The sequence below is a fragment of the Elgaria multicarinata genome, chromosome 6 (assembly GCF_023053635.1).
Source record: "Elgaria multicarinata webbii isolate HBS135686 ecotype San Diego chromosome 6, rElgMul1.1.pri, whole genome shotgun sequence".
Classification (NCBI taxonomy): Eukaryota; Metazoa; Chordata; class Lepidosauria; order Squamata; family Anguidae; genus Elgaria; species Elgaria multicarinata.
This window is the reverse complement of record NC_086176.1, coordinates 27,237,492-27,381,670: the sequence shown is the minus strand read 5'-3', so window position 1 is coordinate 27,381,670 and position 144,179 is coordinate 27,237,492. Positions and strand designations below refer to the sequence as shown.

Here is a 144,179-nt window from a genome sequence, read left to right as displayed (position 1 = left end):
CCCTAAACGGTTTGGGGCCAGGTTATTTGAAGGAACGCCTCCTCCCATATGTACCTACCCGGACCTTAAGATCATCTACAGGGGCCCTTCTCCGTGAGCCCCTGCCAAAGGAAGTGAGGCAGGTGGCTACTAGGAGGAGGGCTTTCTCCGCTGTGGCACCCCGGTTGTGGAATGAGCTCCCCAGAGAGGTCCGCCTGGCGCCCACACTGTACTCCTTTCGTCGCCAGCTGAAGACCTTTTTATTCACTCAGTATTTTAACACTTAATTTTAACTTAAATTTAAATCTTACTGTTTTAACTCTGTATTTTAATCTTATATCAATTTTGCTGCATGGTTTTATCCTGGTTGTGCTTTTTATATTGTATTTTGTATTTGTATTTTTAACTTGTTGGTTGTTTTATTATGGTTTTAATTTTTGTGAACTGCCCAGAGAGCTTCGGCTATTGGGCGGTATAAAAATGTAATAAATAAAATAAATAAAAAATAAATGTTAATAGCTGCTCATAAATCCCTTTATTTTCCCCCCAAACCTGTTTATTCTCGGAGCTCCATACAGAATGACATTTTGGCAACCTTCCCTAGGTTCTACAATTGAGAACTGCAGCAACTTTTGTAATGTTTGCGATATGGTGTATTTAGCAATATGCTAATAAATGAAATTTCAATAGGCTCAAGGAAGCAGCAACATTTGCTCATTTGGCAGGTCTCTTTCAGTATGACAGGCTACTGCACCCTTTGTAACACAGGTGTGGTTTTGGGGGGGGTTAATTAATATCAGTCAAATTAGGGTTCTACAACCAGTTCCTGTCTTCTGTCTAGAAGTAGAGTATGCCTGCTGGACCTGATTTTAAATCTGCAGTTGGAAGACAGATTCAAACCAGACTCAGAGCTGTCGACAGGAAACCCTCAACCAGAACATGAATGCAACGGCACTGTCTTGACCATGTTATTCAGAAATGGGTATATATAGGCATGCTGCCTCTGATATCTCTCTTAATATAGAGATATCAGGACTAGTAGCCATTGCTAGCCTTCTCCTCCAGGAATTTGTCCAATCCCCTTTTAAAGCTAACCAAATTGGTGGCTAATGTTATTTCCATACCTTACTCAGTACTTCACATCAAACATGTAACTTATGTCACTGTTATTCCAGTGTTATAAATAGGGGTGTGCACGGGCCCCCCGCTCCGCTTCACTTAGAGATCCACCATTTTTGGAGCGGCCCGCTTCGCCCCGCCCCCGCTCCGCCCACTTCCGCTCCGCTCCGCTCAGAGCTCCGGATCTGGATCCGGATCTCCGTTTTTTCCCCCCATAGGGTTGCATTGAAAGCTAAAAAAGTATACAACTTTTTTTCTGTTCAAGTTAGAAACCTCACGTTTGGCACCATGACACCTCATGGACGTATACACACGCACACCAAGTTTCAAGCAAATCCCATCATCCCCTGATTTTGGGGGAATTTTTGAAAATCGGGCACCCCATTCACACCCCTTGGGATAGCTCCATCAATTTGCATGTTAGAAACCTCAAACTCGGCACCAGGACAGCTTATCTATGTGTCCACATGGATGCCCAGACTCAAGGCAATCCCATCATCCCCTGATTTTTGGCACCCCAAATCAAGTCCCATTCTACAACTACGTCAATTTGCACGTTAGAAACCTCAAACTCGGCACCAGGACAGCTTACCCATGTGTCCACATGGATGCCAAGTTTCAAGGCAATCCCATCATCCCCTGATGTTAGGGGAAGTTTTGAAAATCGGGCACTCCAGTATGTCAGGCAATGCAGCTCAATGGGGCCAGTTCAAAGGAAATCCCAACATGCCATGAGATAACCCTAAATCTTCTTCCACACTTGAAAAATGGATTTTTGAACTTGATAAAGTCTAAGTGAGCGCAGGAAGGACTTCTCCCCTGAGTCAAAGCAAGACACATACACCATCCCTGCAAGGCGGGAAGGGGAGAAGGGAGGGAAGGCAGGCAGGCAGGCAGGCAGGCAGGCAGCATGCATTGTAGTACCGCAAGGATGGCTTGAGCACTAACGCATAGCAAACCAATCCGTAAGCGGGCGCAAGGAGCAAGTGAGGCAAAGATGGCTGGTTGTTTCTTTCTAAGCCAGCAGTTACGCATTGAGGGGCACAGAGGAGGATGACTGGGAGCAAGCGTGCCGGAGGGTGCTGGGCACGAACCGCAAAGCCCATCTCCCAGGCACCAGGCGGGCAGAGAGGCAGGCAGAGCAGGCGAGGAATCAGTCCTGGCAGATGCCCCACCACAGCAGCACCCCGGGGGAGGCGGGCAGATAGGCAGGCAGGCAGGCAGGCAGCGGGCATTTCTGGGGGCACAAGGAAGTGAGGTCAGGATGGCTGGTTTCTAAGCCAGCACTGCAGTTAGTCACGCATTGCAAACGCAAACCATCCCAGCGAGTCGGTGGGCATTGGAAAACGCCATCTTGTGGGTCCATACTTCCCCCACCCCATGTCCTGCAGGGTTGCCTGCCTAACCCTTGTGGGGATGGGAGATGGAGAGCTTAGAGTGGCAGTGCCAGCAGCAGCCTTCGGCTTTCCCCTGGAACCACAGAAACGGCTGGCAGCGGAAGAGGGGTGGGATGAGACTGGGGAGAGAGCCTCGGCCTGCTGCTGCTCCTCCTCAGCCCCCACATCCTGGAGGACCACCGCCTCCTCCTCCTCCTCCTCCCCCTCCACTGTGCTGAGGACCTCGTCTAGGTCCATCAGCGGGCTCATGGGCTCAAAGGATAATGAAGGAGATACTTTATTCACATTACGCCAGTCCTTTTACAACTTCATTGGCTGCCAGTCCAGGTCCGGGCCCGATTCAAAGTGCTGGTATTGACATTTAAAGCCCTAAACGGTTTGGGGCCAGGTTATTTGAAGGAACGCCTCCTCCCATATGTACCTACCCGGACCTTAAGATCATCTACAGGGGCCCTTCTCCGTGAGCCCCTGCCAAAGGAAGTGAGGCAGGTGGCTACTAGGAGGAGGGCTTTCTCCGCTGTGGCACCCCGGTTGTGGAATGAGCTCCCCAGAGAGGTCCGCCTGGCGCCTACACTGTACTCCTTTCGTCGCCAGCTGAAGACCTTTTTATTCACTCAGTATTTTAACACTTAATTTTAACTTAAATTTAAATTATACTGTTTTAACTCTGTATTTTAACCTTATATCAATTTTGCTGCGTGGTTTTATCCTGGTTGTGCTTTTTATATTGTATTTTGTATTTGTATTTTTAACTTGTTGGTTGTTTTATGATGATTTTAATTTTTGTGAACCGCCCAGAGAGCTTCGGCTATTGGGCGGTATAAAAATGTAATAAATAAATAAATAAATAAATAAAATAAATAAATAAAATACTCCTCCTCCTCCTCTAATGGCACTGCTGCCACCTGCCTCTTGCAACCTGCCTCTTGCTGCCACCTGCCTCTTGCCACCTGCCTGCTTACTGGTGCCAGCCTGAGCCTTGCTGCTTTCAGCACGCCTGCTCCCTCTTCTCATGATGACTAATAAAATATTAATACTACTAATAATATGTATAAGGTACTACTAAGAATATGTATAAGAAGAATATAATATGTTTAAATGTAGGGAAATGGGACAAGAAGTGTGTATGCTGTATAAGAAGAATAAAATATTAATACTACTAATAATATGTATGAGAATATACTAATATATATACTACTAAGAATATGTAAAAGAATATAATAATATGTTTAAGAATATTACTAATAAATGTAGGGAAATGGGACAAGAAGTGTGTGTATGCTTTCAAAAGAAAGCTTTCACAAAAGCAGAACAGTCAGGCTTTAATAGAGGGAAGGGGGGGGCAACCAACCCAACCCACCAAACACACACTCCAAAATTTAAAAATAAAGTTTATATTAAATCAAAGTAAGGGAAAAACACAGGGCAAACTAAGCTATAAGTCAGAAAGAAGCAAACAAACACACACACACACGCCAAACTAAATCTATCCTAATCTATCTCCAAAGTCCAAAGCAGGAGCACTAACTAACTAAGTCTTCCCTCCACGAACGCCAACCCACAAAGAGACACAAAGCAGAAAGCTCTCAGGGTGGGTCTGCCTTAGTCCCCCCTCCAACGCTAGGATTGGAGGATGATGCTTTATGAGGTGATCAATTCTCATCAGGATTGGGAGTTGAATGTGCCTGTCATCGCTTCAAAAAAAACAAAAAAAACCCCAAACCCCGATTTTTAAAAAAATATTGCACGTGAACCACAGGACGCAGAAAGTTGAGAGTAGTCTCAAAATGACCCCCATCCACGACTCTCTGAGCACAAGAATTTTCAGAACGATAGCTTAAAAACCAACCCAGTTATGCCCGAGTCTTTCACGCAATGCAATCCTATGGGCGAAAAGCCGAAAAACGCCGTTTGAGCCACGCGGTTGACCCGATTTTCAAAAAAATATAGCACGCGACCCGCATGACGCAGAGAGGTGAGAGTGGTCTCAAAATGACCCCCATCCACGACTCTCTGTGCACAAGAATTTCCAGAACGATAGCTTCAAAAAGAACGTAGTTATCCGCGATTATTTGCCGCAATGCAATCCTATGGCGAAATGTTTTCAAGATGGCGACCGGAGCGCTCCGCCTGAACTAGGAGCTCCGAAAAATGGTCGCTGCTCTTCGCCTTGCTTCTAGGGGTCCGCGGTCCGCTCCTACTCCGCCTCTGGGTAAGGCGGAGCAGGCCAATCCGCTACTGCTTCTACGCTCCTAATCGGAGCGGAGCACATGCCTAGTTATAAACATAAACTCGGCAATAAAGCACATCACTGGGTCAATTGGGACTGGAAGGAAAGTCTTCTGAAAAAATCTAACTCCAAAACTACCATGGAATATTAAGTATTTCAAAATTTGCATCAAATTTCCTGAAAGGATTCAAATCATCTGTATGTATGCCTGGTTCATACATTACTTTTGGGGTCTCCAACACAGTGCCTGTGGACTCTAATATACCTACGGACACCTCTCTTGGTGCCCGCCTGGCCCCTCCTCATTTTTATTGGATTTTAAAATATTTTTTAAATATTCTTATTAATAAACCAGGAGGCTGGCATGCTTACAAAGAGAAGCACCAGCCTTCAGTGCCATATTTGTTTCCAAGAATTCCTCTGAGCCCCAGAGTGGAAGGCAAAAGGAAGAGGGGCCGACCAAGGGCAAGATGGATGGATGATATTCTGGAGGTGACAGACTTGACCTTGGGGGAGCTAGGGGTGGCGACAGCCGACAGAAAGCTCTGGCGTGGGCTGGTCCATGAAGTCACGAAGAGTCGGAAGCGACTGAACGAATAAACAACAACCCAGAGACATCCGTGGAAAATAAAAATAGTGAGTGGTTGTTTTGACATGTTTTATGTTTTGTATGTGATTCAACACATGTTAGTATTTTGTTGTGCTTTGTGATGGAAAATATGTGATTTCTGCCTTGTATGTAGCTCCTCAGCCAAGTTATTTATCTCTGAGCGTTTTTTGAAATGTATGAAACAGGAAAGCTATGGGTTCAAAAGAGAGTTTTTAAAAAACTTGTACTTAGTGTATATCCTCTGATGAATACACTGTGGTGTAGTGGCTAAAGTGTTGGACTGGGAGTCAGGAGATCTGGGTTCTAATCCCCACATGGCCATGGAAACCCACTGGGTGACTTTGGGCCAGTCACACACTCTCAGTCCAACCTTCCTCACAGGGTTGTTGTGTGGATAAAAATGGAGACGGCAAAGGGGATTATATATGCCACCTTGGGTTCCTTGGAGCAAAAGGGGCAGGATATAAATGTAATAAATAAATAATGCTTAGCCTTTACACAACACATTTCAAGTTGCTCAAATTCACATTGCTTCACGTTGCTTTTGTCCAAAAGCTGAAAATGGTGATAGCGAAATTGCTTTTGAGCAGAAATGAGAAACCTCTGTAGACACCTCTGTTTTTCCAGTCAGTGCACCTTTTCCTCACAGCTTGCTGCTTCAGACGTTAGACTGTGAGTGTTAAACAAAGTATGATAAAGAGATTTATCATTTCCTGTGTAATGACTTAACATTTGGTATGGCTACAAGGTACAAAGTCGTTTTCGGGGCCACATCTGGTCCATGGCGTAGCAGCTGGTCTTCTGTCTTAGAACATCAATAATTAGCTGCTATTATTGTTGTTATTGTCTTTATTATTAATAATCACTGATTACTCTTACAGAAGCGGGAGGCGGGGCAGAGAAAAAAAGCTGACTTTAAACAAAGTAAAAAAAACCCGGAAGAAAAACCTGTTCACAGAAAGCGTGCTGGAATGTTGCCAAAACACATCTGGGAATTTCACTACTAATGCGTTGTTCTTCGTGGGACTGAGCCAGACACGCGGGTTGCAGATATCTGAGTAGGAGAGCTACTGAGCTTCCTGGTGACTCCCTAGTATCAAGGAGTTTTTGAACCACTAGATTCTTTCAGCACTGAGCTCATGATATAACCGCCAGTAGCTTATTGCCAAAAGGGAGTCGCTCAGCTTCTGCTAAGCATCACATACTGTTCTACCATTCCTGCTATACTAAGCAGAACTAGATATTGCTTCAGAGGAAGGCTGTGACAGCACAATGCATGCCAGAGGTGTAGATTAAGAAACAACTCTCTGGCATTGCCTCAAAGGGAGCCTTGGGTAGAATCACATTCATGTGATTTGCTCTTAATGACATCAGGTTGCACCCACAGGAATTAAAAGTGCCCTGGCTCTTTCTGTGACTTAGATTGCAATCTTGTATTGGAATTTCCACCTGCTGGATGGGGTTATGACAATAGAGCACCCCCCCACCCTGCCAAAGTATTCTCGGCCTCCCCCAACAGAGCTCCATCCTGGAGCTCAGCCAGCATATCTGCTGTGCTGGGTCTGAGATGCCAGTGGAGGCATCCTGACATGAGTGGTCCATCCAAAACCCATCTACTGCACAGCTATGCTCACTTTGAAAAATGAATGGTACAGCTGGTTGAGGGTTAAATTCCCTCAAAAAAAAAAAAAAAAATTCAGGAACATCTGTCTCCCCCAGCACCTGCTATATCCTCACTGGAGTGACAGAGCTCGGCGTGCGGTGTAACATGGCACCCAATCACAGCACAGCACCACAAGTATATAAACCCCACACAGACAGGCCATGATGGGAGATCGTGCCGCGTGGGGCTATATCTCCCTGGCCTCACATCACGCACACTTTGAGCTTATTGAGGGGAACTCTGGCAATGAGGAAGCTAGGGAGAAAGAGCACTTTGCACAACGCAGGGGATTACCTTGCCCTCAAAAGGGGGCATGATCTGCTCTGCTAACACATCAGTGTTTAGAATCCCTATGGATCATTGTAAGGGTAAGGTGAGGGTTAATCAGACCTTGGGACTGGCATGTCTTTTAATTAATTTTATGGTTCCATAGGAAGGGAGATAAGAACCAGGCAGCTGTATGGGGGAGGCGACTGGAGCCAAGCCGATTGTAACTGTCCGCTTGTCCTTGAGTGATTAACCATCCCGGGCAGAGGTGTGAAGCGACTCCACACATCAAAGCTGAAGGGAGGGGGGGAAGGAGCAAAAAGAATAGTATAAAGATATCCCTGTGAAGGGAACAGGGAGGTGTCGGCTGAGTTCGGTCTGGGTGACGTATGAATTTGTAGTTTAGTTTTTAGCTTGCTTGCTCTGGGTTCTTACACGTTTATGCATGCTTTTATAGTTTTATTCTGCTAAATCCCATGTATTCCTACCCTTTTCCTAATAAATGGTCTTAAACCTCATTTTGTGTGAGCCGTGAGTGTCTGTGCCTGGGGATCCGTGCTAAATCCAGTCAAGAAGCCAGTAGGTTGCTGGGCGCTCTTCCTTTACAATCATCACCTCTAGAACACAAACAGCCATGCCAGAAAGTGGGACCCACGGCACCCTGACAAAGCAAGAAGCAGGAGGCGGGTGCTGTTGGGGCATGAACTGACTTCCTTGTCATCACCCCCCATGTCAATACTCTGTGTTGCATGAAATATATTCTCCAGCTGCATGGCTTGAATACAATTCCCACCACCACTCGCCAAGAACAAAGCAATCCCCTCCTCTCTACCAGCCAATGAGATCACAGCAGCATCCTGGCCAGGGCCATTGAGCTGGAGTAGCACCTGTTGTTTGGAGCTGAGTTGTGGGGCATTGCAACTAGCAGCACAGTTCCAGACACATTTCCAAGGATGCACATGGCATGGCCACCTTCTCTGCCTGGCCTCATCCTTTGCTTCTCTTGGCAATTGGCACATGCTTGGCATGAACACACACTAATTGGGGTTGCCTTGATGTTTCACTTGCTTCCTCCCCTCATTCCCTTGCTTGCTCTCTGCCCCCACCCTCTGGACATCCCTCAGAAGCCCCCCTTTCTCTCAGGGCAGCTGCAGTATCTCCTCTGTATTGACTGTTTTCCCTCCCCAGTGATGGCTACAGGATGAGGTTTAGGGCACAGTCCTATGCATAATTAGCTGGGGAATGCTGAGAGTTCTAGGCCTTTTTTCTTCTCTAAACATGCATAGGATTGCACCCTTAGTGTGTTTCTCCATGTGAATGGGGGCCACTTTTATTACTACCAGGTAGGGCCTGGTAGTAATAAAGGCATAGTGAAGCAGTTACCTCAGGTAGAAGTTCTTGTGAGAAGTTCTTGTGAGATAGCTGTATGCCACAGGGCATGCCTTGTGCCCCCTAAGGTATCCTGATGTCCTTAGGTGCAGTGGAAGAAGCTGTCCCATCCCCAGTGTTGAAGAACAATTCAGTCCAGTTAGTATTATCTTGTTCTTTGCCTCAGTCAATCAAGTTTATTACGGTAAATATGTCAGGGGGAAAATTTATCCACAGAAAAGCCCTGGAATGAAAAAAAAAAACTGGACTTGGCATGGAGCTTCACGCAGGTGTTGCTCATTAGTGCTGGAACTGTAAGGGTTGAAAATCAGGAAAGAATTTCTTGCAGCATCCCTTAATTGAATTATTGGATGATGAAACTGTGTTTACTGCTGTGTATGAAATGTATATAAAGCTGTACAAATGTAATATAGACATGGTGGATGCTGGTCGGTGATGTTGTTACTGCTGAATGTGTTTTGTATGGAAACGTTATACAGCTGTGTGAAAAAGAAAGTACACCCTCTTGGAATTGTATGATTTTACATATCAGGATATAGTAACAATCATCTGTTCCTTAGCAGGTCTAAAAATTAGGTAAATACAACCTCAGATGAACAACAACACATGACATATTACACCGTGTCATAACAGAAATAAAGCCAAAATGGAAAAGCCATGTGTGAAAAAGTAAGTACACCTTATGATTCAATAGCTTGTAGAACCACCTTTAAAAGCAATAACTTGAAGTAATCGTTTTTCTGTATGACTTTATCAGTCTCTCGCATCGTTGTGGAGGAATTTTGGCCCACTCTTCTTTACAACGTTGCTTCATTTCATTGAGGTTTGAGGGCATTTGTTTATGCACAGCTCTCTTAAGCTCCTGCCACAGCATTTCAATCGGGTTGAGGTCTGGACTTTGACTGGGCCATTACAACACCTTGATTCTTTTCTTTTTCAGCCATTCTGTTGTAGATTTGCTGGTGTGCTTGGGATCATTGTCCTGTTGCATGACACAATTTCAGCCAAGCTTTAGCTGTTGGACAGATGGCCTCACATTTGACTCTAGAATACTTTGGTATGCGGAGGACTCAATGACTGTCAACTGTCAATGGAGTCAACTCAATGACTGCAAGGTTCCCAGGTCCTGTGGCTGCAAAACAAGCCCAAATCATCACCCCTCCACCACTGTGCTTGACAGTTGGTATGAGGCATTTGTGCTGATATGCTGTGTTTAGTTTTTGCCAAACATGGCGCTGTGCATTATGGCAAAACATCTCCACTTTGGTCTCGTCTGTCCAAAGGACATTGTTCCAGAAGTCTTGTGGTTTGTTCAGATGCAACTTTGCAAACCTAAGCCATGCTGCCATGTTCTTTTTAGAGAGAAGAGGCTTTCTCCTGGCAACCCTTCCAAACAAACCATACTTATTCAGTCTTGTTCTAATTGTACTGTCATGAACTTTAACATTTAACATGCTCACTGACACCTGTAGAGTCTGAGATGTAACTCTTGGGTTTTTTGCAATTTCTCTGAGCATTGCACGGTCTGACCTTGGGGTGATTTTGCTGGGACGTCCTCTCCTGGGAAGATTGGCAACAGTCTTGAATGTTTTCCACTTTTGAATCATCTTTCTCACTGTAGAATGATGGACTTTAAATTGTTTGGAAATGGCCTTATAACGCTTTCCAGATTGATGGGCAGCAGCAATTGCTTCTCTAAGATCATTGCTGATGTCTTTCCTCCTTGGCACTGTGTTAACACACACCTGAATGCTCCAGACCAGCAAACTGGAAAAACTTCGACTTTTATAAAGGTGGTCATACTTGCTGATGATCAATTAATCACGAGCATTTGATTAGCAGCATCTGTCTGCTACTTAGCATCTTAATTGGAAGCAGTAAGGGTGTACTTACTTTTTCATACATGGCTTCTCCATTTTGGCTTTATTTCTGTTAAATAAATCATGACACGGTGTAATATGTCATGTGTTGTTGTTCATCTGAGGTTGTATTTACCTAATTTTTAGACCTGCTAAGGAACAGATGATTGTTATTATGTCCTGATATGTAAAATCATACAATTCCAAGAGGGTGTACTTTCTTTTTCACACGACTGTACGTATATGCCTCAGTAAAATCTTTGCTGAACAAAACTACGTGGTGTGAGTATTTTTCTTTCGGAGGGAAGGCACTCAGAAACTGCAGGAGAGTCAAACGCTGAGAAGCTGCTTCTTAATCTCTGCTAAGCATTCCTAACAGGTTATGGGCCCAGACGGAAATTCTCCTGTTGTGGAAGTCTGAGAGAATGTGGCTGTGTGAAAGCCGTGTTGCTTTGTCTCTCGAATGCTGAAAGAGGAAGAGGAGGAAGCTGAGTCTGGAAGTCTGAACGGTTCAGAGGGCTCAGAAAAGGCTCCAGTTCCAGCTGTAGTGCCGGTCCGACCAGCAAGGATGGCACAGCTTAATCTGGGAGGAGGTGGTGTTCCCGTGGAGAGGTTGAATGAACGGAACTACCTTATGTGGTTGTTTAAGGTGGAAATGTTCCTGAGGAGAGATGGTTGTTGGACTGTCATGAGTGTCCCACGTCCTGGTGCCCAAAATCTGGAGGAAATGGAAGCTTGGGATGCATTTGAGGAAAAAGCCAAGGTGAATATCGTTCTTTGCCTCGAAGACAGACAGCTTGTGCATATATCCAGAGAAGATATGACACGGGAGTGTGGGACAAGCTGAGGCAAATTTATGTGCGTGAGACAGCAAGTTCGAGAATGAGCCTAACATGACAACTTTACCGTTCCAAGCTGTGTGATGGAGAAAGCTTGTCAAAGCATTTGCAAGCATTATGTTCTCTGTTTGTTCAGTTACAACAGGTCGGCATGCCCTTCACGGAGGAGAATAAGGTGTATATAATCCTCAGTTCATTGCCAGACAGCTGGAATGTACTCACTACCAGCATGGAATCGATGAGGCCAGATGACCTTAACTTAAACTATGTAACCGGACGCCTTTTGCAAGAAGAGCAGAGGCATGTTGAGAGACAAGCAGAGAACAGACAGGAGAGGAAATTCGACCATGAATCTCATAGAAAAGGCCAACCCACCAAAGACCCGGCTAAGCATTTCCCGACGGAAGGAGTGGAGAGAGCGCTTGCTACAAGGAGATGTTATCGATGTGGCAAAGAAGGGCATATTCAGAGGTTTTGCAGAGTGAGGCTGCATCCTGGCAGAGGAAAAAAAGCAAGTTCAGCCTACCAGCCAGGAGGAGCCAACGCGTTACGCGCAGTTTGTGTCTGCAATGCTGAGATGCAATGGGGCTACATGTGAGGAAGTCTGGCTAATCGACTCTGCGAGCAGCAGAACCATTTGCAATAATACCTGAGCTTTTGTCAGCCTGGAAGCCACGTCTGCCAATTCAGTCACACTGGCAGATGGGAGGAAGTCAGCCGTGATTGGGGGCCTCAGCGACGATCGTGGCTGCCCTGGGCCTATTTGTGCACCCCAGAGCTAACCGGGCTCACACACACACCAACGGAGCTCTGAGCCCTAAGCAGGCCCCGCCCACCGCACCACGAGCACAGCCGGCCGGGTTGGGCCTAGTGGGCATGGCTATGCGGCTCCACCCGGGTCGGGCCTGTCACACGCCTCACCTTGCGCATGGGGCCGGGGCAGACGGGTGGGCACCGCAAGGCTCGCGGAGGGTTATGCGAGGCGGGCAGGCGCCGCTGGCTTCTTGCGGCTGCTGGTTCTGTGCGGTGGAGGAGGCGCAGTAGCGCTGGCCGGGAAGACAGTGAGTTGCTGGGCTGGGGTGCGGGCGGGACACGCTCCGGGACTTGCAGCTGTGCCTCTCCCACTTGCAACGTGTGTGGGAGAGGAGCCCAGGGCGCCGCTGGGCTAGAGGCGGCAGTGCACATGCGGCCGGCTCTTTTGCGCCTCAGGAAATTTCCACAGCCCATCTAGCCATGCCTGGAAGAGGCCCCTCAGCACTGGCAGCTGGAACTGGCCCAAAGGTGGGCGCCTCGCGAACGACCCCCTCCCATTCCCCGCAAGAAGTGGTGGCAGCTGGTAAAGCCTCCAGGCCCTTACACTTGCTCCCCGGTTGGCCCCCACCCCTGAAAGGCACCCTCCGCCTGGCAGGGCCCACCCCACCAGGCAACGTGGGCCTGCGACATTAGGGGTAAGTGCCTCATTTTTGGCTTACTTGTAACCTGTCCTAGCCCTGTGGTGCTAAAACCGTTGGCCCAATCAGAATTGGCCACATCTCTTCCCTTACCTACCTGCAATCCACTCCCCATGCATGGCAGAATACTTTTTCCCCATATAAACATCTCTAAAATGGGGTGCGTCTTAGAATCGATGGCGTCTTAGAATCGAAGAAATACGGGTATGTGCAAAGGGTTGAAGGTAAGTGAATGGTACAGTTTCTAGATTGTGCTCTGTGTAAACAATTTAAGTCAAAAATTAAACCTGAGAATCGAAAAAGTGACGGAGTGTCACAAGAGTTGTTTGAACTGGTTCACATCGACCTGATTGGACCTTTTACTCCCAGTCAAGGAGGAGCACATTATGTTTTGGTGATTCTGGATGACAAATCCAGATTCAGTTGGTGCTACCAACTGAAACAAAAATCTGAGGCTTTTAATGCATTTAGATGCTGGGTGACTTGGACTGAGAAACAGTTTCAGAAACCTGTTCTTCAAATTCAAAGTGATCGTGGTGGCGAATTCACGAGCAATGAATTCCTGAGATGGTTTAGAAGTAACAGAGTAACGCACAGGTTAATCGATCCCCATGCTCCATGGCAGAATGGTGCAGTGGAACGAAGAGGAGGACTTTTGCAAAGCATTAAGGATGCATTGTTGATTGACGCTGGAGTTGAGCAGGAATTCTGGGGAGAAACGTTCCTGTTAGCTAACTATTTATCCAACAGGACTTGGTCTAGTGTTATAAACAATACCCCGTTTTGTGTATTAATGGGCAAGCAACCTGATCTATCTCATTTGCACACCTGGGGATCATGGGCTTATGTGCATATTCCAAAATGTCAAAGGAGAAAGGGAGAGCTGAAAACAATCAAACTGAGGTTTGTTGGTTATCAGGGAATGACTACAAAGTCCTGGCATTTTTCCCTGGGACATGGAAAAGTGGTTGTGTCAAGGTCTGCTGACTTTGAAGAACACAACTGGGAAAAGGTACACGCAAACCCTGAAATGTTGTTACGCTTCCCAGATAGCCCACAGAGTGTAAAAGTCAGACAAAATGAAAGGGAAGCAAGTAAGGGGTTAACTCCTAGCCCTGTGAAACCTAATACTACTGTGGTTAAGCACCCGTCTCTGTCCTCTGAGAGTGGAGAGAACAGGGAACAAAGCAGCCAAGAAGTTTTAATTCCCAGGAGATACACACAAACAAAGGTGTACCCCCACAACGCTATGGCGAGGAGGTATGTGTGTGCATGGTTAACTACAAACCTCAAAGTTATGAAGAAGTGTTCAAATTGTCTGACCCAGAAAAAAAATGAGTGGTTTGAAGCAATGGAGGCAGATCTGGACAGTTTCAAAAAAACAAAGTGTTGTTCTAACAAAACTGTCAGAAGGGCAAAAAGCTGTATCATGTCATTGGGTGTATAAAAGAAAAAATCTTCTTTCTGGCAACACAAAATGCAAAGCATGTCTTGTTGCCAAGGGATACAGTCAAAAGAAGGGGGTAAACTATAATGAAACTTTTTCACCCACTTGTAAAGCCAAAACAATTTGGCTAGTGTTAAGTGTAGCTGCAAAGAGTCAAATGTATGTGCATCATTTTGACTTTGACACTGCATATCTAAATGCAGAGCTCCAGGAAGAGATATATATGAAGCAGCCACCTGGTTTTGAAAAACAGCCAGACAAGGTTTGGCTACTGAAAAAGGCTGTGTATGGTTTAAAACAAAGTGCCAGATGCTGGAATAATTGCCTAAATTCCACATTGGTGAATGAAATGGGTTTCAAACAGAGCATTGCAGACCCCTGCCTGTACACGAGGGTCACAGGAAGTGACTATATGGTTGTGTTGACGTTTGTTGATGATTTTCTGGTGGCAGGTAGTTCCACAGGCCACATTCAAAGGTTTACCAATCAGCTAGATAATCATTATAAGTTGAAATCTTTGGGTGAAGTAAATCATTATCTGGGTGTAGAGATTACCAAAGCTGCTGATGGAAGTTATCTGCTTAGCCAGAAGTGAAAAATTGGTAACCTGCTGGAATCTTATAAAATACAGGACTATAAAGGTGTACAGAGTCCTATGGCCACAGATTTTCATCAGATCATAGGGAATGAGAGTTTCAAAGACCCTGAGTTATACTATTCAGTAATTAGCAGTTTATTATACCTAAGCCAGTGGTCAAGGCCAGACATTGCATGCGCTGTGGGTATTCTCAGCCAGCAAGTGCCTAACCCAACAGTTGAGGCTTGGCAGGGTGTAAAACGATTGCTGAGATATCTGAAGGCCACACAAAATATCTGTCTCCGACTATCGTCTGGGGAAAACCAAACACTCGAATGTTTTGTTGACAGCGATTGGGCTGGTTGTCTGGAAGACCAAAAGTCTACCAGTGGTATGGTGATTAAGTTTGGGAACTCACTTATGTGTTGGAGGGCAAGGAAACAAACGTTTGTGGCAATATCATCATGTGAAGCAGAATTTGCCATATTGTCTGAGTTATGTAGTGAGGTGACCTGGTTTGTGCAGTTGTTAAAGGATTTAACAATACCTTTTTCCCTACCAGTGACAGTACATGAAGGTTCACAATCTTGTATTGCTTTAGTTAAGCCTGAAATGCTTAAGTCCAAAACCAAGCATGTGGCAATTAAGTTTTGTAATGTGAAAGAACATATCAGTCAAGGTTCCATTGAGTTGGTATATTGTGAATCAAGTCAGAATGTAGCAGATTTGTTTACCAAGCCATTGGTCATTCAACGTCATACAGAATTGCTTGGAAAACTTGGTTTTGAGTTTTGTGATGCATAAATGTACCTGTATCAATTGTATGATGAAATATTCTGTTGTTAAATTTTAAAGGGGTGTCAGGGGGGAAATCTTTGCTGAAGAAAAAACTACATGGTGTGAGTATTTTTCTTTCGGAGGGAAGGCACTCAGAAACCGTGCAGGAGAGTCAAACGCTGAGAAGCTGCTGCTTAATCTCTGCTAAGCATTCCTAACAAAGTAACCAGCAAAATAACCTCAGACAGCAAAATGACTTGTGCCTGCCTGCTATCAGGTCATTTGCCCTGGACTGTTTGCGTGACTTCTGGAGGAGGAGAGCAGATGTTCTTTTACACCTTGCAATAAACACAGAATCTTTTAAACTGACTGACACATATCATTTAAAACATTTGTTAACAATAAAAAAGGAAGGGGTGGGTTCACAGTGGATAGAAATAGAAAATGTCCTGAACTCCCAGGCAACCCACCTCCCTAGCCCTGTCCAAGTCCCAAGTGAGCTGGTTGTGCTTACTCAGGGGTACAATATGGCCCTGTCTATATGGCTTATTTGCTCCATGTCTATATGGCTTATTTGCCCCATGGTGACTGCATGGTGATGCTGTGTTGGTTATACGACGCAGCCACCAACTCACAACCACCGTGGGGCTTTCGCCCGAAGCTCCACATTTAAAAAGTCAGGGACTTACCCAGACTTTTTCCCTTGAAGCAAGATCACCATGGTCCTTCCACAGTGTGACCTTGCTCCAGCATTGATCTGGGGTGTTCCTGAGCAGATGGCGACCACTGATTGCTCACTGGAAGCTGGGTAGGGGGTGGGCTCAAGTACCCAGATGGCTGTGAGAAAGCCCCACTCCCTCTCCTGCTATGGGGGATTTACTGAACCCATCCTGCAGCTGCAATACGGTGGGGCTTTCCTTAAAGAGGCAGCAAAGCGGTGCTGTGAAGGCAACCTCTCAGTAGATATTGTTTTTAGATGTTTTTATTTTGAGAACTACCCTGGGAGTTTTGTTAAGTTGAAGGGCAGCTTATTAATAGTAGGGCTGTGCATTGCTTCAGCTCCAGATCTGAATTCCAAGCTGAAGCAGGCCAATTCAGACTAAATTAGTCTGGATCTAGAGTAGGTCGGATCCAGGCCGAAGTGGCATGAAGCAGGTTGGATTGGACCCGAAGCGCTTCGGGCTGCTTCGGCTCAATCTGGATTGCCATCCATTCTGCCCCCTGGATGCACCCACTAAGACATGCAAGCTTTTTGCTCTTTTCTTGGACCTATTGCGCATGCCGGCAGCCATCCACACATCTTCAAGGGTCATTGTTTGGAATGGCAGCCATAAAGCAACCATGCATGCAACATTAAAGGCATGATGGGTTCAACACCTTGGACAGCACCTTTTGAGTTCTGGCAGATTCTGACTAAAACCCAGAATGGATTCACAACCCCACCAAAATTGGAGCCACCAGCCTCCACTGGCTATAATTTAAATTGAAATACAGTACATCTCACCCTTGTGAAGAAGACCAGGTCACCTGTCTATATTTACAGTGCAAACCTCAGTCTGCTGCACAGGTGCTGTTGATGGGCAACTTCAGGGTGCCTGCTTCTCTCCCTCCTTAGGGTTCTCTCTCTTCAGACTGGACTTGGACTGGACAGCCCATTAAATAGAGGATGTCTTCAAAATACAGGGCAGTTTTCTGACAGCCCTTTAAAGACAGAACTGTGCTCTGTAAAGTAGGACACCTGCCCCCCCCACCCCCAACAAATGTGTGTAACAGAACAAACATTTGCTTGGAAACCCATGGGGTGGGGGTGGAGGAAACAGTTTGGAGAGGCTGATTTGGAGTGGTGAAGTGGCAGAGTAGGAAAGGGTTAATCACCCCTCCTTTTTCCATCTCATTGCCTCTCTGCTCCAAATTGCCCCTTTGCAAAGCTGCTTTTCCATTAAAAAAAAGAAAAGAAAGAAAGAATGGAAAAGGGAACTTGGGATTCTGTTCTGTCAGACATGTTTGCCCTAAGAGGAGAAAAGTTGAAGGCAGTGTTAGACAAAGGGCCACATTACACCACACCGCCCTCCTCTTTCGTCAGCAAGACCTCCCTTCAAAGCACATGCCCCCAACAAAGGACATAGCGTGAGGACAGCAATACATGGGGTCGGAAGGGCGCTTCAATCCTGCATGGAGGAAATGAACCAGACTTTCCCCGCTCTAGGAAAACACTGAAAATGGAAAGGAAGAGGTGGGGTGACTGCAGGACAGGCACAATGTCATGTGGATACTGAACTGCAAAACGGCAAACCAGGCATGATGATCAGAACATCGATCCATTTCGCTCACTATTGTCTATGGTGCCAGGGTTTCAGACCGGAGTTTTCCCCAGCCTTATCTGGAGATGCCAAGGGTTGGACCTAGTGCCTTCTGCATGCCAACCGTGGTTTCTGCCACTGAGTTATGGCCTTTTCCTTAAAGGGAAAATGAAGTGGGACTGGAAGAACTCATACCTCCTACTCCAAGGTGTAAGATGCTAACCTGCCAGCCACACGAACAACATATATTGTTACATTCAAATATTAAAGTTCTTAAACTAGTTAATGTTAACACACATCGAATACTGAACAACGTAATGTACAGAGTTTCAGAACTCAAAATATACTAACTAAAGTTTTATGGTCCAGTAGCAATGTTGAAAATGGGCCTTCTAGACAGACAGGCTGGCATCAGGGGTAGGCATGATGGGGCACCTTTTGAGGGCCCATACAAGACCCACCTGGAATTGCTCCTCCACTTCATCATTGCAACTTGCTTGCTTACCTGGCCTCTTGCTCTTGCCCAGGCAACGGAGGTGGCAAGAAAGAGAAGCAGCAGATGCCGCTGCCTTCTTGCTCACTGGCTCTCTGCTGTCAAGCAAGCAAGTGGTAGCAATAATGAGCATTACCAGCTGGTGAGAAGGTGGTGAGAAGGTAGAAGGGGCCCATGACGGTGTCTTGCCCAAGGACCCTCCCACACCTGGAGCCAGCAGTAGGAGGATGTGAAAAAGGAAGATCTATACCTTTTAAACAGCTGCTGTATTATTATGATCTGGTATTATTATGCTGTGCCTATAAAGAAGGTACAGGTAGTGGACATGAAGCAGTGTTATTGGCTATGAGGAGAGGTAAGACAGGTTTTACACACATGTAAATAGATACTTGATTAAACAGAGCTTCTTTTGAGACAGTTGCTCTGCAAATTTATTGTGATGAGCACTATTGTGCTATGCAAGCATTCACTTGCAAGTCAATTGGAATTTCACTCAACCAGGAGAGCAAGGTAACACTTATTGTTCTGCCAGGCATGTGTGGCTCCAGGAATTGGATGCTGGAAAATTCTTCTGAACTGCAGCAGGGGAAATAAGGTTTTAAACACAGTTTGATGAGATCTGAACAAAGAGAAATATTAAACATTCTTCTCCCAGCAGTTTGTGAGTGAAGATCGACTAAGATTGCTGGATAATAGGGGCATAGCACATGTCATTAAAACTAGGGTGAAGATTTCTTACCTGTCGCTCGTGGACTGAATTGGCACACACTGTAGTTGTGCATAAATTAAAGAGTTTTAGCAAATATAAAATAGATGCCTGCCTGGTAAGTGGGGTGCTGGGAACATCCTGATGTCAACTTGGCTGCAAAGAAATTGGCACACGGATACCTGAAGAGCAGATGAAATCCTGGGTCCCAGCACTGTAATGGTTCACTCCCTCTCTGCTATCCTTTCGATGGCAAGTCTGCTTTATTCAAAAAAGGCCTTTGGCATCTGTGGGTCAGGTGCTGGTTTTTATTCTGCAATTGTTTTTATTGAATTTTAATGTGTTTTATTGTTTTAGATTGTTTTGTAAGCCATGTAGAGTGGCATTTTTTGGAAGAAAGACAGGGTATAAGTCAAATAAATAAATAAATAAATAAATGTTTTGGGCTATGATTCTCATCAGCCCCAGTCATTATGGGTGATGGTCTGGATGGGAGTTGTGGTCCAAACATCTGGAAAGCACCACATGGGGGAGGGTTGATGAATCCAATACCTCTGCAGTGGAGAATGACATTACAGCTTTTTCTTGTCCTGTACCTCCCACAGTCTCTTTGCCCGCCTTCCCCTCCTAACTGCCAAATCAGAGCCCTGCTTGTTCCTGCAAAAGGATCCAGGCAGAGGCAGGGCAAAAGAAGACGAGGCTGCATCTCCTGTCCTGGCTGCAGAGCTGTTCAAGAGACATGCGTGATTGCCAAACTGGGCAACTCTACCTTCCATCAGTCACACCATCCTAAACTCTCTTTGTGAGTTCCCCCCACCCCACCACCAAAGCTTTCCATGTTCTTTGTACTGAATTTTCAAATATTGGCTCATATGTGCTGTAATTAGGAAAGGGATCAGAATGACTTTTTAAAATGAGACGATGTCCTACTCTTGGGCCCAGGCATGTTATTTCCTCTGAGGTTAACCTCATACTTTTGAATTAAATGTATTTGGGATACACAGTGTTGCTATAGTACCCTGGGTACATTGCACATATCTTCAGTAAGGGCTATCAATTGCACTTTTTGTCTGGCACCTAGTACAACAGAGCTGTGTTCCTTAGGTGCTTATTGAGTGAACATAATAATAAAGGCAAAATTATATGGTAGTAGCTTTCTGCTTTGCATTTAATGTGTACTTCAGACATTGAGTTTAGGGAGTATACTGTCTCTTTTCACTTACATTTGTATCCAGTGTACACAATGTACTTCTGGTACAGTGAGACACAGGCTGGTTTCACACATCACAGTAACCTATGGTAGGTGGAAAGCTACACTAAGTAGGTGGTTATGCAAACACACAAAAAGAGAAAGAAGTCTCAGGATGCTGTGGAAAAGTTTATTGTACAAAAGCCCAACATGTTTCAGCCTCTTGTTTTTTTAAGGCCTTCTTCAGGGGGTTGTTATAATGTCTGCAGAAATTATTATCAATAAATTGTCTTGTGATGGCCGTATATAGGTATTTCTGCCAGATCAGAGGTGTAAAGGGCCCCTTTTACACCACTAATCTTGCAGAAATGGCTATTTACAGCAGCCATTGTGTGCAAGATGTGCACTTTGAGAGCCCAGCATTTATGGACAGCGGAAAGAAGCAGGTGGCTTGTACAGGAAGCAGGTGGCTGCAGGGCACTCACAAACCGCACAGCGAGCCAACCCGGGGCTTGTGCGGGTGAACGGCAGTGACAAAGCCACAAGCGTCGGCTGCTCTTGGAGCCCAGTAAGTCTGTCCATCCTTAATGTTTTAGGCCATTCATGCTGAGCAGCACTGTAGACAGTCTTCATAACTCATGCTATGCAACAGACAACATGCTAACCCTCCATAAATAAAATAATCCGTACTGCAGGCTGGATTCTCAGGGTGGCTTATTTGAGGGAAATAACCCACAGTGAGGGGGAAGAAACATCCCACAGACAAAACGCTAACCCATCATGGGTTGCTTTGTAAAGTAATGCGTCATGGGTTAGCATGTTGTGTGAACCCAGTCACAGCCACGCAGCCATGTTTGCATCTGCACTGTGATAAAACACATGTTCTTATTCGTGGTCTCTATGCATCACACATATGGGCTCTGTGCCCACGCTGAAACCTGAACCGGAACCTCAAATAGCTTAATATAACGTTTTAGGCGGGAACCATCCCCCAACGCTACTGAGGATGTGCATGCGGTTCCCGCCTATACCTCAGTTCTTCATCGTCCGCCATTGTGGCTAGACCGTATGAACCAACCTCCTAGCGTTTTTGTACTACCTACTCGAGACTATTTACCTTTTTCTCTTCTTTAATCTTGTTTCTCTCTCTCTTCGTGTGTGTATATATATATATATATATATATATATATATATATATATATATATGTTATTAGAATAGATTTTGGTTTTTCTGCCTCAGCGATCTTTTGGTCGCCAATAGCCTTGGCTGTATGGCCGTGAAAGCACCCTTTAGGAAGTGCGTTAGCTGTCACAGCAAACTTCCACCATTGGACAGGCACTCGCTTTGTGTAGTCTGCTTAGGTGAAGGACGTATTGTGGAAATGTGCCATCACTGCATGTCTTTTACCAAACAAACCCACAAGAATAGGGCCGATCGCCTGAGGGCTATTTTGTGGGAGAAGGCACTTAAGGCTGCTGATACTCCACGACAAAAATAAGCTGAGAAGTCGACATCTTTAAAGATGCATAGCCGAACAAGATTGGCAGAGGATCAGAGCTCTGACATTCAATCCTTTGTCATCTCTGAGATGACCATGGTGGAAAATAGGGCTGAGATACCCCTCACGCCTGGCTGGTCCTTGGCAGTATCCGTTGCTAGGAAAATATCGAAAAAGGCCCGTACACCAAAGTCCTCCGACATTCACAAGAAAAAGAAGAAGAGAAAGGAATCTAAGAAATCTCCTTCTCCAAAAGATTTGTTGGCATCGGTCGTATCGATGCCAAGTCTATCGAGATCGAAGCCTTCTTCCATACCGACGCCGTCGGTACCAACCGCTTCGGTACCGAGTCGATCCAGATTGAGGCCATCTTCTGTACCAAGACCCATAGAGTCTATTTTGGAAGGTGAAATAAGGGACTCGATGCCTCCTAGATCTGAGCAACATGAGCCAGCTCCTGTCAAGCAAGACCCGATCGAAACAATCAGGTCTCCCAGACAATCACTACCACCACCTTCTCCAGCCAGGTTTCAGTCTCCACGACCACCGGCGTACAGGGAATACTCCCGTTCACCCCATTCAGAGTGGGATAGGGGTTCGGAATGGTCTGGATCATTTTGGAGACACTATGAGTGTCCCGACTGGGACTACTATTGACCATATTAATACTTCCCAGGCGATGAGTATCAACATCGGTACCGTAGGCAGTCGGGAAAACTTTTTGCTCAGCCTCCATCAGAAGCTAGAACCCTTCCTGGTCCGCCACAACTGTCTAGGGCACAACGGTACCAGGACCTACCGACTATGGTACCGAGCACCGCAGTGGTTTCAGCAATTTTACCATCACAGCCAGAGCAGTCAGTGCAACCTAAACTCCCGTCACCAAACCTGGTGCAACAGCCGTTATCTCCAGAGGACGACTACCAATCTGATTTGTCTTCTTCAGTATCATTGACTTCCATGCCTTCATCGGATGACGCTGTCGCTTCCCAAGACCCATCATCCCTATCTGAGGATATGGGATGGTTTTCTGAGCACATCCTTAGAATGGCTCAGTCTCTCAGTTTGGAGACAGCAGCAGACAGAAAGGCTCATCAATCCTATCTACGATGTCCTCCAAACAATTCCTTTTCCACCTACCCTATTACAAACTACTCAACTATCATGGAAGACTCCCCCTTTGACTGCAACAACACCTAGACGCCTCGAATCCATGTACCGGATCCAAGAAAAGGATGTAGGCTTCCTCTTCCAGCACCCTAAGCCAAATTCCATCGTTGTCAAATCGTCCCAGGGCAAGTCACAACGAATCCACTCAGCGCCTGTGGACAAAGAAGAGAGAAAATTAGATTTACTGGGGGCCTTCCTAGACGAGGCCTTAGCGCGCCTTCTGTCCCGGCTTCCCTGCTGTGCGTCCAGATGACGCACAGGGGAATCCGGAGACAGGCCGCGCTGAGGCCTTCTCCAACGCGCCATAAGCGAATTCGCTTATGGCGCGCCTTTTCCCCAGCTCCGGCCTCAGGCCGGAGCTGGGGAAGGTCTAGGGACTTCCGTGGCTTTTTGCGGCTAATCGCTTACTCACGAGTAGCCACAAAAAGCCGCGGACTGGCCACAGCGCTGAGCGCTGTGCCCATCGGCCGGGGAGATCCCGGGAGGGAAAAGGAGGGGAGACGACACAGGACACACACACACACACACACACACACACGGAGGGAAAAGGAGGGGAGATGACACAGGACACACACACACACACACGGAGGGAAAAGGAGGGGAGACGACACAGGACACACACACACACACACACGGAGGGAAAAGGAGGGGAGATGACACAGGACACACACACGCACACACACACACGGAGGGAAAAGGAGGGGAGACGACACAGGACACACACACACACACACACACGGAGGGAAAAGGAGGGGAGATGACACAGGACACACACACACACACACGGAGGGAAAAGGAGGGGAGACGACACACGGGACATGGAGGGAGAGAAAGATCAGGAAGGGATCAGGAGCGGATGGGGGGGGTTAACTAATAAAAAACCCTTACCTTCTCCGCAGTCTTCGGGCGCACGTGGCCCCTTTAAACTTTTAAAAAAATGGCCGGCGCTGCAGGGCTTCCGTCGTCCCTGCGCGTTGTGCGTCTAGGAGGCTGGGCGACACGCGTTAAAGTTTGCACGCCGTCGCCCCGCCTCCCTGCCGGCTTATCCCGGCAGGTCTAGCAAGGCCCCTGGGTCAGAAAATCTATGCCTCTACATCTTTAGGGCTACGTGCTGCTACTTATCAGGCTACCATGGCCAGGTAGTAACTATTCCTGTGGGAGAAAGTGGAGTCACTATGTGACTATTTGCCAAACAATAAAAGGGAACTAGCGAGAGTGTTCCAATCGGAGGCAGCAGCTATTGCCCAACAACATCTGAGCATGGCTAGACATCAGGTCGATTGCGACTCTAAGGCCATGATGGGTGCCATTACCATACGCAGACATGCATGGCTACAGTCAGCGGGACTTAGCCAAGAGTCTAAAACTTGCATAGAAAACCTACCATTCCATGATGAGGGGCTGTTTAATGCCAAAACCGATGAGGCCATGGACTCTATCCACAAGGCCCGTGTAACAGCAAAAAGGATGGGCATTTTGACACCAGCCATCCAGTATAGACCACGCCATTGGGTCAAGCAATCTTTTAATCAACAACAACGCCCGCAGTATGATAGACCACCTCAGCAGCAACAGCAGCAAATGCAAAGGAAACGCTCTTACCCTCAACGATACCAACCTAATAGATGTCAGCCTGATTTCGGTAAGAAGCAGCAGCTTTGACTGTCATCACCCTTACCAGCTGAGCTTCGGAAACCATCTACAATTTTTTGTTCAAGAGTGGGAGCGCATAACTATGGACTCTTGGGTCCTTGCCATCGTACGCAGCGGTTACCACATCGAATTCGACAGCCCCTCCTTTTTCGGGAATAAAAATAACACCACCTTCACCCCCTCTCATTCAAGAAATAAATGTTCTTCTAAAAAAAGAGGCTATTTGTCCAGTACCAACTCAACAAATGAATCAGGGATTCTATTCCCGTTATTTCACTGATCCGAAAAAGGATGGACGCCTTCGACCGATATTAGACTTAAGACATGTCAACAATTTCATTACCCCCAATAAATTCCGTATGACCACCATTGCTTCTGTTCTACAGTTGCTCCACAAAGATGTTTGGTTTGCTGTTATAGACTTAAAGGATGCCTACTTCCACATTTCCATCAGGCCATCTAGTCAACGTTTCTTCCGTTTCTTCCTTGGAGACCAACAGTTCCAGTTCGTAGTTCTCCCCTTCGGTTTAGTGACTGCCCCTCGAGTCTTTACAAAGTGCATGTCAGTGATCTGTGCAAGCCTTCGACAATGCGCAATTGCTGTTTACCCCTACATCGATGACTGGCTTCTTGTTGCAGACCACTGTATCACCCTGGAAAAGAATATAGACACCACGCTGAAGCTCCTCAACAGACTGGGGCTGTGGGTCAACTTTGAAAAGTCCATTCTAACACCACAAAGGAACAGACTTTATAGGTGTCACCCTGTCGTCGAAGGACAGTCGAACTTATCTCCCGGTACTGAGGGCTACTGTGTTATAGGACCTAGTACTAGACATTACAGATTGGCCACTGGTTACGGCATGGACCATCCAAAGATTACTGGGTCTAATGTCAGCCACCACAGCGGTGATCAAGCTTGCGTGCCTACGGATGAGAATCCTCTCCAGAATTGGTTTCTCAGGACATTCAACCTTCGTACCAATGCTCATGGATCGCGCCTGGCCATACTGCGCTCGGTATGGTCATCCCTCTGGTGGTTGTCGAGCAGGAACACCCTCAAAGGGGTAACTTTCTGCATGCCGACACCATCAAAGACAGTCACAACCGATGCTTCTCTTGTCGGATGGAAAGCCCATTGCGACTCTCTCCTTGTTCAGGGCAGATGGCCGAAATCACTAAACAAGGAACACATCAACCACCTCGAACTGCTCACTGTCGAGAAAGCTTTGAAAGCTTTTGCACCAATCTTAATGACGCACAGTGTTCTCATCGCTACCGACAACACCACAGTGGTCTGCTACCTGAACAGACAAGGCGGCACAAGGTCTCACCCACTAAATCGGTTGACCATGCGCATCTGGAATTGGTGCATAAGAAGAAGGATCCATCTCACAGCCATACATGTGGCAGGGAAGGATAACATTATAGCAGATTCCCTGAGCAGGTCCTTCAGCTTTTCACACGAGTGGGAGCTGGACAAGGAGACGAGGGAGGATTTGTTTCAGTACTGGGGAGTCCCAACGGTCAATCTCTTCGTCACGAATACCAATGCGACATGCCCCACATTCTGCAGCAGAGTGGGCATAGGACCGAACTCCTTGGGGGATGCCTTTACCAGAACTTGGAAGGGGACCCTAATTTACATGTTCCCACCATTTCCACTGCTGACACGTGTGGTAACAAAAATCCAGATGGACGAATCAGACTGTATCCTGATAGCCCCGTGGTGGCCTCGCCAGCCTTGGTTCGCTCACATCCTTCGACTGTCGAACCACAATTTTATAAAACTCCAGCCGATATCGAAGCTGCTTACACGAAACAACGGCAGTATTCAGCATCTGGACTTGGAGACACTAAAACTGACAGCATGGGGAATAATCCCTCATCATTCAATTCAACCCTGACAGTAGATGGAATATTATTGGCATCTCGTAAACCATCCACGACGAAGTTGTATGCATACAGGTGGAAAAGATTCACAGTTTGCGCAAGGAAAAGGACTCCAGCCTGACAGCTGCACCCTTAATGACATACTAGGTTACCTGCTTTCGCTGTACCAAGAAGGTTTAAAGTTGTCATCAATTAGAGTTCATCTCGTAGCCATCTCTGCATCCCACCGCGGTATCAAAGGTTTCTCACCTTTTTCTCATCCTGTAACTAAGACATTTTTACAAGGGTTAAGGAACACGATACCGACAACCAAACACATAGTCCCTACCTGGAGCTTGTCAGTGGTTTTACAGGCACTTACAAGAAAGCCTTTTGAACCTTTAGCCACTGTCGACCACCGATTACTATCCTTGAAGGTCGCATTCCTCGTGGTGATAACATCAACACGACGTGCCAGTGAACTCAGGGCTCTGAGGGTGGGCTCACCTTATCTTACATTTCATAAGGAAAAAGTTGTGCTCTGCATGGATATAGCCTTCTTGACAAAGGTTGTATCGGCGTTCCACAATACTCAAGATATTGTGTTACCTGCCTTTTTTCCTAGCCCTACAATTCCATTGGAATCCACTCTGCACATGCTTGATGTCAGAAGAGCGCTCACCTTCTACAAATCTCGAACAGAGGTGTTAAGACAAACACAGCAACTGTTTGTATGCTACAGTGAACCTAGGAAGGGTCTCCCTGTGTCATGTCAGCACCTGTCACACTGGATAACCTAGACTATTGAAATGGCTTACGCTTTGGCAGGGCTTCCTTTGTCTGAAACAGTGACTGCTCATTCGACTAGAGCGATGGCTACCTCTGTAGCATTTCGTAGAACAGTGCCTTTACAGGATGTGTGCAGAGCAGCGACGTGGTCTACCCAGTCCACGTTTATAAGACATTACAATCTGGATGTCCGGGCAAGGCAGGACTGCTCCTTTGGAAGAGCAGTTCTCTCTGAAGTATTCAGATGACACACCAACCCGCCTCCAAGCTATGTCAGCTTGCTAATCGCCCATATATGTGATGCATAGAGACCACGGAGAAGAAATGCTGGTTGCTTACCTGTAGCTGTAGTTCTTTGAGTGGTCATCTATGCAGTCACACAACCCACCCTCCATCCCCTCTTGGTGGTGTATTCTTTGATGTTTTTTAAATTATCTTCTCATATATATGTTTATGGGGTCACAATGTCGGACTCCTGTAAACTGAGGTATAGGCGGGAACCGCATGCACATGTGCAGTAGCGTTGGGGGATGGTTCCCGCCTAAAACGTTATATTAAGCAATTTGAGGTTCCGGTTCAGGTCTCAGCGTGGGTGCAAAGCCCATATGTGTGAATGCATAGATGACCACTCGAAGAACTACAGTTACAGGTAAGCAACCTGCATTTCTGTGTGAATAATTCCAGTTCAATCCCTGGCACCTCCAATTAAGGAATCTCAACTAGCAGATTTCACCAGGAACTAACCTTGAGTTTCATTCCTTCATTACTAGGGTAAATCCCATGTTATTATGGATGCTAGTAATCCTGCTTTTTATCCTGCTTTTTCCCCCTCAGTTCCCTCAAATGTGGCTTGTTCCCCAGCAACTGGAGTATACAGGCTTACTGCCTCTGATACTGGATTGAGCCACTGTTGTTCTTGGCAAATACAAAAATGAGCTCTCTTTGAACACATGGATAATGTAATATCTTCAGAATCTGCTGGTAAAAAGAATGTTGCTGACATGAACATGTCATTTAATGGATCACACTAATAAGAGATTGCTTTGCCTGTGGGGGTGGACTGACAATTTATTTAAAACACCCCAAACAGGGCGAATTTAAATAATGGATTTAAAACAAGCTCCTTATTAATTTATATATTTGCTGAACAAGCACACATGCTAACTGGTTCTTCTTCGTGGTCTCTGTGCATCACACATATGGGGCTCTGCGCCTGCACAGGGCCAAGTTCGGAAACTTCTCAAGCTGAAAATCTTTTAGGCGGGAACCCCTCCCTCACCGTCCACTGAGCATGCTCAGGGGTTCCCGCCTAATCCCCTCAGTTCTCTTCAACCGCCTGTGGGTCAACACCGTTTGGAGACTTCTCGTGGTATAGTGCCTTCTCTGTTATACCATAGCTGAAAAATCTATCAATTTTTCCTTCTTTTTCTTACTTCTCCACTTTTCTAGTGACACTGGCCAGAGGATGGGCTTAAAAGGCGATATTAGCCTTCGGGGCCCTTCTTCCTGTCCTCTTTGAAGTGTGGCTCCTGGCAGAGCGATTTCTTTTCACTCCTGCTGCCAGGAGCAACTGTTGGGGACAGCAGAGCAGCCAGAGGACTGTTCCTGCTGTGTCTGGATCCCTACTCAATGGCCCTCCAATTCTGCACTTACTGCTTCAGACTTTAGGGTGTGCCTGTGCACTCCCGGTACACCCCTTGCACACACCTATGGTAAACTGGTCGTATTATTTTCCTGACAAATGTCTTTGCTACTAATCTATGGCCTGTGCTACTGACACATAGGGATGGGGGTAATTGTCCGTTTCAAAGCTAGAACTACATCTGGCTTCAATTCATTAGAACACTAGTTAGGGGAAACAGCCATCGTTAATATGGAAGTTGTCAAGTTTAAGTGGGAGAATTGAGTTTCCATATTTACTGAAACACTTGCTTGAAAAAACAAAGTTGCGTGTATCAGTATGGTGGGGTCAGAGAATAATTAGTCTGAAAACTTACTATCAGAACTATAGAGAGTTCTGACTATTGGGCAGTATAGAAATGTGAAAGAATAAAGTGGTTAACAAGTGAAATTGCTGCTTATTGTGGTTAAGTCTAGTAGCGAAGCAAGTAAATTCACTGAAACGGTAATTTGCTGACACTAAACACTTTGAAAATATGCTAGAGGTAAGACATGTGATGAGTAAAATCTAGAGTAAAAATATTGTAAAGTGCAACAAGACAACAAAGGTGGGCTTCCAAGCAAATTATATGATGTGGGGTGAAGATAAGTGATATATTTTGGATTTCATTTCGGTTTACAGAATCAGCCAACTGCTAAATAATGAGGTGTTTTTGTACTGAACTCCTGACAACACGTAACTATATATCTGTGGAACATACATTTTATTGCACTAAAAAAACATTATTGTGGGATGGCGCAATGACAACTGTCTCTTTTACTTTGTGGTTACCATTTTGCAATATGTTAAACAGTAAAAAAAAAGTGGGTTAACTGAAAAGCTATAAAGGAAACATTTTTATCAGCAGCTAAGAGATACAGCTACTCTGTTTTGAGGAATATTGTTTATTTATTACGTTTATATCCCGTCTTTTCTCCTCCAAGGAACCCAAGGTGGCATACATAATAATCCTCTCCATTTTATCCTCACAACAACAATGCTGTGAGATAGGTTGGAGGCTGTGACTGGCCCAAAGTCACCCAGTGAGCTTCCATGGCCTAGAGGGGGAGAGTGACCATATGAAAAGGAGGACAGTATAGAAAAGGGATTTTCAGCAGGTGTCATTTGTATGCATGCGGCACCTGGTGAAATTCCGTCTTCATCACAACAGTTAAAGCTGCAGGAGCCCTGCCCTCTTTTGTATCTAGTCACTCTAATATAGCTGTTGTGATGAAGAGGGAATTTCATCAGGTGCTACATGCATAAAAATCACACCTGCTGAAATTCCCTTTACTCTACAATGTTAAAGATATAGGAGCCCTGTCCGCCTTTCCATATGGTCACCCAATAGAGGGGATTATAACCAGGCTCTGCTGACTCCCAGTCCAACACACTAGCCACTGGCACAATATAATCTACTTCTTTGTAATGCTAACATTTCAAAGCCTCCAACGTCCATGAACATGCAATTACTAAATAGGAATTACTTAAAGCACCTGATTGAGCTGTTGCCCTTCCAAGTACAGCATGAGAGCATCCAAGAATTTAGTGAATTTAGGGCTCAATCTTATACATGTTTAGACAGAAAAATGTCCTACAACTCCCAGCATTCTTCCAGCCAGCATGGAGAATGCCGGAAGTTGTAGGACATTTCTTTCTGTCTAAACATTCATAGAATTAGTTGCCATTTAATGTAGTCAGTGCACACACTTGACCATAGCAGTCATTTGTACCCATCTAGAAGCTTATGGCCTTACTGCCCAAAACGCCTTCCACTATTCTTTGAATTCTGTCACATGTGACATTTTAAGTGCTTTTATGTGTGCTGTTGTATTTGTAATGTGAATCATAGGAACATCAGAAGCTGTTTTTAGCCTGGCATCTATGCTATACTCTTTTAGATGCTAGGTAAAGACCTTTTTCTTTTCTCAGCATTTTAATGGTCTATTAACTTAATTTTAACTTTGTTGTTTTAAATTTGTATTTTAAATCTGCATTAAATTCTGCATTGCTGCTTGATTTTATCCTGGTTGTGTTTTTATATTGTATTTTATATTATGCTTTTAAACTGTTTGTTTTATATAATGAATGGTTTCCATGGTTTTAATTTTTGTAAACCGCCCAGAGAGCTTTGGCTATTGGGCGGTATAAAAATGCAATAAATAAATAAACTGCGGAATTCACTACTACAAGATGTAGTGATGGTCATAAATTTGGATGGCTTTAAAAGGGGTTAGATAAATTCCTGGAAGAGAAGGCTATCAATGGCTACTAGTCCTAATGGCTATGTGTTACCTCCAGTATCTGAGAAAGTAAGTCTATATATACCAGATGCCTGGAACATGGGCAGTAGGGTGTTATTGCATCTGGGTCCTGCTTGTGGGTTCCAGGTCCCACAGCTGGTTGGCCACTGTGTGAACAGAGTGCTGGACTAGATGGACCCATGGTCTGTTCCAGCATGGTAGTTCTTATGTTCTGGCAAAGCCCGCTTTCAAGATGTTATGTAGTGACATTCTGTTGGCTGTAGAATGGCTAACAAGGCCTCCTTTGAAGATTTTAAAGACTGCCTGCATATATATTGAGGTCTGCTAAGTATCCTGGTTTTGATTTGTTTATGGCTCTGTTTGGCCGAAAACGTAACCTTGAACATGGCTCCATAGCTAATAGACAGCCAGTGCAGTTCTTTTAGTACAGGTGTAAAGTGTCTCACTGAGCACCCTAGTTGCTGCATTCTGCACTAGTTGCAGCTTCCCGAACCAGGCACATGTGAAGTCTCACATAGTATTACAGTAATCTAGTTGTGAGGTTACCAATAAATTGAACCCTGGACCATCTCTGCCGCAAAACATATGCTCTAGCACGGAGCTGTATGGCCCTTCATAATGCCATCTGATGTAAAACTTACAATAGCTGGAATGCACATCGGAATTAGAAGTGGCTCAAAACTGATTTAAGGCTCACCACACCACACAGCTCTGAATTAAGCACGTTTACTCAGAGTTAAATCTCACTATGTTGAATGAGGTTTACTCCATAATACCTGTGATTAAGTTTGAAGCCGTAGGCACTGCTGATAGCCCTTATTATGCAATTGGTCGATTTCTTTGCCCAGGTTACTTTCCAGGTATGTGCAAATCCTGGAGGACAATCTCTCCCCACCCTCTGCACCTCACTCCATCTATTTCTAGTGGTATGTGATGAGAAACTTTTGCAGATCACAGAACATATTGGAGTAACTATTCAACATTTGGAAGGTGTCTGACTGGGTGGTTCGTGGCCTGTTACACTCTGGGCCAGGGCGTGAGATTGTTGAACCCCGTGACAAGTTTGCACATCAAATAAGGAGGGTTGGGTCCAGGAGGTTGTAAATGCCTCCTTGAGAGAGGGAGTGGTGCCAGCCTCTTTAAGAGAGGTGGTAATCAGACCACTCCTAAAAAAGCCAAACCTGGACTAGGAAGATGCTAAAAACTATAGGCTGATGGCGAACATCCCTTTCCTGGGCAAGGTGCTTGAGCGGGTGGTTGCAGGACAACTCCAGGCACTCTTGAAAGAAACGGATTATCTAGATCCATTTCAATTGGTTTTCAGGCCTGGTTTTGGAATGGAAACTGCCTTGGTCGCCCTGTGGGATGACCTCTGCCAGGAGAGAGACAGGGGGAGTGCGAACCTGTTGGTTTTCCTGGACCTCTCAGCGCATTTCGATACCATCGACCATGGTATCCTTCTGGATAGGCTGTCTGAGCTGGGAGTTGGAGGTACTGCATTGCAGTGGTTCCGCTCCTACTTGGACGGCCATTTTCAGAAGGTGGTGCTGGGGGATTATTGCTCTGTGCCGTGGCACTACGCCATGGGGTTCCACAGGGCTCTATTTTATCCCCTACGCTGTTTAACATATACATGAAGCCACTGGGGGAGGTTATCCGGAGATGTGGACTGAGGTGTCACCAATATGCGGATGATACCCAGCTCTACCTTTCCTTTTCATCAAACCTAAGTGAGGCAGTGGCTGTTCTGAACCAGTGCCTGGGCACGGTAATGGACTGGATGATCCAGACAAGATGGAGGTACTGTTAGCGGGTGGTTCATCTGTCCGGCAAGGTGATGTTTACTCTGTTCTGGACAGGGTTGCACTCTCCCTAAAGGATCAGGTCCGTAGTTTGGGAGTGCTCTTGGATCCAGAACTGTCACTTGAGGCACAGGTGAACTCAGTGGCAAAGAGCACCTTTTATCGGCTTAGGCTGATACACCAACTACGCCCTTATCTGGACAGAGATAGCCAAGCTACAGTTATCCATGCTCTGATAACCTCTCGTTTGAATTACTGCAATGCGTTATATGTGGCACTGCCTTGGAAAACGGTCCGGAAACTTCAGCTGTTACAAAACAGGGCAGCCCGCCTACTCACAGGGACTGGCCGACGAGATCATATCATGCCAGTCCTTCTATAACTTCATTGGCTGCCAGTCCAGGTCCAGGCCCGATTCAAAGTGCTGGTATTAACATTCAAAGCCCTAAACGGTTTGGGGCCAGGTTATTTGAAGGAACGTCTCCTCCCATATGTGCCTACCCGGACCTTAAGATCATCCACAGGGGTCCTTCTCCATGAGCCCCTGCCGAAGGAAGTGAGGCAGGTGGCTACTAGGAGGAGCGCTTTCTCTGCTGTGGCAACCCGGTTGTGGAACGAGCTCCCCAGAGAGGTTCGCTTGGCACCTACATTGTTTTCTTTCCATCGCCAGCTGAATACCTTTTTTTTCCCTCAATATTTTAACACCTAATTTAACTTAAATTTAAATTTTGCTGTTTTAATCTCATATTTAAACCTATATTATTTTTTGCTGTGTTGTTTTATTCTGGTTGTGCTTTTTATATTGTATTTTGTATTTGTGTTTTAAATTTGTTGGTTGTTTTTATGCTTTTCATGGTTTTAATTTTTGTGAACCACCCAGAGAGCTTAGGCTATTGGGCGGTATAAAAATGTAATAAATACATACATAAATAAAACCTTTCATCCTCTAATTTGCACCACATTTCTGCCCCTGTTTGATGACAGCATGGGAGCACCTAAAATTAGGGTGATGATATGAAAAGGAGCACAGGGCTCCTGTATCGTTAACAGTTGTATTGAAAAGGGATTTTCAGCAGGTGTCATTTGTTTATATGGAGAACCTGGTGAAATTCCCTCTTTGAAAATCCCTTTTGATGCGTTCACCACTCCCCTGATCAAGTCAGTCAGCCCCCCACAGCTAGTTTGGATAAGCCATGATGGGCAAGGCTAGGAAAGAATCCTTCCTAGAGAGCTGCTGCCAGTCAGTGTCAACAATACTAGGCTAGATGGATCAATGGTCTGACCCAATATAAGGCAGCTTCTTATGTTCATATGACTAAACATAACTGGTAAAGTTTCACTGTAAAATAAAGTTTGATTTGTTTGGGGGTGGAGGTGGCAAATATTCACAGTATTACTTTTAACCACATGGGGAAGGGCTACTTTTTGGGATACTCTGTGAGAGTATTACTCATGTTTATGTCTGTGTAACTCAGTCCTGCTTACTTGTGAGTAGGCATGGGAAGTGGTGCTTTTTGGGATACTGTCTGAATAATTCAATCTGTTTTACTTCTGAGTGGACTTCCATAGGCTTGTGTTGAATGTGCTTGGATTTTCTTGCTTGGATTTTAACATGCTTATTTATGTTTGGATTTTCATGAGTTCCTCCTTATCTCTGAGCAATTCATATAATGCCTCCACCCACTTTGCCCTGTACACCACTGGAATGTGGCCTCCAAGATATATCTCAGACTGAAATTCAGCCGTTGGTCTGAAAGACACCCCCACTCCGCTGCCACCCCAGGGCATTACAAGCTGAATTCCATCCCCTCCCTTTCATATTTGTTTTCCAACTGACATTCACTAGACTATGGTTACTGAGCATGCTCCATCGTCATTGGATGGAGCAGGCTTGAAGCCTAAAAGTTCGGGGGTGGGGGCAGTTTATCTCATTTTAAAGCTAACATTGCAAACTGTGTTTTAATTATTTGTGTTTTTTTTTAAAAAAAAATAGGGGGCAGAGGAAATTTAGGGAGGCAGCCCCCCATTACATTATGCTGGTTTTTTTTTTTTTTTTTAAAAAAAAAACTTTTTAATGGGAGTGTTTACATCCATGAGTGCCCAGTAACAAGCATGCAATAAAACACTCATTGGATGGAGCTCTAAGCCCCTTTCTACACCTAAGGATTATCCCAGGCAAATGGAGGGATCATCCCTGCCTGCTCCCGGGATCCCCTGTGTGTCATTTGGATGCACAGGGCTGATCCTGGGACGATCCCAGGAAAACAGGCAGGTGTAGAAATGGCTTAAGGGCTCATCTTCACCCAGCAGGATATTCCACTACAAAAGCAGTATATAAAAGGCAGGAGCCACACTACTGCTTTATAGCGGTATTGAAGTGCACTGACTACTGTTGGGGCTCATGACACTTACCATATATTGCTTTCATATCACTTTCATAGTGCTGTATCCTGTTTGGTGTGGATGTGTCATGGGCCCCAACAGTTGTCAGTGCACTTCAATACCACTATAAAGCAGTAGTGTAGATCCTGAAGTGCACTTCAATACCACTATAAAGCCATAGTGTGGCTCCTGCCTTTTATATACCGCTTTCATACCACTTTCATAGTGGAATATCCTGTTTGGTGTAGATGAGCCCTAAGTCTCTCTCTCTCTCTCTCTCTCTCTTTTTCTATAAATGTCTACAAACATTTATATTTCTCAGTGGCTTTCTTTTGGCTCCATCCCTTTTTGTCAACACTCACTACCTGCATTTGCTGTTAGGAGGATCACTTCCATGTTTTTCTAGCAATTCTGACAGACCAGAATCTAGAGCCGTTCCAACCCAGGTTTTATGTGGGATCTGTTCTCCCTTTCTGCACTCTCTGGCACGCCCACCCACACCCACACCCACACCCTTTCTGGTAGGCCTCGCTTTACACTTAATGTTACTACGGTTGTTTTAGTAAAACCATACTCTGCTTTTGAACACTTCTTTGCATTTTCTGGTGTCCCTGAAGTATCTTATGCATGTCCCAAAACATCTGTACAAAGCTGTTTAATTAGGGGGTTGCTTTTAATTTCAAGGAAGGGAGGAGATCTACCTAATCACAGGTCTCCTATCTCATTTTACTTCTAATTTGGCCTCCAGTGAATGAAATAAACAATGAGACCAGTCACTTCCCCAGGCTAGGAATGTGCTTGGTATGTTTGCCAAAGGCACAAATCCCTTTTCTGTTTTCTTTTCTTTTCGAAAGCTGTCTATCCTGTGGTGACAACACTCTTAGTTCCTATTAAAACAAGTGAGCTATTAGAACAAGTGCTTTTCAATGGTACTGGGATTTTATTCAAAATGCAACTTAATATTAAAAGTATCAAAAAGGAAGCCTTTGGACTTTTCTGAATCTTTTCCCTCCCTTAAAATCTATTTGAAGCTGGAAATGGTGGCCCTGGGTGGAAAAGGCTGAATAACTATTTCTTCCATAGGAAGGGGCTAAGGCAGTGATGGAAAACTGTAGTTTATGTTGAGGGCCTTGTTTTCTCAGGGATAATTTGTAAGAGGCCACATACTTCTGTACCGCTTATTAAAATCCCTAAGCAGTTCACATTAAAATACAGCATAATATAACAGCTCATGAAAAATAATAATTTAAACATCTATCAAACAATTAAAACAGTACAATACTATAAGAATAACAAGATGGTAGTGACAGAGTCCCTTACAGGTCAAGGAAAGCCTGTGCGAAGAAGTGTTGATCTGAGTTGAATGTTTTTAGAGGGCTTTTGAAATTTGACTGAGGACTGCTGCCCCAGGATTGTAGGTTGCCCACCACTGGTCTACTTGAATACCGTTTGCAGTGCTAATAGCTTTTTCCACTCATCCAGGATTTTTATTTCTATTTACGATTGAAGGTATCTCTCTGAGCTCTTAAGCAAGGCTTGTATTCAGTGGGAAATCACCCCCACTTCTCTTGTTGTTTTTCTTTTCAGGATGAATAAAAGTGCAAAGATCCACGTTAAGGAATTTGGCCATAGTTTAGTTTAGAGAAATCCCAAAATAAATATAGGTGCGGGGGAGGGGGTAAAAGAAGTGAAGAAAGGTTAAAAACATTTATTTTTAACCACTAGTGAAATGTCACCATGATCAAAGTCTACTCAGATTAGGAAACAAGATGAAATTATTTGTTTTGTGAAAACCTACAACTACATTCACGTAATTTCCTTTGCCCAACTTCCTTTAGTTCTGTTTCTTCTCTGAAGAGCTAGCTCTTTATTTTAAAGGAAGTCTTTTCATTTTAAAAGATTTTTGTTATGCACACTATCTAAGATTCTATGCCTCCTATTTTTGAAAAATGAATCTTTACTGCTTCATTGTTAAATTTATTTATTTATTTATTACATTTCTATACTGCCCAATAGCCGGAGCTCTCTGGGCGGTTCACAAAAATTCTGCACCCATTTTCACAAAATGCTGTTCTGGGGCTTTTATGATGCCATAATCTGCCAGTAATTGACAGACACACTGACTAGTGAATGAGATGATAATGAGGCTTTCAGGCATTACCATTGTTTGTGACAGATTAGCATAGAGAAAGCCAGAGAATGCAGAAAAATAATCAAGCAGCGTTTGGATACTTCCTTTTCTTTAATGAGATTCCTACTTCATGCTACTAGTTACTTCATGCTATTTTGCAAGATGGTTTGCATTTCCAATTACAGGCCCTCAAACTCAAACAGGCTTTGCACATCTTTAGACTCTAATGGTTGCATTTCGTTAAAAGCACAGTGTATTTTTCAAGTTAGACCTTTGTAGCCAGAAGCAAGTATCTACATCCATGGTCACTTTCCTGGAAGGGCTCCGTCCATCCTCAGAAGGCTTCCAATCAAGCAGAACAGTTCTGCTGATAGAACAGGGGAGGAGGTGATTCCCTCCTCTCCCTGCAGTTCTCTGCCCCCACCTTGAAAATCTGTTCCAGAGGGTTAGACGACAACAGTGGGAGGTGGTGCTAAAGGCTACAAAGGGAGGTTGAAATTGTCAAAGATTGCCTCCCCATCCCTTTCTACTGATGGGATGATTTGAATGGCAGTGCTCCAGTGGGTGGAAAAGAACCTGGACCTAAGCCACCAGCTGGTAGAATATCAATAATTGTATTTTGGGGACCAGGTCGAACCTCTCCTTCTCCCTTTGCTACTGAAAGCAGTTTGAAGTTCCAAAGCTTAGTGCGAATGACAGAACACCAGTCTGGCTTTGTGTGTATAAATCAATTTTTAGATCAGCACCCATTGTGCCTGGCCAGCTTGAAGGCCTTCAGAAGCATTTGACTCCTCGCTCTCCTTTATTCCTCATATTGAGGCAGTAGCTAAATCTTGTCGTTTTTTCCTGTATAATATTGCCAGGATTCGATCATTTTTGTCTGTCTCTTCTGCCAAGACACTTGTTCATGCGCTGGTTATTTCACGGTTGGACTACTGCAACCTTCTTCTCTCTGGCCTTCCTTCTTCTCACATCAGTCCGTTGGTTTCTGTTCACCACTCTGCCACAAAGATCATCTTCTTGGCTCGCCGCTCTGACCATGTTACTCCGCTTCTGAAATCTCTTCATTGGCTTCCAATTCACTTCAGAATCCACTATAAACTTCTCCTGTTAACCTTCAAAGCTTTTCACGGTCTAGCTCCTTCCTATCTCTCCTCTCTCATCTCACACTATTGCCCTGCTCCTCTGATGCCATGTTTCTCGCCTGCCCAAGGGCCTCTACTTCCCTTGCTCGGCTTCGTCCATTTTCTTCTGCTGCCCCTTACGCCTGGAACGCTCTTTCAGAACATTTGAGAACTACAAGTTCAATCGCAGCTTTTAAAGCTCAACTAAAAACTTTTCTTTTTCCTAAAGCTTTTAAAACTTGATGTTGTGCGGACTTTATACTGTTAGTTTTACCCTACCCTGTGCCTGCTTACCCTACCCTGTGCCTGTTTGCATTCTCTTCCCCTCCTTATTGTTTTACTATGATTTTATTAGATTGTAAGCCTATGCGGCAGGGCCTTGCTATTTACTGTTTTACTCTGTACAGCACCATGTACATTGATGGTGCTATATAAATAAATAATAATAATAATAATAATCTTAGGAGCTCTTTTTTTTTGCAATATAAAATGAACGGCCTTTGAAAAATTCTCACCATAAGACTAGAATTGGCTACATATGTGCCTCCCATCATAACATCCCAGGGATTGTGTTTTCATGACTTCAGATATAGATATAGGGCATGGCTAGACCAGGCCTATATCCTGGGATTGTCTCAGGATCATCCCTGTGCATCCAAATAACACACAAGGGATCCCGTGAGCAGGCAGGGATGACCCCTCCATTTGCCTGGGATAATCCTTAGGTCTAGCTAAGGCCATAGATATAATAGATCGGGGTGAGGATCATATGTTGTCAGACTTCAACTCCTCCAGAAGTTGAAGTAGGATTTCAGCTACTGTCAGCCTCAACCAGCATGGGCAATAGTCAAGAATAATGGGAGCTGTAGTCCACCAACATCTGGGGGGCACAGGTTCCCCAGCCTGGATACAGATGTTTTTGAAATGCTTCCATTTCTTATATGGTCAGTAGTTTTTGAAAGTAGCTGGTAAGATGTAAATAAAATAAAAGCACAAGGAGAATCATGGAATGGAAGAATGGGAGCCAGTGTGGTTAGAATGTTGGACTGGGACCTGGAAGATCCAGGTTCTAGTCCCCACATGCCCATGAAGCTCATGGGATGACTTTGGACCAATCACTCGCTCGCAGGCTAACCTATCTCATAGAGTTGTTAGAATGCATAAAACGTTAATAAAATGGACAGAACAGGAAGACTATGTAAGCCACCCTGGATTCCTTGCACTAGGAAAAAAGTGGGATATCAATGTAATAATAAATTCAAAAACACTTTTAAAATAGGAAAGGGCAATGGAGACACATAAGCAAGAAGGAGGTGGATACAAAAATGCTAGAGGGAAGATAGGTGAGAAAACACGTTGCCAGTGCAGACTTAGACATGTCTACTCAGAAGTAAGTCCCATTGAATTCAATGGGGATCACTTCCAGGTAAGTGGGAATAGAATTACAGCCCAAAAGTGTTATAGAAATTTGTTAAATTTCTATAACACTTTTGTTAAACAACATGGCGCATTATGATCCCCCTGCCGCCGCCCCCGCCCATCTCAAGGTGCCCAGGCAGGAAGAGACATGTCAATCAAAGTGTTTTTATTCCCATATTTTACAGTGGTAGAAGACAGTAGACAATGAAGTGTTTTGAGTAACAGTTACAATGGGCAAGTTTTTCAAAGCAAAGTTATAATTTTATCCAGTGGGTATGGTGTTTGACAAGGGTGTGCCCTTTATTTTTCAATTCCAGTGGTCTCTTATTATATGTGAGTTTGAGATGTTGGAAGAATGCCTTTTTGACACATAGATAAGGCTAATTCACTAGCACCTTCTCAAAGAGATTTCTCGCCTTTTTGTGTGTAACTGACACATCATTTGAATCACTATTTGGGAAAATGGAAAAATGCCAGCAATGTGTTGGAACTTTAGATGAGATAAGCATTTAACGTAGAGATATGACATTCCATATGACCTGTTTCATTAGGACAAACCTGCCCTTGCATTATAAGGATCGACTGATGGAATGTTTTGGGAGTGTTATTGGCACACCTGACACCCACAATCCAAATGTCATCAACTGGTTGGATGTGATGCACAACTGGGTCAGATCCTGACTAGAGATGGATGGGATTTTTTAAAATATAAAATCCATAATTTGGCAAAATTCATATTTTTTTTTCATATACACAAAGGGAATAACTTGATATTTAAAAAATGAATGTGGAAAAAGCGAAATTGACAAATTTGTCCATCCAAGCAGAAGGCTTTGAGTGCTCATCTCTTAAAAGTCTGGGATTGAATTCCTGTGTATTCAATCACGTTGGTGGAGTTGAGTTAGGGTTGCCATCTATTTTTTCCCCTCCCAGACAGGCTCCTCATGATCAACAGCTACATGGCTGGTAGATACAACACAGTCCTTTACAAGTCGTACCCATTGAATCTGTACCTGGTGCAGATGGGTGAAAATTTTGTTTGCTTCATTGTTGTTAAGAATTTACTAAAGTTGACAAATTTCGTCATAAGCTGGATGGAAAGAATTTGAGATTTAAAACAATCAAATGTGGCAGAAAGCAACATTGACAGTTTTGTCCACACATTCATCGCACCACAACTGTTTTCTTTTTCGTTGATTTTTTTTTTAAAAAAATGAGCAAAAGAGAATAGTGGAAAGAGGGAGAGAGAAGGAAAGCCGGTAGAAGAGAAGGTGTAAAGCAGAGAAAAAGGAGAAAGATAAACATATAGGAGAATGGTTGGTAGTGACAAGGGAAAGGTGTGTCCTCAGTCTCAGCTTCAGTTTCAGGAGCAGGTGATCCAGGTGAACATCTGGGGCATCAGAATGGAACGATCTGTTATAATAGGGTGACCATATGAAAAGGAGGACAGGGCTCCTGTATCTTTAACAGTTGTATTGAAAAGGAAACTTCAGCAGGTGTCATTTGTTTATATGGAGAACCTGGTGAAAAGCACCATGGACTTGATCCGAATTGGGACCACGTGTGCTTACACAAGAGTAAAAAGTAAGATAAGCTTCAGCCACACACTAGACAATTAGGATAACATCTAGAGTGGCCCTTAGGTGCTAGAACAAAGTGATAGAGTTCTGGATTAAATCACTTTGGCATGCAGGGGACGTGCCATATTTTCTTCATAAGAAGTTCGCCTTATGTAGTAAAATAGAATACCCGAGGCAGAGCTATGCTAAACTCTTGAGCCTGGTGTGGTATTACATACGGTGTGGTATTACTGATGAGCAAGGGAAGGTAAAAAGGAAGAGAAGAATGGCGATCATTGCTTTTCTCTTTTTTAAAAAAACAATGTTCCTCCCATTGCAAGCAAAAGGGTCTCCCACTGAGATTTCGAATGAAAGAACTGTGGGATGGGGTTCTTCTTTGAGTGGGGATGGGCATGTAGTTGGTCTTTTTGTTGTTTGAGATAAACATTCGATACTGATCTCCAAATACATGGCAGCTTCAGTTCTCACTCTTTTCTGTTCTAAACTGTTCTTCTTCCTCCCTACGCCCATTTCACAGATATTCTTCTCTGTGGCACCCACTTTCCAGGTTGCATAGGAGGCTTTCAGATTTGGCAGACTCCTTTTTTTCAATGCAAACAACAGGAGGGAAAGCATTTTTAACCACCTCTGAATCGTCTCTGCTTAATCTGCTTAGGACACAGATACAGAGCACTTTTAGCACAAGGCCAAATTCAATGTCAGACAAACTTGGGGTTGGGGGGCTGCACTCCAGTAGTGGGTGGGGCCAAAGGCAAAAATACCAGCATATTTTAGCTTAAAGCTCTTACTGCGGGTCCTAAGAGAGGCATTTTGACCTTTTAGAATGAGGCAAGGGGAACTGTACAACAGCCAGGAAACCACCAAATGATTGCTGGTTTGGTGAAAGGGGGTTGGGGCCGAGGAAGGGGTGTGGCCTGATTTGGGTCCTGGGCCTGAGCTTGTCCACCCCTGGCTTAGGGCCAAATTAGGTGAAACTTTGCCTTTAAGATGCACATTTTCTTTTATTTGTTTTTTTTAAAAAAGCTAATAGCAGCTGCAGGGTGTGTGTCACCATTAGGCAGAGTGGGGGAAGCAGATCCTCCTCCCAAAACGGCTTATGTGCATTGGGAGGGAAGATCCAATTAGCATCAGTGTCCCTTATCAAGGGAAATCTCGGAGACCTACCTACAGCTTTTGAGAACCTGTCTAGAATGAGATGCTTTGGTGTGGCACCTATTTGCATATTGGCAGGAAGCTCTTTCTGTCTATGAGAATAAAGCAAGGAGTGTTTTACCGATGTGGGGGAGTGTGTGATCTGTAGTAACACCTGTAGTAACATCGTTTACTTGTCTTGATGAAAACATCTTTAATTGTGAATGCTAAGATATTGGCAGGAAGCTCTTTCTGTCTATGAGAATAAAGCAAGGAGTGTTTTTGCCAATGTGGGGGAGTGTGTGACCTGTAGTAACACCTTGTGTTACTTGTCTTGATGAAAACATCTTTAATTGTGAATGCTAATATCCACCAGTGTCATTCTGTCCCACCTCCAGTAAGAGCCCTACACAAATGAAGTTGAACTCAAATACAATCACTCAGACCAGGGGGAAAAACATGTTTCATTAACTTCAGGGTCTGAAAAAATGGATCAACTTCGTATTAAAGTTGGCCTGGAAGAACCTTTTAAAATGACATTAAAAATTGACTCACGATTGTTTTGGGCATGTGGGGACGGGGAGACTTTGTTAAAATTGCAGTCACATATGAATTAAACACTGTCTGAGGCTTAATAGAAGAGAATAATGTTAAAAGGTTAACTTTTGAGAACAGTTTTCATATGAAAATTGAAATGCACATCAGGGCATGCAACATTTCAGAGTGAGCAATAGGAAGAGTGCACTTCTATGCACATTTACCTGGGAGTAAGTCTCTTTGAACTTAATGGGGCTTATTCCAGAGTAGACATGTCTAGGATTGCACTATAAATCATTGTGGCCAAATTAACCACCCCTGGAAAATGGGAAAAACAAAAAGTGTTAAGAGTATAATGGTTGGGAGGGAGCACCCTTGGGTGGGAGCTGGGCTGGAGCTGTTGGAAAATGTCTGTTTTACACAGGACTATTGAAACATTTTCAGTTTTGTATGTTTAAGATAAGCTCTACCACCTAGCTTTCGTCTTTGCAGCGAAGGCTCGATATGTTGTTGTTTTTCAATATAGAAATTTATTTTATTAAAAGTTTCAAAGCCCATCCTTCCTTCTAGAAGCTCAGGTGTACATGGTCCCTTGCCTATTTTATCCTCATGAGGTTGATCAGGCTGAAAGAGAGTCAGCGGCACAAGACCGTCTAGTGAGCTGCTTTGTGGCGGAGTGGGGATTTGAACCTAGCTCTCATCGGACATGCCAAGCACTACACTACACTGGTGTAAGTATTTTTGTCCCGCCTGCATCACCTGTGGGGGCATAGGAACATAAGAAGCTGCCATATACCGAATCTGACCATAGGTCCCTCTGGCCCAGGATTGCAGGATTGAACCTGGGACCTTCTGCATGCGAAGTATGTGCTCTATGGCTGTGATCCACCAAGCCATATGGTGGCACATCCCAGCAGATCTCATGATAGCAGATCTAATTACCCACATGTTTCGTTTTTAATCGGTTTTTAATGCTTTATGTGTGTATGTTTTGTGTTTTAGAGTTTTACATTTTGTATACTTGTTTTTACCTCAATTATAGAATTTCTGTAAACCGCCCAGAGAGCCCTGGCTATGGTAGCGGTATATAAGTGTAATAAATAAAATAAATAATAAATAAGCCAAATACAGCCCACCAGCTGTTCCCTGTGGCTGGCAGGGGCTTGACAGCCCTCCTGGGGTTGCAACCCTGGGCTCACCAACCATGCATAGCCGGTGGACAGCATTGGGCTTGAAGAATCACAAATGGTGCCCACCAGCTATGGTGGTGGATATGGTGAGACCAAGGGCCGAATTCAATTTTGGAGAAGCTCTCAGGGGCAACATTCCAGTGGTGGGTAGTGCCAAGGGCCAAAGGGGCAGAGCCAAAGGTGATGGGGCTCAAAACTACAAAAATGCCAGCCTATTTTAGCTTATTTTATTTATTTATTTGTTTATTGAATTTTTATACCACCTAATAGCTGAAGCTCGCTGGGCGGTTCACAAAAACTAAAACCATTCAAAGTATAAAACAAACAGTATAAAAACATGATATAAAATACACATTAAAAATTGATTCAAAACATACCATACACGATTAAATCATCTTTAAAACATCCTTAAAACATCTTAAAAGCATTCTAAAATTTCACTGGATAGGCCTGCCGGAATAGATCAGTGTTTAAAGTGCTTACTGCTGGTAACTAAGCTTTAGGAGGTGCATTTCAGCCCTTTAACTTGCTGTGAAACCAGGATACAAACCAGGATACCACCAAACAATTGGTGGTCTGGGGAAAGGGAAAGGGAGCATGGCTATCCGGCGAACCCTGGAGAGCTGAATTTGGCCCATAGGCCTGAGGTTCCCCACCCCACCCCACCCCACCCCTGGCCTGCAGTGTGAGTGTGTGTCGGCTGGGGGGAATAGATAGACAGACAGATAGATAGATAGATAGATAGATAGATAGATAGATAGATAGATACTGAATAAATCCATGAGAGTAAGGGCTTCTTTAGATTAGGGTGAAATCGTATTTCCTTACTGGGACTTTGCGTCCTGCTTCTCTTGTGCAATCATAATGAGGCTGCATTACACAGGCAGAGAGGGGCGATTAGGTGGTCTGTAACTGAAAACTTCCCCTCCTCTCTGTTCTCATAGTATTGAATCGGACAATGCCCTCTTGTGGGGAACTACCAGGTGAGGGTGTGGGAGATGTGCAGGAGGTTGCTGATGTTGTCAAAATGATCCATGAACTTCTGCGAGTGGCCAGTCACGAGTGTGCCCTATTTCACTTGTGTGAAGAAGCCCGAAGAGTAGCATGGGAATAATACCATATAATCAGTCAAGAGGGCTGAGTCTCTGCTAGTGTGATGTTTTGGGGGGACATTAATGCCTATAACTGTAAAGTAGCCATTGACAAGAATGTAGATCTGCAAAAACGTTCACGGTGTGTGTAGGGATGCCCTGTCAAAGTGCATGTGCTTTTTACCTGCAGAGGCTATAGGTGAGTTCCTTGCTGGATCAGAGAATCTCCATGAAATGCAGCAGATTGTTTCCCACAATGGCCAATGGGCACAAAGTTCCCATTGTGGCAGCCCAGTTATGTCCTGCCTCTGAACTGAATCTAGCCCGGTGGTTGCACCAGGCATTGCACATAGAAGAGTCCAAGGCTGTAGCTAGACCTAAGGTTTATCCCAGGGTTGTCTTGTGGTCAAACCTGTTCATCTAAGTGCCACACAGAGCATCCAGCACTCAGGCAGGGACGCACCTGGGATGATCCTGGAATAAACCTTAGGTCTAGGTACAGCCCAAGTTTAATTGCAGGCCTCTCTAGATTAAGGCTCAGATGGCAGATGATGGGAAAGACCCCCAACTGTGGCCTGAAACCCCAGAGACTGCTGCCAGTCAGAGTAGACAGTACTGGGCTAGATGGACCAATGGGCAGCTTCCTACCTGTGTTCACATCCACTCTGGTCTAGGCTTCAACGGAAAGCGCATCCAAGTATCCATTCCGTTGAAAACATTGTAATGTTGCCAATCCCACCCACACTCTGATCCCACCTTTACCCAACATAGGGCTTTTGTACATTTGTTGGACTACACCCCACCCATTCACCATCCCTAGCCATCCCAGGTGATGGGAGTTGTAGTCTGTAACACCTGGAAGGGCACCAGCCTGGGGAAGGCTGTTCCACTCTAACAGCATTGCATTCTTTGAAAAGCATTTCTGCTTGGATGTGCAACCAAGGACACATTTCCATGGAAAGCAACACAGTGCAGATAGACAATCCACAGCTGGATACGCCATCCATTTGACCCCTGTGTGATTTAGCCTCAGAGCCAATTCCCTCTCCCCCACCCCACCCCACCCCTGTGGGTTTTCACCTATATATGATGTTGTGATATATAAATCTATTAAATAAATAATACTATTCTCTGCTGCCAATTGTCTACTGGCAGCATGAGGGCAGCTCATATGTACAGTGTTCAATCCCTGTGGATATTTGTAGTTTGTGTGTGTGTGTGTGTGTGTGTGTGTGTGTAATTTTTTTTTAAAATACACCCACACACCTTTCTTGCCTATCTTCTGATCTTTAGAAATATTTCGGAAACTCCTTTCCAGCCTAGCCTTTGTCCGGCCGCACCACACACAGACACCTCAAGTCAGGATTGAAACTGATTGTTGCCTCTTTAATGGCAGGGTGGTGGTGGGAGTTAATCATTTGCTTTAGGAACAAACTAAGCCAACGGTTTTAAAAAATAAAATGGGAGACTGCCATTCTGAGTGGAGAAGTGGGTTGGGGAGAAGGTTTTTCAGATCCAGGTTTTTATACTCAAAATTGCTTTCACTATGCTGCCCCCTCCCTGAGTCCTAGATATGTGTTTCCAGAGGACTGTCTAGACAACGCCGCTTTGCCTACTCTTTTCCCCAAAACCCCACAGCATTGTTGCTGCAAAGCGGCTTCGATGGGGTTATATGGGAGGAGTGAACGCAGGCTACCCAGCCAGGAAAAATTGCAGTGCTGTTGTCAGATGGAGATAATGGCCGGCAAATATCAAGGGATGGAAAACTGTGTAAACCTTCTTTTGTTTGTTTTCTCACAACTCTACAACTTCGGAAACCTGTAACAGCACATCTGCGCTGTTACAGTTTATTGAATTTATGTGATACTGATCGTAACTGCTCTTACTTTCGTTCCCCAGACTTAACTATTGCTATGACAGCCATTACTAGACTTGTCAGGCCTGCCCCCTGCCCTGCATTCCTTCGCCTACCCAGGGCTGGGCAGAGGGGGGGGGGGCAGTGGGGCCAGTTGGCATGGGCCTACGATTTTGAGGGGTCCTACTCTGAGTCCCCCTTGTAAAGGCAAAGGGGACCCATTGGTAAAGATTTGTTACAAAGTAGCTCTCCTGTGAGTGAGCAGTCCTAACATTGACAAGGCAAAGTTGCTTGATTTTTCTGTTGTTGATGATGAATTTGCCCAAAGAAAAGCATGTAAAGCATTTCTGAATGTGAAGAAGTGATGTTTATATACATCTTGAATAAAAGCGCTTGCCATGACCTTTTTTATAAATCGTTCTAGTTCATATGTATTTAGAACTGATTAAAAATACTTAATGAGCAGTTTGAAATGGGGCCTACATTTCCCATCTGGCCTGGGCCTATTACCAGCTTTGCCCGGCCTTGCGCCTACCATGCACTGGGATCTGCTCCTAACTACACCCTACTCTCTTAGTCCGAACTGAAGCCACCACTGACAGTCAACAAACAAACATGGTGACATCTGAGCAATGTAAATACTTTTTTTTTTAAAAAAGTGCAGGGAATTGCACGGATGTGACTGCGAGTTGGTGTCCTATAAACAATGGGGCGCAACTGTGCAGCCATGATGTATAGACAAGCCCCAGGGGTGATTCCAAATTGGGAAGGTTAAGATGGCAATTAAATATCTGCAGGGTGGAGGGGTAGGGTTTAAGTAGCTGGTGGGGAGTGGAAAAACCAGCAGAGAATGCTTCTGCTTCCCCCCATGTTGATAGATTGACCCAGGTTTCTGAAAAGGTGGCCCGCTTTGCTTTCAGAGCAGCAATTCTAAGGAAGAAATTCTGTGACAAGTTGAACTGTCTTGATATGTAATCTTTTACTGTTAGGTTTTATTATTGTTTTAAACTGATGTATATCTTACTCTTGATTGTTGTTGTTGGTTTTAATCTGTTTTGTTTATTGTAATGGCTTTTGCTACACAAATAAACTATTTATTTACTTACTTTCCCCCATGCCTCTTTGCTGGAATAGGTTGTTGGGCTTTTGTGAAATGCATTTGCATGTAGGGTGGTAGTTTGCCCCTAATCTTTCATTGGAATCAATAGGGTTGCAAAGTGCTTACGTTTGACTGGATCACCATGTCTGTCAAGTCACAGAATGAAACAAGCAGCTGATCACTTGACATCAGCTAGAATAAAACAGGACATACAATGATAACAAATAAATATGGCATTAGGTAGGGTATGAGGATGGGGAGCTCTGAATTACGTGTACATAACAACCATCCTATTCTTTGAGTGGTCCTACACACCTTTCTTCTGAAGTAAGCCCCATTATATTCAATGGAGCTTACTCTATAGCAGCTTTCTCTAACCTGGTGCCCTTCAGATGTATTGGACTACAACTGCCAGCATGCCTGATCATTGGAGGGGGGAAAGGAAAAAAAGGGTGGATTGCCAGAGGTTTACGAAGGACCAATTTAGCTTGTTTCCAAACTAAATTTGCCCTTCGTAAACCTCCCTAGCAGCTACAGAGGCTTAGGAAGGACAAGTTTGGCTTGTTTGCAAGTCAAATCTTTTTCTTTTTCTTTTTTGCTGGCTGTGGAGTTATCATCCAGTTTATCTGGAGGCCACCAGGTTGGGGAGATTAATTCATAGGATATTGCAGCTTTACAGTGCAGCTCTGTGTTTCTCTGAAGTAAGTCCCACTGTGTTCAGAGCAGCCATGGTTAAGTATGCAAAGCCTCAGTTGTATATGTTTATGAAGCCCAAAGCTCGGTGCCACATTGGATGATGGATATTTCCTCAATGGCATTGGTAATGTTACTTGATCCTATTTCAGCCCTTAAGTGCTACACAAACGATTCATCATTACTGGATCAGGAGAAACTCCATGGCTGACAGTTACAGAATTGAAATCAGAGGTCAACATGCAAACAAACACTGAAATGGCAATAAAGATTCTGCAGAACTGCGTATTCGGAGATCTGTCTCTTGTTTGTAAACCTTCAGTTATATTTATTGCCCAGTTTGTTAGCACATTCTTTTTTCCAGGCTGAATTCTGTGAAGTTCTTTATTATGATTTTGGCACGAGGAAGCAAAACGGCGTTTGGAATGGATAGAGTTTGTCTAGAGGTCCTTGAGTCAAATGTTTATTTGAGGCAGGTTTTGTGGTTTTTCCCTAGTGAAAGGACCTTTGAAGAAGAGGAAGAAAGCTTTTTGTGTTTAGAAACCTTCTCCTCTTGTGCTGCTAGAGTTGTGCATAGAAGAATTTTATGGGACAGAATCTTAGCTGTGCAGGAACATCACCTAAGAACTTAACAGTTGCCCTGCTGGACTTTACTAAAGGGTATCCATCCAGATCAGAGTTCTCTTTCTGACAGTTGCCAGCCAGATGTTTCTGGGAGGCTCACGTAAGGCCAACTGCAGGTTTTGGGGGAGCTCTGGGCTTGAGGGAGCTCCAGGTGTGGGGGAGCTCTGTCCCCCTGTTCTGGCATTGGGACCTAGTGGGCTTCCCTGGCTGCAATCATGGCGTTCCAAGCAGTACTGGGCAGGGGCACTGTGGAAAATTAACAGGAAGGCTAGGTCCAACCACCTAGCATCGTTCAGAGTGTTGGGCCAGAAAAAAAGACCCAAGGGAGGCCCAGGGCAGACATAAGCAGGTGGCTACTTAATGCATGACCAAAAAAAGAGAACACCTATACATCAGCACATACAGTTTGCATGTGCTGATGTATAGATAAAGAAATAATAGCTGTTTTTTAAATAAAAATATAGTGGGTTGGATTCTGACTAAGTCATACTTGGAGTAAAGCCAATGAAATCAAAGTGACTTAAGGTAGTCATAACTAACTTAAGTCCCATTGATTTCAGGGGGTCTACTCTAAGTAGGACTAAGTCTGGCATTAATCCCAAATATCTCACTGTAGTAAAGAAGATGGCGACCAGATGAACTGTGTGCTTCCTCAGTTTGGTGTCTAGGTACAAACTGTTGAAGGACAATTTCAAAGTCCCTTTTGCTCTACCTGCTTCTGGTACTTTATCTTTAAATTGCTCTTGGTTTCTATATCCCTTCAAACAGAGGACCAAGAGCCCTCAAAATACAGGACTGTCTTCTGTAAAGTATGACATATGACAACTCAAAGTGGGCCCTCCAGAGCACTGAGGCCCTGGCAGAGGCCCAAGGATGCCTGGCACTGACGCTGGTCCTGGGTTTGCAAGCAGAACATGAAGGCAACAACCCTCTCTCCATGGTTTCTCTCCATTATCTCTCTCTCTCAACGTGGGAGTTCCATTTGTGATCATGGCAAAGTGTTGTTGATAGACTTGATTCTCCATGTGTTTGCCTAATCCTTTAAGAAAACCAGCTGAAGTAGTAACTGTCATCACACCTTGCCATCATTAATCCTGTAATTACTCATTGTATGACTTATGCATTATACAACGAAGTATTTTGGTCTGTTGTGAGCCTCCTGCTAGGTAATGTCACTGAGTGACAGCCTTAGCTCGATTCACGTATTACAAATCTCGAGGTGGAGATGGGGCTGTGCGTGCTGGCTGTACCCCCAATGTCCCCGTGTGTGCTGGGCCCCACTCCTTTATTCCCCAACCTGTTCCAACTTGTTGAAATAGCGAGTTGGGATGGGGGAAGAAACAATAGTCACGGAGGTTCTCCGGTTTTCACCTCGATAGTCTTCCTCCCTAATGCAACCATCCTTTTTAAAAAACAAAAAACCAGGAAAAGTGGGGGGTTTTAATGTGAAGAATGCACACTTTTCCAAGCACATGCCTCAAATGTGTTTGTGGAAGTGCGTACTTTTGAACATGAATGCAAGCTCAGGAAATTGCAAAAACTGCCCTTTTCTGAACTTCCCCCAGCTCTATAATATCTTTTTTAATGTGTGCTGACCAGAACTGTACACAGTATTCTAATTCTGGTTGCACCATAAGGAGAACCACCTGCTGCTGCCTGCCTGCTTGCCTCCTTCCTGCTGCTGTGGTGGCTGCTCTGCTACTACCACCTCCCTCTCCCTGTTGGACTTCTGCTCTGCAGACTGCCATGCCCTGCAGGACCAGGCCCCCAGGTACTCAGCCAGCTGCTGCTGCCATCCTCCACTTGTCCCCCTCCCTGGGGGGGATACAAAAGCTGGCTGGCTGAGGTGTCCTGGGAAAGCCAGTGCCTGCAGGAGAGGAGGAACTTTTTTTTTCCTAACCTCGTTTTTTGTGGATCCTGAAATATGTGCCTGGGAAAGAGGATGCAGAGCCAAGTTGGGGGATTTGAGGGGGCACCAATCAGTGTAGTGACAGGTAGAGGGTGATACGGCATTGTGAGGAGGACTTGCCAGGTAAGGGCAACACAGCCCAGACAGTTAACGCATGCCTGTGCCATGTTCCAGTCCTCCCTGCAACTGCAGGTCTGTTGGTTGCTCTATCAGCCAGCTCTCAGGCCTCCAGACGCTGCTTTTAAATGCCAGGTCTGTGCATAATAAGACTGCCCTCATCCATGACTTAATTGTGGATGAGGCAGCCGATCTGGCATGCATAACCGAGATCTCGGTGGGTGAACAGGGAGGAGTCATTCTCTCCCAGCTATGCCCACCAGAGTACTTAGTTCAACATCAGGGTAGACCCAAGGACAGGGGAGGTGGGTTGCTGTGGTCTCTAGGAACTCCATCTCCCTCTGCAAGCTCCCTGTCCATGTGACTACTGGTCTGGAGTGTTTCCACCTTGTGTTGGGTTAGCGGGACAGATTACGGATTCTGTTGGTGTACTGCCCACCCAGCTGTTCAACAGACTCCCTAGGTGAGCTGACAGAGGTGGTCTCGGCTGCACTGGTGTGATCCCCCAGAGTGTTAGTACTGGGGGATGTCAACATTCATGCCAAGGGGACCGTATCTGGGGCAGCTCAGGATTTCATAGTCTCCATGACAACCATGGGACTGTCCCAACATGCCATCAGCCCAACGCATGTAGCAGGGCATACTCTTGACCTGGTTTTCGCAACAAGACATGGAGATGGTGCAGCCCATCCCTCTTGTTCAGGCCCGGCTTGTCCCAAAATGTTCTCCAGTGCCTAACAAATCTGAACCCCAACTCTCTGCACCATCATCTCATCCACGCATTGAGACTTCTCAGCTGCGCCTGTCTAGCTGGCCCTGCGCACGGAACGGGTAGCATTTCAGAGAAAGCCACCTTGGTGGTCCTGGATTTCAACCTCCTGCCTAGCAACCTAAATTTGGCTTCCAAATTTGTAACCTCATGACTACAAGTTTTTACCTGTCTTTTAATATCTTTATTAGTTGTGGAAGCAATCAGTCTTTAAAATCTGCATAAAACTCTTGGGGAAGTCATCTAATTCTGAGGGTTTAGTATCATTTCCTTCACTTCTGCTCCTGTAATTCTCTTTTCTAGGAGATTTCCATGGAACTCCAAAAGCTACAGTCCATTGCTCATTTGCCCAGGTAAGTAATGACTACAATTGACTGATTTGTAGAGGACTTCATAGAATTAAGCAAATTGCAGTTTCATCCCAATAGGCTGGTGATATATCTTTTTATTTTTCTCTCTGATTTGAGCAATATGCGACCACATCTGTTTCTTTTAAAGTTTTCTAGCCATCAGATGTTTTATTACCCTGTTTTTGTTAATACATATGGTTTTAAAGAAACAAACAGTGGAAGTCTATGTGTATATAAGCCCTATTGAGCACAGTGGCACTTTCTTCCAAATAACTGCAATCCTATACCCGCTTACATTGGAATAGGCCTTACTGAAATCAGTGGTACTTATTTCTGATTGCACGAATAGGCTTTCTGGATTAGATGGACATCTAACAAGTTAAACACTACTAATCTTTTCTGTGGTTTTAATTTGCGGAGATTCCCTTTCTTGTTTTTTCTGGATTTTTATTTAATTAGATTAATTCTTTGGCAAGTTAGCTTCTAATTATTGCTTTGAAGGTGTTCTGCATTGTGGCTAGATACATATCAGCTGGCTGGAAACCTGACCAGGAACCTGACTAGGAACATTCCTTTTAAGGGAAGAAGATACACTGCAATATTTTGTTGCAGGTCCTACTTTTACCCCTGATTAACAGATGCTGGAGGCCCGCAAAAGGGATTGGGGACAATTCATATTACCCTGTGCTTGTGAGCTTCCAAAGGCTTATTGTTTGCTGCCGCTGAAAACAGAATGCTGCACTAGGTGGACCTTAGGTCTGATCCAGCAAGGCTATTTCTTATGTTCTTACTTAATCCTTGGGTAACTACGGCTGGAGAGAAACTTCCTTATAATCAGGCTTTACAGGGCTGGGACATAGTGAACTATCTGATTCTCACTTGTTTATGATGTCCGAGGTACTTGTTTCCTTAAACAACACACTTCACCCAAGAGATAATATCAGCTAATTCAAACTTCAGCAGCCTCCTTCACCTGGCAGTTGCAGAGGCTGACTGAGAGTTGGCGAAGCTCCCCCGGTGCTCATGGTTTCCCCAGAAATGACACCATCAGCTTCCATATCTTGGTCCTGATGTTCAGATGAGCCCCTGGGAATGCATGATTCAAAGGACAGTTGCTCTCCCTCTACAAACCTGGAAGAGGGAAAGGATCACAAACGATCAGACCCAAATGCTAAATTGACTCTGATACAGCTCAGTGATGGAGAAGATTGTTTGCACGTAAAGGTATGGAGGTACATGACAGGAACAAAGGAAGCTGTCTTATACTGGCTCAGACCATTGGTCCATCTAGCCCAAGCATTGTCCAGCAGGATTCATTCCTGGAGAAGCTGGGCATTGAACCTGGGACCTTCTGTATGCAAAGCAAATGTTCTACCACTGAGCCACAACTCTTCCCATCACACCTTCATCCTGCCTCATTCACAGAATTGGGGTGGGTCGCTTTCCGCTTGTAACCCTCCTGTCTTTTCACACCATTTCTTCCATCTTTTTTCTTACCGCGGAAAACTTATTAAAGGGTGTGTGTGTGAACAGAATAGCTACTGGGAGGAGACATCCAGGGTCACTGAAAAATCCCCTAGATATTCCTTGTTGCCTAGCAACCGTAGCTAGCCACAGCCAGGACTGATTAAACAGAAGAAAAATGAATCAGAGCAAGGGCTCTTTAAATGGATCAAGGACTCTTGAGGGATAAAGAGGAGATGGGGAAGAAGGACAAGATAAAAACCTAAAGGCTAGATGTTCAGGGAAGGAGGAAAGAGACTCAGGAGGAGTGGCGGAAAAAAAGCATCTGGAAGGAACAAAGAACGGATGGTAAAGAAGGTGTAGGAGAAAGGGGAGAAGAGCAGCTGGGCTTCTTTGAAGACCAGTGACGTAAAACAAAGGAGTGGCTGCAAGGAAACACAAGGAGATTTATCAGCGCTGTCAGCAGCAGTCATAAACTCACAGGTATAAGTGGATGAGAAAAGACTTGCTCAATTCCCCATTAAGCTCAGCGATGGATCATCCTGACTCTGCAATTGTTCATCAGTATCAAGCATCATTACATTTGTTAAACAAAAAACCCTACCATTTCCCAAACAACATTCAGGCTCTAGTGCTTTCAACCAAGCACCAAAAAGCAAGGAAATTGGGAGTTAAGGCTCACAAGCCTTAATGCCACATCCTCCCTAAGGAGGCAGAAAGTGCAAGTGAAATTCTCATACTCCCAAAGCAGATAAACCATGAGGACAGGATGGAGAATAGGATATGCAGAGGTGAGTATGGGGTTATGGAAAACTGATGACAAACAACTTAGGGCCACCTACTTCTCTCTCTCTCTATTTTAGAGCATCTCTTCACGTTGAGAGTTGCAACCCAACACGTCTGAGGTTGTGGAAGGCTGTTCTAGAGCAAGGGCAGGCAGAATGAAGATCTCTAGATGTTTTGGAGTTCCACTGGTGGAACTCCAAAACATTGACACATACCATATACCGCTTTCATAGTGTTATGCCCTGCTTGGTGTAGATGTGTCATGGGCCCCAACTGTTGTCAGTGCAGTTCAATACCACTATAAATAGGGTGACCAACTGTCAGGATTTCCCCGGATTTGTCCTGGTTTTTGTTCTTTCCATGGTGTCAGGGGGGATTTTCTATAATTTTCAATAATGTCCTGGAATGACACACCTTCCCCTTTAAGGCTGCCATTAGCATGGCAGGAGGGAATGACATGCTTTCTTGAGGCACATCATTCCCCCACCCCGAGCTCCAATTGAGGTCTTAAAGGGGAAAGTGGGTCATTCGTGGACATTATAGAAAAGGCCCCAATTGGAGTGGATGGTGGTGGTGCAGAATGAAATCCTTTCCCCTCCTCCACACCAATCGTGTTCTTTAAGGTGGCGGGGGAATAAAGTACTTTCTGCAGGACTCAGAAAGCTGCTTCCCCACACACACACTAGGTGTCCTCTTTTTTGGTTTCCCAAATATGGTCACTCTAACTATAAAGCAGTAGTGTGGCTCTGGCCTTTTACATACCACTTTCATAGTGGAATATCCTGCTTGGTGTAGATGAGCCCCATGTCGCTTTCCTAATGTTTCTTGACTGACGAAACATTGAAATGACAAACACATTCTGGGCTTGTCATCTGATCATGTATTGTGTTTTATCTCTAGTGACTTTGCCTGTTTTCTTTCTGAAATAATTGGATGAATAACCCACTGTGTAGTTATTCAAAAATTATTTCTCAAGAATTAATTGTGTAAAACACACACACACCTCAGTGTTATTACTTTTCGCTTAGCACAATGGTAGTATCGTAGCCCATTTAGAAAGAATTAACTGGCAACTATGCTGTATTCTGTATTTTGAATTATGTATATGTTAAATTGAATTGCATAGCCCATTGGGTGTGTCACTCATATTTGTGACATAAGCATTTAGGAATATTTATATGAACATTCAGCATTACTTATGCCTAGCATCATATGTATAAATAATTATAACTACTCTGCAATTTACTTTCCATGGTCCTTTGTTTGGTGTATTTACCTTGTTAATCCTACGTTTATTTTGGGTATCCAGGTTCCCATCTCCCAAAGATGGGAAAATCAGGATAAATAAGAACGTAAGAAGGGCCATATGAAAAATCCATCTAGTTTGGCATCTTATACATCTAGTTTGGCATCTAATACAATTAAAACATAAAAGCAATGCATTTAAAAAACAACAAACAATTTGAAAACTTCACTACTAGCAGAATTAAGAGGGAAAGAGAATCTTAAAAACAGGGTGTGGAGCCAAGGTATTTTAAAATACTAAAAGGCAAAAAGGCCTACACGGCCACTCCTCCATTTAACCATTTTAACAGCTTGCCTAAAGCTGAATAGAGAAGGGACCAATCTGATTTCCTGAAGCAGAGAGTTCCACAGGCAGGATGCTGTCATAGAGAAGGCCCTGTCTTGTATTCCCACCAACCTGGCCTCTTTTGGTGGTGGGATATACCAGAAGGTCCTCTGAAGAAGATTACGGGCAAATTCATAGGGGAGGACGTAGTCAGATATCCCAATCCCAGGCCATGCCAGGAAGCGCACCAACAAGACATGTAGGCAACCACTGTCCCTTGCAGTTGGTATTCTTGCAGTTGGTATTCTTCTGGAAACTGAAACGGAAGATTTTCCTTTTAAAACTTTGGGGGAGTGATAGGTGGACTATCAGGATGAAGCTTGGGCACCTTGGTTTAATCTCAGAATCTGATTCAAACTCGGAGCCTGAAGTAGAAGAAGGCGAATCGAGACAGGGAACGGGGGAGGAAATTCTCCAAGACTCTCCAGGAGTTGGAGAGGAATCTTCCCAAGAGTGTATTGAACAGTAGGTCCAGGCTCAGAGATCATCCCCCACCTCCAGGAACTCAGCCTTTGTCGGAGAGGGAGGGAGCATCAGAACTGACAGATCTTAGAGTCTGCCATAGAGTCGAGGAGTCTGGTAAAAGACTATCTGACACAGCGGGAAACCACCCATTTAGTTGATAGACAACTAATTAAGCGTAGGGATAGCTAATTAAGTTTAGAGGAAAGCTCCTAGCACTCACACTCCCTTCAGGTATGAAGAGGTGTTTTGTTTTTTGCTTTTTTACTGAATCAAGAGTTTGTGGATTGCACAGCAGACCTCTTTTTTTCTCTCACATCTTGGTGGGTGAGCTTGGAATCGCAACAGCTAGAATATAACTCCCTATATCCTCTGCATTTAGGAGCCACCTGCTACTCCTCAAAAAGCACAAGGCCCTTTCCAGTAGGAAAAGAACGGAGAAACAAACATGATGATTGCACTGATTTCACCCATTCTGCAGTGTGAGACAGCCCACATCAGGTGACACCTTTTATGTGAGGTGGCCTGTCCATTCCTGATTTCTTATGTCCTCAGCTGACTACACAGTTACATCTGACTGATTTATAACACCTCTATGGCCCGATCTACACCAAGCAGGATATAACACTTTTAAAATGGTATGAAAACGGTATATGTAATGTGTCTTGGGCCTGAACAGTTGTCAGAACCCTTATAAACCGTTATAAGCAGTAGTGTAGATCCTGCCTATGTCTGAGTGTTGAAATTGCTGGTGGAGGTTTACAACACGAACATTGTTCCTGTTGTTACCTCATAACATGACACTGCAGTAACATTACTCCAACAGTACAGGCTTTATGTGCCTGCAAAAATATTGAGAATTAGGATTTCAGAACTGGGACGCGAGACCCAGTTTTTTGAACCATAGTTCACAACTTGACTTCTAACCATCTTGTGTTAATACTGCACCAAGAAAAATGAATCCCAAATTTTGTAGCGGGGTAACCCACATTTCAAGCCATTCTGCTGAGGCGAAAAAATAAAGAAGTCTGCTGTGCAATCCACAAAGCTTTATTCAACAAATAAATGTCTCTTCACACCTGAAGGGTGTGTGAAAGCTAGGAGCTATCCTCTAAGTCTAATTTGGCTAACAAAGCTAGGCAGTTGCCTTCCACTGAAGCAGGACGCTTACCTACACTCCAACAGGCACTTTAGCTCAGGGAGGATCTTTTGAGAGGAGCCTCTCATGACCCACTACCCTAAGAGACTGCGTCCCACCTCTTCTCAACTCTGCCCACTTGACCCTGTGGCAAACTCTGGGATCTGTCAACTCCAATGTCCCCTCCCCGTCAGTCAGAAGCTGAATTCTCAGGAGTGGTGGTGGTGGTGGTGGTGGAATGGTCTCTGAGCCATCTGCATTTTCCATGATAAGCTTGTGGGAAGATTCATCTTTGTCTTCTGAAGAGTCTTGAAGACTCTTCTGCTCCACTTCCTGTGTTGGCTGGTAAATTCCTCCTCCTCCTCCTCCTCCTCCTCCTCCTCCTCCTCCTCCTCCTCCTCCTCCTCCTTTGTCTGATTCACCCCCTCGAAACCCCTTTGCCCACACTAGAGAGAACAGGCCTGATCCTGACACCCTTAGGGAGTATCCACATGGCAGTTTACTCAGCTTATTGTTTGACTCTTTAGCGCATAGCAACAATGCAGGAAATGCCACAAGAAAAGGTAGGTTCAGCCTTTTTCATGACATCCCTGGCCTGAAGTCATAGGAAGTTGTCTTAAAATGACTAAAATCATTGATTAATTTAGCCCAGTACAGCTGTCACTGACTGGCAGTGGCTGTCTGGGGCTTCCAACAGGTTGCTTCCCAAGCCTACCTGGCCCCCGGCTTGACAGTGATGCTTTGGTGCCATGAGGTGCCTGGCTCCCGCACTTGCATTCCTTCCTAGCATCTGCAGTGGAAGGAACGCAAGTGCGAACTTTCCCCACTCTGTACAAATTTTTAAAAAAATCAGGGGAGGACGAGAGGAACGGGGCCATTCCTCACCCACTTTTTATAAAAAAAAATCTGTATCTGCGCAGCTACAGATAATTTAAAAAGGGGGGAGGAACAAGGCAGCCAGAGGAGGACACGAGGAGAGGGACACCAGGCGAACCACCTCTCCTCCCTCTGACCTCCCTCTTGCTGCCCGTTCTCCCCATTAAAAAAACAACTATTATCTGTATCTGCGCAGTTGTGCAGATACAGATAATATTTATTTTTTAAAAAGGGGGAGGAATGGCCCTGTTCCTCTCGTCCTCCCCCTTTTAAAATTATTTTTACAGAGGTGTGGATCTGCCCCCTTCCCTGTCCAGCCCATGGCGAGCGATCAGGGGGCGCCATGGGCTGTGACAAGCCTCCGCTGCCAAAAAAGTCGGGGTAAGTGCCCGACTCTTTTCCAGCGGAGTTTCTGAGGTTTGCCCCCGGATGGCTTTGCAATGGCGGTTGCGTCATGTAGATGACGTGCCGCTACTGTGAATGCACCCTGGGGCAAACCCTTCGTGTAGACATGCCCCTGGGGATGTCAGGGATTGAACCTGTACTTTCTGCATGCAAAGTATACGCTCTGTACCATCGAGCTACGGTCTCTGCAGCACAGTAAATTCCTCCGTAATGAATGTACCATATTTCCACGCATGCATGTCACTGAATTACATGTTAAGCAAACCTTCTCACTTTGGTACGTGCATTGGTACATGCTTACTGTTCGACATCCCGGAGTAAACTGGTGGTGTTAATAGGCTGGTGTAATTTTAAACCGGGGAGGGGGGGTATTTTGAATTGAAGCAGCCTTGAAGAGCCAGCAGCACGTCCTGACTTGCTCCCAATTGAGCTGAGACACAATGGCTTCCTTCAGATTACACACAAATATGTGTAACAAGGTGTCGTCCCCTCCCCTGCATGCCATGTATTTTAAATGAAAAGCTCCGTCACTGGGACAGGGGTATGGGGGTGTTTAGAATGGAGAAATAGCAAGGGAGAAAGTGTTCGATCCTTTCTCTGCCCAATTTTTCTCTACTCCAGATTCATTCATTTATTTAAATATTTTATCATCCTCCTCAGCCAAAATAATAATAATAAAAAAGACTCCCAGAGTGGTTTTTCAATCCCTCAGCAGAAAAAAGTCCATCCCTGCTCACATTCTGTCCCTGCTCCCAGAATGGCTTACAATCGAAAAAGACATTTTATAGGAAGAAAAAAAGATTGTGGCTGAGGTGGGGGGTATGAAGGGGGAAAAGAAGCAGGTTGTCAGCAGGGCCCTGATTCTCTTCTCAGCTCCTGGGAGGAGGGCAGTCCAACTGGAGAAGACCCATATGTTTCCTATGCCTGCTCCTCCCTCCCTCCTGCCTTCTTTTTGTCTCCCCACCCCTCTCACAAGGAGCGGAAGAAAGTGGACACCTCAGCTGTCTGCTGCGTGTTCTTTGCCAGCCAGCTGTTCTTGTGTTGCGGAAAGGAGCACATGTGAGAGGGCCCGTGTTGCGTGAGGCTCTCCCCCATGGCTGAAGCAAAGTCTGTTTGTGTTATGTAAGCTATAGCAATGAGCCATGTCCTGCTTGTTATGAGAAACAGGAGAATCGCGTCCTTATCTCCTGAGTTGGCTTAGCAGGTGCAACTCAGCTATTTTGAACATGTCGGTACAGCTCACCTTTAGATATGGGAAACAACTTCAGTATCTTGCAACAGCTCTTTCCAGCGCCGATGCATTAAGGTGTGAACCGTGATGTATGGGAAAGACGCTGGCACAAACCTCCTCCCTTTAAGCAATCTTGAACAAATAAGTTGCAATTGTCTCTCTTCCATGCAGAGAGGAAGAGGATTTGCTCTTCTGAAGCAGGCCATGCCTGCTTTTGTCATTTTAAATTTTGTATATTGTTTTTAATTGTTTTAATCTTATGTAAACTGCCCAGAAAGCTTTGGCTATGGGGCAGTATAGAAATGTAAATACTAGTAATAGTACTATTACTACTACTACTACTAATCTATCATATCGGGGGTTTGTGCTGTAATTGTACAATCATTATATGCTTATTAGGACACATATATCTTGACAATCTAGATGCTTGAAAGGCAAATATAGCCAAGGACATATTTTTGCTACTCACAACTGGAGCAGAACTTATAAAAATATAATATGTGGTTTTCCTTCCTCATGAAGAGATAGAAATTGATGGTGCTATATAAATAAATAAAATAATAATAATAATAATAATAATAATAATAATAATAATAATAATAATAATAAAACAAAGCATCTTAATTTTGAGTCAGACCAACCCATGGGTCCAACTCATCTGTGACTGGCAGCAAGCCCCAGATTCAGACATTCAAAGCTCCATCACACCTACTCTTTTGTCCTAGTTTCCCCTTGAATTATCCCATAGTGTATGAAAGCTGTTGTTGTTGTTGAGCTCCATCACACCAGCCTCCACCCCTCTGCCCTGTTCCGGTGCATGCCCCAGGAGGGCTGGGCTCTGTGGCGCTCACTTGGGGGCTGCCGAGGGAGACCCTGCTCCTCATCTTCCTGCTCCGGTGCATGCCTTGGGAGGGCTAGGCCTGCTCCGGGCTCCACGGTGCTCGCTTGGAGGCTGCCGAGGGAGACAGCTCTGCTCCTCACCCCCAGTGGCCACTCGGAGTTCAAGAAGAATCGCACTTTCCGAGGGGCAAAATACGTCGCCAAGGGGGGAGAGGGAAGAACCTCAATCGCAGCAGGACATATTCGACGTCATCCGAGTCCTTCGCCACGACAGCAAACTAAAAGGTGGGCATCATGGGAGTTTTTGCATGAAATTCACCATGAAAGCACACTCTCAGCCTGGTGTGATGGAGCTCTAAGTCTAACATGCTAATCGATGTGGTAAAACTGGTATGTTGGTTGTTGTCGTGATTTTTTGTTTTTTTAAAAAAATTGAGTAACATTTTCTCTGCATCAGAAATATGTTGTGGCAATTCATCACATCCTGGAAACCTTTTGAAATCTGTGTTGTCCGGATCTCGTCATGTACTGTACGGTGACAAAGAAAAATGTTCAAAGAAACAGTCCCCTGACAAGGTTTCCCCCCTCCCCCTTCAACAGTTCTCAACCCTGACCTGGGAGGGTTCCTACCAGAGGCATCTCCCAATCACATTAACCTGAAATCCTTTAACTGGATATGTCAAGGATTAAATTTGGCTCATAGGAACATCAGAAGCTGCCTTATACGGAAGGAGATTATTGGTCTACCTAGGTCAGTATTGGCTGCATTAATTGGCAGTGGCTCACCCAAATTTCAGAGAGGGGTATTTCTTTCCCAGCCTTATTTGGGGATGCCAGGGATTGAACCTATGACCTTCTGCATACAAAGCATGTACTTTAGCACTGAGCTACAGCCCCTCCCTATGTAATTGATGTAATCATTTTATATCATGTATTCCACTACTAAGTGTGGTCTTTTCCCAGAAAACTGTCCATTGGTCTCTAATGTAAGACTTCGCCAAATTCTTTTGATCAGTTGTATGACATCATTCCATGAAGTACAGCTACATCCAACTCTGTCTTCTAGGCTGACCTCTGTCATACCCCTGCTCTGGTCATTGTGGCATTCTCCCATAGGCACAGCTGCTTTAATTGCTCAGGGCACAGTCCTATCGATTGCGCTCTTGGTGAACTGAACACACAATGCAGGGTGGGAGGAGCAGTGGAGGCATTCTTTGCCTCCCTTCCCTAGGGATAGCATTAGACAGGATTCTTAGCCTGTCTAGCAAGGGTACTTCAGAGGGGGACAGAAGGAGGCGGGAGGAGGTTTAGGAGAAATAGTTTTATTAATAACTCTGGAAAGATTCCAGATATTTGGAGTAAACCGATTATAGTTCCTATTTTTTAAAAAGGTGATAGGATCAATCCAGCTAATTATCGTCCTATCAGCCTTCTCTCAGTCACAAGGAAACTTTATGCCAGATATTTAAAATGTAAGCTTTTAACTTGGATGGAGGATAATAGTATAATAGGTGAGTAACAGATTGGATTTAAAGCTGGCCGCTCAACCTTCGACCATCGCTGTGTGTTAGCTCACTTGGTAGAGAAATATACTTCATTTCCTGGTGGTAAGCTTTTGACTGCCTTTATTGGCCTTCAGAGCATCATCAGATTGTGGGGAGGGGGATTGTATCTCCCTACCATCGCTTTGGCCTCCTGCTGCTGTCCCACAATAGGGATGAGCAGATTCCTCTTTTTTCACATGGCGAACAAAGAGGAAGCAGCAACGACCACCTGGCCCATTCTGTGGGCTTTTTTCTCGTGCTGCTTTTCCTGCACGCTACAGGAAACGGTGGCAAGTTTCACCTCAAAAAATAATAATAACTGGATTTACCGGGTCTTATTTTATCATGGAAAAAAGACTAGAAGAAGTGGGAGACACAGGGGAGGTGGACGTCTTCGTCAAAAGGACCTGTGGAAAAACGTGAGTGGCTGGTAACAAGCGTGCAATAAAACTCGTCTGATGACATGCTAAGTCTGCTTTTCACCTAGGGCATGTCTATACCAGGGGAGGGAAGGGGGAGGATCTCGTGATATGCTGATCGTGAGATCCTCCCCTTTGTCCACACGCTGTGCGTGACATCCAGGGAGGAAGGAGGACGTTGTGCCCACCATTATTTTTTTACTGAAGACGAGTTCATGTGCGCTCCAATGAAAAGGTCAGTAAAAGATCCCGAGACCGCAGGAAAAAGCAGGCTAAAAGCTGTCCTGGTTATCCCGGGGAAATGGAGGGATCTTCCCTCCCTGTCCCTGGGATCCCGTGTGTCATGTGGGCGCACAGGGATGATCCCGGGGCGATCCCTGGGATAAGGCATGGTCTAGACATGCCCCTAGTCTCAAGGAAACTGCTATGGTCCAAATTACACAAAAGTTCTGTGGACAAGCACTTACTGTTTCTCATTAGATGCCTGTATAATCAGACATCTAGTCAAATCAGAAGTGGATCTCCATCACACAAGCAATTTAGCGCTCTCTCGCCATGCCTGGTATGTGTACTCACATGACATCATTCCTGTCCTGCGCTCATCTCGCCTCTTCCCCTCCCTTTTCTGTCGTATTTTGGAGTGGGAAAGTCTAGTTCCCCCCCTTTCATTCACAATAAAGCTGCTCCTCCATCCAGTGTATTGCTATCCTTGCGCTATATCGGACCATCATGTTTTTTGTTGGCGTATGTGTGTTGAAGGCCAGTCTCGCTGACAAAAGAGGAGGGCAGTGCGATTCTCCGCTCAACTGCTCAACCGTGAAGGGGGAGGGGGAGAGCATGCCCGAGCACCCCATGGAGAAGGTGAGTGAGGCCGCTGCTGCCCATGCCCAGGACTCAGTCCCATTCAAATCTATGGTTCTTACTCCTGAGTAGGCATGTCTAGGTGTACCGACCAGAACAATGTCGGCTTCCTGTTGCCATGCCAACACTGACCACAAACTTCTCCAGAAACTAATTGTAATACTTTCTCTTCACTTATATTGTTTAATATGATCTTAGGGTGAAGCATAGTGTGTTGTTTTACCATAATTGCACAGTTTCATGAGGCAGGGCAGGAGATTTCGCCGGCACAGTAGTGATACAGGTGAAAAGATACATGAGCTGAAAGTGCCTAGCGCTACATTTGTTGAGTTATGGCTTTAGAAGCTGATTAGTTATGGCACAGACTGGGTTTCTGGCACATAACCTTTTGTGTTAAGTCTCTGTCTGGGCCTTCCAGAGATTAGCAGAGATTGCAGCGGTTCTCAGCAAAGTCAGCAAAGACGTTAATTAAGACAAAGATTCATGTAGGTTAAAAACCTTTTTCTGGCAAATAAATATATAAATTAGTTATGGCAGTACAGATACAAATACTTACAAACGGTCAGTCAATACAGCTCACATCAAGTTGGGTAAGGGACATGGAAGTAATACATGCACATGAAAATACATTTACTTTTATAGACAACCTGTACAATGATGCAACTCCTTGCAACCCTTAATTGAAGACCATCAGTTAGACAATTGTTCAATTATGACACTCAATGTCCAGGTGTAGAGTTGACCTTTAAGGGGGGCGGAGCTTGGCAGCCATGGCGGTGGCAGGTTTCTTCTGAGGCTCTGAGCGGCTTTGCCGGAAAAAGCAATTATCTATTTTTTAATGGGCATAAATCTTTGAGCAAACGACAGGAAATGATTATAAAAGCTATCGGAGCTGGAAAGTGTTGAGAAGAGCTGATGGGAGGAGGTGAGCTTGACGGAATGTCTTTATAAACTGCAGAGGCAAAACCGAAAGTAACATGATTGATGTCGCAGTTTGAAAAGAAAGAACTTATGCTTGTTAGACGTTGATCTGATTTACAGCGATCCTCACTTCTCATCCTTTATCTTAAGTTGGAAAGATTGAAATACTGGCTTTGAAGTTGTTTGCTGTAATCTTTGTAAAGTGGAAAGTGGAAGCTGTTTGCGGTGTGCCGAGAAGGGGGGGTGAAGGGGAAGAAACAGCATTCTGTGAGGGAGATGTGGGATTTTGAGAAACTGTGAATGATTGGATCTGATCCCCTCTAGTGAATGCTGTTGTGAACTGAATATATTTCCTCCCCCTCGGGAAGAAGGTGGTGTGTTTGGCACATAGAAGAGAAGCCAGTAAAAGTTGCTAAGGAAGTGGGGGCTCTAAGATTTATGCCCTACTCAGAAGGGTCCTATGTCCAACATTAAAAAAAAGATTAAGAAGTGGGAAAAGTTGAATATACAAAAAAAGAAACCTTCAAATCATAATTTAACCCACCTCTCCCACCTGGAAGATACAGCCCCTGGAACAGACCAGGAAGACGAAGTTATAGACCCAGTTTCTTTGGATACAGTACCAAATAAAGAAAAGAATATGGCTGAAGGGGGAAAAGCAATGGACAGCAACTTTCCCTCCCTAGCAGAAATTAAGGCAGTTATTGTAGAGAATAATATCATCATTTTTAAAAAAATGGATCAGCAAATGAATGAATTTAGACAACAAATGCGTGTTCTTTCGGATAAGACCGCAGAAAACTCGGATAAGATCAAAGAGATAGAGGCAAAAGCGGAATTGGACCAGAAGAAGCAAGAGGCTTTTGAAAAATCAACAAATATTCAATTTAAGGAATGGGAATTACGTCTGATTGCCTTGGAAGACCAATCTCGTAGATCTTCGATTCGAATAAAGCAGCTGAAGCAGATACAAGGAGAAGATCTTAGAGAAATCATTCTGAACTGGTTCAAAGAGCTGATGCCTGACATACCAATAGATGGATCGGATCTGGACCGAGTCCACCGCGTGGGGGGGCAAAACTACAAAGGGACTAGAGATATTTTGGTGAAATTTGGTAACTATTATAAAAAAGAGCAAATCATGAAAGAATTGAGATCTTTGACCCAGTTACAATATAAAGGCAAAGCAGTGCAAATTTATAATGATCTTTCTCAACATACATTAAATTGGAGACGGAGTATTAAACCAATAACTGGAATGTTAATGCAGAACAAAATTCCATATGCATGGGGTTACCCGGTTTTCTTAAGATTTACATATGGGAGGAGGGAACACAGAGTAACCTCATTGGATCAAGGTAAAGAATTGCTGAAGAGGCTGGGTCTGGATGGGGAAGCAAATGGGGCTGGAGTGGGTGGGGGAGGGAATGAGGCTGGGACATCTGGAGAGTAAGAGAATTGTTAATTATGTTTGGAGATAATTGCAAATAGAAATGCTAATATAGAAACCTGCCGGCCAGGCGCAGCACTGCCTCCCCCCCCCCTTTAAAGTAGATGGCTGGAGTACTAGACTCACGGGGATATGGGGGGGATTAGAGTGGGGGGGTGGGGAGGGGGGGAAGGTAGGAGAGGAGGGATTGGGGTAGGAGGGTGGGGGTTTTATGTATGGAGTTTGTTTTTTTATGTAAGCAAGTTTGAATTGCTGAGCACAAGGGATCGGAAGAGATTTCAAAAGGGTGATTATGGATAAAAAGATAAAGGTATCAACACTCAATGTTAAAGGTTTGGGGGCAGTCGTGAAAAGGAAGAGAATAGAACAAATGCTTAATAAAGAGGGATCAGATATTATAATGGTCCAAGAGACACACCAAGGCTCCGAGAATTCGAATATGATAAAATTAAAGTGGTTAGCCTATTATGAAAAGTCATAAGGGACATCGAAAAAAAATGGAGTGGCCACTTTGATTTAAAAAAAAAGTGGGTTTATATTAGAAGAAGTAAAAAAGGATGATAAGGGCAGATATCTTATGTTAAAAGGTAAAATTGAGGGAAAGGTCTATACTTTGATTAATGTTTATGCCCCAAATGAGAGGCATAGAGAGTTTTTTATAAAGTTGTTTAAAGAAATAGAAGAATTTAAGGAGGGGTATGCTATATTAGCTGGGGATTTTAATATGGTTATGGATAATAAACGGGACAGGTCAAATCCCACTAATGCTGAAAAGAGGAACAATATGACTATATTGAATAAATTAGTAAAAGAAAATGATTATTTAGATTCGTGGCGTTTACTTAACGGGAATAGGCCTGGATTTTCATACTTTTCCCCAGTTCATCATACATACTCCAGGATAGATTATATATTTGTTTCAAAAGATTTTGCAACGAGGATTTGTAAAATGGAAATGGGGGTAATAAAAGTAACTGATCATGCCTTGTTAAGTCTAGAATTTACAGTTAAGAAAGATTATAAAGAGGCATATAGATGGAAGCTGAATACAAAGATATTGAAATATAATAAAATAGTAGATAAAATTCGGAAGGAACTGTCGGAGTCATGGGAAATTAATGAAAAAGGAGGAACAGCTGGGTCAGTCATTTGGGACACCATGAAGGCTGTAGCAAGAGGAATCTGTATTAGAGAAACATGTAGTTTAAAAAGACAACAACGTGCAGAACAGGAAAAGTTAGAGATAGAAATTAAAAACTTGGAGGAAAGATATTGGCGAGTTAAAGATAAATATAAATTAGTGGAAATACAAGCTAAGAAGAAACAATTAGAAAATTTAAATATAGAAGAGATTCAAAAGAATTTAATGTATATGAAAAGGGAATATTTTGAAAACAGTGATAAGAACTCGAGGTTGCTTGCCAAGCTCACACAAAAAGAAAAAGGGAGGAATGGGATAGAAACGTTGAAAGATAGCCGAGGGAATTATTGTCATGCAATGAAAGCTAAAATAAATTTTTTTCAGGAATTTTATCAGGAATTGTATAAGGGTAAAGAAATTCAACAAGAAAAGGTGGAGGAGTATATTGGAAGGTTTATAAAGAAGGGAATAAAATTAGAATATAAGGAGTTAATGGAGTCAGTAATAACTCAAAGAGAAGTTGAAGAGGTTATTGATAAGTTAAAAGTTGGTAAATCACCGGGAGCAGATGGTTTGGGTCCAGAATATTATAAGGTCTTCAAAGACTGTTTAGTTCCAAAATTAATGGAACTTTATAATAGGATATTATCAGGAGAGAAGATACCTGAATCATGGGAACATTCAGTGATAATTCTGATCCCAAAACCAGATAAAGATTTGACTAATCCCGATTCTTATAGACCTATTTCTTTAATAAATCAGGATGCTAAAATTTTTACATCTATTATGGCCAAACGGCTAAATAAATTTTTGGCAGAATATATAGGAGCAGATCAATGTGGGTTTGTGGTAGGAAGGCATATGCATAATTTAGTGGGTAGAGTTTTAAATGTAATAAATGTAATAAAAAAAGCAAATATTAAGGCAGGTATTATGGCATTAGATATTTTTAAAGCTTTTGATTGTGTGAGCTGGCAGGCACTAAAGAGTATTATAGATAAATTGGGATTTGGAAATAAATTTAAAAATGTAATAGAACAGCTATATTCCCAAAATACGGCGGTAGTGGTGGTAAATGACGGACTTACTGAAAAGATACGACTAGCCAGAGGAACAAGACAAGGATGTCCGCTCTCGCCGGTCCTGTTTGTAATGGTTATGGAAGTTTTGGCGAAGGCACTAAGGGAGGATGAAGAGTTAGAAGGAATTGGAGAGGTAAGGGAAATAAAGTTAAACATGTTTGCGGATGACACTTTATTGACCATTAAGAATCCATTAAGAAAATTAGAAAGAATTAAATATCAGTTGAGGGAATTTGAGGAAATTACAGGGTTAAAAATAAATTGGTCTAAATCAGAGATGATGTTGTTTAACTATACCAAGAAGGAAGAAAAGGATTGGGAATTTAAGGGAATGGAATTGAAAGTTAAGAATGAGATTAAATATTTGGGAATTAAAATTACAAAAAATTTAGAGAATCTTGAAAAGGAAAATTTAACGAGGTTAAAGAAAGAGGTATTAGAGAAATTGCAGAAATATAAAAGATTAAATTTATCTTGTTTCGGAAGAATAGCCTTAATAAAAATGAAGATATTAGCTAAAATTAATTTTGTATTTAGAATGTTACCTATAAAAATATCAGAAACCGAGATAAAAAGTTGGCAAAATATTATTAATAAATATTGTAATGGAGAAAAGAGAGCAAGAGTGAATAAAAATAATTGGTACCTAAGCCAAAAAAAGGGGGGAATGGGTCTCCCAAACATAAAATTATACTACGTAGCAAATAGATTAAGACATGTTGTAGAAGCAATTATGGGAGTAGGAGATTTATATTGGATGGAAGAAAAAACCATAAATAAGGTAGAGATGAATTTGGAGAATGTTTTTTTTAAAGACGGAGGAAGAAAGTGGGTTGGAAGTATAGATAATCCACTCCTGAGGACTCAATGGGAAATTTGGAGTAAATTTAAAGGGAAGCTGCTTCCGAGCAACTCTCCCTTAGCACCGATAATAATGTTAAAGAATTTCCCAGAGGATCTAAAGGGTAGATTATGTAAAATATTAAAAGAGAAAAATAAAATAAGATTAAAGGATTGGGTAAGAGATATTAAAACAAGAGAGGATATGGAAAATTTGTTAAAGGAGAAGAAGCTATCTTGGCTAGAATATGGTCAATTAGAGCAATGGAATAAAAAGTGGATTAAAGATAATAGAATGTGCAGAAAGATGACGAGGTTTGAAGAATTAGTAGTAAGTAAGGAGGAAGGGAAAGGAGGTAGTATAGTTTCAAAAGGATTAATGAGTGAAATATATAAAATATTGTTAGAGAAGGAGTTTAGAGAGAATACAGAGAAAATGGTTTGGGAATCAGATTTGAAGATACAAATAGGGCGACAGAGCTGGGAGGGACTATGGAAACAAAGAGTGTTGAGAAGTTTATCAGTAAGAATAAAGGAGAATTATTTTAAAATTCTATGGAGGTGGTACCTAACCCCGGTTAGATTGAATAAGATAAGTGATCAACATTCAGCAAATTGTTGGAGAGGTTGTGGGGAAAAAGGAACGTATTTACATATGTGGTGGCAATGCAAATATGTACAAAGATTATGGAAGATGGTGTTCTCAGAAATTGAAGAAATAGTGGGAATGAAAATAGAACAAACACCAAAAATAGCATTGCTGTCACTATTTGAAGATATAAAGTGTGGAAAAGGAACTATAGAGCTGATATCGAATTTGTTGGTTGCAGCACGACTGATGGTAGCTAGGAACTGGAAGATCCAAGGGGAATACTCTATTGAGGAATGGTATAAAGAAGTCTGGGACATAGCCATTAATGATAAACTGACATGTAATATTAAGTGGAGAAAAGGCGTAACTAAAATAAATGAGTTCGAAGGAATTTGGAAACAGTTCCTAGTGTTTGTGTTTACTAAGGGAAGTGGGAAACCACCAGCAGAAGAAACGATTAGATTTTGGACTCAAGAATGATCCCGAGGTGGGGGGTGCACTTTTATGTTAAGAACGAAGATGTTGTAGTATGATAAGGTATATGTAATAGTTTTTGATATTTGTACTCAACAATCATTCAATATGTATGCAGCAGATATTTGATGTTTTTTTTTCTTATTGTGTTTTGTTTCAGTTATATTTTGGTAATGTTTATCTATGTTTATATAGTGTTGAAAATGAATAAAAATTTAATAAAAAAAAAAAAAAGAGTTGACCTTTAAGTTTCTGCTGAGTCTTCTGTTCTTCCAGATCCTCAGCAATTAACAAAGCAATGGAAAACATAACCAAGATCCATTCCAGGATCCAACAAGATTCACTAAGGAAATGGAGGGGGAAATCGAGGACTCAAGGTGTGTGTGTGGAGGGGGAAGTAGGTGTGATGGCGCTTGTGGGCAGCAGAGACAAGTTTCCAACTTAATCCCTGCTAAAGGGGTGTTAGACAGGGCTGTATTTTGGACCCTTTTCTTTTTAATTTATTTTTAAATGATCTGGCTTTTTATCTCTGCAGTGTCCAATAATAAGATAGCTTTACTTTTGTATGCTGATGATGCTGTGCTGTTATCACTTTCTAGAATTGGGTTAAACCAATTACTGTCTGCATTTGGGACCTATTGCTCTGAGAATAGCTTGATTATCAATTATAGCAAGTCTAAAGTTTTGGTGTTTTCTAAAGCTCAGAAAAATATTTCAATGGACTTTAAATGGTAATATTATTAAGCAAGTCACCCATGTGAAATATCTCGACACACAAATGTGGAGCACTGGACTTTTGTCCGAGCAACGGAGGCAGGCAATCGATTCAGCAAATCTTGATCAGCAGTTGATCCTAAGATTCTTTTTTATGCAAGGTGCTCAATTCATTCCTTCTGCAGTTCAAATTTTCAAAGCTAAGACTCTGAAATTTATATTTACATTTAAGAAATGTAATAGATAAATAAATCCATTACTCTATAATAACTTTAATAACTTCGGACTCAATGCAACTTCACTTTAATTTTTGTGAACCGCCCAGAGAGCTCCGGCTATTGGGCGGTATAGAAATGTAATAAATAAATAAATAAATAAATATCTGCATAAGTTAACCATTCCAAAGTGCAGAAGAGCATTTACTCTTGTCCGCTTTAATGTGTTGCCGTCAGCACTATTAGAAGAATGATTTAGTAAGATCCCGATCAATGAACGAGTATGTCCCTGTGGCAATGGAATCTGTTGAACATGTCCTTCTATATTGTAACATGTATAAGAAATGCAAAATGAAGCTAATTTTTCCCCATTATCCATTATTAAAAGGCTTCTCTGCAAGTATCTCCACAACTTTGATATTAATTTGTTTAAGGGATATGTCCTCTTGTATCACCGAAAGGGTTGCTAAGTCTTTTATGACCTCAGTGCAAATTAGGGAAAATATGTTATCCTCCTGAAAGAAGGAATTCTACAAAACTGCATTTTGCTATTATGTTACTTTTTAATTTTTTTTTTTACATGCTTCATATTAACTTTGCTGGTCTTTGACCATAATAAATGAAATGATGGTGGTATCCTGGCCATTCCATTCTCCTCTCCTCTCCACCCATCAGAACACCCTCTTTCTTCCTCCTCCTCGGTTGATTTTCCAACCTTGGAGGCCAACCAACACTATTATTTTGCACCAGCTGCGAGGGAGAGGAGGAGGCAGATTGCAGACTCCTCCTTCCAACATTGAAGCACTGTCTCCGACCTCAGTACAGCAGAATCTGAACAATCCTATAGTCCCTGTGACGCTCGCCCAGGGGCCATAAGATTGCTCTCTTAATCATTTATTCATTATATTATATCTCCCCTTTCCACTAAAATTGCTGCCAGTGGTGGTGAACAGTAAAACAGAGATAACAGAATGGAGTTTAAATATTTAACTCATCAGATGAAAACACATCAAATAAAAACACAAATTAAACATGAATAAAAATAAGCTACAGAAGTTAAGAATATATATTTATTTGTGGCATTTATATACCACTGAATATAGTAAAATTTCTCTGCAGTTCACAGTTTCGATAGAGTAGGTTCCTCTACTGTAGGCTGAGCATTATTTTTATTGTGACTATTACTTGGCTTGTGGGAGTCTTGCAGTTCCTCCCATCTGTGGTATGGATGAGTAGGAAGGTTGGAAATCTTAGAGAGGTGTGTGAAGTGAGAGGGTTGTGCACTCGCTGCTCTTAAAAACTACCAGGCAGAAATGACACTAAAAAGAAAAGACATTGAGAGTTTGTGGTTAGATTTTTTTCCACTGGAAATTTATTTAAAGGCCTGGACAGAAAGCATTCTAAAAGCCACAAAGGATGAAACAGAAAAGTGCCGGAATCAAGAAGTAAATGGGTATTATCACTGGATGTACGTCTTATTTAATTTTTAAAGGACCATAAATTTGCTCTGACTTGATAACAATCCTGTGTACTACAACTAATGGGTTTTTGGGTGCAGTGAGACGGAGTTGATGACACTTGTGTTTACTACTCATTTTTTGGTTTCTTCCCAGCAAGCACAAATGTGATAAATGAAAAATCTTCATTCACACTAGCATGGTTTTGTAGGAAAATGTATCCCCAAACACTCCCAAACAACCTTGAACTCTTTTGTTTTGTTTCATTTTATTCGTCATTCATTTCAAAATTATTTCAAATTAATTATGCCCTATTTATTTATTTATTTATTTATTTATTACATTTTTATACCGCCCAATAGCCGAAGCTCTCTGGGCGGTTCACAAAAATTAAAACCACAGTAAAACACCCAACAGATTAAAACACAATTACGAAATACAGTATAAAAAGCGCAACCAGGATAAAACCACACAGCAAAGTTGATATAAGATTAAAATACAGAGTTAAAACAGTAAAATTTAAATTTTACTAAAAGCTTGCTTGCTATGTCGTGACACTTGGCTTGGCCCCAGGAATGGTATTATCTGACTTTGGCTTTTGGAACTTTTCAGAATTCCCATTATTCAAAGGAGGAAGCAAAATCAGGTTGTTGTTGTTTTTAAAAAATGAGACCCAGATCTTTATCAATAACCAAAGTAAAGGTCATCCAGAATCAGAGACTAGTCTGGGAGCTATTCAAACAAACACATGCAGAATGAAAATGGCTCCTTCTTCTCTCCCACCCCAGTTAATTCTCAAATATTTATTTATTTATTTATTTATTTACATTTATATACCGCCGCATAGCCGAAGCTCTCTGGGCGGTTTACAAAAGTTAAAAACAATGAACATTAAAACAGATATACAAAATTTAAAACCACTAAAAGTATAACAACAACAATATTGATTTAAAACTATTATTCTCTGGTCAGTTATGAAATCAGCATATGTTGTTAAATGCCTGGGAAAAGAGAAAGGCCTTGACCTGGCACTGCAAAGATAACAAGGTTGGCACCAGGTGAGCCTCATTGGGGAGATCATTCCATAATTGGGGGGCCACCACTGAAAAGGCCCTCTCCCTTGTTGCCATCCTCCGAGCTTCCCTCAGAGTAGGCACTCGGAGGAGGACCTTAGATGTTGAGCGCAGTGTATGGGTAGGTTTATGTCGGAAGAGGCGTTCCATCAGGTATGGTAGTCCCAAGCTGTGTATTTATTTATTTATTTATTACATTTTTATACCGCCCAATAGCCGAAGCTCTCTGGGTGGTTCACAAAAGGCTTTATAGGTTAAAACCAGCACCTTGAATTGGGCTCGGAATAGAATTGGGATGGAGGAAGTACTAAGTGCCTTGCCAGGAACTGTGTTTTGGCTATAGCTGTCACTGAAACAGATGACTATTCCCACCCATTAAGCCATTCCATTGCAGGAGAATGTTGCATAGGCACTCAAATTTCTGCCTTATTCATGACTAAACTAGTCATAGGAAACCTAGAATTCTGCTGATTCGTTTCTCCTTCTCTCTTGTTATCATAGTCAGATAATACCATTCCTGGGGCCAAGCCAAATGTTACACAATAGAGACCAAGCTTTTGCAATCTCCAAAATTCTTTTGACGTAATTTTGAAATGAATGATGAGTAAAATGAAACAAAACAAAAGAGGTCAAGAGGGTTTAATGAATGTGTCAAAAATGGCAGCCGCACACGCCTGAAACTGCTGGATACACGCCTGACAGCGGGTTGGCTGTTTGGCGAGCCGAGAGCTTGCACTGAACAGCAACAGCTTCAGGAACGGGAGGCACACCAGTTGCGGACTTCGAGATTGTAGTGAGAGAGCTGAAAAAAACATGGCAAAAACAGTCTGTGATATTCCTGAATAACTGAGGGGTTGTTCCTAGATCACCGTGGCAGTTGGTAAACGTCATGTGGTATGGTAGGGATGACCTCACTATTATTCCAGAATAATTGGCTGGTGTAGATTGGGCCCAGGTCTTAGGCAGCCGAAGTCTGTCCACCAGTGGCTACCTGATTGTTTCAACTGAAGCTGCCAGGGACTGAATCTGTGCTCTATTTCCAGTTTCTGTCAGTTTCACATGTGTTCATTCAAATGTCTGTTCCAGCCCTTTCCCAAGTCAATCTGTGAATGTTTCCTTAAAAAGAGCACAAACATTTGTGTTTGAGTACAAACATAGGTTTTCACAAAATACCAATTTTTGTATGCATTTTATCCTAAAATATACACCATGGACAGCATGATGAAGTTATATAATGTGTTGTCTGTCTTAGACATTGCAAAGAAGCGAAGAGTCATGGAATGGTGTTAGTGACATGAGTTACCCATCAACTTGTTATGCAGCCCTCAAATTGTTTTAAACTGTGGGTGAAGACAAATGTGATATATAAAAAGAGAAATCATGGTGGCAATGGTTTGCCCTAAGGCATGACCCAGAACAGCAAACCAAAAGCCAATGTGGTGTAGTGGCTAAAGTGTTGGACTGGGAGTCAAGAGATCCAGGTTCTAGTCCCCACTCAGCCATGGAATCCCACACTATTAAAAATCAGTTCTATATGTGTTTACTCAGAAGTAAGACTCTTTCTGTTCAACGGGGTTTCCTCAAAGGTAAGCCAGCATGTGATCTTAGCAGTTGAAATCAATGGGATTTACTTTTGAGTAAGGGAACCAGCAGATCTGTAGTTTATGAACTTGAAGATGCACAGCTTCGCATGATCAAAGGAATGGAAGAGCGATCCTACGATCTTTCGCATTGGTGGACTAAAATCTCCAAAGGGTTTGAGGGAGGAAATTTTAAAAATCAAGGGATGACCCAATCTGATTCAAATTTGGTATGCTGAAAGTTCTCCTTAAGATCTATCACTGTGCCAATTTGATCTCTTTATCTTTAAAACTTACGCAGATGTAAGCATTTGTTTAATTTCCATTTAAAAATCCCTTAAAATTAAGGAATGATCCAATCAGATTCAAATTGGGCATGCTGGAAGCCCTCCTTAAGATCTATCACTGTTCAAATTTTGATATCTTTATCTTTAAAAATGATAGTGCTGCTGGCAAGAAGGGTGCATTTTCCACATTTCTTTTAAGGTGAAAATGCCTAGTCAGGAGTAAGAACATAGAGTACAATGGGACCTCTTCTTGCTCCATAGGGACTGCTTATAACCCACACATAAATTTATTTATTTATTTATTTATTTATTTATTTATTTATTACATTTCTATACCGCCCAATAGCCGGAGCTCTCTGGGCGGTTCCATAGATTAATTGATTAATCAACTAAAACTCCTATCACCTGCCACTGGAGGTTGCATTGTGTTCCCTTCATTATGCACTTCCAATCAAGAGGGGGAAGGGAAAGAAGCTATGCAGCCCCCCCCATGATGTTATCAATGCATCCCCCTCTTGCTTCCCCTCCCCCAAAGCAAGTCATGAAGCAAAGGTGGAGGATCAAAAGTACAATAGACCATTCTTTCATTCAACCCAGCAGCCAGGAAGCAGCAGGAGGAAAGGATTTGAATTGAAATTTAAAAACACCAGCTGGAGAAAAGGCACACCCCTCTCCTTTGTCATCAATACTGCCCCTTGAACACACTTTTGTCATCAATACTGCCCCTTGAAAACACACCTGTGGCGTTACACCCCACAAGTCAGTTCCCAAATGTATGTCTGGCGTTTGTAAGTCTGTGGTTTTTAGAATGTTGGCCTGAGTGGGTGGAGTTAGAATGTTTGGGGAGGGGGAGGAGTGATATATAAGGGAATGACTGAGGGGATTGAGAGAGACTTTTGGGTACTCTTAGGGCTCTGTGTGTTAGCTCTTGGGGTTTAGAGTACTTGGGTCTGGAGAATTTGAGGTTCAGAGTAGTGGTGTCTTTGGATTGTGGTGTGCACATAGTTAACGTATATTAAATAATACTGATAATAAAGAAAGCTCAAGAGTGATTATGTGAGAGAAATGAAAGCATGTATGTGAATGGGTGAAAGGATTGGATGAAAGGTTTCAAAAAGGTTTTTAAATGTTTTATTTTGAAACAAAGCTTGTGAACTTTTTAAAATAAATTTTAATTATTTTGTTTTTAACTACCACAAAAATCCCACGTGTCTGTTTGGCATTTATCATCTGAAGTTTATACATTTAGCACCCACTCTGACAATAATTCACCTCAGCACATATAATTCACAGCACATTATTTTATTATTGAAATCCTTCTCCATTTAACCCCTTTCTCCACATAGTTTGGAGGAAGGTGGTTTTTATCCCTTGCCTCAGGCGTATCAAGCGGTGGTGCTTGGCTTGAGCAGGGAGTAGCCGCGGCCAAGCCTGGTGTTCAGAGCCTGTGTCGTGGCAACACCCACAGAATATCGGGTTGAAAACAATGGATGAAAATACACATTGAAGTTTGAGCGGAGTGGTTTCGCATTACTGGAAGAACCAGACTTTCTGCATGCCATAATAATAATAATAATAATAATAATAATAATAATAATAATAATAATAATAATTTATTTGTTACCTGCCTCTCCCTCTGATTGAGGCAGGGTACAACACAAATTAAAACACCATAAAATACATACAACTAATACAAATGTTTAAAACAAGTACATCATTAAAAAATACATCACTAAGAGACCGCAATCACAGCAGGATATGGTCGGCATCACCTGAGTCCTTTGCATGCAATTCACCGTTACAACAGACTATAACACTGGTGTGATGGAGCTTTCAGTCCCCATTAATCATGCATCTTTGACCTCTTCCTGCATGCATCTCTTCCTTATCTTTCTGATGAAGTTTCTTTTTCTGAAACTGCTCTTGCAACATTCCAAACCTATTCTCTAAACTTCTTTGATTTCAGTAAACTGCTGGGGATTTGTATATGAGCAATGGAAAGAGAAATCCTGGGAAAGCTATCACATGCCACCGGCCCCAATTTCCCATTAAACTGCTCTGATGACAAATGTTTATGTCTTTTTCCTTCCTATGCTATGTAGTGTTCCCAACTCTATTCTCTACACTACATCTACTTGGTTCACTGACAGTACATGACTCTTATTGTGTAAAAGAGCCTCGGTGTCTGATTCTCTGCACTGTGGCAGAGCAGAGCTCTTGGAAATCTAGCCATTGAGTTTCCATGCCACCATTGCATGGTTTATAAGGCACAATGGTATCAGGGGAAAGGAGAGTGGTTATTTTGGTGCTGCAGTCTGCCCAGACTGTTTGTTAAAATCCGAGGTTGGGATCCTCATTTCAACCTGAAGGCCAAATTCTGTTTCTGAGAATCTCTTGAGGGGCCACATTCCAGTGCTGGGCATGCCTGATGGCAAAGGGGGCAAGGCTGGAGGCAAAGTGGTGGACCAAAGATACAAAGAATACCAGCATATTGTAGCTTGAATACAGTAACCAATTTTAATAGAGGCATTTCAACCTTTTAAAAAGGAGAAAAAACTACTCAAAAGCTGGGAAACCCACCCCATGAGCAGTGGTTGGGGGAAAGAGGGTTGATCATATGGTGAAGACCCAAAGGGCAGTTTGGGCCCCTGAGGGCTGGATTTGGCTCCTGGACCTGAGGTTTTACACCCCTGAATAAGATGGATGATAGGTGGTGTTGCTCATTCCCCCCAACACACACACACACCCCTGATTGTCATGACTCAAGTCCCTAAGGATTGCTGTTGGCTTGCTTCACCAGACCTCAGAGTAGAGATGAGAAGCAAGCAAGTGGTGCTGGAGCTTGGGAAAGGGGTATCATATAGCAAGGGACACAAGCAAAGAGTAGGCGGAGGCAATGTGCTACTTATCCCCGCCCCTTCATTGAAACACAGATCCCAGTGGTTTACTGAGCTCAACCAAACTGTCCTGAAAGCAGGAAGCAGACACAAAGAAGAATGAGAACTCAGAGAAGTGGTTAGAGTTTCATATTGGAGAGATTTACGTACAAGGGAGCTTCCTGTGGTTCTTCTTCGTGGTCTCTATGCATCACACATATGGGCTTTGCGCCTGCGCAGAGACCAGACCGGAACCTTCTATAGCTGAGTGGAACGTTTTTGGCGGGAACCCCTCCCCCACGCTACCGCGCATGTCCATGGGGTTCCCGCCCTTACCTCAGTTCTTCGTCGTCCGCCATTGTGCCTAGACCGAAAAACCTAACCTCTAGCGTTTTCTCTGTTTAAATCTGTTAAAAATACTTTCTAGCATACCTTTTCTTCAGCTTTCTTCTTTTTCGTCCTTTTTCTCTCTTTATCTATTAAAAAAAAATTATATTCTCTTGTAAATAGTTTTTTCTTAGCGACTACGGTGCAAGAGCATTTAGTTTTTCACTACTAACTCAACATTTTCCGGAAGGCGCTGGCAATTATTGGATGAGGCTTTTCTGCCCTCCCCCCTTGTTTCGGGAAGCAAGTTTTTGACAAATGCTTTATTGTGGAAAAACTACCTGTTTGAAACCACTGAGTTCCCTAACTAACAAGTGTTTAATTTTTTTTTTAAAAAAATGGCATCTACATTGTGTGTTAAACTCATTTTTTTCCCTTTTGATCCAAGAAAGTTTGAACTGATTAATGTCTTTACTTTGGAAAACTGCTGATTAATTTGATGAGTTCTGTTGGGTGATCAATTAATTCTGTAATAGAAGTCTGTAATTGATTTTGTTTTGATTAATAAATTGTACTGTTATGGATCTGCCACAAAAGGTGGAGGCACAGTCCCCAATGTACTCAAAATGATAACTGAAGACAGTAACTATTTCCCCACCCCACCCCAAAAAGCAAAAGTTGACTTGTCTTGAAGCTGCAAGCCTCAGGCAATTATGTTACATAGAAAGTAATTAGGCATTCAGAGAATTAAATAAATAATAAGATAACTGGTACCAATAGGAAAGATACAAATTGTGTTAACTATGAACTTTAGATAATTGTTAACAAAATTTAATTGACAAACCAGTTTGGATAATATCCAAAGAAAAAAATACTGAATTATAACTCATCACCAGAGATGAAAAGGATTACATGAAAAATGGAGAGACATCAAACTGTATTATTCCAGGTCAAAAGTGTACTTATTATTGAGCAAAAAAAATTGTATAAAGTACACACACAAAAAATACAGATGTCTAGAAGAATTTATGGATCTAGGTTTAGATGGCAAATTTTGAGTAAGGGGTTGTCTTCTCAAAGGTATAATTCAAAATAATAGTAGCATAGTACCTTTATTATATGGTCTCAAAGCATTTTATAGAGATGATCGCTCATCTCTATAAAAGTTACAAGAAGGAAGTATATGACATAGAGACTCTACCATTTCATCTCCATACAGGTATAGATGATCTGTATAAGGAATTTCCTAGAAGCGACCATCCAATACTGCAGAATAAAAAATTATCCGATATTTAGGAATAGTCAATTTTCAAGGTATTTCACACAATTGTTTATATCAGATGCCAAACCTGAGTAAATTAGGGAGCAGGTAGTAGGGGCAGCAGATAAGGAATATTGAATATCAGTGTCTTTGACCTGGAGTGCAAGGATAGTTTTTACTGAGAAATATCTTGGGTGGAAAGAAAGCTATCAGAGAAACCCGACATCTGTAGTTTATCTCTGATAGCTTTAGACCACTGACTAATGTAGTTGTCTTCCTGAAAGAGGGACACATATCCTGATTCAGAACTTGCATTACAAAGTTTTTTTAGCCAAGGTCTAAATGCCCATCACCAAGCAATACATTTTACTGATGAAAGCCCACTGATTGGCAACTGGTCAGCTGTGACCTTGTTCTGTGCAGGGGATTATCCTCTAACTTGCCAGGATGCAAGAGTGGTGTTCTTTGGAGCTGTGGATTGGCTACTTAACACCTATGGTTTCTATACTCAGTATCATGCCAGTTCAAGTGAAAGGAAACTGGCCTATGAAGCTGGATAGGAGGATGCTGATTACTCCCTGTTCCCTTTCCCCCTACTTTTGCTTCTTCGCACATGTTCAGTATTTACATAAATGGCTTATGTTGTATTAGTTTGTTGTTTGTGGTGTGAGAACAAATAATTGAAAAGCTGTGTTGCACCAGTGTGAATAGGTTTATGTCCCAACTTTTTAAATATATTTTATTGGAAAATTATATATGTAAGTATTGTAGATATTATACTTAACACATATCATATCTAAAAATAACACAAGAGGAAACATAAGGCCAATAGCGTCATCTGATTTTCCATCAAGAATAATGTCTATCAAGCAAAGAGAAAAGATTGTATAAACTGTACTTATACAAAAAGAAAATAGAAAAGAGATTGCAGAGAGGGAGGGGGAGTTGTGTTGGTATACCACTTTGAAAAGCTCCTGTCTCAGCCTGACATTTTCATAAGGATTAGTATGATTCCCAAACCTAGTAAGTGGCTTCCAATATTATAGAGGATTCCTACCAAATTCTAAATCATCCCACATTTGTTTGTAATACATCAATTTGTGACTGCCATTGTCTGGCAATATGTGTAGACAAATAACATATTAGTTACAGTCTTACAGTCTTCTTTTCTCTACATATCATAAACATCCTTTCCTCAATAATATATCAAAAGGTATCTAGATGGGAGTTTCCACGTATATTCCAGAAGCACACTATATTCACATTTATCTACCAAGTATGTTTACAATCTGCTCCATTCTTACCATCCCAGGTTTATGTACAAATCTATCCAGTTTGCCACATCCTTGGATGAAGGATAAAAAATGTGTCTTGAGGAGTGCTTTTTTTTTTCTTTTTTTTTTTGAATATTTTTTTTATTATTAAAACAACAAACACAAATCAAAATCACTTAATACAAGATATTATCATACCTTACTATCATATATTCAATATTAACCTATTAAACATAATATAATAAACATAACAGTGCTCCCCCCACCTCGGGATCTCATTCTTGTTTCCAAAAACTCATAGTTTCATCTGTTGGTGGAACCCCCCTTCCTTTAGAAAATACAAACTCCAGGAACTTTTTCCATATACTCTCAAAATCATTCGTTTTTACTATGCCTCTTTGCATTTTTATATTACATGTCAATTTATCGTTTATAGCAATGTCCCACACTTCTTTATACCATTCTTCAATACAATAATCTCCTGTAATTTTCCAATTCCTAGTTACTATCAACCTCGCAGCTGTCAGTAGGTTCGTTATCAATTCTTTCATTTCTTTATTACATTTAGGATCATCATGCAGTGAGAGTAATGCAATCCTTGGTGTAACTTCTACTTTAAATCCCACAATCTGTTCAATCTCATAAAACACCATCTTCCATAACTTTTGCACATGTATACAATCCCACCACATATGTAAATACGTTCCCTTTTCTCCACAACCCCTTGAGGAGTGCTGAAAGTGGGTAGTAGGATTGTAGGGACAGATAACATTATGGAGTTCCATAAAAACATTTCATCCACATTCATCACTAAGTTTAAGAGTACCTGTGTGTAGTAGCAGTATGAATGTTGTCAGAACAAATAATACACGTTTCTCTTTTCTTTTGAAGAGGTCTTCAATGGAAAGGTTTCCATTACAAGAGAACTCAACTCATGTATAGCTAACATAACTATAGGGTTTCTGTAATTATTTTTAAAGATCTTTGGCCATGTGAGGTTTCCGCTTTAATGTCTAGCCCTGTGAATTTGTGGCTTTGTTTTTGTTCTGGAACTGTGGCAGTTGTTTGTCCTTGTTCATGGCTACCCCAGAGATGTGGGGCTTGTGTGAAGGTTTTACGAAGCTGAGGGGTTTCACTTACAACGACCCCCAAGGTTGTGAGGTGTTTTTTTTTTGGCTTTGCTATTTTATTGTTTTGAATCAGGGTAGTTGCTGTGTGGAAAACGGATGCTGAGAGGTGGAAAAAAGCTCCATGTGGACGCCTGCACGCGCCCTGCTTCCTTTATTGCCACCCGCTGCCTCTCTGCCCTGTAAGGCGAGAGCGGGTGTGAGGGGAGGGGGAGGGGGAGGTCTGCTCCCTCCCGTGAGGGGACGGACGCCCCCCAGCGTCACCTCCCTCCCGGCTCTCCTGATAGCGAATTACATCATCGCCCCTTCCTGCTGCCTGCCTTTCCGCTCGCCATCGTGACTCATACCCGCTCTCTGCCCTCTACCACAGCCGCCCCTTCCCTCAAGTATCATGTACAGTCGGCACGCGGGGGCGGGGGCGGGGCTTCCCAGAGGAGGATGTTGACGTCAGCGCTGAAGCGAAAGAGAGGGGCGAGCGGGGCGGGGCTCCGGTGGGTGACAGCCACGGGGAGGGGCCTGATGGGGGTGTCAGCGCGAGGCAAGTCCGTTTGGCTCGGCAGTCAGCGGAGGAGTGGGGCGCGCGAGCCAGCAGCAGCAGCAGCAGCAGCAGCAGCAGCGCATCCTCCTCCTCCAGCAGGGAAGGCGACGGCAGAGCTTGAACGAGTGCGTCGAAGGGAGGAGGGGGGAGTCGCTGCTGTGAGGGGAGTAAAGGGGAGCGGCCTGGCCGGCGAGAAAGCAGCAGCTGCAGCAGCAGGAGAAGAGCAGGAGGAGAAGGAGTGAGAGAGAGAGAGAGAAAGAAAGAAAGAAGGCGGCCGTCGTCTGCTCATCTGAGGGGGCTACGTGAGGGCAGCCGGCGAGTGGGAGGGGCCTCGCTGTTGTATTCCGTACAGCCGCCGCCGCTTCTGCTCGTGTGAAGACAACCCCCCTCCTCAGTCGCCCCTGCGCCCACTACGCCCCTCCCTTCCCTGTGGGGATGGCGGTGCTGGATCTGGCCCTGGAGGGACTCGCCGTCTTCGGACTTACTCTTTTCGTGGTGCTGTGGCTCATGCACTTCATGTCTATCATCTACACGTAAGTGAGGCCTCCGTGCTGTCTTCTCTCTCTCTCTCTCTCTGTCCCCCCACCCCCAAGTTTCCATACACACCCGCAGAAAGGTGGGAAAGGAGGGTGGTCCTCCTCCTCCTCCTCCTCCTCCTCCTCCTCCTCCACATTGTACTCCCCCCTCCGCGTTTCCCTTTTCTGAAGCCTCCCTACCTTTCCTCCCAACCCCCTTCCCTCTGTGAGAGCGTTATCTGGCTTGCATAGGTGAGGCACCTGCCCTACCTTGCCTTGCCCAGTCCATAACATTGATAAAGCACGAATGCTCGCCCATAACACTGACGTAGGCATGCCCCTTTGCCTCTGTTGCCCTGTATATTTTCTTCTTTATTGCCAACCTCCACCCTTCCCACACACATTTTGTTTCAGGCTCCCGAGAGAACTGCTGTTTCTCCAAGGCATGCATACACCTTCCTCCATCCCGCCCCTCTGCACACACTGTACATGCACAGATGAAACTGGTCTCTTGGTTTATGGGCTTTCGGTCCTGTGTGATTAACAACCTCTGCTACAAGAGCAAGAAGAAACAAGCACTTGTTTTACTGACATGGCCTATAGAAATGATGATGATACTAATACTCCTCTTCCCCTCTAATGTGTATTTCTCAGCTTGTTCCTATATTGTAATGTATATAGGTTCTTGAATCTATTTTTTATGACATCAAGATGTCTGTGGATACTCTTGTCTCCCAGTACAGTGCATCCCCCACCCCACCCCAGAGTTGTGATGTGTACATTCAGGTCTTTTTGCCCAGAAAGGTGGCTAAGAAATGTTTTAAATAAAAATAAATAAATGTATTTAGATCATAAATTGAACATACATTTCCTTGTGAATGATTTATATGTGAATCCCATTTTGTCACAAAATTGCATTCAAATGCATCTGCTTTGAGTCAATGGATATATAGGGGCCCTGGATCTACACCATCAGTACTCAGCTACAAGTACACTTTAAGTGTTTGTTTATTTTATTCTTACTTTTTAAATCTTTCCTCTAAGAAACTTGGGGTAGTGCACATAGTTGTCTATCCCCCACCCCCACCATACCTTAGCAGTAAACACTAGTTGGCAACTTGTTCAAGTTTTCTCTATCTTCTCAATTTAGTGTTAATATTGCAGCAACACATGTTATCATTAATTATAACTCTTAAAACACTTCTAATTATAATGTAGCTACAATATTTTTATGTGTGCTATAACCTTGAATGGATTCATTATGGATGTTTTTAAGGATCTTCTGGAGAGATGGGCATACATTATCCCGCTGTGCCTGCTTTAGCATGTGCAAGCCAAGGGTGGCATGAGACACATGATATAAAGTAGGATATAATAATATTGCATAGCCTTATCTTCTTGGCTTGACAGTGACAGATTTCCACATATAGCTTTATTATAAAGGAAGGGTGTAAAAATACTTCTTGAAATATTTCTAAACATGAAATCTCTTAGGGAAAGAAAAAGTTGCTAGAAAAAAGTTTTCTTGGTAAGGTTTTCAGTTCTTTTCTGGTAATAGATGACTGGTGAGTTATTGTATGTTTGCAGAATGGTTTGTGCAATGTTTGGGAAAGAAGGAAATATATAGGGGAAGAGTCTGAGAGAGGGATCACTCCTTGTTACAGTGTTGATCCTCTTTCTTGAATGAAAGTCCTGATTTTTTTATGCCTGTTACTGATTACTACAGATAGCTTCTTGGGTTCTACAAAATGTTTGGAAACTAATGCAATACTTTTTGTGTCTGTGTGTGTGATTTTGGGGGCTCTGCACTGATTTTTTTTAACTTTTATGATTGTATGCATGTAAGCATTTACAAGGCTAAGGTAATAGTTTCTTAACTTCTAAAATCAGTAATGAATTTGGAATTGGATTTTTTTTTAAAAAAAGAATGCTAGGCTCTTATAAGGCAATATATCAGCTTTAATAACTTGACTGTGACATTTAACCCTCTTAAGATACCCATAGACCCTCCAGACATAAGAGTGCTATATCATGCTCCTCTGTGATGATTGTAGAGTAAATTTGTAATTCCATCCACCATGGTGATGGGTGGGCTACTTGTTCCTCTAGTAATACTTATTGTTTTGAATCACCCAGAGAGCTTTGGCTATTGGGCAGAAGAGAAATGCAATAAATAAATACAGCTGCATGCTTGAAGTTTTGCCCTTTGAAAGGGCTCAACCATTAAAGGTGAGAGCCAGTGTGGTTTAGTGGCTAGAGTGTTGGACTGGGACTTGGGAGATCCGAGTTCTAGTCCCCATTCAGCCATGGAAGCTCAGTGGGTGACTTTGGGCCAGTCACAGACTCTCAGCCCAACTTACCTCACAGGGTTGTTGTTGTGAGGATAAAAATGGAGAGGAGGAGGATTATGTACTCCGCCTTGGGTTCCTTGGAGGAAAAAAGGCGGGATATAAATGCAATAAATAAATAAAGGTAGCCTAGAAATAATTTTAGATAGGTAAATTCATTGAGCCCTGTGCTTACATCAACTTAACACTTAAATGTTATATGAGGGCAGGTAGCTGCTGGCATGGTAAATGGAGCTGTTTGTGCAATGCAGAAAAATAAGCATATGAATAGGAATGCATTTGCTGTTATAAACTTGAGGTTCAACCCTGCCTCTAAATTATTTGCTTTCAATATATGTTAGTGTTAGGACCTATTTGTGACTTCATTGTGGAATTTATTATGTGGCTTAAAGTTATACAACTGCTCCTATTGCTGCTGCTGTTCTAAGTCCACTAGGAAGAATGTACAATGTTTCAGGAAACAATCCTTGTTGCAATAATACTTATTGCCAGGCCCTATACAGCAAAAACTGTATCCAATATGTAACTTAAAATGCTTTAGGATAATTTGTAGCATGGCATCCTGGAATTAGAAAGCAGGTTTCTCCCTTAATATATTAAAGGTTCTGTAGTATAAAATTGTTAATATGGTAGTCCATATGAGGACAAACTGAGTAAAATGGGTATTTGGTGCATAAAGAATGAAAAAGTTGGCTTCTTATACTTGGAATTGAATACTTTTGCACATTTCTTTATCCAATAAGTCTATTAGAAATAATTATTCTGTTCCTAAACACATTTTTACAATTATATTATCTTTGGTTCTGATGATGCATTTTGCATTTTATAACTGTTCTAGAGCTTCGGCTATTGGGCGGTATAAAAATGTAATAAATAAATAAATATGCACCCTTTAATCTGGCAGAAACAGTAACATAGATTGTGTTTTCTTTAAACCACCTAATGTTTGCTGTACTTGCATGTAACATAACCTATGAAACCAATTAAAAAAATCATCACCATCATACTTTTTTTTAAAGCTCCAAGGTGAGATTGGCTTGTCCTGATACAGAAATTCTTCTGAACTGAGAAGTAATAAAAACCACACATTGAATGATAAATTCATTTACTAATAAAGATGTGAGACAATGTGTGAATAAAAAAAAATTGTGGTAGGGAAATGAAAAAGGAAGCTAAATACTAGAGCATTTATCCAAATATCCTTAGTAGGAGTTGATACATTTCTTTGAAGTGCATCTATGTATCCATGCTGACTAGTAGAAACTGCAGTGTTTATCTGTTTTGGATGTGAGGGAGCAGGGGCAGATTCCACTTCTGTCCACTTCTCCAGACAGATGATCAGTGATACTAGAGCTGATTCATTGATCATTTGTTAGTATATGTGTGGATCTGATCCAGTAAGGTTCACCTTGAACACACCCCAACTTCTTTTAAAATGAAAAGCAGCTGTCAGAGCTACAAGCTGCAGCAGAATATTGTTTGGTAAAAGAGGTTTGGTTAACCCTTTCCCTTCAAATTGTATAGCTAGCTGCTCAACATTGCCCCAAACTCTACTCCCTAGTAGGGATAGGATACAGATCTTGGAACCTCCCCTTCTCCCAGAGAGGAAAGCAGCTTGGCAGGGGTGTGATTTTGAATACAAGTCAAGTCTAGCCTGAGGGAAAAGAGCCCCTTCTTTAATGGTGCTCTGTTCAAGATTGCACTCACATGTAGTAATTTTTCATTTAAGAAAAGTATGTATGTATATGAATTTATGCTTGATAGTGTATAGCTTGGTCATAAGGCTATCTCTTTATATGTAATTTGATTTTATAGCTATAAGGTAATAATTACTAATGACAAAAGAGTGGGTATCTGTATACATCTATAAAGAAATGTAAACAAAAGTGGTCACTTTCACAATTTAAAATATTTTTGGGGAAAAGTCTTTTAAGAAGAAATGGAACAAAAAGACCGAATGACATTCTGGTTATACCAATTTTTTGGGACTCAGGACTGCTGATAGTTTGTCCCTAAAGCAGAGGAAGTGTGTAAAATACAGACCTTGTTCAGATGACATGTAAAGCCATGGTGGTTAAGCATTTTGAGCCAAACATTATGGCTTAGTGTGTTGTGCGAAATCATGGTGGCTATATAACCATAGTTTATATACAAACTATTTGTTGCAGAAAGGTTAGTGGCCTAACCATGGCTTAGCTTGTTGTCAGAACAGGCCCGCTGAGTAAATTGATAGCTTCTAGTAAGACATCTGTTACATACTGAAATCAGCATTTTTTTCTTTGCCCTTGGCAACCCAGCGCTGGACTCGCTAAAGAAATTGAGGGGGAAACCACGGATGAAAACTGGATTAAAGTAGTAGGTGTGATGGACTTTATACTCTGCACTGCAGGGGATCCCTTATTCAAATCTTTGGAGCTGGACTGAAGCAATAGTGGTTTTGCTAATACCAAAAAGAAGCTACCATAAATGCAGAAGTAGTTTGAAGTTTTATTTCAGAGCAGAGGAGGTGGAAAGGGAGCAGGGTCTCCCAGAGCCTCTAGTATAGCATCCTAAGGGCTGAAGGAGACCATCAGCTTAAACATTCTAGCCTTCAGTGCTTAACTCTTTATATGTTGTTGTCATCATTGTGGGTCTTGAATGTGGTTCCTCAACCTGAATTCAGTACTCCAGACACAATTGTATGCCTTTGTTGCAAATTACCAACAGCCTGGCCATCTGGACTTAGTAAGAACTTTTTCCAGGGAACCAAATATCTAGGTGGTCTAGGGGACCAACTTCCAGATTCCCTGCCCCCCTCATGTCTTAATTTAAAACAAAGAAATTGGAAGGCTGGCATGCTGCAAGCAATGTGTTGGCCTCTAGCACAATCTTAATTTCCAAGAATGCCTTGTTGTTTATTCATTCAGTCGCTTCCGACTCTTCATGACTTCATGGACTAGCCCACACCAGAGCTTTCTGTCGGCTGTCACCACCCCTAGCTCCCCCAAGGTCGAGTCCGTCACCTCCAGAATATCATCCATCCATCTTGCCCTTGGTCAGCCCCTCTTCCTTTTGCCTTCCACTTTCCCTAGCATCAGCATCTTCTCCAGGGCATAGAAATGATGGGTGGCACAGGTCAGCACTTTGTTTTGAGGTGTGCCTAGCTGCCTAGATAAAAGACAAAGATAAGCCAGGAATGTGGGGGTGTCTTGGAGGGCTAAGGCATATGTGTCTTGGGGGTAGCATCCTGAGAGGCTAGAGGTGGTGGGGGAGTGAGTGGGTGTCCTGTGGGTCACCTGTCCTTTTTTCCTTCTTGATTGATGGCAGTATATGTTAGCTGGCATTTTGGTAAGGTGTGTATTTTGCCTGCTGTGTGTGTGCGTGTGCACACGCACGCATGCATGTTTGTTTTCCTTTGGTGTGGTGTTGATTTGTGTGTGTTTTGTCTAAGGTTTTTATTGTGTTTGAAGTGGGTGGGTATCTTGTCTGTGTGTGTTTTCTCTGAGCATCATTAGTTTGCCTTCCGTGAAATGGGTATTTGTTGTGCTTTGTGGTGTTTGATATACAACTTAGCATTTGGGGCTCAGACCCCACCTCTATCTTGTGTTCATTTTCTTGGCCAAGTTACTCAACTCTGAATCTCATCAGCTTGCCTTCTCTGAAATGGGTGTTGAAGCATACAAATAAGTTCAAAGGAGTGGTTCTGCATTATGGAGCTCAGATGCCACCTCTACCTTGTATTCAGGTTTAAGGACTAATTAATTTTCTTTTAGTCTCATGAGTTTGCCTTCAGAGAAAAATTTGCTTTGCAATTGGCCATGCCCAACTTGGCAGGCATTTTGTGAGAGAACCAATGACACTCTCAAAATGTCAGATGTGCTCACTGGCCCAAAAAGGTTGGGGACCCCTGCACTATCTATTTGTAATCCTTTCTACAATCTTGTAGGGTAAGTGTTATTATTCCCAGTGTTGCAGATGTGGGGACTGAGGATGAGAAAGTAGTTTCTCTAAGGCTACTGCAAAGGTGACATTTGACATGGCAGCTTTCTGATTCAGAGGTCAGCCAAACTTCACTAACATGGTACCCTCCAGATGTTTTGAACTCCATTAGCCATGTTTGCCTAGAGCTGATGGGAAACATGTGGAGAGCACTAGGTTGTGGAAGGCTGTCTTAGCCACTATGCTACCCAGTTCTGTTTTTGAAAAGTTATGATAAAAAATAAAGTTATTTTCTGCAGACATTTGCCCTTTCCCCCCTGCTTCCTAATGAATCTTGTAATAGCCACAAAGGAAGTTTGCTTATTTACTCAAGTCTTTAAATGCTATGTTCTCTCCTTGATAAACCCCAGATTTTCTTTTCTCAACTGTCCAAAATCTGTTGATTTCTGCCTAGCCTTGAAGAGAGATTATGGACCAAACCAGAACTGATGTTTGACACATAGTTTGTCCTTGTAGTTTTTCTTTTTCTTTAATAAATAGTTAATGTGTCATGGCCCAAACCAGATCAGGATCATGGCATGAGGGAACATGGGTAAGGGGATTATTTACTCTTCACCCACCCACCCCCGTTGTCCAAATTGAAATCAGCCCTTTCCCTAATTTCTGTTACTTATTAATGAAAATCAACTTTGCAAGAACAAAATACATATTCATTCACTCATTCATTCATTTTCTATACTCTGCAATAGAGCGTAGGCGGTTTGCAGCATAACAAAAGTTGCATGTAATTTGGCCCTGGGGTGTGTCAGGGAGAGGAGGGACAATGACTCTCAGGTAGTGGGGGGGGATTAAAAAAAAGGAGGTTTAGCAGGTGGGTGTATTTCTAAGCTGCTTCAGGTGGGGAAATTCGCCATAGCAATGTTATGTACTAATTGTATTACCCCTCCTTCCTGTCTCCCTGTGTCTTCATGGCATAAGAGCCAGCATCTTTTTTATGTACTATTATACAGTTTCCATTACCGTCTAAGAAGGGGTTAGACTGTAATTCCCTCTGTGTGTTTAAAGAGTTAACACAAGAGCGATAGTGTTTGTGTATTGGAATCTGGGGCTGGGTGACCAATTGTACTCTGATTATTTTCAGGATTGCAGCAGTGTTTCTTTTTTGTACTACAGAACATAAGTTGTTGGCCTCTGATGTCACACACAGCATTCCATTATTCACTTCAGATAGCCTTCTACTAAGATCCTTCAAGGTGTAATCCTATGCATGTTTAGACAGAAAAAGTTCCTACAATTGCCAGCATTCCCAACCAGCATACATGCATAGCATTGCTCCCTTTATCAGTCCTGACAATTTTGCTGCCTAGTCTATCTTCTTTGCCATCCCTGGTCCCTCAATATTCAGGCAGAATTCACAATGAAGTTTAGTCTTGGAGCTTGTGTAAAACTTCATAGAATGTCTGTGAGCATATGCAATATCTTTCTCCTCATCACAGTTTATCATAGGTAGGTTTCCCCATATGCCCTAGAATTAGTGGACAGGATTTCTGTGTTAAAGTCAACGTAGTTTCCAGGCAGGCTTGAGTTTTGGCACCTCCTGTTTACACAGTGCTCTGGGCCCAAAGGCGTATAATGGATTGGATCATTCAATGTATATCTTCTTTCAATTTTAAGGCAACCGGGGTGGGTGGGGGGACTCCCATTTTGATTGGAGCTATGGTTTGGTGGAGATAGTGTATTTAGCCCTTTCAAGTGACTTTTACTTTTCTGCTGTAAGGTTAATAGCAGATTTGGTGATTATTTCAATATGGAAAAGGACTAAACACCCTATGCCTCTAGTAAAATTCAGACTCTCTATATTGTAAAATTTTTGTGTGTGTAGCTTTTAAAGGCAAGAAATTAGATCTTGCATCTCACACATCTTTGTGGTTTGGTCCTTTGCATCCAATGTTTATATGTTTTGATGTAACACTTTGTTTTGGTATAAATTTATTCTGTTGCCTGCTAATGTCTTCAGGGGTAGTTTTTAAAAAGATATATAATACTTTGCTTTATTTTTACTTTTTCAATCTTATTTTTTAATTCCTCTAATGAAGTATTCCCTGGCAAGTGTACATTCCTTCATCACCTCACTGGGAATGATACTAGGTTGGTCTGCACCATCCATCAGCTCACTGTAGCTTAAATAAGTGTGTGTGGGCAACTATTTTGAATATTTAATGCCTAGCTGTGACTTGTGATGTCATGAGAACCTGGTCAAAGGGGGCTGTGCAAGGTTAAGTACCTCTCATATAACCCAGCAACAGACCATGGGGTATACACGGGTTGTTTAACCTTTGCACAAGTCTTGCCACCCGGGATTACATGACATGACAAGCCATGGCCAGATGTTAAATGCTCAGATCCCATCTAGCACATGCCATAGCCCACTGTGTCTTAAATAAGCCATAGTGGCCTGTTTTGATCACATAAACTGGGTTGAATAGCATTCTGGATTCCTCTGTCTAATCTGTTCTGTTTTACATTTACTGCTGCCCTCTTCACATAGTTTTTAGTCAGTTATATTATAGGACTGTTTAACAGTAGTTGCTTCCAGTCTACATTTCTCCAGCTTTCTTATGAGAATGTCATGTGCAACTAGGTTAACTGAGGTGCTCTTGTAACAATTTTTTTTCCAAAGGAGGACACTGGGTTAGTCTATCGTATCTTGTACTTAATAAAATCATGTTGACAGTTAGTATTTGCTTCATTTTCATTCAAGTGCTTAGAAGTTAGTTTTCCCCCATTAGCTTCCAAAGTATTAAAATAAAATTAGTTCATCTGTAACCTCTTCCATTTTTCTTCTTCTTTTTTTTATCCCTGGACCCATTGAGGTCTCAGATACAATGCACTAGTGGGTCCAACTGAAATGAATCAAGATTTTTCTTATGTGTAAACTTTCTTACCATTTTAAGTTCTGTTGTTTAAAATCTAATTCTCACTTCCTTTTGTAAAAGTGGAAGCAAAGTAGATGTGAACGAGTCCCACATCTTCATTCTCTACCTTTGGCCAATTTAAATAATTTTTATTTATTTTTTAAAAATATTGTAAATCCTAAATTTGTCTTAAATAATGTCTAAGATGATATTAAATAATCTGGATATAAGCATGTTAGCCCTACAGTTAAACTTTAAAATCACTGCCTCTATTAGATATATTAAGTTAAAGGACATTCTTATGTGTAAATAATGAACTCATTTGATCTTACCTCAGGTGTGACTACATACTTTCTACCTATCAAGCATAGGCTGTGTTGGGACATCACAATAACCCATGATAGGTTAATAAGTTATGCACAGTAGCTTATTTTTCAAATAGCCCTTGATCTCCCACCACACAAACAGGATAAATTCATAATAATGCAACATGTAAAATTGTACAAAACCAAGAGACTGTCAGTTCAAATGTTGCATATACACATAATGACAATGCTGGTTTACCAGTAGGTTTTTTCTAATACAATTGTAATGCAATAGGCTATATTAACACATATTAACGTTAATCCAAACGTGTTTCAACCATTAAGGTCTTCATTGGTGGGAAAAATATTTTGACCATAATTATATAGCTGTGTGGCTTATCTGTTTATCCTGCTGTAGTTGGTATCTGAATACATTGGGGAGAAGATGAACCCACCATTCCCTCTTGTTCTAGAGTAGATAGTTTCCAGTTGAAGCCTCTGTGTACCAGACTGTATAGTAAGGAAAACTGTAGATAAGATGCAGTTTTGTTTTTGTTTTTAAAAAATACACTTCACAGGCTTGGAATCAGCTGTCTCCCTAATTCCTGGTGCTTATTATTGAAAATCAACTTTGCAGGAACAAACTACGTATTCAATTCAATTCATTCATTCATTCATTCATGTATTTTTTGCATTTGTTTATTCCCCAGTAGCCTAAGCTCTCTGGGTGGTTCACAACATTACAAAAGTTGCACCTAAGTTTGGCCAGGAGGACTGTGATTATCATAATATGATGCCAATTGCTTTGCTGGTGAATTAAGCTGGACTTAATATGCCATAGTAGGTGTGGTATAATATCTTGAAGATGTCATCTCAGTGATATATCTGATAAATACAATAAACTTGTTAGTCTTTCAAGTGCTATAAGACTCTTTGTTTATTTTTCTTGTCAGTGAGATTTATTTGGTTATTCACACCCAAATATAATACTAGAGAAAAGAGGTAGGATTTCGACAGGAAAGAAGAGCATCTTGTCCAAATAAGAAATCTTTAGTACTAAAGGATCGTTCTACACTAGTTGTTGATGTGGAATTGATTGCTTTGTCTCAACTCATTTTTTATGGGGCATTCCATATGATATCCAATTACTACCCTTTTGTGTTTTTCCTCAACTGCTTCTGTCTTTTCTCATACCACAAAAAAATCTGAGTTATTTGGAGGTGGTGAGGAGGAATTGCGCAATAATTCCAGAAGTGTATATGATTCTTAGTACGACCCTCCTGACTCGCCTGGTAGTGTGGTTTATTGGGCAGGTGAACCTACCGTGGCTTAACATACCTTAACTATACATTTTGTGATGGCCTCCATTTTATCACCATATTTATTTTTAATCAGTCTTTTTAATTACTATATTATTTAGCACTTATATCTGAGTGCTAATTCTATAGATTTTTAAAATTGATCTAAAATCAACTTTCTGGTCAGCAGCATTTTAGCAACCTGTTTTTCTCTAATGCTTCCAATATACAGTTCTGATCTAAAGCAAATGTTAAGAACTTTTTTTTATACTTCATGGGCATAACTTGGACATGGGCAAAAGCATTTAATTCTTAATTTAAGTAATTGATTTTTAATATGTTGAATTGGGCCTTCCCTTTTCATATCTGTAGCACTTATGTCATGCTTACTGGTGTGGATTAAACAGAGCAGGATGTAGAAACCGAAAAAGTGCATCAATTAGTGTTGGAAAGTCTATTGTAATTTTTCTTGTACAACAGAAGAGCAATTACTACTAGTGCTTGAAGACACCTGTATGGAATCCACCTAGTTCTGGTTTGAGTTACCTTGGTGACAAACAACATAAAAGATTAAGCTATGCTAAAATGAAAGGATGTCTGCTTATGAAACCTGTCCGCTTATGGTGTATAAGAATTTCTTCCAGGTGACCAGGCAAGGAAGAATTATGGAACTGTGTTATGACAGCAGACTTGTAAAAATGTTTGTGGCCTAGTAACTTTTGTGGACTTATTTACAAGTGTGCTAATTTTAAAAAATCAATACTTTGCATTTAGAACTGTTGAACAAAGGTACATAATCTCAAATCCAATAAATATGGCATAAAATTAGTTTTCGTTTGACCCTTGGAAAAAATGACATTCATACTTCAAGTTCAAATGCTGTTCTATCCTTACTTCAGCTGTTCTAAAAAGCAAAGAACATTACACTAATGTATTTATGTGTGTCTTCTATGAGTTTTTACAAGCAACTGAGAAATATCTTTGGAAACATTTACAGAGACTTTTACCTCTGTAAATGAAGAAGAGTCTAAAATGGGGAAATATACTTGTAAAACACTTTGAACTGCCTATGCTGGCAGGTTTGCTTGTGTGTGTCCCACCTAACCTCCTCAGAATAACATTCTTCTTCATATTTTAAGGACAATTTTAACATTTATTTTACAATAAAATGGAAAGTACAGCAGCTTTTTTTCATGGCAGCATCCAAACTGTTGTTCAGCTTGTTGTAGAAGCTTTATTGGTCTCTGTGCTTTCAACTTTGACCCATGCCTTCATACTGACTTACTTTAACATTGTAAGCATATTTACTTTTTGCATAATGTACCGTATAGATATTGGTTAAAAACGCAAATAGCATCATTTAGGGGGTTACTGATCGGAACAGGAATGGTGGAGAAATTTAACCTTTTCCCTGTACTGCTGAATCTTGAAGAAAATCCCTTTTCTGAAACTGGTATTTTGCTTTTGGGGACTTCCTTTGGTGCCAATGAGTGATTTCCTCCTATTACAAATATTAGCTTCAGAGGAGGGATTTTCCTCAGGATCACAGCAGAGGAGGGAAGTGTTAAAATTCCCCCTCTGGGCCTGCTTGGAGCATGTTAATTATCAGCCCCAACAACTCTGTTGGACCATCAAGCTCAGTTTTATCTACATTGTCTGGCACTGACTCTTTGGGGTCTCAAACAGGGGTCTTTTCCTGTCCTTGAAAATGTTGGCGCTTTAACCTTGGAACTTCCTGATGCAAAGCATCTGTGTTGCCATTATAGCCTCCACCCCTGGGTGATGAAATATGCTTTCAGCTAAGCTGAAAGTTGTTCCTGCATTTTCATAACTTTTCCTAGATCCATAGGAAGGAAATTTAACTGCAATGTAGCCCCACTTCTGAGAAAGTGAAGAGTTGTATATGAATGTTTAAATTTCTCCCATGTATTTCCTAAATGGCACTCTTCTTTTTCAGGCATCTACACCTCAACAAGAAAGCAACAGACAAACAGCCATATAGCAAGCTTCCAGGAGTTTCACTTCTTAAGCCCTTGAAGGGTGTTGATCCAAACCTCATCAACAACTTAGAAACATTCTTTGAACTGGATTATCCAAAAGTATGTATCAAGATCTCGCTCTTTTTAAAAATTGGGTTTACTCAAGCTAGCTTTTGGGGTTTTCTTCTTGCCAAATAGAATATTGAAATACATTATACTTCAGAGTGTAATTTTTTTTGGCTTTCTTTCCTAATTATTGTATGATAACTACTAGTCACTGAACAAATATCATAATCGTCAAAATAGATTATAACACATCTGCATGGTACTAGATCTGTGGGGTGAGTGTTCATTATTTCTTCCCTGTTGGGCTACAAGCCTGTTCACTCAGCATCACATAACAGGCTTGTGCTTGTGCCCTCCTGAGGGTAGCTGCCAGTCCTAGTTTTCAAAACTTTTGTTATGTAGGCTGGTGTTAAACCAACTACAACCACATGCTCCTAGAAGCTACCCAATTTTCTAGAATAATTCAAGAGGCACAAGGGCAGACTGCTAGATAGTAAGTGGTCTGTAAGTAATGCAAACCTCAGAGTACAAGAACACTGTGAGCTTAAACTTTAGAATTGAACAAGCTTTAAGTAAATCTTCATCAAAATAGGTTGTGCTCTGTGGGTTCTCCGCTTGGGGTGATTTATAGGACTAGAGTCCTATAGCTGAATGGATTACCGGTGTGTTTCAAAGCCCAATTCAAAGTGCTGGTTTTGACCTTTAGAGTTCTGAATGGTTTGGGACCTAGTTATTTGAAGAACCGCTTCACCCATATCAGCCTGCCCACACTTTGAGATCAGAAAGAGAAGCCCTTCTTATTTGCCCACCTGTGAGAACAATTAGGTGGGTGGCCACATGAGAAAGGGCCTTCCCTGCAGTGGCCCCAAACCTTTGGAACAAACTCCCCTCGGAGGTCCACCATGCACCACCCTTGCAGGCTTTTAAGAAGGCCTTAAAAACATTTTATTTTACCGTGGCCTTCCCATGGTTATTGCTGCTATTATTGTTCCTGCTGATTTTATTGTTGGTTTTATTGTTTTAATTGCTATTTTATTGTGATCATGTTTTATTCCTTTCAATATTTTAACTGTTTTTATGTATTTTATTATTGTAAGCCACCTTGTGATTTTGTATATCATTTTTAATTGTTTTAATCTTATGTAAACTGCCCAGAGACCTGCAGCTATGGGGTGGTACAGAAATGTTATGATAGTGAGGGCTTCTGCCCTGAAAGGTGGCCAAGAAAAGTTTTAAATAAATACAATATATATAAAATAGAGTGACATCCTCTTTGGGTGATTTGTAGGACTAGAGTGACTGCATTTTCAGCATTCTCTTCCAGCACAGAATGTGATAACTGATATTATATCACTCTTCAATTGTCACATACTAGCTCTTGTCTTAGAATGTGTGTCTTCTGATTCAGTTCTGTGTTGTGGCATAGACATTATTTACCAGAAAGATTTTCTCCATGTGCATCATTGACATGAATAGGAGTGTTGCAAGATCAGCTCCAGTTCATGTTGGAAGGGCTAGCAAAAGCTGGGTGCAATTCTGAAGTGTTTTTTACCTTGAGTTGGGTTCTTGGGACAGGTTAGGACTTCTGCTGGTATGCCATTTACTCCGCTGCTCTCGCAGCCATAGGTTACTACGGGGAATACCATTGCTTTAACTATGCGGACCTTTGTTGTCAGTGTGGTGTCTCTGCTCTTAACTATTTTATCAAGATTTGTCATTGCTCTCCTCCCAACAACTACATGCAACCTATTATCTGGAGAGTTGGGTTGAGGTGTCCCCAGCATACAGATGAAACCCAGCTCTATCTTGGCCTTCAGATGCAGGCAAGACTCTTGATGTCCTGAATTGGGCATAGTAATAAACTAGATGAGGGTGAACAAATGGATACTCAATCTAGACAAGACAGAGGTTTATATTTACCCAAGTAAATAGTATTCAACCTGTTTTGAAAAGGCTTGTAGTAGTACTCCTAAAGGATCAAGTTTGTAGTTTGGGAATGATTTTGGATCAAATATTGTCATTAGAGAGACTCAACCACCCTCTGTGCCTTTAATCAACTTTGGCAAATACAGCAGCTGCAACTACACCTGGATGGAGTTAGCTTGGCCACCTATTTGGTAACCTATTTAGTGCTTTGGTAACCTATTTAGACTATTACACTGCAGTGCACATGGGGTTGCCTTTAAAAATTGCAAAATTCATTCAACATAGAGTGACAGGATTATTAAAAAGCACTTGGCTTTTAAATCATACTATATCAGTGCTGTATCAGTTGCGCTGGCTCCTAGTCATTTCCATGGCCAATTTAAAGTGTTGATTTTAACTTATAAAACCCTAAACAGCTTGGGGCCAGGTTACTTGAAAAATCACTTTCTCTTATATATACCTACCCAAACCTTAACATCCTCTTCAGAAACACTGCTGCATGTGTCTGTACCAAGTGAACTGAAGTGGTGCTAAGAAGATGGCCTTGTCAGTAGTGGCACCTTCATTGGCCCAGTCCGCACATTGCAAGTACCAATGGGTTGTTTAAACTATGGGTAGTTGTGACTGCATGGTAATGAACTGGCTCCTGCCTACTTGCCTGCTTCCCCTTTGCTAAACAGCTGCCCCATTCTTGGATTGTTTTGTGTTGTCCAAAGCCAGTACTCTGGTTTGTTGAGGGAGAAACAATTCAGAGTTTTAATCTAGCAACAAACCATGGGTTGTATAGCAGAAGCTGGGCAAGAGGGTAGTCTTGTGTAGTCATGACTACCAATATTTTTAACAACCCACGGGTAGTCATGATGTGTGAACTGGGTCTTTATGGGTTTTTTGGTGCCTGGCAAAATCCTTTTTGTTCATCCAAGCCTTTTAAACACTCATTGGGCTCTCACTATATAAACCAAGCTGCTAAATGTTTTATGCTATCTTTATTAGCAAGATTATTTTTATGCTGTATTTTAGTGCTTGTTGTCTTTAATTATGTTCCTTTGTATATTTTAACATTTTATTTTGATTCTCTTGATCTATAAACTGCCTTAGATAATATTTGTTGATGGGCAGCCATATGAATTTTATCAATCACATCAAAAATGACTAGAGGATTTTTATGCATATATTTTTATCTGTAGTTGATAAGGTAACTAATGTTGTAGATTTATTAATCCAATACAAGGATGGTGTTCTGTAAACTCACAAATCTTGAAAGTGACATTAACTTGTGATGTTAAGTGCCCATTGCTTTGCTGAAGTGCCTTTACTGCACAAAACTTAAAAGCTTGTTGTCCAAGTGCTCTGATTTGCATCCAAACTTTTACATCTAGGTTGATACTGCCCTATATGAACTGCAATCACTGGGAATTCCCCTGGGAAACTTAACCTCTGTAGCAGATGTTGTAATAACATCCTTTTTGGAATTTAGGCAATACATACCAGCCTTAATTCATCATCTGGGCTACAGATGTCTTACTCTCTTGATTCTAAGTGGAAATTGTTTGTCATCTGTCTTTCCTCCTTGTTTTTATTTGCATTATTCTTGGTCTTTTCTTCTGTGTTAAACCTACACTTGCAGGGGGTTGACTTGCTTCCTAAGAGAAGGGGGAAAGTTTCAGTATCCTGGAGAGCTAATTTGAGTTTATATAGTGTGAGAAGTCCTAAATGCAGCCACCTCAGCAGCATTTTATGTAACTGGAGTTAGGCAAAACAGGGCACTATTTGTTGTAGATGTCAGTGCTTAGCGCATGATTGATTGTAAATGAATGAATAAGGCAGTGATTTTTCCAGAGCAAAGTTTCATAGATGAAATATATACAATTCTCTGTGTCAAGCAACAAACTGCAGAATGTAGAATAATTCTCAAGAAATGCATTTTGTGAAATGAGATAAGATGTTTTAAAATTAACCATGCTATTAGTAAACAATAGCCTGTTTACTTTTAAGGTATTTTATTATCTTAAATAAGATGTTTTGTTATTTTTATTACCTTTTGGAATGATAAAATTCCAAAATAACTTTCAATGTTATAACTCATTTTCCCATCTAACATCTTCCCTTTCAATATAGGGAAGAGTTTTTTGGGTGTTTTTTTTAAAAAAAGTTTATAGTTAAAGTCTGCATTACTGCTCAGTGCTTTCTATTCCACCACCACCCCCACTTTTGTAACATTGGGCAGTATCTAATGAGGCACTTATAACCTGGCAGTTCTCCTGAGCCTTGCCAATTCCCACTTTCAGAACAGAGATTTAGCACTTCTGGGGGCTACTGGAGAGAAGCGAAAAATCTCATTTTTGGAACCAGGCAGGATGGCAGAGCTCACATAAGGGAGCTCTGCTGACATGTCTCATCCAGAATCGAGCATTTCCACTCATTTTGGGGCTTCCTCTGGGAAGAGTCAAATCTCTGTTGTGCAAGTGGTGGGTTCCACTTGCATAATGGAATCAGGACGAAAAAAGGCGTTGCGAAGGCATTGCGTTTTCAAACTATGCCTTCACAATACCTAGAGGGCCGTTATTGTAAATTACCTATAGAACAGAGGTTCTGTATATGTGGTACTCAAGTAGTAGAGGACCTCTAACCACTACTTATTATATTGTTCTCTGTATTCTGAACCTAGGACAAAGTTTGTTTTGAATCTATTACAGGATATATCTGACAGTGATGATCAAGTTATATATTTTCTCTCTGATGCTGACAAATTTGTGACAGAGTTGCGAGATTTGCAGTGGCTGCCCAAAAGTTGAGAAAAAGATTCATAGAGGTCAATATGGAGAACTGTAATGATGAAATTTAACATGGTTCTTCGGTTGGTTCGCCAACTATGGCCTCTCCTGGACAGGGATAGCTTTACCATGGTGGTACAGGCATTGGTAACCTCAAGATTGGATTACTGCAACACGCTAAACGTGCGGTTTAGATCTAGACACAGATTGCTTCTCACATGGACGATTATATGTTGTGTGTTCTAGAGTCGGCAAACCAGACAATCTCTATATCTACACAGACAATGGAACAACTAAAAATATTGTATATCCACAAGCATTGTGAAATTAAACATATTAGAAACATCCGCTTTGTCTTTTCTTTCTTTTCAATTTAACTAGACTGAGCCACAGCAACGCGTGACAGGGTACAGCTAGTAAATAAATAAATAAATAAATAAAGGTTTTAATGTATCAGTTTTATTAACCTTTATACATTTATAGACTTTTTAATGCAAATTCTTAGTGTCTCTTTGTATTAAAACTAACTTTTACATATTTATGGGCACCTTCTAATGAAAACCTTTGTGAGTATCTTTTTGTATTTTACTCTTTTGTATTATAGAATTTTTGTTTGCTTATGTGTATGCATTTGTAAAGTTGATATAACAATGATGGTTGAAACAACAAATAAACATTTATTTATTGTATATTCTATGTGAACTGAATTTTTAAAAAATTAAAAACAAAAAAAACCAGGCTTTAAATTGAGAGAATAATTGTTCAAAGTGCAAGACAAATTGCTTGTTCCATAGTTCACTTGAGGTGGTTTAACCTGAACCCCAGTGCACAGATTTGACCGTCATGGAAGCAAGAAATGGTGCGCATCCCCACTTGTCACCATGGGTTAATTAACCCACAGCTTGCCACTATGACATCTGAACAGCCCTAAAGGGCTAGCCTTCTTCTTGAATAGTGAATGAAAGAATTCTTTTAGAAGCAGCTTCTGAATATTACTGAATAGCAAAATAATTTATATATTTTAGTGTGAGTGTGTGTGAAAAAGAGAGACTGTGTTCCAATAACACAATCCACAATGGGCTGGCAGGAATTTTTTAATCCACTGCATCTTATTTCCTTGAAATAACCTACTGTGATGACCTACGGTCTACAGTAGCTGTTATTTAACCTACCATGGGTTATCGTGTCATAGAATCATAGAAACATAGAATAGTAGAGTTGGAAGGGGCCTATAAGGCCATTGAGTCCAACCCCCTGCTCAATGTATAGGGGCTAAAGTGTTGGGCTGGGAGTCTGGAGATCTGGGTTCTAGTCCCCACTTGGCCATGGAAACCCACTGGGTGACTTTGGGCCAGTCACAGACTCTCAGTTGAACCTACCTCACAGGGTGGTTGTTGTGAGGATAAAATGGAGAGGAGGAGGATTATGTACGCTGCCTTGGTTTCCTTGGAGAAAAAAAAGGCGGGATATAAATGCAATAGTAATAATAAATTTCTTAGCCATTGGAATATGTGTTAACAGTGATGTTACTGTTAGCCCTAAGTCTTGGGATTGCTAGAATTTTAGAAAAACATGACAGTTAAGCGTGTGTGTGTGTGTGTATGTGTTTCATACATATTTATACAAAATGTTAATCTAAAGAACCATTTTTTCACATGCACTTGTAGATTTATGTAGCAGAACTTTCATAGAATATGTATATATCCATTGTTTTCTATTTTAGGCATGATGATTCTCCTTCCTCCCCAACATCTAACTCATTAACCCCATCTTTTCTTTGTGGGAAAAGATAGCTAATAGTCCGAAGTTAAGCTCTAGGAAACCTTTTAACAAAGAAATGGAATTCCACAGGAGGTTAAAGCAGGGTTATTATTCATATGGCTCTCAACTTTTTTGTTTTGTCTGATTGTAGTTCCGTCTCTTGTTCCAGTTAGCTGGGGGAAAGGTAATAACGGCCGGGGAAGGCAACAGCAAACCACCCCGCCATAAGGCCTGCCAAGAAAACGTCAGCGAAAGCTGGCGTCCCTCCAAGAGTCAGTAATGACTCAGTGCTTGCATGAGAGGTTCCGTTCCTTTCTTTTCTCTCTTGTTCCATACTCATAGGAATGACTGCATTCCACTGCTTTCTGTAGGGCAAGAAAAAAGAGCTTTGCGAAACCACAGATAGAATATTATCAAGAAGGAAATGGAGTCATGGTGGTGCTTTTTGTTTTCTGGAACATATGGTTCCTAACAACTTATTTAAATGCTCTTACTCCAGGATTTCTCCATGCAGCACTCATAGAAAATTAATGGTTTGGGTTTGTTGAATCAACTGCATGATCAAATCACTTCTAAATAAAGAAACTGATGGAGAAATTATGTGAGCACATATTGATAAGAACCTGGTCAGACATTTTAAACTTCCTGTGGAGTTGCATTTGTATTTGTTGAAATGCTGTTCTGTAAGGTTTCCTGGCTGTATGTTGATGGGGAACATTTCAAGATTATTCCTGAGACAATAGAGATGTTGTATTGATATCAAGTATTATAATGATTTTAATTATTGTCACTAAATCTTAAAGAGATTTGTTTGTATATATAATAACAATTCATACTGTATCTTTCCCCCCAGTATGAAGTGCTCCTTTGTGTACAAGATCATGATGATCCTGCCATTGATGTGTGTAAAAAGCTCCTTGGCAAATATCCCAATATTGATGCAAGGCTATTTATAGGTGAGTGAGAGAAGATGTCTATCATGGTGTTGCCTTTTAATAGATGATTGGACCAGTTGGCAAAGAACCGAAATGAAGAAGAAAAAAAATCTGGGGTAGTACATTAACTTGCAAATATTGTAAAGGAACACATCTAGGTAAAGCATTCTTGCTGCAGAATACAAATTGTAAAATAAATAAATGTAAATTTTGTTTTAAAATAACTTCTCTGTACAGATGATTCTCTGTTCTTTAGCTAATTCTAGGGCTACATTTCAGTTGTAGAAGTCTTGTATGTCGGTCATATACAAGCTGACTTGTATATGTAGCTCCAAATGGAAATAGTCAGAACATGCTGTTTTAGCTAGAGTAATTTCAAAAAAATCAGTGCAGCAGTTCTGGCCATGTTCATTCTCGATCTGCATTGACTGTTACTGTTCTTCCTCTTTATATTTCGTGTCTCAAATGTAAAGGAAAAAGGAAAAAAGACTTGATTTGTGGTGTCTGTCATCTTTCCTATTGATTAGTTTTGTATGTATGTATTATAATGACCAATGGGAAAGCAACTAATGTGTCTGCAAATGTGTTTAATACAAGGACCTGATATCTGTCCCAGTTCACCAAGAATGTACATGTGGGTGGCAAATGGAAGGGTGTCAAATTGTAATGTGTAAAGCACCCTAAGTACCTACAGAGAAGCCAAAGTATTATGCTTTTGCAGGATTTGTTTGCCTGAAATTACTGAATTGCACTGGGCTACTGCCACTCCACGACCCGTTTTAGGTTGCTTATTTTTATTAGGTGACTCAGGCCACAGCTAGACCTAAGGTTTATCCTGGGATCATCCAGGGTTCACCCCTGCCTGAGCACTGGATCCCCTGTGTGTCACCTAGATGAACAGGTTTGACCCCTGATTGATCCAGGGATAAACCTTAGGTCTAGCTGTGGCCTAAGTTAGAAAATGGAGTATTTACCTCTTGGGTGGCTTGGCTGACAAAGGTTGACTTGTACTGGTGTACCCATCAAGGGATATGTGGATGTAGTATAACTAGATGCTACTTTGTTCATGCATATATGCCTTTGCCACTTGCTACGGATGTGCACATCATGTAAGCATCTCCACTTCTGGTCCCCAAGCTAATTTTGCACTCAAATTCTCTTGTGTTGTGCTCATTAGAAATCAAGAACTAACCCTGCTATTGTTTCCTCAGCTTGTTTAAAGTATAATATTCACATTGAGAACCTGGAATATAATATTCACATTGAGATCATATACAACAACAACATCATCATCTTTTAATTTGTATTCTGCTTTTCTACGTCATGTGCCCAAAGCACCTCACAACACAAGCATAGCAATACAAAAAACAAGGATGCATATCAATATAACAATTGGAATAATACATAATTGCAACAACAACCCAAAATGTTAATTTCATTTATATGAACATTACATTTTAAATTAAGTATGAAATGGCCAACAACAACCATTAAAATACAACATCAATTTATATTAGTCAGTAATGCATAAGTCAAATTCACCAAACCTTTTTGCCATTAACACACAACCAATAACCACTTTTTCCCAAAGTGCCAAATGCAGGAAATAACAAACAGGTTACTTTCAACCTGCTGCTACTGATCTCTCCTATGCCTACTCTCATTTCTGCACAACTCTTGGGGCTCCTGCAGAGAATTCACATGATGTTTAGTCTGGATGCTCTGGATGTTCCTGGTGCTCCCTTTCATCTCCATTTTATTGAGAAAGTAGGGTATTCTAAAAATATATATGCATGATTTGTGAATATAACTAAAGACTTTGTTTTTAAGGTGGTAAAAAGGTTGGGATAAATCCAAAGATCAACAATTTAATGCCAGCATATGAAGTTGCCAAATATGACCTCATATGGATCTGTGATAGCGGTATTAGAGGTAAGTGTGTTAAGTCAGTGGCAATGTAATATTTTCAAAAGCCGTTTGACTTTATGCTCTTAAACTTGGTGGTGGCATCATCGTTGTTATTATTATTCCATCAGCATATGTGGCACTCTACAGAATAACATAAACCAAAATCATAAGTCCTCACTCAGTGGACTTTAGAATCTAAATTTCAGGGAAGTGGAGATAAATAAGGACATAAGCACAGCATGAGAGGCAATGGCGACATAGGACATATGTGAACAAATGCAGTTTAATTGAAATTAGTGTGGCTTGTCTTTGGGACTTATACAGAATAACATGTAAATGCAAAATGAAGTTCTTTTCATTCATGAGATCTCACCATGGGTTAATTACACTACTTGCTTAGCTTCATGTATCATGCTTAGATGAAGCTTGGGGATGAGATTGAACTTTCTTGGGCTAGTATTACAGTAGTAAATCTTCCATTTAAGCTAAAGCTTGTGTTTGCTGTTTCCAATGCAGCAGCTGCATTAGGTGAATGACATTTATTGTCCAGGTTGTAGTGTCTTCTGAAAGTATTAGGATAGCAAAAGTTATGTCAGGGCTATATAGTTAGCTTCTCATCTACTGTTGCTGTTTCAGGCAAGACAGAACTCTTAACTCTGAGTGGGATCTAACATTGACATTCCAGCAATGGAACTGTTTCTAATAGCAGAACGAGGAAGGAGGGTGTGTGTGATTCCCCTTCAGCTTTCTGCACATCTTCAAAACCTGCACTGGAGGGCTTGGAACCCTACCCCCCTACCCCCAAGCACATCTTGGGGTGGTGCAGACGGCTGCAGAGGACAGGGGAAGAAAGTCCTGCTTGCACTAGCAGACATCCGCTAACATAACATTGAATTTAAGCTTCTGAATAGTTTATCTCCTTCACTTTGGTAACAGTCAAGAGAGTGGTCAGAGCAATTGTTTTTACTAGTTGACAAAGCATTCCAGACACTAACATAGTTATTTAAAGCAAAAACTTCAGTCTTGAATGATATTTAAGGACTTTCAGTTGTATTTTAACTTTTGCCTCACTTCTTAGTTGGAAGATTTTATTATGCTTGAATTTGTCTTCTGGTACTTTTTTCTATGGGTTCAAGCTAAATTCTAATGCAGAATATTGTTACTATCTATACACATGCAAGTGATTCTTGAAAGCTGTCTTGTTTTCTTGTTAATAATTTGCAAATGTCAAATTGACTGCCCTTGCTTAAAACCTTTGGTATAATTGAGAAATCAGTTATACCATAGGTTTAAGCTAAAATATATAGCCTTCTTATAAATATTAATTCATGTATATTAACCACAATTTAATTCTTATTTTCAGTAACTCCAGATACGCTAACTGATATGGCCAACCAAATGACAGAAAAGGTTGGACTGGTCCATGGCCTGCCCTATGTAGCAGACAGACAAGGCTTTGCTGCCACTCTAGAACAGGTGAGTGCCATTTATTTATTTATTTTTATACCGCCCAATAGCTGAAGCTCTCTGGGCGGTTTCTGCTCTTGCTTCTTCCTCAATAATTCCCCCCTTCCAGTTTTGTCTATTTAAATTCCTCAAAACGGTGATATTTTAAAGCTCAAAAGAATAGAATAAACAGCAATTTGAGTACAAGAAATAAGCAAAAGTAATGCAATTACTTTCTTGTCTTTCTTTCCTATCGTAACCCAAATCATAACTGTAGATTGTTTAAAATCTGTGACGAATAAGAGTATTTTAAAAAATTAGATGCGTGTTTTGCCCAGAATTCCATATACAGAAATCATAATTTTATTAGCCTTGCATGCAGTAGCCTTCTCATATTGGTTTCTGAATGGTTTTGAATGAAAAACTCATTTGATGCTTCTCCTTTGCTCCTGATGATAGTTAATTATTCTGTGGCTGTAGGGATGGGATAGTACTGCTGCATCAAGTAATTATTCGTTTGGACTCTTGAATTCTATTCTGAGGGAACTGGTAAAAACAAAATTGAAAGAAAAAGCTAAGGGGGTCAAATCTCTCTAGAATGTCCGGGGGTTATTCAAAACCACAACAATAGAACCTCAGCTTGAATGCATACCAAGAGCAGTGTCCAACTCAACACTATTGCTAACATAAATTAAAGTGTGCTAGTATACGTGACCTATAGCACAACACCAATAAAGTTTCCTGGCACAATGGTGTCCCTCTATTTATACATAGTGGCATGACACAGTAAAGGAACCAAAGTCACTGTAGCCAGCTGCTATACCAATCATAAGGCAGTTGTTGCTTCTTTGATTTGACATGACATCCCTTTTCGTTTTGCTACTGTGCCTTAAGACCGAACTGAGTGAAGCTTATTGCCACTGAAATTCTGTATTTTGGTGTTGACGTATTGACTGGGTTCAGATGACCACGGCTCATTGTGGGGTTTTTTAAGCCATGACGTGCCACAGTGCCTGCAGGCACCAAATAGCATATGCAGTTCCCACTGGGAGTTTTCCTGTCATCTAACCAGGGAAATGTGGGTTATGCAGGGGTTAATCAATCCTTTTTCTTTGCTCCTGATGTTGATTCATTCTTCTTTAGCCTCTAGGAGTGGGAGGCTTAAACAACCTTCACATAACTCTAAAACAGACTATGGGTTATGTGTGAGGGTTTTTTAACCCTCACACATAACCCATGCTCAACATGACAACCTGCGAGCAGGGGTTGCATATGCAAAATTGTTGGCCAGACACACTGCAGCTTCACTGTTGGTTAAATAATCCACAGTGGACTGTCATGTCAAGCCTTAAGCATAGTACGATCAAGTATTTCAGTTGATGAATGCTACTAAATGAAAAGTCTGGTACTGGAGCAGGCTGCTTGATATTCCTTCCCCTTATTCATCTCACTCTTTATACCCTGACTCCCTTCCTGTATTGCAACTTTTCTTCCATTTTCCTACTAGGAAACTCCTCTTATTGAAATTTTTCTAAGAATATTTGTGAACTCACAGTTTCTCCACTTTCTGAATAATATTTATTTATTTATTTATTTATTTATTTATTACATTTATATACCGCCCCATGGCCGAAGTTCTCTGGGCCATTTAATACTGACCTTCATAGTCCAGTCCCTGCAACTTTTGTTTGTGGTAGGCCTTTTAATCCATGCTGTCCATCAAAAGCCCCCTAGAATGAACAGTAAAACCCCAAAGTGGCTATATGGATTGGTTCATATTGTGTAATATAGAACAAATATTGAGCATTAATCTTTCTCCTCCAAAGGCAACAGCAGCAAAGTAAACATAGGTGCTCCAGTTTTATGGATTGTAGAATGGAATCCACATACAGACTGCCATTGTATCTGTGCATGACTAGTTGCCACAGGTCGTTGCATAGAGATGAGATGTTTGTCTGAGCAAGTTAAGGCAAGTTTTTACAAATGGCTACACAAATCAAAGAAGGCCATTAGGCTGGTTAGGCATCATTACAAAAGTAGTATGTGTGACATCAGTGCACATTTTTGCAGTTAGAGGATTTAAATTTTTTGTGATCAATGGACAAAGAGTGTAAATATGTGCGAGTGTTAAAGAAAAACATGTCATGAAATGAGAGACCATGGTATGATTACTTAACTGTGCCTTTTTATTTAACAGGTATATTTTGGCACTTCCCATCCAAGGACATATATTTCTGCTCATGTAACTGGTTTCAAATGTGTAACAGGAATGTCTTGCTTGATGAGAAAAGATGTCTTGGATCAAGCTGGAGGACTTATTGCTTTTGCACAGTACATTGCTGAGGATTACTTTATGGCTAAAGCAATAGCTGACAGGTAAGATTATGGAAAGTTCTTCTTAGAGTACATTATTTCAAGCTTAGCATATTCGGTACTGCAACCTTCCTCAACCTGGTACCCTCCAGATGTTTTGGACTACAACTCCCAAAATTCTTGGCCATTGGCCTTGTTGGCTGGAACTAATGGGAGTTGAAGTCTCAAACATCTGGAGGGTACCCTGTGCGGGAAGTCTGCTGTACAGGTTCTGTGTACTGGTTTCTAAAGCCTATAGTAGCACACTGTTATTAGCGTAAGGGAGTAAAATTTATGATTGACCCAATGGAAACATACAGCTAAAGCAATCTAATCTATAAACTATTTAAAGAATCTTTGTTCAGTGAAGCTACTGAGTTATCCAGAAGACTTCTTCACTATTCAGAGACCATTGGAAGCATTTGCTGACTCTTGCGATATCTTCAAAGGATAGTGGGAATACATAGTTCTACTGGTTTAATGCCCAGTGATTATATACTTTTCAAACATGAGGCATACTACCTGTTGAGCCATTTTTCTTTCATGCATGTATAGAAGAAAGGGTTTGATATCTTCTTGGATGATAGGATGTTCCTGGTTTTCTGGTGTTAACCATCTTTGTTTAGTCTTTCCCTGTTAATTAGAGTCATCCTGCTGTAACTTTTATTATTTAAGGTTATGATTTAAGCTTTTCTAGTAAGAGTGGTGATAGATAGTGAAGAGGCATGCTGCTGCTACATCTTACAACCTTCATTTGTTTATTACAACTGAATGGTTTGAAAGTAGCCATGTGGGATGAGATGAACTGAAATATCAATCTGCAGCCTTTAAAAATGTAATTAAGGAACAAGCTGCATGGAAGCAGAATCATGTGGTGCAACTCTAGCTGGACTATATGATATTCAGACTGGAGTTGATGGTTAGTGTGTTTATATGGGGAAGCATTAAAACTCACATGTAGAAAAGTGACATGCCAGAGAGAAAAGTTCAACCTTAACCTAATCTTTTCACTTATATGCTAGTTGGTCTGTGGAAGAACATGCAATGCCCTGCACTGACTATCTGGGTTCATGCTGTGATTGTCTACTTAGAGCTGCACCACAATGATTTATGCAGCTTGGCTCTTAGAGTAGTAAGTTGCATTCTGAAGCACTGATAACACCTTAACTAGTAAGGGTGCAATCCTATGCATGTTTAGACAGGAAAGAGTTATACAAATCCCAGAATTCTCTAGGCAGCCATACTGGCTGAGGAATTCTGGAAGATTTAGGAGTTTTTTTCTGTCTAAACATGCATGGGATTGCACCTCAAATTTACATTATTTGAGGCAAGTTCATTTAGTGCTTATTCTTGACACGTGTTTTTAAAAAGGTAATCCTTGGCATTTGAACAGTTCCCTATCGTTTATTGTAGTTACGTTCATGGTTTGCATTCATTTTCAGAGGCTGGAAGTTTGGAATGGCCACACAAGTTGCAATGCAAAACTCTGGCTCCTATTCAATTTCCCAGTTTCAATCCAGAATGATCAGGTAAAAATTCTGACTTTTTATTTTCTCATTTCCTGACAGTTTCCACTGTTTACGGTTTATATGATTTCTGATCCAATCTACCAAAATGCAAATGTATCAATTTGGTATTTCACACAGCTTTTTGTAGAGGAAAAAGTGTTTAAAGAAATATTGTCTGAAACAGTAATACATTATAATAACAAGTGACCTTGCTGGTTTTGGGTGTCTGTGTGTTTCAGAATGGTCACAGTATTATAGGCTATGAAAGCGGACAATGGTTTACTATACATACATTCAGTATTTTAGTATTTTTCCATTTTTTATGGTTAAGTTCCAATATCAACTACCTATATTCTTGATTATCCTGGCTATTGATAACAACTTAGGGGGATTAATTGGAGTAATTAATGCCTCTTTGAGAGAGAGGGGGAGGAGGGAGAGGTCCCCAGCCACAATAAGAGATGGCTGTGCTACCATTCCCCAATAAATTATTTTTTGACCCAAGAGATATTGATAACTATTGCTCAGTTGCTAACAACCCCATTTTGGGCAAGGTCTTGGAGAAGATGATGGCAGCTCAACTCGTGCTTTTTTTTTGCACAAATTATGTAGATTCATTTCACTGAGTTTACACAGCGGGTTTAGTCACCCTGATGGATTATCTTTGTCAGGAGAGAGAACAATGTAACCTTGTTCATTCTCCTAGATCTTTCAGTGGCTTTTGGTTTCATTGACCCTGGTATCTTGCTGGACTGACTCTGTATTACTGGGAGGAGGCACAGTGATACAGTACATCTGTTGCTATCTGCAGTGTCAGTTTCAGAAGATAGCGTTGGGAGGTTTCCGAAGGTTGCATCTTAACCCTATGCTTTTTAATATCTACGTGAAGCCACTGGGTGTGGTCATCAGGGGATTTAAAGTGAAGTGCCATCAATATGTTGATGGACACCCAGATCTGTTTTTCCTTTTCATCTGACTCAGGAGAGCCCATGCAGATTCTAAACCAGAGTCTGCACTAGTAAATTGAGGGTCAATAAATTGAAATTGAGGCCCTGTGGATAGGTGGTGTTCATGTCCAGGTATTGGGTGTGCAGCCTATTCTAGATATGGTTGCATTCCCCTTGAAAAAGCAGTTCCATAGCTTGAAGCTACTCCAGGATCCAGCTTTGTCACTTGAGGCCCATGTGGGTTTGGTAGTTCAGAGTGCTTTTTATCAGCTTTGGCTGTTCGTATTCCAGGATAGGGGTAGTCCGGTCATAGTGGTCCATGCTCTGATAACATCCCAATTGGACTACTTTAATGTGTTGTATGTTGGGCAGCCATTGAAGATGACCTGGAAGCTTCAACTAGTGCTGAATGCAGCTGCTAAATTGTTAATGGTGTGGCCAGACACCCAAATGGCTAGACACCCAAATACTTGATGAAATGTATACTAGCCTGCCTTTGTCTTATGTTCTGCAGAGGAGGCTCTTCTCAAGGTAACATCAGTTCATAATGTGATAACATGAGGATTAGATCCAGCCCTTTTTCTGTTTGATCCTTTCCTCCCCACCCCACCCTCTCTCTCCCCTGAGACCTTGAAACTGGAAGGTGATTTGCAAAGCTCTGATTTATAGGGGGAGAGGGACTAATGATTTCTTCTGCACAACACCTATTTAACTCTAGTTTTGGATAATCAGAGGATGTACAGGACTCAAAAGAATTGCATGGTAGTTCACGATCTTTGGGGGCAACACTTAAATTTTATGGGAAGCTTTGGGACTTTATGTATTTGATGGTGTAGTGGTGCTTTCAAACTGTGAGAAATGCTCTTTAATGTTAAGGAAATGTGAAACAGATGGATTTACAAATATCCTGAATGCAAAATAACCACTACCATCCCAAACAACACAACAAACCCAAACTTAATATTCTTTTTCTGTGTCGCACACACACAGAGTACTTGGCAACCTGCTCTTGTGACTCCAGTATGCTGGTGTCTCCAAGCATTGAGAATCCAGCCTCCTCCTTACTTCATAGCTCTTGCCTGAGGTTTGAATTAAAATCTTGAATAGTATGATTATGAGTCTAATCCATCTAGGGATGTTCACACAAACACTCCTCCTGTGTTGAGGGAGGAGGGATTGCACCCTGTGGTCACACACACAATGAGCCACATGTTTGTGCATGCAAAGGACCCCTATAAACATACAAATGATCCTGGTGCGTTCGGGAACCTTGGACAATGAGGAACTTCCCTCCTAAAGAAGAGCTCTATACACCTGTGTCAATATATGTGTAGGGAACATTATCATCTGCACCAACATACAGATCAGTGGGGAGGCATGGACACACAGGCCGATCCCTCAGATGTTCTTTGAGCACATGAATCCCTTTGTACCACCTATACTTATATTTGGGATGCTCCACCTTCTAAGGCAGAATGTTTGGGAACGCCTATTTCATTAAAAATATAAAAGGTAAATCCAGCATAGTTATATATGCTACAAAATGCAAACACCCTGAATGCCTATTGAGAAATCAACTGCAGGTTTTTCTACCTGTATTTAAAATTGCAAGTCAATGATGATGACAACAGCAACCTGTTGCCAGACATTTCAGTTTAGAAGATCATAAAATTTCAGACTTGAACGTATTTCCAACAGCAAAAAACTCAAAACATTTTAATATGTTTAAAGGTGCATTTTAAAATTGTTTTTCTGTATTTTAACTGCTTTGATATCTCTTTCCTTTTAAAATTATTTTTAAATTATTGTTGCTGCCTTTAAGTTCTTTTTGCTGTGTGTTCTGATTGGTTTTATTGTATTCTTATTATGTATGTTGCCCTGAGAGCTATAACTTTAGGTTAATGCATATGTTCAGATGATGATGATGATGATGATGATAATCCTAAAATGTAACATACAGGTGACTTCACTTGCACCTACTCTATGATGTCTCTATTGGTGATGGCTGGGCCACCCAATGTTAGGTTTTGACCCCCTCACAATATTGTCTCTACCATTTTCTTTACTTTCTCCCCATCTTGAGTTTGGTTTTGGCAGTGTTAGATGGAAATGGCTTTTAGATGTATTGATAATGTCATTGCCAAATTTATGCCTATTATACCTAATGTAGGACAATCCTCTTCCCCTTGATTAGGTGGGCCAGATGTAGACTGACATCAGGCTTCCAGTGTCATTCTGTTTTGACTAGAATCCTAAAGTGAAAAACAGTGCTGGTGACAAAGCCAGTGACAAAGTGTTGGCTCAGGAGGCAGAATGAGTTACCAACTGCACTTCATGAAGCACATACACTGGGATAATATGCATATATACAAGTATAAGCTTGTATATGTGTTGCATTTGGAGTGACGTGAGCTGTGGCTTGAGGGGGTTGAAATTGCATCAAAGTCAGGACTCCCTGCTCTAACCTGGGTCTGCATTCATATGCAATTATGTTTCGAACATTTTAAAAGTGCAACTAGTCTGCATATATGTCAGTGCAGCATGTAATTGAGTGCTAGATTTGGCCTAGGAGAAGGTTGGAGGGGGCAATTAAAGTAGATTGACTACTGTCTCTCTTACACAGCCATACAACCTCCAACAGAGTTATAACATTGAACTATTCTGCTGTTGTAAACCACTACTGCCTCAGCTCAACCTGCATAGAGACATAATAATACCTCTGGACAACACTGTAGGGTTGTTGTAAACCACATGGAACCTTAGTTCCAAGTATTCAGCATGAGCTACACTGCAAGACTGCCATAAACCACTAATTTGTTCCAACAACAGCTACTTCTAGCCTGCAATATGAGAACAATAAACTGAATTTGCTTTGGAATTTGTATTAGCAGGGTTCTTTTTTTTTTTTTTGAAGTGTCACATTAAGCAAGAACAGAGTAAGAAAGAGAAGACGCTCTTCTCTTTCCTGCTGCCTTTTGGGGAGTGGACTGGGATGGACATTTTCAAATCTTGAATTTCTCCATTGATTTCTATGGGCAGCTCGCTTTTCCCTCCCTGGGGTTATTATTTAAATAACTTTTCAGTTTGAATGAGGAAATTATCCAGAGAATGAGATCGTTCTCTTTTATATTTTTAGATATCTGTCTCTTCCTCCATTATCCTTTTGCAGCCATTTCATTCTTCCTCCCCACTGGTTTTCTATGGCGGTGATGGGGTTTTTACCCTCCAAATAGTCAGTCATCTTTCTGCAGCCACTGAGCACTCACTTCTCATTGAACTGTTTGGGGAGTTGCAGTTCCTCCCCCTCATTAGAGGCATTTCTAAAATAATATATTTATCCTTCTGAAAAATGTGAGTTCCCCTGAGTCTGCTATTCCCACCTTCTTTCACTGCACGTGAAACTTGGTTAACTTTAACTGTCAGCCTCTGAATACAGAAATCCATACGTCTATTATAGCTTGACAAGTACTGTCTGATTTAAACAACGTTTTCCCCCTCTCTATTATAGGTGGTCCAAGCTACGGATCAACATGCTTCCAGCCACAATAATCTGTGAACCAATATCTGAGTGCTTTGTAGCAAGTTTAATTATTGGATGGGCAGTCCACCATGTGTTCAGATGGGATATAATGGTGTTTTTTATGTGTCACTGTTTGGCATGGTTTATATTTGACTACATTCAACTCAGGGGTGTCCAGGTAGGTTGTATTGATCAGAGACTTATATTTAGAACAGCATACATTTTAAATTAACATCAGTGGATGGTATTAGCTGCTTTAATATTACAGCACTTTTAAAAAATCCCCTGATTAGTTCAGAAGGATTGTAAATAGGTTTTAAACAGCACTGTGCAATAAAATATTCTCTAACTTAACTTTTTAACCAAATTTATTTAATATAATGTGTTGTGATAGGTGGAAAGATACAATTTATGTCTTCATTGGATTAACTGGTTGGCTGACTTAGCCTATATAAAAGCATGAACCAAGAACAAGTAACTAATTTATTGACAAGCTTAATTGAGATGGTTTTGAAAGTTATGGTTAAAAGCCTTCAAGTATGCCACTGTCCCTTTGGGGTGTTTGACTCATCTGTCTTGGCAAAGAAGGTGGCATCTTCAAGCATTTTCTCTCTGCTTACCTATGTACTTCTTGAATAGTAGTATATAGGTAAGCAGAGAAAAATAACACTGCAACAGCCTGCAGTTACCTTCACTGTTCAGCTAGTTGTGGATGAATCAGCTCCTCTGAGAGAACCCATAGCTCTTCTGATTGGCATGCAGAAGGTACCTTCTCATCACCAGGAAGATGGACCAATAGTTTGATTTGGCAGAAGGCAACTACATATGTTCTTAAGTATAGCAGCCAGCATCAAATACGAGAGGAGGAGACTCATCAACTTAATAGTCTTTTAGCATTTAAGAAAGCTATAAAGACTGATCTATTCCAGTAGGCCTATCCAGTGGAATTTTAGAATGTTTTTAGGATGTTTTAATAATGTACACTATGTTTTAAATTCAGTTTTACGTATTTTATACTTATTGTTGTTCCCCGCCTCGATCCAAACGGAGAGGCGGGTAAGAAATAATTTATAATAATAATAATAATAATAATAATAATAATAATAATAATAATAAGAAGTTAAGCTCTTGATTGAATTTCATGTATATGCCCATGGAAAGAAACTTATTGAATTGTGTATAGAATAATTGTTTTTCAAATGTTAGCTATGGCTTTGCTTGTACTATTGAGAAGCTAATGTGGCTAAAGAGTTGGCAAGAAAATTGACCCAACAGTGTTGTTTTTATATCTTACAGTAATGTCACTTTTTGTGTTGGCTAAGTAAATATTTATTTTAGTTGTTAACTTTGCCTCTAAAGATGAGTTTGTATTTGTATAATCCCCAGGGTGGTGCACTGTGTTTTTCAAAACTTGACTATGCAGTTGCATGGTTCATCAGAGAGTCTATGACGATATACATTTTCCTCTCGGCTTTGTGGGATCCTACAATTAGTTGGAGGACAGGACGCTACAGATTACGCTGTGGAGGCACTGCAGAGGAGATCCTTGATGTATAGCCACAGCTTTGTGACTGTGTATTTCAAGAAAAGAAAAAAAAGGAGAAAAAAGAAAGTATTATAAATTATGTTTATATAAATGCTTTTAAAAGATCTACCTTCAATAGTTTTATTACCTGTATGTTTTCGTATCTGTTCTTTAATTTATTTTGCATGGCACTTGCATCTGTGAAAAAAGTACATCTGTAGTCTTGGCCAAATGGTACCTTGTTTTTATGTACAAATCAAATCAAGAGAATTGGTTCCAGGATTCATATTTCTTAGGAATGTTCTGCAGCAAGCTCTAAAGACAGTATCTTTCAGTATAGTAAAAACTACTCTCTGTTAATCAAAGGATATGATCCACTGGGAATATCTTCTACACAGGTCCATTGGAAATAAATGGGAGTTGTGAAAGGACAGCTATGAATTTGTCCCAAATGGATTGTACCATTGAAAGGCTAACAACATTTTTGTACAAGTGCAGTTAGCTTTGGAAAGCACAAGTGGTGGGGCACAAGGAGAGAAGCTTTTTAGATGATCTATGCCTACCTCTTGTCGTTTCTGCAGAGCAAATATAAATAGGTAACTAAGCCTTACAAAAAAGTAAAAGCTGGAAATTTCTATCTATGTGTGGACATATAGATTAAATAATTTTGATCTCACTGCAATGAGCCCAAACTTTGATGTGGTGAGTCGGAAGAATTAATGGTTAGCTATGCCTAGAGGGCATCTTTTGGCCAACTCTAATTGGTTCTGTCTTGAACCATTTTTAATCACTGTGCTGTAATTAGCCTAGCTAATCTTCTCCTTCATTCCCATCTTGACTTTTTAAAAGGGGTATTTTTTTGTTTCTGTGTGAGTGAATGTTTGATAGTTATGGGGAGGGGTAATGCATTTCAGAAACATTTCACATATGAGCTATTTTCTTACACACTGTCTTCTTAAGAATGTAACTTCATGATGCAGGCATTTAATATCTTTTTTTAAGTGGGCATAGGTCTCTCTATACACTAGTCATCCTTAAATATATGAAATTGCAATAGATACTTGTCAGTATATTAAAAGGCAAGATGAGTTTGCTGTTACTGATATGAAATTGTAAGCTTTAACTATCAAACTAGGTCTACTTTTGGCTTTTTTCCTTCATTTAATCTGGTCTCTCAATTGGAATTTTGTATTCAAGTTGTAATGACAAAAAAGACTAGATTATAAACAAGTTGTAAATGCATGCTGTCTCTTACCCTCTCTCTATTTCTCTGTCTCCTTAATAGCTTGTTCTCCAACCCCACTGTGGGATCACTCTTAACATGGTGAACTGGACTTGTTTAAAAGTGACTCTGATCACAAAGCAAAATTGAGAGGGACACTGCATAAGCCTTTTGTTTTCTTTTATAATTGTATTTATGCTGCTTTTTCTTCCAAATGGGCATGGCATGTTGTCACCATAAAGGTCTGTTACTAAGTGCATTGCCAATATGGTAGCTCTAAATCCTAGGTGATGAGATTTCTGTGACAAATAACATAATCTGTAGCATATTATAAATAATTATGAGTATTTATAGAAATGGATTTTTCCAATTTACTGAGCCAGTCCATTTAATTGTCTAGTATACACACTGTATTGTAATGGTGTGCATATTTGTGCACGCACATATTTGGTGTGTACACAAAACCTATGAAACATTCCCCAGACCAACATCCCTCATTTGCTTTGTTTGCCTTATGACATTACAGGATTTGTTTTGAAGGGCATCTTTTTTATGAACAGAGGCTTTAATGTGTGTTCCATTCTTTACATGTGAATCAGGAAGAACTGCTTCCTGAGGAAGGTTGCACTCAAACTAGTCTGGTTATGACCCTGCACAAGTTGTGTTTTTATCATTTTCATTGTTATCACTGTTATCTAGCTTAGTTTTGCTTATAATGTTTGTATTTTTGTGAAGTTTGGTTGATGCCATCCATTGCACTGCTAAAGTGATGCATACCTGGTTTGGCTTGATGCTGATCACCATGCAGGCAGTGTAACACAAAAACCAAAAAGGCTGGACAGACTTCAGTGTGTTCGTGAGTGTGTGTGTTAGCTTTGAAGAATTGTGTGTGTGTGTGTGTGTGTGTGTGCGGGCATTAGTGAAACCTTTATCATTGAAAGGAAACTGATGCTCACTTAAATGAGCAACTTGATTTCTTATATAAGAAGTTTGGGTTGATTATGAAATGAAAATTAATACTTTGAAGAAATTGTAGGAGGGCACTGTGACAGAATGGCTAATTTAAAACTGTCTGTCAACATGTTAAGAATACCATTGTTTATTTAAAATTATTGTCTTGTTTTGTTTAAAAATAAATTTTGAATACAATCAAATGTTTTGAGAAAGTGAATCTATTTATCGCCTTTCTCTCCTTGACATTCCTTTAAATGCTTTTCATATGTAATCTTTCCATCCTGTATAATTTGCATTGCCCTCCCCTCTCTCTCTCTCTCTCTCTCACACACACACACACCTCCATAATTACAAATCTGATCTAATAAGGGATTTTTTTGTACAAATATGCATACATAGGTGGTTGTCTCTAAAATGTAGAAACTCCCTTGAAGTCAGAGTTGGAATTTGTAAATATTTTACTACAAATAAGTTTGGGAGGTTTTTCTGAATTCAGTAGTTTTCCAACTCAACTGCAGAGTGGATGGACCTGTATAGGTTTGCTACAGGAACATATGTTTATACCAGACTAATACAAGATACCTTGTCTAGTGGATGCATTCCAAATAAACAATTCAATTGTTTAATTCATATATATATATTATTGGGATTTGTATTGGATAGTTTTCATGACTGTGCATTTTAAAAATTGCTTCATTTTTATATGCTTTATTATCTGAATTTCATGCACTTCAATAGTTGCCCATTTATTTAAGTTGAAATGCTATGTGTTTTTATGTTGTCACGTCTCAAGGAAGTTGCTCAGTAACTGAGGTGGTATACAAACAAGCAAAACAGATATTTTATCTTTAAAATGTGGGCTGGAAAGGATCTGAAATGAATTATAGTTGACTAGATTTTCATTCTCGCATCAATTTTGCATTTGGCCACACCAGTATATTTTAAAGTTGAATTACTTGAGTTACATGGGAAAGCAAAGCAGTTAAGACAGGATTTGGGTTGAAAGAATCAGACTTGTCATCAACATACAGTGATAATACCAAAACATTTCTTTATATGGATCTCTCCTTGCATCTACTCTTTTGAAATCAACTCATTTTAATTTTCATAGTTCTTGCATATGAATGAATATATGCTACATTAAGAAAATGTTCCCACTGTTGATTGTAAGATACCAATTGAATTAGATAACTAAAAAAAAAATGTTTGTGCATGTTCATAATGTAATATAAAATCTTAATAGCATCTCTTTAGTTTTACATATGTGGTTCACTAGAAAATGTTAAACAAGGTCAGATACTGTCTCTGAAAAATATTTTATAGCCCTCACTAACCTTACTGTGGAGTGCACACCTCTCGTTTTCATACTAGGAACATAGGAAGCTGTCTTATACTGAGTTAGACCCTTGGTCCATTGAGCCCAGTATTGTTGTCACTGACTGGCAGCGGCTTCCCAGGGTTTCAGGCAGGATTCTTTCCTTGCCCTACCTGGAGAAGCCAGGGATCAAACCTGAGACCTTCTGCATGCAAAGCATATGTTCTATCACACTGAGCTATGGTATTCATTTTTGCATATATTGGGTATTTGAATGGGCATGCCATCCTTGAAAATGTCTTCCATCCCAATGAAGCATTGGGCTGTGGCATCTGGATCAGTGAGAGGCATGTCAAGGAAGACTTAGATGGCTCTGGGAAAAGCAGCTGCTCTTCTCAGTGCCGCCTGCAAGGATACCTCCACAGGGCAGGACTTGGAGGCCAAGTCGTGTCCTGTGGACTGACCCGAGGAGACTCAGTTGGCTGGACTGCAGAGTCCAATGAACAAGATTAGACCTGTGGCCTGGGGGGTTCTGCACACCAGGTTTAGCCGCTCATGCTTGCAGTGGGAGTGATTGGGGAGGATGCACAGCACTCTGCCTTGATCATGATAAGACACAGTTCTTTAGAATTATTGTGTCTTGCAAACATAGCCAATGCAAAATTGCACAGTTACGCTTAACCTAGGAATGGTTTTTAGTTCTAAAACTCCTGCCCGTAGAACACTAGAGAGTAGGGTGACCATATAAAAAGGAGGACAGGGCTCCTGTATCTTTAACAGTTGCATAGAAAAGGGAATTTCAGCAGGTGTCATTTGTATATATGGAGAACCTGGTGAAATTTCCTCTTCATCACAACAGTTAAAGTTGCAGGAGCTATACTAGAGTGACCAGATTTAAAAGAGGGCAGGGCACCTGCAGCTTTAATTGCTGTGATGAAGAGGAAATTTCCCCAGATTCCCCATATATATAAATGACACCTGCTGAAATTCCGTTTTCAATACAACTGTAAAAGATACAGAAGCCCTGTCCTCCTTTTCATATGGTCACCATACTAGAGAGAACTTGGTCGGCATTGAAAGGCTGCCATACTTCTGATGAATACCATGTTGTGTTCTTCAATCTAGGCTCACATTTGCATACTGGGTTTCTCTCTATTTTATACCTGTTTCTTTTTAAGGAGGGGCAAAACCATTAAGATGTGGGTGGTGTTATTTTGGGCATAATCAAAGGGAAACAGATTAAGCTACAAAATAAAATACCACTAATATCTGGATGAGACTGTTTCACACCTCCTTACCTCATGCCCTTCTTTCATATTTGGTTATGTAAGATACAAGTGACATATAATAATAAGTGATAAAATCTCAGGATTTAAATGAATGATAACTAACAAGACTGTGAAGCAAAATGGAAGGGAAGTAGATTCCTTACTGAAGAGAAGTACTTCCTGACTGTTAGAGCAGTACGACAATGGAATCAGTTACCTAGGGAGGTTGTGGGCTCTCCCACGCTAGAGGCCTTCAAGAGGCAGCTGGACAACCATCTGTCAGGGATGCTTTAGGGTGGATTCCTGCATTGAGCAGGGGGTTGGACTAGATGGCCTTGTATAAACCTTCCAGCTCTGCTATTCTATGATTCTATGATTCTAGATAAAAAGAGCTACTGCAAGAGAAGTAGATAAAAAGAGTTGATGACAGGTTTTTTTACATGTTTTTTTCCTGTACAGTTCATTCTTTTTAAGGCTACATCTTTAAAAAGAAAGAAAAAAGCTTTTCATGAAAAGTGTTTGAACCTGAATATTTATCGTTACTTTCCCATTTGTCTTTGCTGTGCTAAAAAAGGGACTCTTAGGTAATCCAGAACACTGACATTTCTGAAATTATCATATCTGAAAGAGCTTGTCTGTAATGGTGAACCACAACTATAGATTCTTTGAAGGGATTACCAGCTGTAGAGAGGATGGAGCAGTAACCTTGTCATCCCTGGACAAATAATCAGGTGTTAATTTTAACTTGGATGAGATACATAGGCAGAAATGTGTGTTTTTATTATATTCCACCTTCCATCCTATCAGGCTTTCAGGGGGGTGTACAATAAATTATCTCTCTAAATGATAAAACAGCAGATAAAATACTTAACAATTAAAAAGTTTACAAAAAATTAACATGCTTATTGAGTAAGAATGTTTTGGCCTAGTGCCAAAAGGTTGCAACATAGGAGCCTGGTAACCATTCTATAGCTGGTCTGAGATGCCTCTGATAAAAGTGTGCACCCAGAGAAAGGCCTTGGCAGAAGATCATAAAGCACAGGCAAGTTGACATGGAAAGAGATGCTCTTTTAGATATTAGGGTTCCAAGCTATTAAGGAATTTAAAGGTAAGTTGCAGCACATTGAATTAAGCCCAGAAGAGAACAGGCAGACAATGAAGTTCTTTCAAAGTTGGAGTAAAACACCCAAATGTAGCACTACCAGTCAAAATTGTTGCAGTAGAATTCTGCATCAATCAAAGTTTCCAAGTCTTCCTTAAGGGCAGCCCTACAGATAACACATTTTAGAAATCCCAACAGGGAAGTTACAGGATCAGATCACTATGGCCAGACTATCTTTATCCAAAAACGGCTATAGCTGGCAAACCAGGTGAAGTTGGTAAAAGGCCCTCTGTGCCATTGAGACCATCTGGGCTTCTAGTGACAAAATTATATCTGGGGGTGCTTCCAGACAAAGGAGTTCTGGTGCTAACTATTAAAAGGCATTGTGAAGCTTTGTGCCATGAGGTCTTTTATTTCTTAACAGATTTTCCATGGTAAGAAAAAAGCAGCAGCAGTGGGAATGGAATACACGGGAGGTTTATGAGTGGAAGACAACAGTGTCTGTCCCACACCCTAAATTTTGTGAATGAGAGAGGACAATGGTGCAATAAAATCCTCACCTGGAAGCACCCAAGGTATACTCCCAAATTGTGCTCCTGTTCTTTGAGGGAAAGTGTAACTGTGTTCAAAATCACGGGGAAAAACTCAGTTTCCTAGACCTGAGAACTATTTACCAAGATTTAACTTCAGTTTTTTGGTCCTCATTCAAACCACTACCAGATCCAGGCAGTGGTTCAGCACCTTCACAGACTGACTCAGATATCATGGAGAGATAGGTCTCATCAGCATACTGATGACACCTCATCCCAAATCTGCTGGTGAATATATGGAAAGCATGATAGATAACATGGACTCCTGTGAAACTTGTGGTCAAGCAGAAACCTCCTAATAATACTTTCTGAAACTGAATCTGCAAGTAAGAGCAGAACAACCTCCCACATGCCTCCCACAACCCACAGAGTTGGTCCAGAAGCAGACCAGTGGATATTTAAAATTGCTGAGATATCAAGAACTTACAGGAACATATAATACTCCTTTCTCTCTCCCAACAGAATTTATCCACCACTGCAACTGAGGCCATTTCAGTGCCAAAGCCAAATTGAAATAGGTCTAGATAATTTCTTCCAAGAATGTCTGGACTTGACTGTCACCGCCTGCTTTGTTCATCGGCTGGGACCCCACCCTCTTGCGAACAGGCATTTATTTATTTATTTATTTATTTATTTATTTATTTATTTATTGCATGTTTATACCGCCCAATGGCTGAAGCTCTCTGGGCGGTTCACTTTCCAGACCCACCCAGCCAATCCCCTATGGCCAAGATGGACTTGATGAGCTCTTTTAGTAGCCCAGGCCACAGTAACTGAAACTGATCCCAAATAACCTGCTTTGTACTCTGGATGCCTCCAAAGGAACTGTTCAAAGTATGGCGCCAGAATGGCTTATCATAGCAGGTGACCAAGGGTGCTAACATACAACTGCCTTTCTCAACTTGTCACTCTCCAGATATGATGGGATGGCTGCCTTGCAGGGTGAAGTTGTATCAGAGGCCTATCCAACCAGACCAGCTCTGCTGGATGACTACTTAACACCACAGTGGTGAAAAAGAAGCATACTATCACTGCCAAAACGTTGGCCTGATAAGTGTTCCCTCTCTTGTGTTTGACCGTATTTACCGTGACATTTGCGCCACTTGCATTCTAATCGTTTCATTGCTCCACAGCTTCCCCGCAATACACCAAGGGAAAGGATGCTTGCAAGAGGATCCTTTCCATCTCTCTTTTTCATAGTGAGACCAGGGCTTCAACAGAAATTATGCATACTCAAATCTCATAGGACTTTGTAGATGCCTAATTCTGTGCTGCATTGTGGAGGAGTGCCTCCATTATATTTTATGCCATAATAATCATACTAATGGTGTGAATCTTATGCTTTCTGCTGCAACTTTCTGAAATAGTTATTTTGGTACATTGGCATCCTGCCCTTCCTCCAAGTAACTGAGAGTAGCACCAAGTAACCACTCAGTAGTAAAGCTCACTGCACTCAAAGATACTGCAGCTGTAAACTTAAACATACTAACTTGCAGGTAATGGTAGCTTGCCTCTCAGGATTATGTTGGGGGTATGATGTGGGGGGGCCACCCCCTACACTGCAGGCCCAATGGAATTAGGGCTAACTGTAAATTTAAGCCTCGGTTTCCCTATATCCAAATTCAATGCTGTGGCCACTGCACCTCCCTGTATTGACTTTTCTGTAAAATATTGTCTAAAGACGCAATCCTATGCCTATGGCTGCCAAAATAGGGTTGTGCCCTAAATTGCCTCACTAATGCATTCCTCATCATGTTTTGCAGTGCTGAAAATATGACTAGATAAGAATGTAATCTTTATAAATGGCTACCAGCATTTCCATCACACTTTTAAAAATAAAAGAATAATAAGAGTTGTTTTTTGTCTTTACAAAGACAAGTGTAAACACAAGGAGAATGAGAGTAAGAAACTTCCTTGCAGTTGCATAAAAAACAGGCCATAAAAGCTTGTCTCTGAAATTTTTCATGCTCAGGTCTGTTTGCTAGTGAGCATGCAGTAATTGCAAGGTGTAATCATGAGGTTATAGAGAGAAATGAAAAGGTATAAGTAATGTAAGGCAGTCAATACGTAAGAGCATTTTCAGAGAGGTAGTGGGTTAAAAATAGGCATCTAAGTCTGCACTTTGACTTTGATATCATATTATAGAATCAGGGAAAGATACATAATTAATGGATAGACATTTGTAGCAATTTTTCAGCAGGTAGCGATTATAGAAATGACTACTGTAGGCCCATCCCGTGTAGAAATCAGAGCATTGACATAATAATAATAATAAATAATAATAATAATAATAATAATAATAATTTTATTTCTTACCCGCCTCTCCGTCTGGATTGAGGCGGGGAACAACAAGAAGCATAAAATACATAAAACTGAATTAAAAACATAGTATACATTATTAAAACGTCCTAAAAACATCATTAAAATTCCATTTGATAGGCCTGCTGGAATAGATTTATAGCTTTCTTAAATGCTAAAAGACTATTAAGTTGATGTGTCTACTCTAGCAGGCCATTCCACAGTCTGGGAGCAGCAGAAGAGAAGGTCCTCTGGGTAATACTTGTCAGCCTAATTTTGGCTGACTGAAGTAGATTCTTCCAAGAGGACCTGAGTGTGCAGGGCAGATTGTATGGGAGAAGGTGATCCTGCAGGTAGCCTGGACCCAAACCATGTAGGGCTTTAAAGGTACTAACCAACACTTTATACTTTGCCTGGAAACTAATTGGCAACCAGTGAAGAGATTTTAAAACTGGTGTAATGAGGTGTCCCCCCCCGAGGTGTCTTTTGTGTAACTGTGCGCCCAAACGCATGGAGCAGTTTATAGTGCAAGGGGACAGGAGCAGGCAGAAGAAACATCATGGCCTGCTCCTGTTGGACTCTACCCCCACCCCCACAGGGCAAACTGTCATCTTGGCCCTGTGTGGAAGAAGAAAGAGCAAGGGGACAGGAGCAGGCAGAAGAAACATCATGGCCTGCTCCTGTTGGACTCTTCCCCCACCCCCACAGGGCAAACTGTCATCTTGGCCCTGTGGGGAAGAAGAAAGAACAAGGGACAGGAGCAGGCAGAAGAAACATCATAGCCTGCTCCTGTTGCACTCTTCCCCCACCCCCACAGGGCAAACTGTCATCTTGGCCCTGTGGGGAAGAAGAAAGAGCAAGGGGACAGGAGCAGGCAGAAGAAACATCATAGCCTGCTCCTGTTGGACTCTTCCCCCACCCCCACAGGGCAAACTGTCATCTTGGCCCTGTGGGGAAGAAGAAAGAGCAAGGGGATAGGAGCAGGCAGAAGAAACATCATAGCCTGCTCCTGTTGCACTCTTCCCCCACCCCCACAGGGCAAACTGTCATCTTGGCCCTGTGGGGAAGAAGAAAGAACAAGGGGACAGGAGCAGGCAGAAGAAACATCATGGCCTGCTCCTGTTGGACTCTTCCCCCACCCCCACAGGGCAAACTGTCATCTTGGCCCTGTGGGGAAGAAGAAAGTGCAAGGGGACAGGAGCAGGCAGAAGAAACATCATGGCCTGCTCCTGTTGGACTCTTCCCCCACCCCCACAGGGCAAACTGTCATCTTGGCCCTGTGGGGACAGGAGCAGGCAGAAGAAACATCATGGCCTGCTCCTGTTGCACTCTTCCCCCACCCCCACAGGGCAAACTTTCATCTTGGCCCTGTGGGGAAGAAGAAAGAACAAGGGACAGGAGCAGGCAGAAGAAACATCATAGCCTGCTCCTGTTGCACTCTTCCCCCACCCCCACAGGGCAAACTGTCATCTTGGCCCTGTGGGGAAGAAGAAAGAGCAAGGGGACAGGAGCAGGCAGAAGAAACATCATAGCCTGCTCCTGTTGGACTCTTCCCCCACCCCCACAGGGCAAACTGTCATCTTGGCCCTGTGGGGAAGAAGAAAGAGCAAGGGGATAGGAGCAGGCAGAAGAAACATCATAGCCTGCTCCTGTTGGACTCTTCCCCCACCCCCACAGGGCAAACTGTCATCTTGGCCCTGTGGGGAAGAAGAAAGAACAAGGGGACAGGAGCAGGCAGAAGAAACATCATGGCCTGCTCCTGTTGGACTCTTCCCCCACCCCCACAGGGCAAACTGTCATCTTGGCCCTGTGGGGAAGAAGAAAGTGCAAGGGGACAGGAGCAGGCAGAAGAAACATCATGGCCTGCTCCTGTTGGACTCTTCCCCCACCCCCACAGGGCAAACTGTCATCTTGGCCCTGTGGGGACAGGAGCAGGCAGAAGAAACATCATGGCCTGCTCCTGTTCCACTCTTCCCCCACCCCCACAGGGCAAACTGTCATCTTGGCCCTGTGGGGAAGAAGAAAGAGCAAGGGGACAGGAGCAGGCAGAAGAAACATCATGGTCTGCTCCTGTTGGACTCTCTCTCTCTCCTCCCCCCTCCCTCCCTCCTGAACTCCTGTTCCTTGTGTGTCATGTCTTTATTAGACTGTAAACCTGAGGGCAGGGACTGTCTTTTTTGCTAAGTGTAAGCCGCTCTGAGAGCCTTTTTTGGCTGAGGAGCGGGGTATAAATATGATAAATAAATAAATAAATAAATAAATAAATAAATAAAGTGAGCTGGCCCTAGAGCAGAGGTGGGAAACCTGTGTCCTTCCAGATGTGGTTGGACTACAACTCCCATTGGTCATGTTTCTGGGTCTTGCAGGAGTTGAAGTCCAACAACATCTGGAGAGCCACCAGTTCCTCACCTACCCTACAGGATCTGAGAAGCTAAGGGCATATATCTACACTACCAACATGAAGCAGTTTAATAGTTGGAAGAAAAATTCAGCATGAAGTTATCTTGCAAAAACTGTTCAAAATTTGGCATAAATGCAATGAAGTAATTGACTGTTGCATATTTCATCTAAAGAATTTCTTACTAAAATGATCTACATGTGGTACCATGGAACTCTAAAAAAGTGGTTTAGCTAATTTAAGGTGTTGGCAAAGTAAGGGGGAAAAAGGGCTTCAGTCATATTTGGTGGCCATGTAAATATGTAATAACTTTCAAGAAACATTGCTGACATCAAAGAGTTATATCCAACCCTGGCCATCTGCTAGCAGAATGGAAACTGCTGGTGAAATGAATTTCTCTTCCTCCTTGCGCTCCCAAATCTGCTCCAGACAGTTGGGGAACACTCTGGAACACATAGGAGGAGCATAGGAGCAGGCTACAGCATTGAGCACACTGAGCAAGGGAAACTCCTGTTGCATAAGCACAACGCAACATTGGATTTAACCCAAAGTGATTGCAGAGGAAATCATTGCTTTAAAACGAGGCATAGAGCTACTTGAGCAATCTAGGGAAAAGGGCCATCTTGTTAATTACTGCCTGTGTAATAGTTGCAAAATATTGGAAGCGACCAAACTTACCTACTGTGGATGATTGGCTCTGAAAGCACTTGGCAAACCGTGGTGGTAATAAAAATGGTTCATTACAAAAGACTCTGGGAGAATGTACAATCTCCACATTAATTGAAACCCTTTAATAAATTAAATCATAGGAAGGGGTTTGCTGAGGATATTAACTATGTTCTGTCTGTAGCCTTCTTTATGGGATGATACTACCTGTGTATTTCCCCCTTTTTATTCTTATGAAAATAAAATAGCAATGAATATGAATAGTCACTTACACTAGGGAATGTAGTTCTGTGGAGGGGACCAGGGATTCTCCTCTGATCACCCTTGTGAAACAGCAATCCCTAAGTATTCTTGGGCAAGGGAAGAGGGAGACATAATAGTCAAACTGATGCGAACTATGAAATGTTACAACCATCCTACTTTCCTGAGCAAATCCGTCTTCTAGTCTTGGGATGTCTCCTCCAGCTCCTTGCTCTCAGAGCTGTTGCCAAGTTTCTGGACAAACAACACCTTTTTCTTTTCTTCTACTGACTGCAGATCTTTAGAATACAAGCATGGCTCTTCTCAGCCACTTTCAGCAGACCCCTTGTAGCTTGTCATCAACCAAGGGCCTTACCTGATGACTCTGCATCTGTTGGTTGTGCTGCTGCTGCCACCATGAGTTTTCTACCTGCTGCTTGTTTTTGCTGCCTCAAGGCTTGCCTTTGGTGTGGGGGAGATCACTGGATGAATTTATTTATTTATTTATTTATTTATTTATTTATTTATTTATTTATTTAATTCAGAGGATCTTTGTTCTAGATCTGCTGAACATAGTGCTGCCATGTGTAGCATTTCCACCACCCCTTGCCCTCCTGCCCCTCCCAACATGATAAATCCAAAGCAAACTTAACCACCTAGCCGCCATTTTCATATATTTTTGTCTGCCTATCAAATATGTGGAGAGAAAAACCTATCAACTCAGACGGACCAGATAAGAGCAATAATTCGAGCGATTGTGGTGTAGTGGTTAGAGCGTTGGACTGGGAGTTGGGAGATCCAGGTTCTAGTCTCCACTCGGCCATGGAAGCTCATTAGGTGACTTTGGGCCAGTCACAGGCTCTTAGCCCAACCTACTTCACAGGGTGGTTGTTGTGAGGATAAAATGGAGAGGAAGATTATGTATGCTGCCTTGGGTTCTTTGGAGGAAAAAAGGATGGGATATAAATGCCATGAAAAAATGAATAAATAAGCAATAGTTCTTAGAAGAAGCCACTGTAGGAGAAACGTCCAGATAAATGAGCCATTAAGGAAATTCAGGGTTGTAAACATAAACAACCTAATGTGAAGCTTTTGGCAAAGAGACTACTATGTGATGAGTCATAATGCAGATTTTTTTTTAAAAAAAAAAAACCTGAACAAACTGGCAAGACCATTCCATCAAAAGTCACCACCATGATTAAATGCAACATTAGGTTTGCTAATGTGCTTTATGTACGATTGCAAATAACACATCCACTTAACAGCCACAATCAAATTGCTCTGACTGGAGAAGAGAGAGATGGGGGGAGAGAGAGGGAAGAGACAAAACTTAATGTGTTGTGAGAGATCCATGGTCAGATCTCTGTTTAACCCCTTTACTCATGCTCTTCCTGGTTAAAGTAATCCCTTGTGTTAAAGACAGGAATATAAGAATATTCCCCCCATCCCCCTAGCATTTCTCTTCCAGTGCCACCATCTCCATACAATTACACACACAAACACTCTCACACATAGTTGAGCCCATGGCTGCTTTTAATTTAAACATTTTTTAGGAGATCCAATAACAGCATCCCATGTAGTTTGGCCCCAAGAATAATGTTGTGCCTCCAGGGCTTAATTTACACTGAGCAGGATATTGCACTATGAAAGTGGTATGAAAGCGGTATATAAAAGGCAGGAGCCACACTACTGCTTTATAGCGGTATTGAAGTGCACTGACAACTGTTGAGGCCCATTGACACCTACCATATGCCACTTTCATAGTGCTTATACCCTGCTTGGTATGGCTCCTTCCTTTTATATACCAGTTTCATAGTGCAATATCCTGCTTGGTGTAGATTAGATCAGTTTTAAACCATCAGAAAGAAAAACTGCACAAGCTATCAGTAGGTTTGGAAACAATATTATAATCCCCTGCCTTCTAAGGGCAAGCGAGTGATTTGTCATCTGATTCAAAAGTGACTATGTAATCAAAGCAAAACTGCATGCATGTTAATTATGCCTCCAGTCAATTTCAAAATGAGAGCTTTAAAAAAAAAGTTTCTCCCCCTGCGAGGATGCCAAAAGTATATTTAAAAAATCATTTGCCAAAGCAACACCATCAATTCAAAACTGGACTTTTATAGTATTGTTTTCTATAATTTCACTTAGCTTTGGTAACGTTCCAAAGTTTGAATTAATAAAGGGAAAATATTTATGCAGGTTGCTTATTTTGCCCTCCTGAAAGCATTCCATATGCAGACCAAATCCACTCCTCTTGACTTCTGCTAAATGAAAGTCTCCTGTGTTTTGGATGTGATTTTTTCATCCACCACTTCATAAAGTGCACACTACAGTTAGTACAGCGGGCATACATATACTATGAACCAAAATGACCTTTGCAAGGTGTCAGGATCTATGTACCCATCAGTGTATGAAAACCTAACTATATTTAATACTGTATCTGAGTAGTTTTCAAACTCTGGTTTTTGGACAATGCCAGAGTCTCTCAGGAAGTTGTCTGGGGTGCTCTAACACAACACAACAAACAAACAAACAAACAAACAAACAAACTGTACTGGTGGATAGGTTTCCTTTAAAGGCATCTTGTCCACTGGTACAGATTTTTCCTTCTAACATGATAGTGTTGGCTGAGTTCTCAAGTGTGCATCCAAAGTTTAAATGGAGCTACAGCGGAGAGCCAGTAGGCCAAGCAATCCCCAATCTGGTGACCGCCAGATGTTTTGAACAACAGCTCCCAACATTCCTGACTATTGGCCGTGCTAGCTGAGGCTGATGGGAGCTGACATCCAAAACATCTGGAGGGGACCAAGCTGGGGCAAGCTGCAATAGATCCATAGCTAGTACTCTATGAACTGATTCTGCATCTCAGCCTTTCCCACTCTGGGGCTCTCCAGATTACAACACCCAACGTCCTCAGCCAACATAACCATTGGCCATGCTGGCTGTAGATGATAGGACTTGTAATCTAACAGATCTGGAGCGCACCAGGGTTGGGAAGGCTGGTATGACTTATTTTTATAGATTTAATCTGCCCTTCCTCCAATGCGCTCAGGGCAGGGTACATAGTGTCTCCGCCATTTAATCCTCACAGCAACCCTGTGAGTTATAATGTGACTGGCCCAAGTTCATCCAGCAAGTGTTGTGCCTGAGTGGGGATTTGAACCTGAGTCCCCACTCTGATGCTTGTGACCACACTGGCTTATGGCTTACATTGATGGTGCTATATTAATAATAATAATAATAATAATAATAATAATAATAATAATAATAATGCCTTTCCCCTTGGCAAGGTTCCCTCGGCAAACAAATCAATGTGAAAAAAGGTTCCCTAAAGGAAGAATGTTAAAAATCTTCTGCTCTATCTAATTCCATAACTGAATCTAAATCCAAAGGTGGAGTATCTCCCGCTCATGGGAGGGTGGTCAGGAGCAAACCTGGGAAGAAAAAAGTCCCAACATTGCCCAGATAGCTATGCTGGTTTGGGAATGCTGGGAGTTGTAGGACTTTTTCCCGTCTTAACATCCATAGGATTACATCCTTAATCAAACTTTGTAAGAAGCTACGGGAACCTTAAAGGTAGTTTTGTATCAGACTGTTATAGCAGACAGAACTCTGGGTCTTAATTAAGCAAATGGCTAAGTTAATGGACCTGGGGAGAATATAAAGCCAACTATTCTGTTTGAGCAAAAACAGCATTTGCTTCGCTTCGCTAGTGGATTTATATAACTCCACAGCTGTGCTTACTTTAAATTTTATTTCTCTTTTTTTTAATCTTTAGAGCCACAAATTAACAATTGGCTCTCCTGAGTAATCATTGTTTACATCTGATAGCAGTGACCACAACGAATAAAACTGGTTGCACGATAGGTTTGGAAATGAGCGCAACCATGTTTTCTCCACGTCAGCTACTGCTGCGCAACCGTGGAACATAGATACATTTATGGGAGATCTTTTCATCTGCAATGTTTTTAGATTTCTGAACAGCTTTTTTGAACTAGTTCAACAGATAGCTACCACATGTGCTTGGAACACATGTCTCTGTACACATCTGCAGACTACTTCTCGGTGCTCAGGATATAAGCCCTTCTGGAACACAAATGACTGGGAGGAATTTATCTCAAAACTACCGGGGCACAGATGGGGAACCTCCGGCCTGCTGGCTGAATTCATCATGCCTCCCTGTCTGGCCTGAGAAGGAGGCCCCTGCCTCTCCTCCATGCCCTGCCCCCTCAGAGAAAGGAGAGAGCCAGGAGACTGAGTGAGTCGCAGTGGTAATCTACACTGCGGCTTTAATGCAGAGAAAGACCACATCAATGTCATTAGCAACAGATGACGCTCTCCCAATCCACAGCTTTTCTCTGGAAAAGGCAGATTTTCGGGAAGTTGTTTTCTTGTGTTGTTTTCTAAAATGTTGTTCCGGAGCACTTCCACTGCAGTGTGCCCCATCTCCTGCATTAAAACCTGCATGTGCCTTTTTTTGTGCCCTGGCTGTGATCTGGCAGTGACTTGTAGCTTCATCCCATGTACCTGTTTCCCTCGAATTATCCCCTACAGTGCTAAGCTGTTGCTGTTGTTGTTGTTGCTAAATCACACCCTGGGTGGCAGTGCTCCTAGGATCCTTTGCAAAGCGTTTAAGGGGGGAAATGTAAAAAAATCATAAAAAATCAACGGATGACCCAATTTGATTCAAATTTGGTATGCTTAAAGCTCTCCTTATTATCTATTACTGTGCCAATTTTGATGTCTTTATCTTTAAAGCTTACACAGATGTAAGCATTTGTTTAATTTTCTTTAAACATATCAAATGTTTAAACAACAAATGTTTCACTCGAAAACTACTAGCAAAATACCTCGATTCTTTTCCCTTTATAGCACAATTAAAGCAGGATGCATGGGAGTACTTCACGGTCAAAGCAGATTATAAACTGGAAAACTTCAGAGTCCTTTGCATGCAATTCGCAGTGACTGCACAGTATAACGGTGGTGTGATAAAGCTCTCAGTCAAGGGGTGGGGCTGCTTCTCTTCTCTCCTTTCCTCCATTCTCAGTGGGCTGCTTTCAAAAACAGGGTGCAGCCTGTTTTTTTCATTCATATAAGAGCTTCTCCATTCCTCCGTTGACTCAGTTTGCAAGTGTGGGATTTCTTTTTAAAAACCCTTCAGCTTCCTCCTCCCTTTCACCTCCCAATTGATCCTGATAGAAAGTATCAATAGGTGTCTAAAAATGAATCAGGGATGGTCACCCCACCTTCCCCACCCACATAGGGACTTTAGTTGCTCTTCCTTCTTTACTCATCAGCCGCCAAGAAGGTATAAGGGAGAGGGAAAGAGGGAAAGACTGTCCCCAATGATCTGAAGGGGAGTGAGCTGAAGCAGAAACCTGTGTTCCCAGTTCATAATAGCACAGTTTCATTGTTCCAATCAGTCAGAATACCGAAATAGCGCCTTTACCCCTGCAGCCTGTTTTACTCATTCATAAAAACTGCAGTCACGCTTTTCCAATCAGTCAAAATACTGAAGTAGCGCCTTTACCCATTCCCAGAATGCAGCCTGTTTTATTCATTTATAAAAGTGCTCCCCTGCTCAGGGAAGTTTACTGGAACTGCTGAATTAAGCCCCACCCCTCTCATCCACCATTGGGATATTGTGAAAGATTAAAACTGTGGTATTTTGACTGATTGGAAAGCATAACTGCGGTTTTATGAATGGGAAAAAACCAGACTGCATTCTGAGAATCAGTAAAGCCCCTAGTGCGGAATTCTGAATGATTAGAGGGGGAAACATGTGGTTTATTTCTATGGCAACTATAGAGTGTTGTTTAGATCAACACAGGTTTCTCTCACGATTGTAGATTGAATTCTCAGCTTTCAGTTTGTAGTAGAATCATCTCCAAATCATGGTTGACAAATACATTTTGGACCTTAGCAGCTATTGGTTAAAAAATCTCCTTTAGACCAAAAGGGAAATATTCTCAGATGTTACAGGAGGGATGAATTTAGTGGGAAAGGTTTGAGGTGGGGAACAAGCCTCTCTCATAGGCTGAGCAGTACCTGCCAGGTTTATGATGTTCAGTTCTACTCCACCCACCCAAACCCAAAGAATCAGAGTTTTAAGTGCTGTGTGACCAGTGAAAGCAGTTTTTAGGTGTCCTACACTCTGTTTTTCTTGTTTTGTGTGCCCCTGACAGACCAAAGTGATTTCATAAAAATCTGGATATAGCACAGAAGTGATTTTCATTCTGTTTCTGTGTAGATTCTACATTCTGTGTAGATTTTCATTCTGTTTCTCCTTTGACCACAGCCTCAAGGAGAGTTCCGTATGTTGGTGGCTCAGTCAGGAGTCTGTTTTACTCCCTATCTTTCCTAGGGCTTGTCTACATGAAGGGTTTGGTCCAGGGTGGCTTTGCAGTAGTGGCACAGCATCTACATGACGCCATCGCGAAGCCATCCAGGGCAAATCCTGGAAACTCTGCTTCAAAAAAGTCAGCCACTTAACCCAACTTTTTTGACAGTGGAGCCCATGGTTGCCATGGGTGGCCCTGTGCCTGTAAAAGTAAAAAAAAGGGGGGGGAACAGGGCTGTTCCTCCCCCCTTTTAAAATTTTATTATCCGTATCTCCGCAGCTGTGCAGATACAGATAATAAAAATAAAAATAAATGGGGGGGGAGGAACGGGCAGCCAGAGGCGGATGGCCCCGTTCCTCTCCTCCCTCCCCCCATTTTTTTTTACTTTTAAAGAGGGGAAAGTTCACACTTGCATTCTTCCCATGTAGATGTTGGACCGGGAGCAAGTGCAGGAGCAAGGCGCCTCGCGGCACTGAAGTGCCGCCGTAAAGATGGGGTCCTAGTTGAGGAAGGTGATGGGAAATGCAAGCCAAGTCCCAATCAAGCTGCCCCATTGAGGAGGGCTGCATCAGCTGGCAGCTTGTTCTGCTTCATTCCTCACTCGACATGCCCAACTGCTTCCCCAGGGTTTTGCTTGCCCCTCACCTTTGCTGAGAGAAAAAGGCAGGAGCCAATTGAAGCCCCCTTCTCTGTCTGTGTATTAATGGGGTGAATATAGGGCCACTTTAAGGGGGGTTCTAATGGGATGGGTCCATGGGCACCAAATTCTGTAAGTACCAAACTATCTCTTGGAGATGGCCATGGTGGCCGTGTGATAGTATTGGTGGTGGCAGTACTCCTCCTCCTAGACTGTGCCTGGTGTCAGAAAGGCTCCATTGTCACACCGCTGCCCTACTGCTCTGGCTCTCTGGAGTGCTGGGGAGATGCTTAGCTCTGAGGGATCTCAAAGTGAGCTATCAGCCTGTCTGGTACTCGAGGGAGCCACACTGGCTGCTCTCCTGCTGTGACAAATGGCACAGCAGGAAACCACTCAGCACAGCTCTCTGTGAGCCTTTCTACATGAGGCATTTATTGTTTGCTTGTGATTCCTCACTCACAGTAGTTTGCAAGCGCTTTACATAATGTCGTCATTTTCCAAGGCCTCTCCCATGCTTTGCAACTATTATAACAGGTTTTTTAACCTAACAAGGAAAGTTTCGTATTTCCCTGAATGGCAGCATAAAACCCTGTTGTATTTGTGCAATTCTGCTATACCACAGCACCACCTTCTGGTTTTGAAATGGCAGAGAGAGAGAGAGAGAGAGAGAGAAACCTGGGGGAGAAACACCTGTAAAGGAGTCCATCTTAATTCAACATGGCTTTTAACCTGCCACTTTACCAAAGCTTTTTTTCCTGGATTCTTTTGTGGAATTAAGACTGGCTCCATTATAAGCTTGAAAAAAGCTTCCCATTGAAGCCAACACCATGCAGGAGGGGATTTTCAAGGGCATGCAGTGTGTGAGGAGGAGAGGGCTAACCCTTCCCTCCCCAGCTGTGACCCCCTGAAAATAGCCCCCCTTGTAATTATTAGACCTTTAAAAAAGCTAGTCATTAAATGTCAAGAAACCAAGTTTTGTACATGCACGTACGTCAACCGTCCAGAGAGCTCCGGCTATTGGGCAGTATAGAAATGTAATAAATAAATAAATAAGAATATAAATTCCGAAAAACAGATGTTAAAGTTGTGTTTCCCACTAAACCAATTCAAGTGGACATCTTCGCCATGAATTCATTATTCGTTTTACATCAAGGAAGTGCACCTGTGCCAAGTGTCAGAAGTCAAGGATTAGCACAGGTTTATTTAGCCGGTGCCGGATACACACACGCACAAAGAATGTTGGCAGAAACCTCTGCGGTTGAAAAAAACAGAGAAGGAAAGTGTGCATCGGCATGTCTTGACTTCTGTTCTTGTTGCATTCGAGTATTAGGAAATTGGCAATAAAAGAAAGAATTCCCAGGTGTTTCCTCCAAGTGCACACGAATGTGCTGCAACCCTGATCATTTTACATGGCAGTTATATTTGCCAGTAGATCAGATGGGAGCAAAAATTGGGGGAAAGATGTTCTATTACTCCTCTGTTTGTTCTGGTTCTTCGTCGTGGTCTCTGTGCATCACACTATGGGCTTTGCGCATGCGCCAAGCCTCGGCCTCGGAAAGGTTTGTAGCTGAGAAAACGTTATTTAGGCGGGAACCCCTCCCCCACCATCCACTGCGCATGACTGCGCGTTCCCGCCCTACCCTCAGTTCCTTTGCGACCGCCTTACCTAGCGCCTCGTCGAAAGGTTCCTCCTCGCTTCTCATAGCAGTAGCTGAGTTTTTTCTCCATATCTTTATTCTCCTCTTCTATTTTCATTCTCTCTCTCTCCTATCTTTCTCCTAAAACAAACAAACAAAAAAAGTTTATTCTCTTACTTTTAGACTTCCCTCTTTTCTTACCCTTATGGCCCTTAAGGCGCCGTTTCGTAAATGTGTCCACTGTAGCAGCAAGCTACCAGCAGCAGATGGACATTCTCTGTGCCTCCTCTGTCTAGGAGACACCCATATAGTAGAAACCTGCCACCATTGTCAAGCTTTCTCCAAACAGACTAGGCGCCATCGTTCAGACCGCCTCAAGGCACAACTTTGGAAACAAACTCTCCAACCCATCAACATGGCGTCTCCTACTCCATCGATACCGACCGCCTCGACATCGACCGCTCCGTCGATACCGACGTCGATACCACCTTCAACTGTGAATCCTCAATCATCAGCTGTATCTACAGCGAAAAAGCTTTCAAAGAAAGCAAAAAAGGCAAAGTCTCCTACGGAACCCCTAGCAAAGAAAAAGAAGAAATCATCTCAATCAAAGACAACGTTGGCTGTGCCACGTATACCACTAATAGCAGAGAGTTCAAACCTGGCAAGACGCCCGACCATTGAACTCTTCTCTACTACTTATGAAGGCGAGATAAGGGATCCTCTGTCTCCAGCAATCCCTCCGCCGCCATCTCCTGCGTCTCAACAGGAAGTTCCGATAGAGACACTTCCGTATGTCCCAACAGAGGAACATACTCACTCCCAGCGCTCACCATCTAGACATCAAATAGATGAACTAGTACCTATGCAAAGGGAGCATGATCCATACTATGGAGATCGATACTCCCCGAGATCGACATCTCGCCATCGTTCTCCACCTCGATACAGAGAACACTACAGCCGTTACTACCAGGCACCACACCATAGCCGCTCGAGATCACCACGTGACTGGGATAGATACTCCGACTACTACCACCCACATTACTACCAGGATCACTCGCCCCGCTATCATAGAGATAGATACCGAGACAACTACATCGATGCACATTATATCCAGGAACGAGTTCAACACGATAACCAACTTCCTCCTCCTCCACCGCGTTCGACATCAATCATCCCTGCCTCGCAACAACTTATTCAAGCTCCTGCTGCCACGGCATCGAGGCCACTACCTCAACCTTCCGTGGACGATTACGACTCTGATTCGGCATCTACATCTACATCCCCTCCGTCCATGCCCTCTCCAGAGGACGCAGTCGGCACCAAAGATCACCCATCCCCTTCAGAAGAGATGGGGTCGTTTGCCGAACAAATCCTCCACATGGCTACCGCCTTGGGAGTCGATGCCCAACAGCAACAAGAACAAATTCAAGACCCGTTCTTTGACGCTGTTTTTCCAGAATCATCAGCTCCAGTTGAGATTCCATTCTCACCTATTCTACTCGAAGCAATAAAACAGACATGGACTTCTCCTTCACTCATGGCTCCGACTTCACGTAAGTTAGAATCGATGTATAAAGTACAAACGAAGGATGTAGAATTTCTATTCTCTCACCCAAAACCTAATTCGATCATCGTGGAATCCTCCCACTCCAGATCCCAGAAAACCCACACTGCCCCAGTAGAAAAAGAGGGACGCCGTCTAGATTTTATCGGCCGCTGCGCCTACTCAGCCGCAGCCCTTGGCCTCAGAGTCACCAATTATCAAGCCTTAATGTCCCGCTACCAACTTTTCCTGTGGGACAAGATGGGGTCGCTCTGCGACTACCTACCTGACAACCAGAGGGAACTTGCTCGCGCTTTCCAAGCCCAAGCCTCTCGCCTATCTAAGTTACAAATAAACTCTACCCGCCACCAGACAGACTGCTACGCTAAGCTAATGACGGGTTCCATCGCCCTCAGACGTCACGCTTGGCTTCGCTCCGCCACTCTTACTCCCGAGACACGCTCCCGCATCGAAGATCTCCCCTTCGATGCCGAAGGATTATTCAACTCTAAAACCGACGAACAATTGGACACAGTTCAAAAGGCAAGAAACACGGCAAAGAAAATGGGCCTAGCCCCCCAACAACTACAGCAACAGCCTCAAAGACCAAAGCGTTGGTTCTGACCACAACCGCAGTACCCTCAAAGGTACCCATTCGACAGGTCCCAGAAACCTCAACCATCCCAACAGATCCAGAGGAAGACAACTAACCCATCACCAAAATTCCGACCACAAAGGAAACCCGATACTTTTTCTAAGCGCCGTCTTTGACGCCATACCTTCTCAACATCACAACTTCCAAGACCGCCTTGCTTCTTATTTCCATGCATGGGAACACATCACCTCGGATTCGTGGGTTTTGAACATCATTCTCACAGGATACCGTATCGAATTCGACACGCTTCCTCCACTTGGCATCGTAAAACGTACCATACCATCAGAAGCACTACTACAGGAGACTCTCTCCCTTCTGTAAAAAGGTGCGATAGAAAAAGTCCCCATCAGCCATCACACAAGGGGTTTTTTCTCCCGGTACTTTACAGTACCCAAAAGGGACGGAGGACTTCGACCCATTTTGGACTTAAGAGGCATCAACCGTTTTATCCGCCCCCAAAAATTCAAGATGACAACCTTACAGTCGATCCTCCCACTACTACGAAAGTACGCATGGTTTGCGGTGATCGACCTCAAAGATGCGTATTTTCACATCGCCATCGACAAGTCCTACCGTCGTTTTCTACGCTTCGCCATAGGAGACAACATCTTCCAATTCCGGGTTCTCCCTTTCGGCCTTTCCACAGCCCCAAGGGTTTTTACCAAATGTATGGCAGTCGTATGCTCACACCTCCGCCTACAGGGCGTCGAGATATACCCTTACCTCGACGATTGGTTACTCGTTTCGGACTCCCACACAGTCCTCAACGACAATATTTTACTAACTCTCAATTTGCTCGACACACTGGGCCTCTGTATCAACCAGGAGAAGTCTGTTCTACAGCCCACACAAGCCATACAATTCATAGGAGCCTACCTCCATTCACCAACAGCGAGAGCTTACCTCCCACGGAATCGAGCGCTCCTTCTCACACGCAAAGCGCACCACCTGATGTCGACACACCAAGCATCCGCCCATACCATACAGCAAATTCTCGGCCACATGGCCTCCACTGTTGCCGTTGTCGAGTGGGCCAGGTTCCATATGAGACCACTCCAGTTGTGGTTCATACAACATTTCGACAAAGCCCACAATGCAAAGCATTACCTCATGACTCTCCCTGTCAATATTGTGCTTTCCCTCCAGTGGTGGACTGTACTATCGCATCTACTTCAGGGAATCCCATTTCATCAAACACCGCCTTCCAGAGTCCTCACCACAGACGCCTCCACGGAAGGTTGGGGAGCACACTGCGACACGCTCCAAATCCAAGGCCGCTGGTCCCCACGAGAGTCGAAACAGCATATCAACTTTCTCGAACTCCAGGCCGTCAAAAAAGCCCTACTTGCATTCGAAAGTCACCTTTCTCATCACCATGTACAAATTCTCACAGACAACACAACAGTACTATGGTATATCAACAAACAAGGGGGCACCCGTTCCCCCAAACTGGTCAACCTCACTCTACAGTTACTACAATGGACTATTCCCCAAGGAATTCGCCTTACCGCCATCCACATTGCTGGGACGGACAACAGCTTAGCAGATACTCTAAGTAGAAAATTCTACCTTCATCAAGAATGGAAGCTGTCAGATTCTGTAACAAACGACCTCTTCAACAAGTGGGGACAACCATCCATCGACCTCTTCGCTTCCGAGGAAAACAAAGCCTGCCTGAATTACTGCTCAAGAGCAGGAATCGGCGCCAACTCTATGGGAGATGCGTTTCTCCACAACTGGCAAGGAACACTATTCTACATCTTCCCACCATTCCCATTACTTCACAAAGTAGTGGCGAAGATAATACACGACAACACGAACTGCATCTTAATTGCTCCCCGATGGCCCAGGCAAACATGGTTTTCGTCCCTCCTCAGAGCATCACTACGGACGTCTTACACACTACCACAAATCCCAACTCTACTCTCATGCAACCAGGGTCTAATTCACCATCCAGACATTCAAACTCTTCACCTCACTGCCTGGAGGATTCAACCACAGACATACCTCTGACTACTACACACCTCTCATCACAAATCAGAAGCGTTCTCTCAGCAGCTATAAAACCATCAACTAGACGCTCATATGAAAAAAAATGGACTTATTTCTCACAGTTTGCAACAAGAAACTCTTTTCAACCATGTTCCTGCTCCATTGAGCATATCTTGACCTTCCTGCACCATCTCTACGACAAAGGTCTTAAATATTCCTCCATCAGAGTATACCTGGCGGCTCTCTCTACATTCAGAGGAGAAATTGCTAACAAAACACTTTTCTCCACTCCTATTATTAAAAGATTCCTAAAAGGTCTAAAAAACCTTATCCCACCTATTAAACCTATCGCTCCAAGTTGGAGCCTTTCCGTAGTTCTCAATATACTCACCACAAAGCCTTTCGAGCCTCTCACCACAACTCCGCTCCACCTGTTAACATGGAAAACAGCCTTTTTAACAGCTATAGCATCAGGCTGTCGAGCAGGTGAACTTTGTGCCCTGCGCATCGACCCCCCATTTACGATATTTCATAAAGACAAGGTAGTTTTACGACCTGACCTGGCTTTCCTGCCAAAAATCGTCTCTGATTTCCATATCAACCAACCTATAGTGCTACCTACCTTCTTTCCATCTCCATCCTCAGACTTGGAAAAAAGACTCCACTGCCTCGACGTACGTCGCTTCTTAGCATTCTACAAAGACAGAACAAAATCTTTCAGAAAGTCCCAGAGACTGTTATGGGGGACAACAAAAAGGACAAAACGTATCTTCACAACGTTTTTTTGGATGGATAACTCATACCATCAAACTTGCATACCAGCTCTCCAAACTTGACCTGCCACAAGAAGTCAGGGCACATTCAACTAGAAGTCTGGCCACATCCACGGCTTTTGCCAAGGGAATCCCTCTTGTTGACATCTGCAAAGCAGCCACATGGTCATGACCCCTGACGTTCGCAAAGCACTACAACGTTGACGTCAGATCTCGCAGCGACTCCTCCTTCGGCAGAGCGGTCCTTTCAGTAGTCTTGCAATGACACCGACCCTCCACCGGTAAGTCATTAGCTTGGTACTCGCCCATAGTGTGATGCACAGAGACCACGACAAAGAAGAACAGGTTGCTTACCTGTAACCATGGTTCTTCGAGTGGTCATCTGTGCAGTCACACAACCCCCCCACCGTCCCCTCTTTGGTGTCATAGATACTGAAGAGTCCTGTTCTTCTCTCGGTTCACAATTGTCGCAAAGGAACTGAAGGTAGGGGGGGAGCGCGCAGTCATGCGCAGTGGATGGTGGGGGAGGGGTTCCCGCCTAAATAACGTTTTCTCAGCTACAAACCTTTCCGAGGCCGAGGCTTGGCGCACGCGCAAAGCCCATAGTGTGACTGCACAGATGACCACTCGAAGAACCATGGTTACAGGTAAGCAACCTGTTCTTTTTCTGTTGCCTTTTCTTTGACATACCACATCCGACTCCTCTTTA

The 144,179-nt window shown here is 42.2% G+C and overlaps 1 protein-coding gene across 1 annotated transcript; it reads left to right on the top strand.

Moving 5' to 3' along the window:
* The first annotated feature begins 83,958 nt into the window (after window positions 1–83,958).
* UGCG (UDP-glucose ceramide glucosyltransferase) lies at window positions 83,959–120,209 on the top strand. The gene is made up of 9 exons (XM_063129179.1): window positions 83,959–84,420; window positions 97,144–97,285; window positions 104,546–104,648; window positions 106,458–106,559; window positions 107,899–108,011; window positions 110,179–110,357; window positions 111,776–111,862; window positions 116,297–116,486; window positions 117,695–120,209. Exons 1-9 carry the CDS (start codon window positions 84,323–84,325, stop codon window positions 117,863–117,865), a joined length of 1,185 nt encoding a protein of 394 aa, XP_062985249.1. The 5' UTR covers window positions 83,959–84,322; the 3' UTR covers window positions 117,866–120,209.
* The last annotated feature ends 23,970 nt before the right edge of the window (window positions 120,210–144,179 follow it).

Bases quoted from the DNA above. Each gene is read 5' to 3' on its own strand.
- UGCG (XM_063129179.1), top strand. From the start codon at position 84,323: ATGGCGGTGCTGGATCTGGCCCTGGAGGGACTCGCCGTCTTCGGACTT. The intron at 110,358-111,775 runs GTAAGATTATGG...ATTCATTTTCAG, and splicing joins GCTAAAGCAATAGCTGACAG to AGGCTGGAAGTTTGGAATGG. The intron at 116,487-117,694 runs GTAGGTTGTATT...TATAATCCCCAG, and splicing joins TTCAACTCAGGGGTGTCCAG to GGTGGTGCACTGTGTTTTTC.